Source organism: Oncorhynchus tshawytscha, linkage group LG16 (assembly GCF_018296145.1).
Source record: "Oncorhynchus tshawytscha isolate Ot180627B linkage group LG16, Otsh_v2.0, whole genome shotgun sequence".
Taxonomy (NCBI): Eukaryota; Metazoa; Chordata; class Actinopteri; order Salmoniformes; family Salmonidae; genus Oncorhynchus; species Oncorhynchus tshawytscha.
Window position 1 is genome coordinate 39,185,514 of NC_056444.1, and position 144,179 is coordinate 39,329,692.

General features: G+C 43.4%; 3 protein-coding genes across 5 annotated transcripts; 2 read left to right on the top strand and 1 right to left on the bottom strand.

Moving 5' to 3' along the window:
• Nucleotides 1-817: 817 nt before the first annotated feature.
• On the top strand, nt 818-121,248 carry LOC112215148 (disks large-associated protein 1). The gene is made up of 11 exons (XM_042299147.1): nt 818-1,896; nt 7,879-8,096; nt 27,389-27,569; nt 51,427-51,685; nt 96,583-96,791; nt 96,989-97,150; nt 97,492-97,574; nt 108,893-109,314; nt 113,499-113,590; nt 114,962-115,114; nt 116,540-121,248. The coding sequence occupies exons 1-11, from the start codon at nt 865-867 to the stop codon at nt 116,756-116,758; spliced, it is 3,030 nt and encodes a 1,009-aa protein (XP_042155081.1). The 5' UTR covers nt 818-864; the 3' UTR covers nt 116,759-121,248.
• A 9,956-nt stretch (nt 121,249-131,204) lies between these two features.
• Nucleotides 131,205-136,823, bottom strand: LOC112215638 (homeobox protein AKR). 3 transcript variants are annotated; one of them, XM_024374833.2, is made up of 4 exons: nt 136,467-136,823; nt 134,833-134,896; nt 134,481-134,713; nt 131,205-133,003 (listed from the first exon to the last, which is right to left on the bottom strand). In XM_024374833.2, the coding sequence occupies exons 3-4, from the start codon at nt 134,709-134,711 to the stop codon at nt 132,317-132,319; spliced, it is 918 nt and encodes a 305-aa protein (XP_024230601.1). In that variant the 5' UTR covers nt 134,712-134,713; nt 134,833-134,896; nt 136,467-136,823; the 3' UTR covers nt 131,205-132,316. The 3 variants fall into 3 exon arrangements, with proteins under 3 accessions (XP_024230601.1, XP_042155082.1, XP_024230600.1); XM_042299148.1 differs by having other exon boundaries at nt 134,790-134,896; XM_024374832.2 differs by lacking the exon at nt 134,833-134,896 and having other exon boundaries at nt 136,467-136,821.
• Nucleotides 136,824-141,225: 4,402 nt separating this feature from the next.
• On the top strand, nt 141,226-143,535 carry LOC112215639 (OTU domain-containing protein 1). The gene has a single exon (XM_024374834.2). The coding sequence runs from the start codon at nt 141,606-141,608 to the stop codon at nt 142,974-142,976; it is 1,371 nt and encodes a 456-aa protein (XP_024230602.1). The 5' UTR covers nt 141,226-141,605; the 3' UTR covers nt 142,977-143,535.
• Nucleotides 143,536-144,179: the final 644 nt, after the last annotated feature.

Consider the following 144,179-nt stretch of genomic DNA (forward strand, 5'->3'; position numbering starts at 1 on the left):
GTATATGGCTTTGAGTGTAAAGGGCCATTGGCCCTGTTGAATGCCTTTGTTTTCATGTCACCATGTGAGGCAAGGCTTTTATTGGCTGCTGGCTGCAGTGGCCCAGGAGCTGTCAGCTTGTTTTAGAGGGAGTGGAGAGGTAGAGCCACCAGACTCTTGTCAACAGCCACCTCACACCTTAGATCAGCTCAAATGACTGGCAGTACTAGGATCAGGGCTCTTATTCATAAAGTGTTTCAGAATAGGAGTTCTGCTCTAAAACAAGCTTTCCCTTTTAGGTGATAATGAATTAGATGATATGGATAGGGAGGACCTGATCCTAGATCAGCACTTCTACCCTGAGACATTTTGTGAGGTTAGGTGACTATTCCTGACTGTTTATTGGAGCTTGCTCCCTCTCTTTCTTCTTAGCGGAAATAAACCCTTAAACAGTATTCAATTCTTTCAAACTCAACCCCCGGGTTTCTCCCCCATCTCTTTTTCTCTCATGTAATCAAATTCACTAGAGCAAACATAAATGTCGGAAGACAAGCTTGTGGAGCAATCGGAAAGTCTTGAAATGCATGCCAAATAAACTGACTGCTATTATTTAGATAACCTTGAAGGACAGAAGAAAGAGTTGAATAGGCCTACCTGTGTCAACATCACTGTCTGTTCTCGTCTGCTTAGGGGTGCCAAAAGCCATTCTAATCAGCTTTAGACAATGCCTATGCGTGCATAAGTAATTATCTCCCTCTCTCTTCTCTCCCTCTCTCTCTACGTCTCTCTGTTTGTCTCTCTGTTTGTCTGTTCTGGGTTTGTGTGTCCACAGAGCTTATTTAGCGTCAGTAGCAGTTAGATGCGTCTGTCCCCTCGTCCGTGACGATGACGATGAAGGGCTTGTCGAGTAGCCGGAGACACCATCACATGGTGACCTGTGACCCCTCCTATGACTCCATGACCCTGGGGTGCCAAGCCCGGTCCTACCCGCTGAACCCGGGCAATGCCCACCCGGCGGATCACCCTTACTATGCCCAGCGAAGCTCCTTCCAGTCTGAGTGCGGGCCCTACTCTGACCCGGCTAGCAGCACCTTCCCCCGAAGACACTACAGCTCCCACCATGAACTGAAGGATGAGTGTGCTGTGGTGCCTTACACCGGAGGCCAGGGGGTAGGCGTTAAAAACAACCGCATCCCCCCCAACCTTCTGGAGCAGTTTGAACGGCAGGCTCCGGCGCCCCATGACGGCTACCACACACTGCAGTACAAGTGCACAGCGGTGGCGCACCAGCGCAGCGACAGTCCTGGGAGGATCCGGCATCTTGTCCACTCGGTCCAAAAGCTCTTCACCAAGTCCCAATCCCTGGAAGGCCCATCCGGGGATAGGATGAACGGGGGCAAGGCCAGCTCTGACGACCCGCCCTCCCACTCGGGCACCCTGAAGCACAGCAGCAAGCGCAGCAAGAGCAAAGACCGCAGCAGGTCGGAGCCCAAGATGCGCTCAGCCATCTCAGGCTACTGGAGCTCGGACGACACCCTGGACCGCGAGGTGTGCCTGTACCACCACCACAGCCCCATCCCGGGAGGCATGCCCTCGGGGGTGATGACTATGGGCCGCCACCCAGGCAAGTCCCAGTCACAGTACTTCATGGAGCAGTACAACACCATCAGCGCCCACTCGCTGAAGACGTCACGAAGCAACAACGACGTCAAGTGTTCTACATGCGCCGGGTTGCCGGGACTGGGCACGGGGATGGACGGGACTGGCCAACTGCTGAAGAAGAGCTCGTGGTCATCAACGCTGACGGTCAGTAGGGCCAGGGAAGTCTACCAGAAAGCATCGGTCAACCTGGACAAAGCCCCGGTCAAGGCTGATACCTGCCAGCGGGGGGGGCGCCAGATCTGTCAATTCCTCCAGGTATGACAACAACCCTTCTTCACCTCCAAACCTCCATCTTCACACCTCCATCCCATGTCCTACCAGAGATTCATATGCCTGTGTGGAGACACCTGGCCCACTGCATGTCCACTGTCCCTTGAGGCAGAGAGAGAAGGGTAGAGGAGGGGCAGACGTACTCTCTATCTCTATCCATGTCCACGCAGACTGATATCCGGAGGCCCCTCAATGTCCACTGTCCCTTATGGCAGAGAGAGAGGAGGAGACAAGGAGCAGACTTACTTTCTCTCTCTATCGGCCACTCTTAGGGGACATGTAAGACGTCCTAATAAGTGTTGAATGTGAGACAAATCAAATGTGAGACAAATATTTATTGCAGATCTTAATAAAGCAGGTGCAGCAAAATGCTTTTGTTCCTAGCTCCAGTAGGTCAGTAAATGTCTAATAGTACAATACTAATACACAAATAATCCCAAGAAAAAAATATATAAACAGAGATGACAGTTTTTAACAATCTTTTACACACTAAAAGTGGTACTTGAGGCACACTCAGTGAAACCATTAACTCATGTACCTCATCTTCAGACCAAGTCTGCAAAACTGCCAGCCCATTATCTGCTTTACACTCAGTTTGCAATTGTAAAACTTTTGCTAAACACTAAACACAGTTCTCTACATTAGACACATCTTTCAAAATGAACAGGTCTTGTGTTTCGCTTGGAAAACACTGCCATTCCAAATGCCACACGCATTTACCAAGTACTTATACCCAGTGCTCACGTGTGAAAACAAATATCTTCACTTAGACATCAGAGCTTGAGCAGTATAAATAAGCTTCAGGTTGGCTTTCTTGGTTTGGACAACAATGGAGGCCAATTTTGGAGAGAGAGATAGAGGAAGAGGAATGAGAGTAAGAGGTGGAGGAGGAAGAGGACAAAGACGATGAGGAAGACAAGGACAAGCCTATTGGTTTATCTTCTACTGTATTTGTTTTGTCTGTTACTGTTCATCCCGTGATCTGGATGAAAATACAATTCTTGAGAAAGAAACCATTTTATTTTCCCTCCCTTTCATGTTTGTTTAGAGTGTAAATGTACACTGAATATGCATAAATATTGTATATATTTGTGCACATACATGTACGTGTGAGTGCTATGACAAACTGCTGTGGACTCCACTGCACACTGAACAAGCAAAAGACACATGCGTGTATAAGAGCCAATCATTTGATAGATTGTGTGTAGAGTTTTGATGCAAAAACACCATTTTGAGAAGAGTTATAATAGTTTTGAATGAAGTGTTTGGTTTTTCAAGAGATGTGTGACGTTTTGCATGTTGTGTGTGTGTGTTTTGGCGTTTTGTGTGTAGAGTCTAGAGAAAAGGAGCCATAGTTTCAGAAATCATGTGTAAGCAATTGTCAAAAACTGTGAGGCATATCAAAACGAGCAATGTCAGAGTCCAGGATATACAGTGCATTCGGAAAGTATTCAGACCCCATTACGTTTTCCAGATTTTGTTACATTACAGCCTTATTCTAAATTGGATGAAAGAAAAAAAATCCTTGTCAATCTACACACAACACCCCATAATGACAAAGCAAAAATGATTCAAAATCAAAACAGTAATATTTTATTTACGTAAGTATTCATAATCTTTGCTATGAGTCTCGAAATTGTGCTCAGGTGCATCCTGTTTCCATTAATCATCCTTGAGAAGTTTCTACAACTTGATTGAACTCCACCTGTGGTAAATTCCAAAGAAGTTTGTGACCACCAAGAGTCTTCCACGGCTGGCCGCCTGGCAATACTGAGAAATCGTGGGAGAAGGGCCTTGGTCAGGAATGTGACCAAGAACTCAATGGTCACTCTGACAGAGCTCCAGAGTTCCTCTGTGGAGTTTGGTGTACCTTCCCGAAGGACAACCATCTCTGCAGCACTCCACCAATCAGGCCATTATGGTAGACTGACCAGAAGGAAGCCACTGCTCAGTAAAAGGCACATGACAGCACGCTTGAAGTTTGCCAAAAGGCACCTAAAGATTCTCAGACCATGAGAAACAAGATTCTCTGGTATGATTGAACTATTGGCCTGAATGCCAAGCGTCACGTCTGGAGGAAACCTGGCACCATCCCTACGGTGAAGCATGGTGGTGGCAGTATCATGCAGTGGGGATGTTTTTCAGCGGCAGGGACTGGGAGACTAGTCAGGATCGAGGGAAAGATGAACAGAGCAAAGAGATCAGTGATGAAAACCTGCTCTCAGACTGGGGTGAAGGTTCACCTTCCAAAAGGACCACGACCCTAAGCACACAGCCAAGACAATGCAGGAGTGGCTTCAGGACAAGTCTCTGAATGTCCTTGAGTGGCCCAGCCAGAGCCCGGACATGAACCCTATCGATCATCTCTGGAGAGACCTGAAAATAGCTGAGCAGCGACGCTCCCCAACCAAATTGACAGAGTTTGAGAGGATCTGCAGTGAAGAATGGGAGAAACTGCCCAAATACAGGTGTGCCAAGCTTATAGTGTCATACCCATGAAGACTCAAGGCTGTAATCGCTGACAACGGTGCTTCAACAAAATACTGATTAAAGGGTCTGAATACTTATGTAAATGTGATATTTCAGGTTTTTTTATATGCATTATCTGTGACGAGAATACAGTATGCACATATAAAGTGAGTAAATCAGTGAGATCAAAATTGCATTTCATCAGAATAATGTTGCAGGAATGCTAATCCTATCTGTTCCTAACTACAGAAACTATTTCAGAACAATAAACATTGTTCATTTTATTACATTTGTGTCAAATGTGAGACGTCCTCAGTTGTGTCAAACGTGAGACGTCTTCATGTGTCAAACGTGAGACGTCATCTTCCTCACTTGTTAACATCATTCATCCTATTCCATATCGTCCCTGGTTGTGGACCCCATTCCATTTGTCTCCGGTCCTTTAAATTGTTACGTGTCTGTGTGTTTGTAATGTCTTGTGACAGCTGATTTGGTTCTGGCTCCCGAGTGGCGCAGTGGTCTCAGGCACTCCATCGCAGTGCTAGAGGAGTCACTACAGACCCTGATTCGATCTTGGGCTGTATCACAACCGGTCGTGATCGGGAATCCCATAAGGCGGCGCACAATTGGCCCAGCGCCGTCCGGGTTAGGCCGTCATTGTAAAATAATTATTTGTTCATAACTGACTTGCCTAGTTAAATAAAGGTTAATCAAAAAAATGAATTAGTGTGTTTGTGCTTGTAGATTTCCATGTATAATGATTACTTGTGGAATCATTACTTATGTATACCTAGTAGATTAGCATTTAAACTGATCTTACAGTTACTGCATGCAGTATATTTACTTGGAAATCAGCATTATCCCATGCATACACAGTACCTGTAGCCTCTCTTACACAGTAGCTGCCATATTCACATAATGGTGTGTCTTAAATTTCACCTTATTCTCTATATAGTGCACTATTCTTGACTCGATACTTATGGGAATCAGGTGCCATTTGGAACACGAGCATAGTGTGAAAGAGCTGGAGCGTTAGAAGGGCTCCTGACGTGAGATGAGAGAGGGAAAAACAGAACTATTGAAAAGAGGAGAAAAGCCACATATCCCCGAACCTGGTGGCTCCACTGTTCTCTCTCTGTTTGTTTGGGTGAAGATGGAAGAGGAAGTGATTCAACTTGGTTACATCCCCCTCATCTGACTTGGTGAACTGCAAACCGAAGCCCGGGGGGAGAGAAAGAAAGAGAGGGACTGAGAGATAGCAGGAGAATGGGGATTGAGCGAGAGAGAGCAAGTTAGGAAGAATGTAAATGTAAACATATGTTAATGTAAACATGCTGTATGTCTCCCGTGCCAATAAAGCCCATTAAATTGAAATTGTATTGAAAGGGAGAGAGGAGAGACGGACTGAGAGGGAAAGAGAGTGAAAGTGAGAGAGAGACTGGGGGAGAGAGAAAGTAAGAGGGACTAAGAGAGAGATCTTTGCAGCCACGTAGAAACATTCCTCCTGTCCCAACCTGAAAAGAGCTGCGTTCCTCTTTCTTTTACAGAGAACAAAAAAATGGGTCACTGTCAAAAGAGGAGGACATGATACTTTTAGCCGGGGAAAAAGAAGCCAAACTTCTTTCAATTTGGAGGAGTGATGTGTTGTTTTATTCCCGTGCTGGGATGTAAATCTTGTTTTCTGCCCCTCGCCATTCACTCACACTTCCTGTTGTTCCCGTTCACACAAACACACACACGTATGCACGCACCAATCTGGACTCATAGTAACATAGTAAATATAAATCCGGGGCACTCAAGTATTAGGATTTGTTACGTTTCGTATGGTATGTATTAATTTGTGGATGTCCATCATCCATCTTGTATGATACGTTACGAATTACAATTCATATGATATGTTACAAATTGGCAACAACAAAAAAATTTTTTTTATTTAACTAGGCAAGTCAGTTAAGAACAAATTCTTATTTACAATCACAGCCAAACCTGGCCGTCGCTGGGCCAATTGTGCACTGCCATATGGGACTCCAATCATAGCCGGATGTGATGCAGCCTGTATTCAAACCAGGGACTGCAGGGATGCCTCCTGCCTTGAGATGCAGTGCCAAAGACCCCTGTGCCACTTGGGAGCCCAAGTCTGATATGTTAAGAATTCCAATTTGCTGTGACTAACATTAGGTAGGTGGCTAATGCTAACATTAGCTAGGCTACTTATAGGGGTTTAGGTTATGGTTAGGAATTAGGTTAATGTTAGGGCAAGGGTTAGCTAACCTGCTAAGTAGCTGCAAAGTAGATAACTAGCTAAAGTTATCCGTGAAGAGATTTGAATACGCAACCTTTGGGTTGCTAGACATTTGCATTATACGGTGGCCCATCCACCCCTACCAACCACTCTACTTTCATTTTTTGCCTTCAGTAATCTTCTGTCATATGTAACCATAGGAAACGTTTACATATCACACTAATTTGAGTGTCCCGGATTGACGTTTACTATGTTACATCTAGTCTATGAGACCAGGCTGCGCACACACACACACACACACACACACACACACACACACACACACACTGACTCTCAGCCAGCCAAACACCTCCTAATGTGTCTCGGCTTTATTTGGCAGGGTGTTCTTTTAGGTTCTGTTTTAGTTTCTGTTACAGATGATGAGAGACGTTGGTGTAACACTGGCGTCATTCAAGTCCTCAACAGACCCTAGATGTTCTCTGCCTTCGCAGTTTTTTGCTTCTGTGCCCCTGACGTCAAGGACGAGTTGTCTCCCTAGCTACCGGCCTGTTGAGCGATTCTCCTACCTTTGATTATTCAGACTCTTTGTGGCCATCCCAAATGGCACCCTATTCCATAGTGCACTACTTTGAGACGAGCGCATTATGGGCCTTGGTCGATAGTAGTGCACTATAGAGCGAATATGGTGCAGTTTGGGATGCATATCTCTCTGTATGTCTCCTCTCTCCCTTTCACCTCCGTGTTTCACCTCCCCTAAAAGCCACTCATATTGGAGACCAGCGCAGTGTTGGGGTGGAACAAAAACTCCTTTGTTTTTCTCTCTCTCTTTCTTGTGGCAGCGGAGAGAGGGAGATGGCTTCTTTGCTTGCCTCTTTTTTTTTTTTTTACACGTTCATTAGTGTGTGAAAAGCTCAACACAACCACTGCACAGACAGACAGGGTTGGAGAATTCAGAAGTTTCAGACCAAACAATTCACTCCTCAGTTTGATATGCGTCACTTGGAGGGAGCAGCACAACGGAGGGCCTCTCGTCTCTACACCCTGATGGTATGGTTCTAATGCACCATATTCAGGTGAACATTAGCACTTAGTGGTGTGGCTTTAGCAGCTTGGTGTATATAGAGCCTTGTTTGGATGGTGACCTGAGGCTGGGCAAGCGGTCAGCCAGGGGTCAGAGAGCGGTCATAGTGTCTAGTCGGTTGTTTCATCGCTCTGACATAAGTTACCGCCCTGTTCTCACGGTCTCCGCCCCACAGGTACCCCAGGACGAGTGGAGTAGGGGGTTCTTGTCCGTGGGGAAAGACGAGGAGATCCCATGCAGGCGTATGCGCAGTGGCAGCTACATCAAGGCCATGGCGGAGGAAGACAGCGGCGACTCAGACTGCAGCCCGAAGCCCTCGCCCAAGGTGCAGGCACGCCGGGCGAGCTATCTGAAGGCCACACAGCCATCGCTCACCGAGATGACCACCCTCAAGTGAGTAGATATGTAGACTGAAAGATGATTCTGTACATTCAACAATAAAACACAGTAGAATGCACAGTAAAATACCTTAAATGCGTTTTACAGAATTAATTATGGTGCATTGTGGGGTAATGTTGTGGATGTGGAAAGAGCCTCTGGCTCATTAACATCTTTTAAGGTGTGCCTTGTAAAAGGCTCCGTTTGTCGCACCCCTAAGTGAGAATGTTGCACCCCCACAGAAAACACTACACTCAATTTTGTGAATTCTACAAACCTTGTCCTGAAAATCTATAGTAATTTACTGGACATTTGATTCCAGTAAATTACTGTAATTCAGAATACAGTGTCATAATACATTTTTGGCACACTAAACAAGCATTATTGGGTGTATATTTGGGCATTGGAATCATTAACATATTTTTAGGTGTGTCAGGCGTGTGCGTACTTGAGGTGAAGTCAGGTGCAGGAGAGCAGAGAATTGTGAAGAGGTACACACTTTATTACGGCAGGAGAGATATACAGAGTCAAAAACCTCCTCCAGCCAACAAGGCAAAGTGTATAGCGCGCACAATAGTCACGCAACACAAATGTTTAACAATACAAATAATCTTAGTGAAAATACATGGAAAATAACAAACGCTTAGCCTAGTGTGTACAACACTTAACACACAAATAATTTCACACAAAGACATGAGGGGGAACAGAGGAATAAATACATGTAGTGTGATTGGGGAATGTAAACCAGGTGTGAATGGAACAAGACAAAACAAATGGATAATAGAAAAATGGAGCGGCCATGGCTAGAAAGTCGGTGACGCCGAACGCAAGGAGGGGGGCCGACTTCGGCGGAAGTCGTGACAAGGTGTGTCTTATAAGAGGCTAAATTTGTTACACCTGTTAGTGAAAATGCTATACAAATTTCCCTGATATGTGGTAGTGGCTCCCGGATAATTACATTTACAGTGCCTTCGGAGAGTATTCAGATCCCTTGACTTTTTCCACATTTTGTTACCTTGCAGCCTTATTCGAAAATGAACAACTAAAAAAATCCTCAGAAATCGACAAACAATACCCTATAATGACAAAAGCAAAAAGCAAAAACAGTTTTTAGATTTTTTGCAAATTTATTGAAAAATTACAATAGAAATACCTTATTTACACAAGTATTCAGACCCTTTGCTATAAAACTCGAAATTGAGCTCAGGTGCATCCTGTTTCCATTGATCATCCTTGAGATTTTTCTATAACTTGATTGGAGTCCACATGTGGTAAATTGAAGTGATTGGACATGTCTACATAAGATCCCACAGTTTACAGTGCATGTCAGAGCTTAAACGAAGTCATGAGGTCGAAGGAATTGTCCGTAGAGATCTGAGACAGGATTGTAAAAAGGCACAGTGGGGAAGGGTACCAAAAAATATCTGCAGCATTGAAGGTCCTCAAGAACACAGTGGCCTCCTTCATTCTTAAATGGAAGAAGTTTGGAACCACCAATACTTTTTCTAGAGCTGGCCGCCTGGCCAAACTGAGCAATCGGGGGAAAAGGGCCTTGGTCAGGGAGGTGACCAAGAACCCAACGACCAGTCTGAAAGAGCTCTAGAATTCCTCTGTGGCCAGACGGAAGCCACTCCTCAGTAAAATGCACATGACAGCTCGCTTGCAATTTGCCAAAAGGCACATAAAAATTCTCAGACCATTAGAAACAAGATTCTCTGGTCTGATGAAACCAAGATTGAACTCTTTGACTTGAATGACAAGCGTCACTTCTAGAGGAAACCTGGCACCATCCCTATGGTGAAGCATGGTGGTGGCAGCATCATGCTGTGGGGATGTATTTCAGTGGCAGGGACTGGAAGACTAGTCAGGATCGAGGGAAAGATGAAGAGGGCAAAGTACAGAAAGATCCTTGATGAAAACCTGCTCCAGAGAGCTCAGGACCTCAAACTGGGGTGAAGGTTCACCTTCCAACAGGACAACGGCCCTAAGCACACAGCCAAGACAGTGCAGGAGTGGCTTCGGGACAAGTTTCTGAATGTCCTTGAGTGGCCCAGTCAGAGCCCGGACTTGAACCCGATTGAACATCTCTGGAGAGACTTGTCAGAGCTTGAGAGGATCTGCAGAGAAGAATGGGAGAAACTCCTGAATACAGGTGTGCCAAGCTTGTAGCATCATACTTTTTATTTTTTTATTTTACCTTTATTTAACTAGGCAAGTCAGTTAATAACAAATTCTTATTTTCAATGACGGCCTAGGAACAGTGGGTTAACTGCCTGTTCAAGGGCAGAACGACAGATTTGTACCTTGTCAGCTCGGGGGTTTGAACTTGCAACCTTCCGGTTACTAGTCCAACGCTCTAACCTACTAGGCTACCCTGCCGCCAAGGCTGTAATCGCTGCCAAAAGTGCTTCAACAAAATACTGAGTAAAGGGTCTGAATACTTCTGTAAATGTGATATTTCAGTTTTAAATTTTTTATAAATTAGCACAAAAAAACGAATTCTGTTTTTGCTTTGTCATTATGGGGTACTGTGTGTAGATTGATGAGCAGACAAACAACAATTTAATCCATTTTAGAATAAGGCTGTAACCTAACAAAATTTCTAAAAAGTCAAGGGGTCTAAATACTTTCCGAAGGCACTCTCACATAGGTGACAGATCAGAGTGGCAAGCAAGTCTCAAACCTTTAATGGTCGAGTGGCTAGCCATTATCCTTTTTATTTGATTTATTTCACCTTTATTTAACCAGGTAGGCCAGTTGAGAACAAGTTTTCATTTACAACTGCGACCTGGCCAAGATAAAGCAAAGCAGTGCGACAAAAACAACAACACATGGGATAAACAAACGTACAGTCAATAACACAATAGAAAAATCTGTATACTGTACAGTATGTGGAAATGAAGTAATGAGGTAAGGCAATAAATAGGCCAATAGTGGCAAAGTAATTACAATTTAGAAATTTACACTGGAGTAATATATGTGCAGATGAGGATGTGCAAGTGGAAATACTGGTGTGCAAAACAGCAGAAAAACAAAAACAAATATGGGTTTGAGGTAGGTAGTTGGATGGGCTATTTACAGATGGCTGTGTACGGCTGCAACGATCGGTGAGGTGCTCTGACAAGCTGACGCTTAAAGTTAGTGAGGGAGATACGTGTCCAACTTCAGTGATTTTTGCAATTCGTTCCAGTCATTGGCAGCAGAGAACTAGAAGGAAAGGAGGCCAAAGCAGGCCACTGGATGACCAGTGAATTAAACCTGCTGGAGCGCGTGCTACGAGTGGTTGTTGCTATGGTGACCAGTGAGCAGAGATAAGGCGTACCTTTACCTAGCAAAGACTTATAGATGACCTGGAGCCACGAATATGTAGTGATGACCAGCCAACGAGAGCATTCAGGTCGAAGTGGTGGGTAGTATATGGGGCTTTGGTTACAAAACGGACCGCACTGTGATAGACTACATCCAATTTGTAGAGTGTTGGAGGCTATTTCGTAAATGACATCGCCGAAGTCAAGGATTGGTAGGATAGTCAGTTTATTGAGGGTATATTTGGCAGTATGAGTGAAGGAGGCTTTGTTGCGAAATAGGAAAATCTGTAGTCACAGTTAGTTTAGAAGCCTTTGTTAAGACCTAAAGTGCAACTGATATAAAACACCACATTTCAGTTTGTATGCTGTAATACATAATTACATATTCATTATTAGCAATTGATGAATATTTCAATACAATTTAACAATTGCATTGCTGTTTCGGTGTATTTAAATGCTTAATGCAGCATACTGTAAATTATGGTGTATTGTAGTGATGGGGAAACTTTCCAGACAATTGTATCAAATAAATGGTTTACTTACTCAAGGCTTTGATCAACACATTGCACACTAGTGGCACCTGCTGGTCAAAGGAATGTAGATCAGAAACATTATTATAGATGACGTCCCACACGCTATAGCGCGTGTACAGAGTAGCCTTTTTGCGTTCTATCAAAACCAATATTATATCAATCAGGTGGTTGTTCGACGAAACAAGACTTCAGACATCTATGTCCATTTGATCTGTTTTGTTGTGTGATTATGGCCAGTTTGTAAGCTTTTATTTAGGCCTCCATAAGTGCAAGTCATATAAAACACCAAGTATTCATTGATATGCTGTAATATACAGTACAATTGCCTAGCAGCCAACCTGCTTGCGCCAATCCCTTGTCATTACAGTAAATTATTGTTAAAATGACTTTCTCACAGTTTGTTAGTTACTTTTACAATATCGTACTGTGTTTTATTGCTTTGACATTATAGCAATTTACAGGACACTTTCATCAAGTTACTATGAATTTCTCAGTAATGCATTGGCACTATCCAGAGATGGTCAGACATATCATAAGATATCTTGCTGTAATTACAATAATTGTTGAAGACCAGTTTGTCCTTAACTAGAACAACATTTTCAGTAATGGTTAGCGAATCTTTTTTACTTGCTATGACAGTGATTTGTGTTTTTTTATACCTTGGTTTATAAACTGTAAGTTGCCAACTACAAGAGGGCCCACTAGATGACAAATGTAAATGTGAAAATGAAAACTTGCAAAGAACACTGGGTAATATGTTACTGGGTAATTACAATAATATGCTGTAATTGTAATTTGTACTGTAAATTCGATCACAGTAAAATATTTGCTACTGTGGAATGAATTACAGTAACTTACTGGCCAAGTGCTGCCAGTAAGTTACTGTAAATTTGACAGCAAATGTTTTATAGTGTACCAGGGAAATAGCGTTGTGTGTGTGTACGTGTGTGTACATGTGTACATTTGTTTGCGTGTGAACATGCATATGCGTGTTTACAGTCCATGCAAATGCATTCATGGCTGTGTATCTGTTTACATTATTGTACATTGTACATTAAGTTTACATTATTTCCAATGACACAGCATGTTTTTGTTTTGTTTTTTCGTGCGCGTGTGGTAGGGGAGATGATGGGTGGATACTTTGTGGTTGGAGCAGGTTATTCAAAGCGGTTGCCTCATACAGCATAGTGCCTACGTCCTAAGTGGCACATTCCCTAGTGCAGTACTTTTGACCAGAGCCCTATGGGCACTAAATATGGAATAGGGTGTCATTTGGGACACAACCAGTATATGGAATATGTTTGTTAGTATCCATGACCCTCACTGACCTGAGCTCTAATTCCATGGTTCATGTTTATGCTCAGTATGCATATGAATTTGTATGGTTGGATTCTTCTTCTTCATGGAAAGCAATATGATTGAAATGACAGCTTTACAGATTCAGACCCTCCTATGTCTGATAGTCTGTCAGGCAGGGATTGACTGGGACCAGAAATCAGCCTTTTTTCCCCCATCAAAGACCCCCACACTGGCCCATTTTTTTCTGTAAAGCCCCCCATTATTTGCCAAATAATGATAATTATGTGCAAACCCCCTCTATTTAGACAGGCCAACCCATGGCCAGTTTGTTTCTGCTGTCAGGTGATGTTTATTACAAGTAAATGAATTAACCTTCCCTACAAGAGATGTGTTAACTTCCAAGGTTTAAAAGTTGACTTTCATCATTTTCACAAAGTTGTCGTGTGTCGAGTCTGTTGAGACTTTCATTCATGGCGCAACAGCAAATTCCTTTCAGTGGTGGAAAAAGTACCCAACTATCATAATTGTGTAAAATAGAGATACCGTTATAGAAAATTACTAAATAAAAGTAAAAGTCAAGCAGTAAAATTCTACTTGAGTATTAGCATTGTTTAAAATATACTTAGTATAAAAAGTATAAATGTAATTGCTAAAATATACTTAAGTATCAAAGTAAAAGTGAAAGTATAAATCATTTCAAATTCCTTATATTAACCCTCTACAGGATCAGTATCCTTATAGTTGTTGCAATAATGTGACTAGAATGACAACAGCCAATTTCGGGAAATAGACAAGGCTTAAATTCTTGTTAATCTAACTGCAACTTCAATTTACAGTAGCTATTAAAACAAAGTAAAGTAATTCTTCACTGGATCAGTCTGGAACTTTACACACACACATCTAGATTACACCTAGAATCATCTCAATGTATGGTCTTTCTCTTGCATTTCAAAGATACAAAAAAAACATGCACTTTCTATTATCTTTTACCAGATCTAATGTGTTATATTCTCCTACGTTTATTTCACATTTCCACAAACTTCAAAGTGTTCTTTCAAATGGTATTAAGAATACTACATCCTTGCTTCAGGTACTGAGCTACAGGCAGTTTGTAACAGCTCTCGTTTGTTGAATGTAGAGTGGACCAAGACGCAGCGTGGAAAGTGTTAATGATTTTAATATTCAAAAACACTCAAACAAAATAACAAACGTGAAAATGAAAGCGAACAGTTCTGCCAGGCAAAAAACACTAAACAGAAAACAAGATCCCACAAAACCCAAAAGGAAAATGACAACTGATATATGATCCCCAATCAGAGACAACAATAGACAGCTGCCTCTGATTGGGAACCACCCTCGGCTAAAAACAAAGACATAGAAAATAGAGTCACACCCTGACCTAACCAAACAGAGAATAATAGGGATCTCTAAGGTCATGGCGTGACCAGGAGCGCTGAGCCGGCACAATCCGTCCTGGCTGAATGCCCACTCTAGCATGGCAAAAGCGAGGAGCCGGTGAGCACACCGGCCTGTGAATGCGCACTGGAGCCAGTGCTCATCACCGCATAACACGGTGCCTGACCGGTCACACGCTCCCCACAGTAAGCATGGGGAGTTGGCTCAGGTCTAAACCCTGACTCCGCCAATCTCCCAATGCCTCCCCCCCAAAAAAATTGTTTTGGAGTTGCCTCTCGGGCTTCCGTTGTTCTAATTCCTCGTATCGCGCAATTCCTCTCTTGCTGCCTCCATCTGCTCCCTTGAACGGCGATACTCTCCGACCCGTGTTCAGGGTCCTTCTCCATTCAGGATGTCCTCCCATGTCCATTCATCCTGGCCACGCTGCTTGGTCCCTTTCTGGTGGGATCTTCTGTAATGGCTCTCGTTGGTGGTAGGAAGAGTGGACCAAAGCGCAGCCTGGAAAGTGTTCATGATTTTATTTTCAAAAACACTCAAACAAAAATAACCAAAGTGAAAGCGCACAGTTCTGTCAGGTACTGACACTAAACAGAAAACAAGATCCCAACAAAACCCAAAAGGAAAATGACAACTTGTATATGATCCCCAATCAGAGACAACGATAGACAGCTGCCTCTGATTGGGAACAACACTTGGCCAAAAACAAAGAAATAGAAAACATAGACTTTCCCACCCAAGTCACACCCTGACTTAACCAAACATAGAGAATAATAGGGATCTCTAAGGTCATGGCGTGACACAGTTAGATTTGGGTATGTCATTTTAGGCGAAAATTGATGGCAGATGGCAAACCAGATGGCACCATTTTCTTGTTTTTTAAATTTACGGAAAGCCAGGGGCACACTCCAACACTCAGATATAATTTACAAATGAAGCATGTGAGTTTAGTCATTCAGGCAGATTAGAGGCAGTACGGATGACCCGGGATGTTCGGTTGTTAAGTGCATGAATTGGACTATTTTCCTGTCCTGTTAAGCATTGAAAATGTAACAAGTACTTTTAGGTTTCACAGAAAAATGTATGGAGTAAAAAGTACATTATTTTCTTAACGAATGTAGTGAAGTAAAATAAGTCAAAAATATAAATAGTAAAGTAAATTACAGATACCCCCAAAAACTACTTAAGTAGTACTTTCAAGTATTTTTACTTAAGTACTTTACACCACTGTTTCACTGTACGTGTTCATGAAAAATTCAACAGTATAGAGAAACATCTGAAAGGAATCATGTACCTGCTGCATTTACAAGATAAACACAGAAAAGTTGCTCACACAGATACAGGACCACCCATCCTATTAAGTAGACAAGAGATTGTCAATGAAAGCCTTTTACTGCATATCACAATGATGTCATCTTGATTATGTACTTCATTTTCATGCATTTCATGTCTCGTATCTTTCCCAACACTGCCTACATCTGTTGAGGGCACATATTCTGACATCACAAGATCCCCTAGTTTGTAGTCTCGGCACAGAAGCAACACATCTGTCAGTGGTGGATGGTGGCACTAAATCGGAGGACGGGCTCATATTGAATGGAACAGTATCATGCTTGGTACCAGTCCATTTGTTTGGTACCAGTCCATTTCAATCATTACTATGGGAGGTAATGGTGTCTGTCCATTATCTCCCATGTAACAGTCTGGTGAGCTCATTCCTACTACTACGGACGTATACCTGCTTGCGTGTGTGTTCACTCGCTATAATAAAACACCACAGTGATACACACGTATAGCCTATAGAAGAAAAACAGTGTTTGTTATCTCTCCCACTGAAGTCAGTGAATAATGAAGTCTGTAATAAACAAGTTTCTATGAGGTGAATATCAATGAATCTCTCTCTGGATGCTCAGTCATCATTACGGAGAGAGCTGAGCACTGTGCGATGCCAATTATGTAACGGTGGTGCAGCACAGGGGCAGGTTAATGACTTTAATGGGCCCATACACGTGCGCACACACACCAAATTACTTTAAAGCTAGAATCCTTAATTGAAACAATAACAAAACGACACCCCACCTCTGTTTCGGTAAAAAGCTGTGGGATGGGCCTGTAGAAATGCTGGAGAAATGTAACCACTTAAATTCATAGACAGAGCTATGGATGGCAAAGACTGACCATCCATTATATACAAAATAGAGTTTTAATCATGTTTTGAGGATGTACAGTATATGTTTACATTTACTTTGTTTACAAACATTGGAGTAAAACAATCTTATATTTTGGGTTCTGATGAGGTATGAAAGTTAAACTAAGCTCACAAGGTATTTATATATAAGTCCAAAAAATGGATGTGGCAACTATGGATTTTAGCATTAGTAGTCTTGGGGACTTCCATCAACTCCTGATAGGACATCACAATATAAACAGAAAGGTAGCTAGCTATTGCTGTTGGGTGGAGAAAAGACGGACACGGGGATTAGCTGTAAAGAGGGACACCGGGATTGGCTGTTGTCTCAGTAACACTCCAGCCTATTGGGTGATGGTAAAAGCTCCTTTCAGAATATCTAATATAATGTTTGCGTTGCAAGCCGACAACATTGCAGACATTGCATTGCATCACTCAACGGTTGTGTGCCACGTCATCAGATTGATATATCACAGAATGTAGTTGGCTGATATTTGAAACATCTGTCCAGGCGCTCTGATATCTGGTATAGGTCTGCAATGTAGTCAGCCTGGAATGCAACCATAATCTAGTGCACTACTTTTGATCAGAGCCCTACGGATCCTGGTCAAAAGGAGTGCACTAAATAGGGAATATGGTGCCATTTGCGACACAGACTCTTTATTCAGTTGATATGTTTACTTCCAACCAGAACACAATGTCAGTGTCTCCGTTTATTCAAACCCATAAATAAAACCAGTCTAAATTGTGAGGATTATTATTTTATAGCCAAAGAGAGAAAACAGATGTTTAGTGAAAAATAATGACATCCATTTTGACAACAACAAAAAACTCCCACTGTCTGTATTGTTTGAGTCAAATTAATTTGTTCCTGGCCTAGATTTCAAATTTCTTCATCAATTCTATTTTGACAGAAACAGACTAAATGAATGCGTTATAATAACAACATAAACTAATCACAGAGAGAAGGATTTATTTTTTCACATCCAAACATATGATGCTGTAAAGTCTCAAAGTAGAATTTTGCTTGTTTGCAACGTATGCTGTTTCAAAGGATGCTGTTTCAAAGGATGCTGTTTCAAAGGATGCTGTTTCAAAGGATGCTGTTTGTATGCTGTTTAAAAACATTGGGATGCTGGACACAAGCAGGCATGATGAGTGCAATCAGGATGAGATAGTCGATGTATCAGCAGTGGGCACAGAAAATGACGTGTTTGACTGATTCAATCGGAGAGGACTTCACTTTATCCATATGAACGCACTGCTGCCGAAATGAGAGGAATTAAAAGTCCACGCTTCTAACACCCGGGCTGCAGTAGTTGCTGGGAGTGAGACTGAAACCGAAACACTGGCGGTGTGTGTGTTTTTACTAGGAATGATGTGCATTTTAACCCTCGTTCAAATCTGATAATGGATGGTCTTGAGGTTGCATGGGTAGATATACTTCTTCCTTAATGTCGTCCTAATACTTGTTGGTGTGTGCTATTGGTCTCCGAAGCAGAATCATTTATACGATTTACTTGAATCTATTGCTGAGATCACAATGTATTTGCTGATAAGGAATATATTCTGCTTGGCGATTTTAATACAAATGTGCAGTTATCACCCAAGAAAAGTACACTAGTAAATGTCCTGTATAACTTGAATATGTTATTTGGACTGAAGCAACTGATTGTTGACCTAACCCGGGTGTGTATTGACAGTAAATCAACTTTGGATTTGATTATTGTATCAGACCAAGAGAACGTCTTTCAGTCAGGAGTCTTAAATATTGGTTTTAGGGATCATATGGTAACCTATTGTACCTGTAAGAAATCCAAAATACTACTAGAGGCAGGTAATAACTACATGAAGGTATGGTCTATGACAAAATACTCAAAGGAACGTTTTGTAGAAGTACTTTGAAAGCAATTCTGCTTTGAAAGTTAATGAACTTGTAAACTCACTTTTGAGAAAATGGCCTGTTTTAGTACTACTACTGGAGAGCCCTACTTTATCTACACCCATTCAGCATCGTTCACACCCTCTTAAGCTTTAGCCCCACACAACTCTTTAAGGGTTGAGCAGAGTGTTCTGTACTAACAGCAGTCAAGCAACCAAGCTAACTTGCTAGCTACTTCCAGACACAAATGAGAGAACAGCTCACTGAACATTACTGGCCCTAGCAGAGCTGGTTAGGCTGTTATGTTATTCAGAGCGTTGTTGACTGCAAATGTGCTGTCAGATTGTCCGTTTGTAAATTCAGAGCGTTCAGAGTGCACACTGGACACTCTGGTCGAGGAGTAGGGTTGATCCGAACGTTGTGACCTCACAAGGTCGCAATTGTAAATGAGAACTTGTTCTCAACTTGCCTACCTGGTTAAATAAAGGTAAAATAAAATAAATAAATAAACAAGGCAGTCAAGCACCCAATCTAACTGGCTAACATTGGCTAGCTTGCTAGCTATTTCCAGACACATAATGAGAGAACAACCCACTGACCATTTACTCATCCTACCAGAGCTGGTTAGGCTATTTTTATGTTATCCAGAGCATTGGTGACTGTAACTGTGCTTCTGGCAACAATTTAATTATGCTTTTTTGCCAACGTTTACCGGCCATATTCAACGGGTGTTGAGCGTTCGTAAATTCCTCAGTTATTCTGTGCTCTGGCACTCTCAGACGAGAGTGCTCTGAAATCAGAGAAGATGGCCAGACTGAATTTACAAACACACCCGAAATGGTTACTTGCATAGTGGAGTCTTTTGTTAAGACTTGTAGGTAGCTAGCTAGGTAAACAATGAACCATAATCCAAACTCATGACATTACAGTAATCCCAATTCATGACCAACCAGGTTCAATGTTAGCTAGCTAACATTAGGCAATAGCTAGCCAAGCAAATGGCTCAGAGAGACAAATTCTAAGATCATACACGTAAATGTTGGCTAGAGAGCCAGCCAGTTAATGTTAATGTCCATTGCTTGTGTCCATTACTCGTGTTTCTTAGCCCAAGCAAGTCTCTTCTTATTATTGGTGTCCTTTAGTAGTGGTCTCTTTGCAGCAATTCGACCATGAAGGCCGGATTCATGCAGTCTCCTCTGAACAGTTGATGTTGAGATGTGTCTGTTACTTGAACTCTGTGAAGCATTTTTTGGGGCTGCAGTTAACTCTAATGAACTTATCCTCTGCAGCATAGGTAACTCTGGGTCTTCCTTTCCTGTGGCGGTCCTCATGAGAGCTAGTTTCATCATAGCGCTTGATGGTTTTTGCGACTGACTGACCTTCATGTCTTAAAGTAGTGATGGACTGTCGTTTGCTTATTTGAGCTGTTCTTGCCATAATATGGACTTGGTCTTTTACCAAATAGGGCTATTATTTTAATTTAAACTTTATTTAACGAGGCAAGTCACTGTATACGACCCCTACCTTGTCACCACACAACTGATTGGCTCAAATGCATAAAGAAGGAAAGACATTGAACAAATGACCTTTTAACAAGGCACACCAGTTAATTGAAATGCATGCCAGGTGACTACTTCATGAAGCTGGTTGAGAGAATGCCAAGAGTGTGCAAAGCTGTCATCAAGGTAAAGGGTAGCTACTTTGAAGAATCTCAAATATAAAATATATTTAGATTTGTTTAACACTTTTTTGGTTACTTCATGATTCCATATGTATTATTTAATCGTTTTGATGTCTTCACTATTATTCTACAATGTTTTTGATTGTCTTATTGCCTGTTGGTCTACATATTTCATTATAGTGATTGTGTTCCCCATACTCTATATAATCTATATGTTTCTAGATATGTTTTGTGTATTTGATTTGTTGATGCAGGGCTCACCTGTAAAAATATTGATTCAGGTCTCACCCCCCGTTAAAATAAAGGTTAAATAAAATAAGTAACAGTATACTTGAGTTCTAATTTAATTTGAACAATTCTCAATAGTGGTAGAGACTGACTCAGATGACCTCTGGGAGCCAACTCCAAAGAGACCACATTCAAGTCCTCCAAGTCCTCTAATTTGGCCCTTATCTTAAATAGTTCATTTCTGTGTTGGGAGGCATTGTATCAGCGTTCTCGCCAAGTTTCCTGTTCGTACCTTTGATGTAGGGAAGCTTATGATCCATCATGTATGACATTCCTGGGAGTTTGTAAACATTTTTTTTTATTACCATAGCATGTTGGTATGTTCTCTCTATAGTTATGTTCTTGAGTATGTGTCAATTGACCAATTCGGACACTTGGAGGCTACTTGGGTACATTTGGGCGCACTCGTGAGGGACACCTGGGAGACTTTATATTAAATATTATGTAGCTCTCTCATTCTTGAACGTATCAGTCTGAAACTTTGCATACACACTGTTGCCCTGTTCTGGACCACATCTACATTTGAAAGATGATGCAAAATAAAAAAGGTATGTTTTTGTTGTTGTTTGTTTGACCTTTTACCAGATCTATTGTGTTATTTTCTCCGACATTCATTTCACATCTCCACAAACGTCCAAGTGTTCCATTTCAAATAATATCAAGAATATCCATATCCTTGCTTCAGGGCCTGAGCCACAGGCAGTGAGATTTGGGTATGTCATTTTATGCAGATATTGAGATGAAGGGATTGTTTTTTAACGTTAAAATGTGAAATGAATATGGTTGATTTTTAAGGTTAGGGAAAAGTGCAGCGAATAGTGCCACATTTTTAGGATGTCAATATAAATGAATGTATTTATGGTTGTTTGTAAGTTTGTCTGGCCTTTTAATCATAATATGTGTTATTGTTTTTACCATCGAGGACCACTTTGCAAACAAGCGTTTCAATTCATACTTTTAAGTAATATCCTCTGCTCCACATTGTACATTTTGTTGTAGCATATGTATGTTACCCAAAATTAATTCAATTCAAAAAAAGGACAGAAAGAGAAAAAGAGAGCGAGCGAGTAAGTGAGGCAGACAGAGGAGAGAGTGACGTACATAACACAGCTTGTAACTCTGTTATGGAGGATGAGACGGACACACACACACACACACACACACACACACACACACACACACACACACACACACACACACACACAGGCCTACTGAGTAGCATGTGTTCATTAAAAAATACCTGTTCCAATGGGCCTCTCCAGGATAACGCAACCCCCTTTGAAGTCATGTTGATTGCAGGCAGGCAGGCTCTGGCATTTGATTGGACACAATAAATATGTTCCTGATCGTAATCAGTCTCACAGGGGGTGATCAGTCGGTGAATGGACAGAGACTGTAGAGGGATAGAGGTCCTCCATACGTCCATTTAGATCAAGTTTTTTTGTCCCCTCTCTATTTCCTTCCTTCCCACTGCCTTTATGTTAACGCTTATTCCTCTTGCCCCACTCTCTCATCCCTTGTCTCACCCCCTTTATCTTCTCTCCTCTCCTGTTCCTCCCTTCCTCTGTCTCCAGCCCTCAGTGCACCTGTCCCTGTGTGCCACTCTTTTGCCCCACGTTCCATCCATCCAAGAATCAGTAACCACGTTGGATTCACTGTGGTAACCACACTGTTTTATTAAGGAGGGCATACATAATTAAGGAAGACTGGACCTGGAGGGAGAGAGTCACAGGAGAGAAGGAGGATGTGTGTGTACATGTGCGTGTGTGTGCGTATGCGTGTGTTGCTTGTGCAATGATTGTATGCTGTTGAACTTATATAATGTATCATAGAAAGACGGTAAGCTATTTACTTTTCATATGTTGTACAACACCAATACGTATGAATGGTGGAGTTGTATTTCTGGACCTACACACCACAGCAAATTCTACGGGTGTTATATCTACACTGAAAGAGTGGGGACCATATACACACTAGAACCAGTGTAAAGCGTTGGTCCCATGTTCCATGAGCTGAAATAAAAGCTGACATTTTCCGATGCGCAAAAAAAGACATAAGTCTCTCAAATGTTGTGTACAAATTTGTTTACATCCCTGTTCGTGAGCATTTTTCCTTTGCCAAGATAATCCATCCACGCGACAGGTGTGGCATATCAAGAAGCTGGTTAAACAGCATGATCATTACACAGGTGCACCTTGTACTGGGGACAATAAAAGGCCACTCTAAAATGTGCAGTTTGTCACACAACACAATGCCACAGATATCTCAACTTTTGAGGGAGCATTCAATTGGCATGCTGACTACAGGAATGTCCACCAGGACTGTTGCCAGAGAATTTAATGTCAATTTCTCTACCATAAGCCGCCTCCATCGTCATTTTAGAGAATTTGGCAGTACGTCCAACCGGCCTCATAACTGCAGACCACATGTATGCCGTTGTGTGGGCGAGCAGTTTGCTGATGTCAACGTTGTGAACAGAGTGTCCCATGGTGGCAGTAAGGTTATGGTATATGGTTGCGGATTTATCGGTGGTGGCCGTGTTACTTAGCCTCAGTGCAGTGGGCAGCTGGGAGGCGGTGCTCTTGTTCTCCATGGACTTTACAGTGTCCCAGAACTTTTTGGAGTTAGAGCTACAGGATGCACATTTCTGCTTGAAAAAGCTGGCCTTTGATTTCCTGACTTCCCTGAACAGTTGCATATCGCGGGGACTATTCGATGCTATTGTAGTCTGCCACAGGATGTTTTGTTCTGGTCGAGGGCAGTCAGGTCTGGAGTGAACCAAGGGCTATATCTGTTCTTAGTTCTGCATTTTTTGAACGGAGCATGCTTATTTAAGATGATGAGGAAGTTACTTTTAAACCTGTTGGGGCAAGGTGTCCGTCCCCCCCCATTCAGCTGAAAAGGTGGCGCAGGGAATTCAAAAATATTCTTTAGAAATATTTAACTAGTCCAATACCTCAAATGAAAGATAAACACCTAGTTCATCTACCCATCATGTCAGATTTTTTTAAATGTTTTACAGCGAAAACACAACATATATTTATGTTAGACCACCACCAAACCAAAGAAAAAACGTAGCCATTTTTTCCAGCCAAAGATAAAATCACAAAAGCAGGATTAGAAATAAAATCAATCACTAACCTCTTGAAAATCTTCATCAGATGACAGTCATATGACATGTTACACAGTACATTTATGTTTTGTTCGATAATATGCATTTTTATATCCACAAATCTCGGTTTACATTGACGCCATGTTCAGAAATTCAGAAATACTCATCATAAACTTTGACTAAAGATACATGTTCTACATATAATTAAAGATACACTGGTTCTTAATGCAACCGCTGTGTCAGATTTTTTTTAAATGTTACGGAAAAAGCTTAACATTGCAATAATCTGAGACGCCGCTCAGACGTAACAATATTTTACCGCCATGTTGGAGTCAACAGAAATACGAAATTACAACGTAAATGTTCCCTTAACTTTGATGATCTTTCATCAGAATGTAGTGCAAGGAGTCCTAGTTCCACAATAAATTGTTGTTTTGTTCCATAATGTCCAATACTAGTGCCCAAGTAGCTGCATTTGCTATCACGTTCAGCTCACATGCCCAAAAACTGACTGCTGGTCCAAGATAACTCGCATGAAAACTTCCAAAAGATATATTCCAGGTCGAATAAACTGGTCAAACTAAGTAGAGAATCAATCGTCAGGATGTTCTAATCATATATATCCAATAACGTTCCAACCGGATCATTCGTTTTCATCTGGGGCTGATTGGAACAGCTGTAGCACCCACAGAGAAATGCGCCACAGCAAAATGGCATTCTGTTGCGACACCGACTATTTTCCCTCCCATTAGGTCAAAGTTCACAGCAAATGCTCCATTACACTTTCTACTGAATGAGGACATCTAGTGGAAGGCGTAGGAAGTGCTTCCAGATCCATTTTCTTGTTGGGAAAGGAGGGGGCGATGACGTCAAAGTTGCCCTAACTTTCAGAAGTTCAAAACTTGTTTGGAAGATTGCCTGCCCTATGAGTTCTGTTATACTCACAGACATAATTCAAACAGTTTTAGAAACTTCAGAGTGTTTTCTATCCAATAGTAATAATAATATGCATATATTAGCAATCTAGGACAGAGTTTGATGCAGTTCACTATGGGCACGCAATTCATCCAAAGTGAAAATACTACCCCCTATCCCCAACAAGTTTAAAAGAATGATCAGGTATCCTCAACTGACGGGATGAGGTCAATATCCTTCCAGGATACCTGGGCCAGGTCGATTAGAAAGGCCTGCTCGCAGAAGTGTTTTAGGGAGCGTTTGACAGTGATGAGGGGTGGTCGTTTGACTGCGGACCCGCAGCGGATGATGGAGGCCATTGTGTTCTTGGGGACATTCAATGCTGCAGAAATGTTTTAGTACCCTTCCCCAGATCTGTTTCTCGACACAACCCTGTCTCGGAGCTCTACGGATAATTCCTTCAACCTCATTGCTTGATTTATGTTCTGACATGCACTGTCAACTGTGGGACCTTATATAGACAGGTGTGTCTTTCCAAATCATGTCCAATCAATTGAATTTACCACGGGTGGACTCCAATCAAGTTGTAGAAACATCTCAAGGATGATCAATGAAAACAGGATGCACCTGAGCTCAATTTCGAGTCTCATATCAAAGGGTCTGAAAACTTATGTAAATAAGGTATTTCTTCTTTTTATATATACATTTGCAAAGATTTAAAAAAAAAACTGTTTTCACTTCGTCATTTTGGGGTTTTGTGTGTAGCGGGATGAGGAAAAACATTATTTTAATACATTACAGGCTTATTCTAAAATGTAACAAAATGTTGAAAAACTCGAAGATTCTGAATACTTTCCAAATGCACTGTATATACTGTACATCTCCCATATGGCATGTCTCTTGTGATGCAGTTAACAGTCTCCCCATTGAAAGTTGCTCCCCTGATCTTCGCCATTGATGGATAGGGTTAACTTTTAATTTTATTTGCTGACACTTTACGGTCAAATTTCGGCACCAGTAGGGTAGCTATCTAGCTATATAAACCACACTCCTCTGCAAACACCTCTTCTCCGATGTTGTTTACAAGGCGGTACTTCTTTAAATGAAGTAAACATGTTACCATTTGTGTATTATAATGAGAGTTAAGGGGATGTCACCTTGTCCCCTTAATAATGAATTCAAGTGTTTGACATGGGGAGAGGAAAAGTACATTTATGATCAAATTTTGTCAATGTACAAGCAAAAGTCATTTTTTAGAGTTCCTTCAAATATCATCCAACTTCATCAAAAACATGGTTTTGACTGTTAATGACATTTAAAGAACTTGTTTTTATTGGTAACATATTCACTTAGGATCTCACTTGGTTGAGCCAAGATAGAGGAAGTGGATGAATGTGACAACCATGTCTCTGTCACTAACAAATACAGTCATGGGTGCTAACTGCACAATTTACTTGAAAGGTAAGGTACTCTGGGAAATATTCAAATAAGGTTTTACACTAAGCAATGTGTTAATTTAACACTGGTTCCAGTGTGTCTATGGAATTTGATGCACACACACACACCAACACACACACACACACACACACAGGTGTGAAAGTGCTGAGTGATTTCCCTCCTGCTTGGTGACTGCAGGTTAGGGCTAATGAGCTCACCCTTCAGATTCCTCGGAGGGAGAGCTGTGTGTGTGTGTGTGTGTGTGTGTGTGTGTGTGTGTGTGTGTGTGTGTGTGTGTGTGTGTGTGTGTGTGTGTGTGAACCTCTATTCCACCTACTTCGCACACACTGCTTGTCATCTCCCCACTACTTAAATGCATCAGAGCTTGCCCAAGTCCTTTTTTCTCCACTCTGTCAAGCGAATCAAAAGATATTCCAAGGACACTCAAAGCTTATGTGAGTATTAAACAATGTGCTCGTTGATTAGATATGGGATGGTCCTGAAGCGATTGAATATTCAGAAAGAGTGCTCTACTCCTCTCTACTCTTTCTATACACACACACACGCGCACACACACACCAGAGGAGGCTGGAGGAAGGGGTATAGGAGGATGTGCTCATCATAATGACTAGAATGGAATCAAACACATGGAAACAATATGTCTGACTCCCTTCCATTTATTCCATTCCAGCCATTACACTAAGCCCATCTACATCTCATCCCACCAGCCTCCTCTGACACACACACACACACACACACACACACACACACACACACACACACACACACACACACACACACACACACACACACACACACACACACACACACACACACACACACACACACAACCACCCCTGTTGTCTCTCTCCTCGTTCTTTCTCTCATGCATACATAAATATACACACTTTCCATAAACATGCACTCTTTCCTGGGGGATGAGTTGTGAAGCTCTCTCTCTCTCTCTCTCTCTCTCTCTCTCTCTCTCTCTCTCTCTCTCTCTCTCAAAAAAGTCATTTTTAGAGTTCCTTCAAATATCATCCAACTTCATGAAAAACATGGTTTTGACTGTTACTGACATTTAAAGAACTTGTTTTTATTTGAAACATATTCACATATTCACAACATATTTCTCTCTCTCTCTCTCTCTCTCTCTCTCTCTGTCTGTCTGTCTGCCTTCAGTTGTTCTTCCTTTGGCTCTCTCTCATGGGCGTATTTTCTCCCCCAACTTCTCTCTCTCTTTCTCTGCAGGATCTCCACCGAGTCGCACTCTCCCAAGCTGCAGATCCGGAGCCACAGCTACCTGCGTGCGGTGAGTGAGGTTTCCATCAATAGAAGCCTGGACAGCTTGGACCCGGCAGGGCTGCTGGCCTCGCCCAAATTCCGCTCACGAAACGAGAGCTACATGAGAGCCATGCGCACCATTAGCCAGGTTGGTGGCCCTGGGGGTGCATACCTCCCCCTGCTCCGTCCCCTAACCGGCTCCTGTCCTTTCTTACACCCAAAGGCCATGCAAGGGGGAGGAAAAACCAACCCCAAATCATCGATCGAAAAAGCTAACAACTCCAAACCAACCTCATACCAACACCAAATCAAACCCTATCCAAACCCTAATCAACAATCAGACAACCACCCAGCAACCATCTCATCTGAGCGGCTATTTAAACCAAACCATCTCCAAACATTCAGGTGTTGTTTCCTTTTTATTTTTTTATTTCACCTTTATTTAACCAGGTAGGCAAGTTGAGAACAAGTTCTCATTTACAATTGCGACCTGGCCAAGATAAAGCAAAGCAGTTTGACACATACAACGACACAGAGTTACACATGGAGTAAAACAAACATACAGTCAATAATACAGTATAAAGAAGTCTATATACGATGTGAGCAAATGATGTGAGATAAGGGAGGTAAAGGCAAAAAAATGGCAAAGTAAATACAATATAGCAAGTAAAACACTGGAATGGTAGATTTGCAGTGGAAGAATGTGCAAAGTAGAAATAAAAATAATGGGGTGCAAAGGAGCAAAATAAATAAATGAATAAAATAAATACAGTAGGGAAAGAGGTTGTTTGGGCTAAATTATAGGTGGGCTATGTACAGGTGCAGGAATCTGTGAGCTGCTCTGACAGTTGGTGCTTAAAGCTAGTGAGGGAGATAAGTGTTTCCAGTTTCAGAGATTTTTGTAGTTCGTTCCAGTCATTGGCAGCAGAGAACTGGAAGGAGAGGCGGCCAAAGAAAGAATTGGTTTTGGGGGTGACCAGAGAGATATACCTGCTGGAGCGCGTGCTACAGGTGGGTGATGCTATGGTGACTGCTAGACTTTACCTAGCAGGGTCTTGTAGATGACCTGGAGCCGGTGGGTTAGGCGACGAGTATGAAGCGAGGGCCAGCCAACGAGAGAGTACAGGTCGCAATGGTGGGTAGTATAATGGTGGGTAGTATATGGGGCTTTGGTGACAAACCGGATTGCACTGTGATAGACTGCATCCAATTTGTTGAGTAGGGTATTGGAGGCTATTTTGTGAATGACATCGCCGAAATCGAGGATTGGTAGGATGATCAGTTTTACAAGGGTATGTTTGGCAGCATGAGTGAAGGATGCTTTGTTGCGAAATAGGAAGCCAATTCTAGATTTAACTTTGGATTGGAGATGTTTGATGTGGGTCTGGAAGGAGAGTTTACAGTCTAACCAGACACCTAGGTATTTGTAGTTGTCCACGTATTCTAAGTCAGAGCCGTCCAGAGTAGTGATGTTGGACAGGCGGGCATGTGCAGGCAACGATCGGTTGAAGAGCATGCATTTAGTTTTACTTGTATTTAAGAGCAATTGGAGGCCACGGAAGGAGAGTTGTATGGCATTGAAGCTTGCCTGGAGGGTTGTTAACACAGTGTCCAAAGAAGGGCCAGAAGTATACAGAATGGTGTTTCCTTCAGGTCTAATGATCAGAGTCAAATTCACAGTGCTAATTAGACTACAAGAAATACAGCCCTCCTTTTCCTTGATCCCTCCATCATCCCATCCGTCTGTTAATTCCTCCTCTGTAGACTCCTACGACATATAGAGAAATACTCAAATTAGGTCTTTCTCATTAGAGCTGAAACAACGTTTTCAGCCAGGAAACACACATGGACTACACTGCAGGAATGTACATGTATTTAGTACTGAAGTCCGGTAAAGGGAGGACAACTCATTGTAATGTCTGGAATGGAATCAATGGAATAGTACCAAACATATTGAAACCATGTGTTTGATGTGTTTAATACAGTTCCATTCACTTCGCTTCAAAACCATCCTCCACACCAGCTACCACTGGTCCTTAACAGATCAGCTAATTCCCAATGCTCTGCATCATGTAATACAGCACACATAGCCTTCTGCTAGCATACTTTACAATACAACAGCACAACAGATGCTTAATTCTCACAGCACACCTTAGAAAACGAGCGTGATGTATGTCTTACGCCACCAGTAATGCTTCACAGCCATTTTTAAAAGCACTTACTGCCCTGTACACTGGCACACTTCAAAGGTCGATACAAGCGGGTGAGAGAGAGAGATGGGAGAATTAGGAGCACACCTAATATCACATAAAACAGGTAAATTACACCAGATATGACAGACTGACCCTAGCCCCCGCCCCCATTGCACCATGGATACTGGAGACTGAGGCGGGGGGGGGGGGGGTCGGGGATCTATAGAAAGGGGGGTCTAAGGCGGGGGGCTGAGGATCTGTGGCTCCGTCCAATCTATACATTTATATATGTACCACACAATCTGTCTTCTTATCACATTGCATACTGTATCTACCACACATGTTCTGCAGCCCTCTCTCTCCAATCACCTGCCCCCAATCCAACATGTTGTCTCAAGCACACAGTCTCAATGTCTTACTCCCTCCTCTCCTTCAAATCCTGCCCAACCCACAGTCACAATTCTCCTAGCTAACCATCATCTACCATACTAGAGGAGTCGAATGAACGGGATGCTGTACAGTCACTATGGGACCTCTTTCTAGAGTGCCTGGTTAAATTGTGCATAAGACTATTTATGTCATCTCTTAATATATATACAGTACCAGTCAAAAGTTTGGACACACCTACTCTTTGAAGGGTTTGTCTTTATTTGTACTATTTTCTACATTGTAGAATAATAGTGAAGACATCAAAACTATGAAATAACACATATGGAATCAAAAAAGTGTTAAACAAATCAAAATATATTTTATGTATGAGATTCTTCAAAATAGCCACCCTTTGCCTTGATGACAGCTTTGCACACTTTTCTCTCAACCAGCTTCACCTGGAATGGTTTTCCGACAGTTTTGAAGGAGTTCCCACATATGCATATCCAGGCTGTATCTCAACTGGGCGTGATTGGGAGTCCCATGGGGCGGAGCACAATTGGCCTAGCTTCGTCCGGGTTTGGCCGGTGTAAGCAGTCATTGCAAATAAGAATTTGTTCTTAACTGACTTGCCTAGTTAAATAAAAATAAAACATTTTAAAAATATATGCTGAGCACTTGTTGGCAGCTTTTCCTTCACTCTGCAGTCCAACTCATCCCAAACCATCTCAACTGGGTTGAGGTCGGGTGATTGTGGAGGCCAGGTCAATTGATGCAGCACTCCATCACTCTAATTCTTGGTCAAATAGCCCTTACACAGTCTGGAGGTGTGTTTTGGGTCATTGTCCTGTTGAAAAACAAATGATAGTCCCACTAAGCGCAAACCAGATGGGATGTGGTATCGCTGCAGAATGCTGTGGTAGCCATGCTAGTTCTAAATAAATCACTGACAGTGTCACCAGCAAAGCACCCCTACACCATCACACCTCCTTCTCCTCCATGCATCACGGTGGGAACCACACATGCGGAGATCATCCGCTCACCTACTCTGCGTCTCACAAAGACATGGCGATTGGAACCAAAAATCTCAAATTTGGACTCATCAACACCAAAGGACAGATTTCCACTGGTCTAATGTCCATTGCTCGTGTTTCTTGGCCCAAGCAAGTCTCTTCTTCTTATTGGTGTCCTTTAGTAGTGGTCTCTTTGCAGCAATTCAACCATGAAGGCCTGATTGACGCTGAACAGTTGATATTGAGATGTATCTGTTACTTGAACTCCATGAAGCATTTATTTGGGCTGCAATCTGAGGTGCAGTAAACTCTAATGAACTTATCCTCTGTAGCAGAGGTAACTCTGGGTCTTATTTTCCTGTGGCAGTCCTCATGAGAGCCAGTTTCATCATAGCACTTGATGGTTTTTGCGGATTGACTGACCTTCCTGTCTTTAAGTAATGATGGTCTGTCATTTCTCTTTGCTTATTTGAGCTTTCTTGCCATAATATGGACTTGGTCTTTTACCAAATAGGGCTGTCTTCGATATACTAATCCCTACCTTGTCACAAAACACCTGATTGGCTCAAATGCATTAGGAAGAAAATAAATTCCACAAATTAACTTTTAACAAGGCACACCTGTTAATTGAAATGCATTCCATGTGACTACCTCATGAAGCTGGTTGAGAGAATGGCAAAAGTGTGCAAAGCTGTCATCAAGGCAAAGGGTGGCTACTTTGAAGAATCTCATATAAAAAATATATTTTGATTTTTTTAACACTTTTTTGGCTACATGATTCCATATGTATTATTTAATAGTTTTGATGTCATCACCAATTATTCTACAATGTTTTTGATTGTCTTATTGCCTATTGGTCTACATATTTCATTATGGTGATTGTGTTCCCCATACTCTATATAATCTAGATGTTTCTAGATATGTGTTTGTGATGTCTTCACTATTATTCTACAATGTAGAACATAGTCAAAATAAAGAAAAACCCTTGAATAAGTAGGTGTGTCCAAACTTTTGCCTGGTAATGTATAAATATATACCCTATATATATATATATATAAAGTATAAATATAAAGTATTTCGACACCACTTCATATAAGTGGATTTGGCTATTTCAGCCACTCCCGTTGCAAACAGGTGTAGAAAATCGAGCACACAGCCATGCAATCGCCATAGACAAACATTGGCAGTAGAATGGCCTTACTGAAGAGCTCTGTGACTTTCAACGTGGCACCGTCAAGTTCCTGCCCTGCTAGAGCTGCCCCGATCAACTGTAAATGATGCTATTGTGAAGTGGAAACTCTAGGAGGGACAACAGCTCAGCCACAAGTGATAGGCTACACAAGCTCACAGAACTCAAATCAAATCAAATCAAATTTTATTTGTCACATACACATGGTTAGCAGATGTTAATGCGAGTGTAGCAAAATGCTTGTGCTTCTAGTTCCGACAATGCAGTAATAATCCAACAAGTAATCTAACTAACAATTCCCCCCAAAAACTACTGTCTTATACACAGTGTAAGGGGATAAAGAATATGTACATAAAGATATATGAATGAGTGATGGTACAGAGCAGCATAGGCAAGATACAGTAGATGGTATCGAGTACAGTATATACATATGAGATGAGTATGTAAACAAAGTGGCATAGTTAAAGTGGCTAGTGATACATGTATTACATAAGGATGCAGTAGACGATATAGAGTACAGTATATACATATACATATGAGATGAATAATGTAGGGTATGTAAACATTATATTAGGTAGCATTGTTTAAAGTGGCTAGTGATATATTTTACATCATTTCCCATCAATTCCCATTATTAAAGTGGCTGGAGTTGAGTCAGTGTGTTGGCAGCAGCCACTCAATGTTAGTGGTGGCTGTTTAACAGTCTGATGGCCTTGAGATAGAAGCTGTTTTTCAGTCTCTCGGTCCCAGCTTTGATGCACCTGTACTGACCTCACCTTCTGGATGATAGCGGGGTGAACAGGCAGTGGCTCGGGTGGTTGTTGTCCTTGATGATCTTTATGGCCTTCCTGTAACATCGGGTGGTGTAGGTGTCCTGGAGGGCAGGTAGTTTGCCCCCGGTGATGCGTTGTGCAGACCTCACTACCCTCTGGAGAGCCTTACGGTTGTGGGCGGAGCAGTTGCCGTACCAGGCGGTGATACAGCCCGCCAGGATGCTCTCGATTGTGCATCTGTAGAAGTTTGTGAGTGCTTTTGGTGACAAGCCAAATTTCTTCAGCCTCCTGAGGTTGAAGAGGCGCTGCTGCGCCTTCTTCACGATGCTGTCTGTGTGAGTGGACCAATTCAGTTTGTCTGTGATGTGCCGAGGAACTTAAAACTTACTACCCTCTCCACTACTGTTCCATCGATGTGGATAGGGGGGTGTTCCCTCTGCTGTTTCCTGAAGTCCACAATCATCTCCTTAGTTTTGTTGACGTTGAGTGTGAGGTTTTCCTGACACCACACTCCGAGGGCCCTCACCTCCTCCCTGTAGGCCGTCTCGTCGTTGTTGGTAATCAAGCCTACCACTGTTGTGTCGTCCGCAAACTTGATGATTGAGTTGGAGGCGTGCGTGGCCACGCAGTCGTGGGTGAACAGGGAGTACAGGAGAGGGCTCAGAACGCACCCTTGTGGGGCCCCAGTGTTGAGGATCAGCGGGGTGGAGATGTTGTTGCGTACCCTCACCACCTGGGGGCGGCCCGTCAGGAAGTCCAGTACCCAGTTGCACAGGGCGGGGTCGAGACCCAGGGTCTCGAGCTTGATGACGAGCTTGGAGGGTACTATGGTGTTGAATGCCGAGATGTAGTCGATGAACAGCATTCTCACATAGGTATTCTTCTTGTCCAGATGGGTTAGGGCAGTGTGCAGTGTGGTTGAGATTGCATCGTCTGTGGACCTATTTGGGCGGTAAGCAAATTGGAGTGGGTCTAGGGTGTCAGGTAGGGTGGAGGTGATATGCTCCTTGACTAGGCTCTCAAAGCACTTCATGATGACGGACGTAAGTGCTACGGGGCGGTAGTCGTTTAGCTCAGTTACCTTAGCTTTCTTGGGAACAGGAACGATGGTGGCCCTCTTGAAGCATGTGGGAACAGCAGACTGGTATAGGGATTGATTGAATATGTCCGTGAACACACCGGACAGCTGGTCTGCGCATGCTCTGAGGGCGCGGCTGGGGATGCCGTCTGGGCCTGCAGCCTTGCGAGGGTTAACACGTTTAAATGTTTTACTCGCCTCGGCTGCAGTGAAGTGCAGGCCGTGTCAGTGGCACTGTATTGTCCTCAAAGCGGGCAAAAAAGTTATTTAGTCTGCCTGGGAGCAAGACATCCTGGTCCGTGACTGGGCTGGTTTTCTTCTTGTAGTCCGTGATTGACTGTAGACCCTGCCACATACCTCTTGTGTCTGAGCCGTTGAATTGAGATTCTACTTTGTCTCTATACTGACGCTTAGCTTGTTTGATAGCCTTGCGGAGGGAATAGCTGCACTGTTTGTATTCGGTCATGTTACCAGTCACCTTGCCCTGATTAAAAGCAGTGGTTCGCGCTTTCAGTTTCATGCGAATGCTGCCATCAATCCACGGTTTCTGGTTAGGGAATGTTTTAATCGTTGCTATGGGAATGACATCTTCAACGCACGTTCTAATGAACTCGCACACCGAATCAGCGTATTCGTCAATGTTGTTATCTGACGCAATACGAAACATATCCCAGTCCACGTGATGGAAGCAGTCTTGGAGTGTGGAATCAGCTTGGTCGGACCAGCGTTGGACAGACCTCAGCGTGGGAGCTTCTTGTTTTAGTTTCTGTCTGTAGGCAGGGATCAGCAAAATGGAGTCGTGGTCAGCTTTTCCGAAAGGAGGGCGGGGCAGGGCCTTATATGCGTCGTGGAAGTTAGAGTAACAATGATCCAAGGTTTTTTCAGCCCTGGTTGCGCAATCAATATGCTGATACAATTTAGGGAGTCTTGTTTTCAGATTAGCCTTGTTAAAATCCCCAGCTACAATGAATGCAGCCTCAGGATGTATGGATTCCAGTTTGCAAAGAGTGAAATAAAGTTCGTTCAGAGCCATCGATGTGTCTGCTTGGGGGGGATATATACGGCTGTGATTATAATCGAAGAGAATTCTCTTGGTAGATAATGCGGTCGACATTTGATTGTGAGGAATTCTAAATCAGGTGAACAGAAGGATTTGACTTCCTGTATATTTCTGTGATCATACCACGTCTCGTTAGCCATAAGGCATACGCCCCCGCCCCTCTTCTTACCAGAAAGATGTTTGTTTCTGTCGGCGCGATGCGTTGAGAAACCCGCTGGCTGCACCGCCTCCGATAGCGTCTCACCAGTGAGCCATGTTTCCGTGAAGCAAAGAACGTTACAGTCTCTGATGTCCCTCTGGAATGCTACCCTTGCTCGGATTTCATCAACCTTGTTGTCAAGAGACTGGACATTGGCGAGAAGAATGCTAGGGAGTGGTGCACGATGTGCCCGTCTCCGGAGTCTGACCAGAAGACCGCCTCTTTTACGGAGTCGTTTTTTTGGGTCGCCGGCTGGGATCCATTCCGTTGTCCTGGTTGAAAGGCAGAACACAGGATCCGCTTCGTGAAAATCATATTCTTGGTCGTACTGATGGTGAGTTGACACTGATCTTATATTCAGTAGTTCTTCTCGACTGTATGCAATGAAACCTAAGATGACCTGGGGTACTAATGTAAGAAATAACACGTAAAAAAACAAAAAACTGCATAGTTTCCTAGGAACGCGAAGCGAGGCGGCCATCTCTGTCGGCGCCGGAAGTAAATGGATCACTGAGTGCTAAAGCGCGTTACGCGTACACATCGTCTGTCCTTGGCTGCAACACTCAATACCGAGTTCCAAACGGCCTCTGAAGCAACGTCAGCACCATAATCTTCGTTCGCACCATAACCTTCGTTAGCCGCACACATGCCTAAGATCACCAGGCGCAATGCCGAGCGTCGGCTGGAGTGTTGTTGGAGCAGTTGAACTCTGGAGCAGTGGAAACACGTTCTCTGGAGTGCTGAATCACGCTTCACCATCTGGCAGTCTGATGGACAAATCTGGATTTGGCAGATGTCAGGAGAATGCTACCTGCCCAAATGCATAGTGCCAACTGTAATGTTTGGACGTTTAAAAAGACAGGCAGAGTGGGCAGGGAACTTCTATTCATGAGCTCACCTTGACTGACAGCTCTTTGAAAGGCCTATGTCAAGCAACTTGGAGGCAGTGAACAGTGTTGCAGTAATATCATCTCAAGTCAATTTGGTGATACACTAAGCAACATTGAAATTGCATCAATCATGTCATTTTTGTGATACAGTACTTCTTATTTTCCTTTGATATTATGGCGGTCCGCAAACAAATGTTATAGGAGCATCAATTGGCTGTGCATCAGCCTACTATTCTGTAGTATGAATTCTTTACACTGTGAAAAAAAATAGCCCTACCAACTAACCCTAAACCCATTAAAAACCTCACCATTATTACACCACTTTGGCCCTATCTGATTCTACACCAGGCCAGCAGTCTGGGAGGACGGGACACTATCGTTCAAAACACCTTGTAACTCTTCTGCAGTGAAATCTCATACACCCAAGTGCTTCTCTGCAGCTACCGCCACCACATCTATCCTTTGTGATTTATGTTCCATTCCTGTGGTTCAGGTGACAACCATGGCCATGAACACCGAAAAAATGAACTTTAATGAAGCACGTGTCATTCCTATCACTCTCTATTGGCCTCGACCTACTCACCCTGGACCAGTATGTGAGCGGAGCTGGAGTGGAGCGTGCCCAATTTGTTTGTTGCCCTGTTTCCAAATGTCCACATGGCTGGGATAACCTACTCAAGTAAGTAAATACATTTAGAAAATGTCAAAAAACCCGATATGTATTATTTACTAGCTAGCTACAGTGCAGGCTAACTCAAATGAGTTGCTAACATAGCTAGCTAGCTGTCTAGCCAACTTTACATACTGTATAGATAGCTAGCTAAGTGAATTATATTTTACCTCTCAGTCCTGGTCCTGGGGACTCAAAAGGGTGCACATTTTGGTTTTGCCTTCGCACTACATAGCTGGTTCAAATGATCAAGTCATCATCAAGCTTCAAGTGGTATTTATGCATTCATTTGTGATGTTATCCTTAATTAGATCCTGCTCTTGTCACATGTTACACATGCACACATATCTATCTATCCAAAGTTAGCATGATTTGTTATAAGGGATATTATACTTTAGTAATCCATAATGACCTGGCGATGTTAAAGTCGAATAATGACATTATCTTCTGTATTCCTACAGATACCTTGTAACTGGAGATTCCTTCAAAACGATTACCTGCAGTTACCATGTAGGGCAATGCAAGGTTGGGTGACCAGGGCCATCTGGAACTAACTCCTGGGAGAATTCAGGTGTGTGAAGGCTACCTGTGCTCTTCATAACTTCACGAGGATGGACACACAGTCCAGGAAGGAATCTGCAGCTCACCACCATGTGCCAGAGGAGAGATCTGCTGCTCTGCAGGATGCTTCAAAGATGGGGGCCAACAATGTAGCACGGGAGGAAATCCATGTGCGGGAGATCTTCCCCTCCTACTTCTTCAAAAAGGGTTCTGTTCCCTTGGCAACACCATAGACTACATAATGCACAACAAAATGCTATTATAAGATCCATCCATTGTAATAAGTTGTAATAAGAGTATTCTTCTATTTACTAAGCTATGTCTACTGCAGTTATAACATTCCCAGTTTCTCTCCTTTTGATTTCTTCTTCTCGGGTGAGGGTGCTGTTCAGGTAAGGTTGATGTCTGTACAAAAATAAAACCGTCTCTTTTAAGTCACTCATATTGAACAATTTCAGAACAATTACACGGAACCCAAACCGGCTGCGCGCGTGCGCCATCGTGCGTTATCGTACATACATTTATTCCCCCCCCCCCACACATCAAACGCGATCACAACACACAGGTTAAAATATCAAAACAAATTCTGAACCAATGACATTAATTTGCGGACAGGTCGAAAATCATTAAACATGTATGGCAATTTAGCTAGTTAGCTTGCACTTGCTAGCTAACGTTAATTTGTCCGATTTGGCTAGTTTGCTGTTGCTAGCTAATTTGTCCTGGGATATAAACATTGAGTTATTATTTTACCTGAAATGCACAAGGACCTATACTCCGACAATTAATCCACACATTAAACGGCCAACCGAATCGTATCTAGTCATCTCTCCTCCTTCCAGGCTTTTTCATCGTTTAACTTATATGGTGATCGCATCTAAACTTTCATTGTATTACCATTACCACTTTCAGTCACCCATGTGGGTATAACCAATGAGGAGATGGCACGTGGGTACCTGCTTCTATAAACCAATGAGGAGATGGGAGAGGCAGACCTTTCTGCTCGATCTGCGTCAGAAATAGGAATGAGTTCTATTTTAGCCCTTGGCGTCGCAGACGTTCCATGGCGCACGCGAGCAGTGTGGGTGCAATAATTGAATAGCATGAATTTCTACATATATTTTGCGACTCTCGCGCACGTGACGTGTCCGGTCTGGTCAGCATATTAGACCCATTGGATTGTGTTGTGCAGTAGGCAGGCTCAGGTGTTTTACTGTGGCTCCTTCCACCTTCAATAAAATAGGCAAGAGGACCAACCATTGAGAATAGTAAGACACTCCATTATTTATATAATTACGCTACAGTTGTTTACATACACCTTAGCCAAATATATTTAAACTCAGTTTTTCACAATTCCTGACATACCTAATCCAATTAAAAATTCCCTGTCTTAGGTCAGTTAGGATCATCACTTTATTTAAAGAATGTGAAATGTCAGAATAATAGCAGAAAGAATGATTTATTCAGCTTTTATTTATTTCGTCACATTCCCAGTGGGTCAGAAGTTTACATACACTCAATTTGTATTTGTAGCATTGCCTTTAAATTGTTTAACTTGGGTCAAACGTTTCGGGTATCCTTCCATAAGCTTCCCATAATAAGTTAGCTGAATGTTGGCCCATTCCTCCTGATAGAGCTGGTGTAACTGAGTCAGGTTTGTAAGGCCTCCTTGCTCACACACGCTTTTTCAGTTCTGCCCACAAATTGTCTATGGGATTGAGGTCAGAGCTTTGTGATGGCCACTCAAATACCTTGACTTTGTTGTCCTTAAGCCATTTTGCCACAATTTTGGGAGTATGCCTGGGGTCATTGTCCATTTGGAAGACCCATTTGCAACCAAGCTTTAACAGCCTGAGTGATGTCTTGAGATATTGCTTCACTATATCCACGTAATTTTCCCCCCTCATGATGCCATCTATTTTGTGAAGTGCACCAGTCCCTCCTGCAGCAAAGCACCCCCACAACATGATGCTGCCACCCCTGTGCTTCACGGTTAAGATGGTGTTCTTTGGCTTGCAAGCCTCCCCCTTTTTCCTCCAAACATAACGATGGTCAAACAGTTCTATTTTTGTTTCATCAGACCAGAGGACATTTCTCCAAAAACTACGATCTTTGTCCCCATGTGGAGTTGCAAACCGTAGTCTGGATTTTTTATGGCGGTTTTGGAGCAGTGGCTTCTTCCTTGCTGAGTGGCCTTTCAGGTTATGTCAATATAGGACTCGTTTTATTGTGGATATAGATACTCTTGTACATGTTTCCTCCAGCATTCTCACAAGGTCCTTTGCTGTTGTTCTGGGTTTGATTTGCACTTTTCGCACCAAAGTACGTACATCTCTAGGAGACAGAATGTGTCTCCTTCCTGATGTTTATACTTGCGAACTATTGTTTGTACAGATGAACGTGGTACCTTCGGGCGTTTGGACATTTCCCTTAAGGATGAACCAGACTTAGGGAGGTCTATAATTTTTTTCTGAAGTCTTGGCTGATTTCTTTTGATTTTCCCATGATGTCAAGCAAAGAGGCACTAAGTTTGAAGTTAGACCTTGAAATACATCCACAGCTACACCTCCAATTGACTCAAATGATGTCAATTAGCCTATCAGAAGCTTCTAAAGCCATGATATAATTTTCTGGAATTGTCCAAGCTGTTTAAAGGCAGTCGACTTAGTGTATGTAAACCTCTGACCAATTGGAATTGTGATTCAGTGAATTATAAGTGAAATAATCTGTCTGTAAACAATTGTTGGAAAAATTACTAAGTAGATGTCCTAACCGACGTGTCAAAGCTATAGTTTGTTAACAAGAAATGTGTGGAGTTGTTGAAAAACGAGTTTTAATGACTCTAACCTAAGTGTATGTAAACTTCCGACTTCAGCTGTATATTGTTTGTCCTCAAGTGTCTGTGCATGTTTTTCAGTATAAAGTAATTTGCAGCCACTTAGTGTGGACACCAGGTGAGACCACACACATAGATTCCTGTTGAACATTTTCTCTTTAACTACCTTATTTTCTCAATAACAGTCTCTATCCTTCACTTCATCCCTCTCTCCCCCTTCTACCTAAATCCTCTCGGTTATCAAATCAAATCAAATGTATTTATATAGCCCTTCGTACATCAGCTGATATCTCAAAGTGCTGTACAGAAACCCAGCCTAAAACCCCAAACAGCAAGCAATGCAGGTGTAGAAGCACGGTGGCTAGGAAAAACTCCCTAGAAAGGCCAAAACCTAGGAAGAAACCTAGAGAGGAACCAGGCTATGTGGGGTGGCCAGTCCTCTTCTGGCTGTGCCGGGTGGAGATTATAACAGAACATGGCCAAGATGTTCAAATGTTCATAAATGACCAGCATGGTCGAATAATAATAAGGCAGAACAGTTGAAACTGGAGCAGCAGCACGGCCAGGTGGACTGGGGACAGCAAGGAGTCATCATGTCAGGTAGTCCTGGGGCATGGTCCTAGGGCTCAGGTCCTCCGAGAGAGAGAAAGAAAGAGAGAAAGAGAGAATTAGAGAAAGCACACTTAAATTCACACAGGACACTGAATAGGACAGGAGAAGTACTCCAGATATATCAAACTGACCCTAGCCGCCCGACACATAAACTACTGCAGCATAAATACTGGAGGCTGAGACAGGAGGGGTCAGGAGACACTGTGGCCCCACCCGAGGACACCCCCGGACAGGTCCAAACAGGAAGAATATAACCCTACCCACTTTGCCAAAGCACAGCCACACCACTAGAGGGATATCTTCAACCACCAACTTAACATCCTGAGACAAGGCTGAGTATAGCCCACAAAGATCTCCGCCATGGCACAACCCAAAGGGGGGCGCCAACCCAGACAGGATGACCACATCAGTGAATCAACCCACTCAGGTGACTCAGGTTATATCAGCTTTGTCGGTGAACCCCTCCCGCATCTGATCATAGAGGCACAGCATGATCAGAGGTGAGAGGTCACTTGGTCGGGTCAACAGGAAGTATTATTAAGGAGATGCTTCACGTTGAAATACAGATAGAGATGTAGTAGTCCCAGAGTTAATGATCCAAGGTCAGTTTTGCATTTCACCTCCTGATGATTAATGACGGAGAGTGTAAGAATAAAATAAGAAAAAATGCTTAATCATGCTCTCTCTCAATCCATCTGTCTCTCGTCTGCAGGTATTTTTTTGATGTGAGAGAGAAAGCCAGTCCCGTCATCACCACTTCACCCGCTCTTAAGATAACCTTCGGGCCAACTGGGGGCCCAAGGCTGGTTAGGAGACACCGCTAGAGACACTATGTAATTGTGATGAACTGAGTAGATATTAGGGCAGCACTGTGATTCATTATTTATATGCTGTCTTCCCTGCTCCTCTGTTCTTACCTATTTCCCTTTTCTGTCTTTTAAACTCTCTCACGCCTCTCTACCCACCTCCTCGTTCTTCCTCTGTTTTTAGAATGCACGCCGTATGTGCATTGAAGTACAGATTGAACTTGAATGTATAATATTACAATTATAATATTTATAATGCATGTATTATGTATTTACCACACCTGGATTATGAACTTCTTTCAATAAAGCGTTTCACATGATCCACTTGTTGAAATGAAGTCTGTCATTTGATGAAATACTACACATATCCTATGTCCACAGATTAATGCAGATGAAGGGAGTTAGATATTGAGATGAACCGGTTTTAGATTATTTACATGATGCTGTACTGTAGGAAGTGTAGTGAACTGTTTTTAAAATTCTGTTTCTGTATATATATATGAATTACAAATCAGCCTTTATCTATTTAAATCATGTTTCTAGTCTATTGCATAGTTATAATGCGTAACCATTGATGTCCCAGGACTAGGACTGGTCAACACTGTTAAAGTGTAGAATGGTAATACATACATGCAGACACAGCATCATTCAAATAATGGAGTTTGATACTCCTGGTATTGGGTTTGACTGAAAAATAATGTTTCACAGACATTCATGCCTGAACCGCAGCTTTATTTGCCAATAATGTACAGGCAGGGTTGGGGAGTAATGGATTACATGTCATCCGTTACATGTAAGGGATTACAAAAGCGGTAACTGTAAACCGTTACGTTACCAGCAAAAATATTGTAATCAGATTACAGATACGTTTGAAAAACTATGATTACTTTGAGGATGTCTTTTAAAAACAGAAAGGATGTTTGCAAAAAAAAATATTCGACACTTCTCTGTTTTCTCAATGACATTCAAATCAGCATTGAAAAAAGGCACACGTTTGTTCCACCTGAGCGAGTCTGACCACAAGTCAGAGACCAATATGATGACACACCAAATGGGTTTGATGGATCCCGGGTAAAGAGCAGGAATAGGCTTTTGTAGGCTACTGTCCAAGCTATGTCTTCCAATGGTGTGACTGCTGTCGTCATCCAAAGATTATCCAACTTGAATAAACGCTTGGAGGTGAGGACGACAGCAGTGGTGTAGTCTACGGCGATACGGATATCACTTATTATTGATGTCTACATAGCAAATTGATGTGAATCACACCACTGCACTCTCATTTAGCTATTTGCACTTTACGGATTGTGGTTGTTGTGGATGGCTGTTCACAAATATAAATGTGTATTTGAACCCAATAACGGTCGAATTCAAGAAATTTAAGCTGCCTATCAATCATTGCTTTTGAAACCAGTGGACAGCCAGTGAAAAATGTGCTCTTGCAGCAGCTGCATAGTGCGGATCCCAGCCTATGGAATAAAAGTTAGCCTTTTATTGCTCAATTCATGCTGATACAAAAGGGACAATCTGTAGTTGCTACATCCATCTTTGGACTAATGAATTACATATACAGTGCCAGTCAAAAGTTTGGACACACCTTCTCATTCACATGTTTTGCTTTACTATTTTCTACATTGTAGAATAATAGTGAAAACATCAACACTATGAAATAACACATGCGGAATCATATAGTAACCAAAAAAGTGTTAAACAAATCAAAATAGATTTTAAATTCTTTAAAGTAGCCACCCTTTTGCCTTCATAACAACTTTGCACACTCTTGGCATTTCAACTAAAAGGTGTGCCTTGTTAAAAGTTCATTTGTGGAATTTGGCATTCTCTCAACCAGCTTCACGAGGAATGCTTTTCCAACCGTCTTGAAGGAGTTCCCACATATGCTGAGCACTTGTTGGCTGCTTTTCCTTCCCTCTGAGTTCCAACTCTTCCCAAACCATCTTATTGGGTTGTGGAGGCCAGGTCAGCTGATGCAGCACTCCATCACTCTCCTTCTTGGTCAAATAGCCCTTCCACAGCCTGGAGATGTGTTTTGGTTCATTGCCCTGTTGAAAAACAAATGACAGTCCCACTAAGCGCAAACCAAATGGGATGGAGTATCACTGCAGAATGCTGTGGTGCAAAAGGTGCAAAATCAAGGTGACTTACAAAGATGAGGACCAAGAGCAAGAGAGGGAATGCAGTGATGTAGTGTCTACAAAAATAAAGAATCATTGTGGAATCTGAAAAGACACATATCACAAAAGCATGATAGTGTACTTATTACGTGCAGATAGATAAGTGTGTCATTGTAGAAAAGTATTTAGAAACAAAAAATCTACATTTCGCTAATCTATACAATAGTCCAATACTTTCGCACCAATAGGCTTGGAGTATTCCCACATTCAAGGAGCTTTCTGTTTTGATTGGTTATTGGTTTATTTTGCCTAAAAACTTTTAGGCCTACCTGTAGAAAATGTGCCTGGCAATAGTAGCCAAAAGGGCGTTTAGCTTCTCCAGTGGCTCTGCAAGTGTGGAGATGATATTCTCTGCTGTTGGCCTGCTCTCCAGGCACCATCGCATGAGCCTGAATCCACAGACTGGCCAAACTTGTGTTTTCAAAAATGAATTCACCACTGAGCTTAATAAGGCATTTAAAAATATATATGTATTAAATTCTAAGTAAGTCACAGCCTATATGCACAATTTATAGACTATACTGATTTAATACAACTAAATGGTGTTTAAATGCTGAGCGCTTTTTGTCCCTACCAGTCTACTGTGTCACACTCACAAATGCTTCACAATGTATTCCTTTGAAGGCTATAGCCTTGAAATAATATAAATAATATAGCCTTTATAATTCATTTTCGTTCCTTCTTAGGCTCCGTCTGACTCCTGACCTATTTAGAGTCTTTATATGCTGTTTAATATGACGTGTACTGTAGCCTATTTGAAATTATGAGCGCTTCTCACATCCACCTTTTCATGTCTATTAAAATACTTTTCATTCAAATCATATGGTTTGGTTTCAATACTTCAAAACCAAATGGTAGGTCCAGGAAGTCACAAAAATAGATGGGTGTTGGTTAAATTGTGATTTTAATGAATGGAGCGAATTTGGAGCTGCAGTTTTTTTTTCCCTCCGATGAGCACAGATCAGTCTTTAGCAGAGCAGTTGGAAAAGGAGGTGGAGTTGCGCAACGCTCCATGAGCCATGAGCTGGATCAACGACCGCTCAACTCAGCTCACATACTCTGCCCTGGATTCATCTTCCTCTACTACTCTCTTCACTGTCTCAACATACGGCACATTCTGCACTACTCTGATCCTGGCAACCTCAACCTGCCCTTCTCTCACCGGACACCTCTGATCTCCAGCACCATGGGCACCCCTACAGTTTACACAGACAACTTCTTCCACCATTACTGCACACTCCTTTGTCTTATGTCCTCCTGGACACGTCTCACATCTAGGAATCTCCCTCCTACACACTGCTGCCACACGACCATAAGCTTGACACCTAAAACACAGACAAAAGCTCTCACGGGATAACTAACACATCCTAACTTGACTTTATCTGGTAAAGACCCTGCATCAAAACTCAGTAGTACAGTCTTCTCTGTTACACCGTGCTCTTCCAACTGATCTGCGTCACCAAACGGCAGGGGTCACAGACACCGGGAATCCTCAACTTCAGTTGATCCTCCTCAACACATAACTCAGGGGTCACAGACACCGGGAATCCTCAACTTCAGTTGATCCTCCTCAACACATAACTCAGGGGTCACAGACACCGGGAATCCTCAACTTCAGTTGATCCTCCTCAACACATAACTCAGTGGTCACAGACACCGGGAATCCTCAACTTCAGTTGATCCTCCTCAAAACATAACTCAGTGGTCACAGACACCGGGAATCCTCAACTTCAGGTGATCCTCCTCAACACATAACTCGCGATTACAGTTATCACTACTTTCAAAAGTGTCCAGCTCCAGAGCAAAGTTACAGTTCTTGGCCCTGGTCACGTGGTGCGGAGCGCACGCTCCCTCTGGATGTCAGAAACGCAAACAAACACTTTCACCTACCCAACACTCCCTAACCTCTTCTCCACCCAACCTGACACCACATATACAGTTGAAGTCGGAAGTTTACATACACCTTAGCCAAATACATTTAAACTCAGTTATTCACAATTCCTGACATTTAATCCTAGTAAAATGTCCCTGTCTTAGGTCAATTAGGATCACCACTTTATTTTAAGAATGTGAAATTTCTGAATAATAGTAGAGAGAGTGATTTATTTCAGCTTTTATTTATTTCGTCACATTCCCAGTGGGTCAGAAGTTTACATACACTCAATTAGTATTTGAGGTCAGGGCCCTTAGCCACTGCGCCACCCGGGAGGCCCCCTGGGTTTTTATTTATTTTGACTACTTTCTACATTGTAGAATAATAGTGAAGACATCAAAAGTATGAAATGGGATCATATGTGTAACCAAAAAAGTGTTAAACAAATCAAAGTATATTTTAGATTCTTCAAAGTAGCCACCCTTTGCCTTGATGACAGCTTTGCACACTCTTGGCATTCTCTCAACCAGCTTCATGAGGTAGTCACCTGGAACGCATTTCAATTAACAGGTTGCCTTGTTAAAAGTTCATTTGTGGAATTTGGTACACAGAAGATAGCCCTGTTGTCACGCTATGACCTTAGAGATCCCTGTTTATTCTCTATATTTTGGTTAGGTCAGAGGGTGGGTACTCTAGTTTTTGTATAGCTATGTTTTCTTTCTTTGTTGACCTGGTATGTTTCCCAATCAGAGGCAGCTGTCAATCGTTGTCTCTGATTTGGGGATCATACTTAGGCAGCCCTTTAGCCCACTTTCAGTTGTGGGATCTTGTCTTGTTTGGTTGCATGTATTTTTGCACGACGAAGCTTTTCGTTCGTTGTAGTGTTTATAGATTTTTTTTGCTGGTTCACATATTAATAAAATATGATGAACTTCAATCACGCTGCGCCTTGGTCTACCCTTAACGACGAACGTTACAGAAGATCCCACCACCAACGGACCAAGCAGCGTGGTCAGGAGGACTGGACCTGGGAGGAAATTCTGGAGGGAGCAGGACCTTGGAAAAGGGCCGGGGAGTATCGCCGTCCGAAGGAGGAGATAGAGGCAGCGAAAGCTTTTTGGGGGGGGGACACACTGGGAGATTGGCGGAGTCAGGGTTCAGACCTGAGCCAACTCCCCGTGCTTACCGTGGGTGACCGGTCAAGCACCGTGATATCCGGTTCTGCGCACCATGCCTTCAGTGCGCATCCTCAGCCCGGTGCGCTCTGTACAAGCTCCCCGCAGTTGCCGTGCTAGAGTGGGCATTCATCCAGGACCGATTGTGCTGGCTCAGCGCTCCTGGCCTCCGGTGCGTCTCTTCGGTCCAGGATATCCTGCGCCAGCTCTATGCACAGAATCTCCAGTTCGCCAGCACAGCCCAGTGCAGCCTGTTCCAGCTCCCCTCACTTGCCGTGCTACAGGGGGGATTCAGCCAGGACGCGTTGTGCCAGCTCTGCGCTCCAGACCTCCAGTGCGCCTCCACGGCCCAGCATATCCTGCGCCGGCTCTACGCACTATGTCTCCAGTGCGCCTTCATAGCCCAGTGCGTCCCGTGCCAGCTCTCCACACTCACCGAGCTGGAGTGCGTATCCAGCCAGGACGTGTTGTGGCAGCTCCCCGCACCAGGCTTCCAGTATGTCTCCTCAGTCCGGTGAGACCTGTTCCGGCTCTACGTACGAAGCCTCCAGTGATGATCCATGGTCCAAAGCCTCCAGTGATGATTCATGGCACGAAGCCTCCAGTGATGATCCATGGCACGGAGCCTCCAGTGATGATCCATGGCACGAAGCCTCCAGTGATGATCCATGGCCCGGAGCCTGTAGTGGTAATCCATGGCACGAAGCCTCCAGTGATGATCCATGGCCCGGAGCCTCCAGTGATAATCCATGGCCCGGAGCCTCCAGTGATGAACCATGGCCCGGAGCCTCCAGTGATAATCCATGGCCCGGAGCCTCCAGTGATGATCCATTGCCCGGAGCCTCCAGTGATGATCCATGGCACGAATCTTCCAGTGATGATCCATGGCCCGGAGCCTGTAGTGATGATCCATGGCAAGGTGCCTGCAGCGACGGTCCCCAGTCCAGAGCCTCCAGCGGGGGTTCCGAGTACAGAGCCTCTGGCGACGATCTGCAGTCCGGAGCCTCCAGCGATGGTTCGAGTTCAGAGTCTCCGGCGATGATCCACGGTCCGGTTCCTCCGGCAACGATTCACCATCCGGAGTCTCTAGTGACGATCCACGATCCGGTTCCACAGATGCAGAGGGATCAGCGTAGGGAGCAGGGGCTACGTCCCGAACCGGAGCCGCCACCGAGAGTAGATGCCCACCCAGACCCTCCCCTATAGGTCCAGGTTTGCGGCCAGAGTCCGCACCTTTGGGGGAATACTGTCATCACACCCTGACCTTAGAGATCCCTGTTTAGTCTCTATATTTTGGTTAGGTCAGGGTGTGACTAGGGTGGGTAATCTAGTTTTTGTACATCTATATTTTATTTTTCTTTGTTGGGCCTAGTATGGTTCCCAATCAGAGGCAGCTGTCTATCGTTGACTCTGATTGGGGATCATACTTAGGCAGACCTTTTTTCGACCTTCATTTGTGGGATCGTCTTTGTTTTGTTGCATGTATTTTTGCTTGACGAAGCTTTTAGTTCGTTGTATTGTTTATTGTTGTTTTTGCTGGTTCACATTTCAATAAAATATGATGAACTTCAATCAAGCTGCGCCTTGGTCTACTCTTAACCACGAACGTTACACCTGTTTGGTAAAAGACCAAGTCCATATTATGCCAAGAACCACTCAAATAAGAATACACAAATGACATTCCAGCTTTACATTATTTTATGAACGTCAGTCAATATGGAAAATGTCACGAGCAATGGACATTAGACAGGTGGAAATCTGTCCTTTGGTCTGATGAGTCCGAATTTGAGAGTTTTGGTTCCAACCGCCGTGTCTTTGTGAGAAGCAGAGTAGGTGAACGGAGGATCTCCACATGTGTGGTTCCCACCATGATGCATGGCGGAGGAGGAGGTGTGATGGTGTGGGGGTGCTTTGCTGGTTACACTGTCAGTGATTTATTTAGAATTCAAAGCACACTTAACCAGCAAACCTTCCACAGCATTCTGCAGCAATACGGCATCCCATCTGGTTTGCGCATAGTGGGACTATCATTTGTTTTTCAACAGGACAATGTCCCAAAACACCTCCAGGCTGTGTAAGGGCTATTTGAACAAGAATACATTTCTTTATGGCTACTGCATCTGCCATATAGCTTTTGATGTACAGAAGGAGGGTAAATCTTAATCTTTTATCCAAATATTTTGTATAAAGATAATCATTATATGTTCAGATTATAGGACTAACTCTGGTTGGAGTCAGTTGGAGGGCCGAGACACACTGCCTTCATATCGTAGGCCTGGAGTAGCAAACAATTAATAATAGCCACACCATACCAAACCTTCACAAGCGTTTATAAACTTTTTTAGGGAAATATCAAAAGTAAGTCAAGCCATTGTTTATAGGGAAAATATGAGCGGAAGAGCTAATGTAAACCAGGGGAAAAACGCACTGCCCTCCGCTGTGCCACACCAAAAAAGACAATCCTCCCTATTTTGGGGTTTTAGTCTTGGTTTCTGTATAGCACTTGGTGACATTGGCTGATGTAGAAAGGGCTTTATAAATACATTTGATTGATTGATTGACCATCCCTCCCCCAAGTGAATTTTGATCTGTCCCTTACAGACTTTAATGACTATGATAGGAGAAACTGAGGTTGGATCAACAACATTGTACTTATTGCACAATACTAACTTAATTGACAGAGTGAAAAGAATGAATCTTGTACAGAATAAAAATATTCCAAAACATCAACCTGTTTGCATCAAAGCCCTAAATTCATACTGCAAAGAATGTGGCAAAGCAATTAACTTTTTGTGCTGAATAAAAAGTGTTATGTTTGGAGCAAATCCAGTAGATCATATTACTGAGTACCACTCTCCATATTTTCAAGCATAGTGGTGGCTGTATCATGTTATGGGTATGCTTGTCGCAGACAAGGACTAGGGAGTTCTTTTAAATACAAATAAATGAAATATAGCTAAGCACAGGCAGAGTCCTAGAGAAAAACCTGGTTCAGTCTGCTTTCCAACAGACACTGGAAGACACATTGACCTTTCAGCAGGACAATAACCTAAAACAAGGCCAAATCTACCCTGGAGTTGCTTACCAAGAAGACAGTGAATGTTCCTCAGTGGTCAAGTTACAGATTTTACTGAAATCTACTTTGACTTAAATCTATTAAAAGACCTGAAAATGGTTGTCTAAGAATGATCAACCATATTGACAGAGCTTGAAGAATTTTGAAAATAAATGGGCAAATGTTGCACAATCCAGGTGTGGAAAGCTCTTGGAGACTTCCCCAGGAATACAGCTGTAGTCACTGCCAAAAGTTGCTTCTACCAACTATTGACGAAGCGTTGTGAATACTTAAGTGAATGAGATATTTCTGTGTTTCATTTTCAATACATTTGCCAAAGAATCTAAAAACATGTTTTCACTTTGTCATTATGGGCATATTGTGTGTAGATTGGTGAGAAAAATGTATATTTAATTCAGTTAGAATTTAGGCTGTAAATGTGGAATCAGTCAAGGGGTATGAATACTTTCTGCAGGCACTCTATGTGTAGGTAACACATTTTATATTTTTAATACTGTATATCACAAACTGTTTCTACATATTGACTATTGAATTGGACACTCCAAACCGTATTTTGACATTGGGCTACTAAAAGTTATTGTCAACAGGAAGCAGGGACAGCATAATTTTCAACTTATATTTTAGAAATATAAATGGAACTTTCAACATTAATTTCCAATAGTATTCTACTTTATCAGGTAAAAACTGCTGAATCAGTCCAAAAACATGCTGTGATTGATAACATGATTTTTATTCATTTAACTAGGAAAGTCAGTTGATAACAAATTCGTATTTACAATGACAGCCTAGAAACAGTGGGTTAACTGCCTTGTTCAAGGGCAGAACGACAGCATTCTTACCTTGTCAGCTCAGGGATTTGATCTAGCAACCTTTCAGTTACTGGCCCAACACTAACCACTAGGCTACCTGCCGCCCATATCAGAAACCATGAAAACAGATTTGGCTTGACGACACATAACCCTCTTTGCTCCTCTTTCCTCCTCTTTCCATGCACGTATATCAGGCTAGAATAGCAGTCCACCTTAGACACTTTGTGTTTCTGTTGGGGACTATGAAGACACGTGCCTGGTCCCAATACAACCACTACACACCCTTTCCATTAGCTTAGTTCTACAATGTCGTGGTACTCATTTCAACTAGTCGTGAGTCTTCCCTCCTGTAGACATGTGTATTGCCAACACACCCCTGTAGCACTGCACTCGGACGGCCCGTGAACTTTTACCCCACAACTTCCCTCCCCTCTGCACTGCATACTTTCCTTTTGGATTGATTTCAAGTGTCTTTGTGCCTTTTTGATTCCTCAAAATCACTGGATATACTTTAAACCCATGTGTACATGGCTCCAGTCCAGTGATGTTGACCTAGGTTTTTCTAACCTGTTTGACCTTTGCCCCCCCCCCACCCCCCCACCCCCCGTGCGTGCGTGCGATGTCGCCCCCTGCAGGTGAGCGAGGTGGAGGTGAACGGACAGATCGAGGCAGTGTGTGAGTCTGTTTTCAGTGAGATGGAGTCTCAAGCGGTGGATGCTCTGGACCTCCCCATGTCAGGCTGCTTCCGCATGCGCAGTCACAGCTATGTCCGGGCCATCGAGAAGGGCTGCTCCCAAGATGAGGAGGACAGGGTCACCATGGTGGGGGGAAACATGAGGGCTATCTCAGCCCCCCGGGCCAACACCACCGTCAGGACCATCCAGAGCAGCACAGGTCAGTCACACACACGCACACACACGCACACACACACGCAATAAAACTACAACTTTAGCGACCCTGATTTTACCCTGACTTTACCCTGACTCTAAACTCTTAAAATACAGATGCAAGTTGGAACCAAATAAGGTTCTTGAGTGCGATGCCAAAGGGGAACCATTTTAGGGTCTCTCAAGAACCACGAATGGGATGGTTCTTTCCACCCATGACTGTATTTGCCAGCAACAGTGATATGGCTGTTGCATTTATTCATTTTCAGCCGAATGCCCTTCACCAAGTGAGTTCCTAAGTGAGCATGTTGCCATTAAAATGTAATTATTTAATACAATCACTCCTTCTTTTTAGGGCCTAGTTTAGACACCACCGTACCTACATTGTCCATATGCGTATATGTAATGTCTACAATGTATTATACATGTATGTAATGCATTATGTACAGTATGCACTGCTACTGACTACTAATGTAAAGGGACAGTAATTGGATGAGCATTGCATGTGTTAATACACTGACAGCTTAGTCCACAGTTTTAGAATGCTATCCAGAACCTAAAATGGTTCTTTGGATTTCCCCATAGGAGAACCCTTTGAAGAACCATTTTTGGTTCCAGGAGGAACCCCTTTTGGATCCAGGTAGAACTATTTTGGGTTCTGCTATGGGGACAGCCAAAGAACCCTTTTGGAACCCTTTTTTCTAAGAGTGTAGAGTACAGTACATATTTAATGCTGTAGACATGTCAACGGGAGGCAGAGGAGTTGTGATTGCAAAGGACACACGCACAATACCCAGAGCCTCAGAACATCTCTTTCTAAGTATTATAATACGTATGACCTATTTTTCTTTGGCGTGACAATATGATAAATATTAGATCCCCTCTGTGCAGAACGGTGTCTGTCTGTATCTCTGCTGGGACTACCTTTAAGAGCTCGTTCCTGCTGATCAGGGTCTGTATGTGGACTCCTGGCCGGCCCTTATTTGAGCTCTCTGCCTCTCGTCCAGTAAAGCATTGAACTAGAACATTAGTGCATGGACTGCATGCAGTATTGATGTTGAGTGGTGTTGGCATTCCGAGTTAACTTTCTATTTTTGCCTCTCTATAAATTCCCCATCTTCTCTGACTTACATTGTAGCCATGCAGTGAGTCAGAGCCCGAGGGCATTCCTTTTTTCATGTTCCTCAGTGCTCTCTCCCTCCCTCTCTCACTCCCTCTCCCCCTGTTTAATTATCCCGATTAAAAGGCAGTTCTTTCTTTCTTCCACACAGCCAACAAGGTTACAGTCAGCTAATTAAAATATTTAGTGCAAATTGTACGGCAAAGCGTGTTCAGTCAAGTTGAAGGTGCTCCTCGTGGTTCAGAACAAACATTCATTTAGTGCCATTAACAATTCTGCTCCGTTGATTCCCGGAGTTACCCTACCAAGGCTGCGGAGGATAAGGATTTATTTGACCCTCCATTCTAATGAAGCCAGTGGGAAGAGTACGATGTAAGGGCATCCAGAGATTCGCCACCATCAAGTTTGTATAAAACAAACAGACAATCATAAAGCCGGCGAGGAGGAGGAGGCATTTCATGTGTGTGTTTCTTGTTTGGCTAATATTGATCTCTGTCGGCACACCCTAGCCTCCAGGTTATATCCCAAATTGCACCCTAATTCCCCACATAGTGCACTACTTCTGACCAGAGCCCTATGGGCCATGGCCAAAAGTAGTGCACTATATATTAGATGTGCCATTTGGGACATACAACTCTAGTCACAGAGGAAGAGGAAGCGAGGGGGGAAAAGAGAATTCATCACATCAAGTGCTATTGGCAAGAACCCTACTGCTGGTGGGCCAGATGTCTGGGCTGGTCTGGGAGCAGGAGACAGATAAAACATGATCAAGCGGAGATGTCCTCTTAAGACGCACGCTTACGCACACACACACACACACACACACACACACACACACACACACACACACACACACACACACACACACACACACACACACACACACACACACAGACAGAGTGAGCGTACACACACACCCTACTCCACACCGCACCCACACCCACACGCCTCTGACCCATATCTTAGGAGCTGCCTGGGAGTCGATCAATATTAATTTGCTGGGGATCTAAAGGTAATAGGTCCTGCCCTAGACAGACGGACCACATATGGTTGGTAGCTGGGGGCGGAGGGATGGCTAGTCATAACATTATTAAGCACTAAAATGCCAGGCAGAGTACGGGTTTTCTCCTCCTGAGTCCTCGCTAACGCTAATGAATTCGATGGCACGCACGCACACACACGTGCACATACACACACAGGTTGCAGAGGGTGCCATGGTGTGAGGCAGCCCCTTGCAGGTTCAGATATGACACATATAGTACCAGTCAAAAGTTTGGACAGATTTATTTTGACTATTTTCTACATTGTAGAATAATAGTGAAGACATCAAAACTATGAAATAACATACAGGGATGTAGTAACCAAAAAAGTGTTAAACAAATCAAAATATATTTCATATTTTAGATTCTTCAAAGAAGCCACCCTTTGCCTTGATGACAGCTTTGCACACTCTTGGCATTCTCTCAACCAGCTTCACCTGGAATGCTTCTCCAACAGTCTTGAAAGAGTTCCCACATATGCTGAGCACTTGTTGGCTGCTTTTCCTTCACTCTGTGGTCCAACTCATCCCAAACCAAGGTCATCTGATGTAGCACCCCATCACTCTCCTTGGTCAAATAGCCCTCACACAGTCTGGAGGTGTGTTGGGTCATTGTCCTAATGAAAAATAAATGATAGTCCCACTAAGCGCAAACCAGATGGGATGGCATAATCGCTGAAGAGTGCTGTGGTAGCCATGCTGGTTAAGTATGTCTTGAATTCAAACTAAATCACCTCCTCCTCCATGCTGCACGGTGGGAACCACACATGCAGAGATCATCTGCTCACCTACACTGTGTCTCACAAAGACACTGCTGTTGGAACCTCAAATCTTTCCACCGGTCTGATGTCCATTGCTCGTGTTTCTTGGCCCAAGCAAGTCTCTTCTTATTATTGATGTCCTTTAGTAGTGGTTTCTTTGCAGCAATTCAACCACAAAGGCCTGATTCATGCAGTCTCCTCTGAACAGTTGATGTTGAGATGTGTCTGTTACTTGAACTCAGTGAAGCATTTATTTGGGCTGCAATTTCTGAGGCTGGTAACTCTAATGAACTTATCCTCTGCAGCAGAAGTAACTCTGGGTCTTCCTTTCCTGTGACAGTCCTCGTGCGAGCCAGTTTCATCATAATGCTTGATGGTTTTTGCGACTGCACTTGAAGAAACTTTCAAAGTTCTTGAAATGTTCCTCATTGACTGACCTTCATGTCTTAAAGTAATGATGGACTGTCGTTTCTCTTTGCTTATTTGAGCTGTTCTTGCCATATCATGGACTTGGTATTTTACCAAATAGGACTATCTTCTGTATACCAACCCTACCTTGTCACAACACAACTGATTTGCTCAAACGCATTTAGGAGGAAATAAATTCCACAAATTAACTTTAAACAAGGCACACCTGTTAATTGAAATGCATTCCAGGTGACTACCTCATGAAGCTGATTGATAGAATGCCAAGAGTGTACAAAGCTGTCATCATCAAGGCAAAGGGTGGCTACTTTGAATAATCTCAAATATAACGTATATTTAGATTTGTTTAACACTTTTTGGTTACTACATGATTCCATATGTGTTATTTCATAGTTTTGATGTCTTCTCTATCATTCTACGATGTAGAAAATAGTCAAAATAAAGAAAAACCCTTGAATGAGTAGGTGTGTCCAAACTTTTCACCGGTACTGTATGTGTAGACTTCACTCCCTACTAATTAGAAGAATGGTAAAAGGTGTTCAAAAAGAAGCTGACCCATGTTCACATCGTGCTGTTGTCAGAACTCCTTCAGGCCGTAGAGTATAAAATACAGGTCACCAATTATAGTGCATTCGTGAACGTTTTCAGACCCCTTGACTTTTTCCACATTACAGCTTGTCTAAAATTGATTACAATGATTTTGCTTTTCATCAATAAACACACAATGCCACATAATGGCAAAGCAAATACAGTTTTTATTTTATTTTAGCAAATGGATGAAAAATTATAAACGGAAATATCACATTTACATAAGTATTCATTCCCTTTACTCAGTAATATGTTGAAGCACCTTTGGCAGAGATTACAGCCTCAGGTTTTTTGGGGTATGACACTACAAGCTTGGCACACCTATATTTGGGGAGCTTCTCCCATTGTTCTCTGCAGATCCTCTCAAGCTCTGTCAGGTTAGAAGGGGAGAGTTGCTGCACAGCTATTTTCACGTCTTTCCAGAGATGTTCGATTGGGTTCAAGTCCAGGCTCTGGCTGGGCCACTCAAGGACATCCAGAGACTTGTCCCGAAACCTCTCCTGTGTTATTTTGGCTGTGTGCTTAGGGTTGTTGTCCTGTTGGACGGTGAACCTTCGCCCCAATCGGAGGTCCTGAGCACTCTTTAGCGAGTTTTCATCAAGGATCTCTCTGTACTTTGCTCTGTTCATCTTTCCCTCGATCCTGACTAGTCTCCCTGTCCCCGACGCTGAAAAACATCCCCACATATGGTGCTGCCACCACCATGCTTCACCGTAGGGACAGTGCCAGGTTTCCTCCTGTGGCTTTCGAGTGCTGCAGAGATATTTGTCCTGGAAGGTTCTACCATCTCCACAGAGAAACTCTGGAGCTCTGTCAGAGTGACCATTGGGCTCTTGGTCACCTCCCTGACCAAGGCAATTCTCTCCTGATTACTCAGTTTAGCTGGGCGGCCAGCTCTAGGAAGAGTCTTGGTGGTTCCAAACTTCTTCAATTTAAGAATGATGGAGGCCACTGTGTACTTGGGGACCATCAATGCTGCAGACATTTTTTGTACCCTTCCCCAGATCTGTGCCTTGATCTGTGCCTTCGACCTCGTGGCTTGGTTTTTTCTCTGATATGCACGGTCAACTGTGGGACCTTATATAGACAGGTGTGTGCCTTTCCAAATCATGTCCAATCAACTGAATTTATCGCAGGTGGACTCCAATCAAGTTGTATAAACATCTTAAGGATGATCAATGGAAACAGCATGCACCTCAATGTATTTCTATTTTTCATTTTTAATACATTGGCCAAAATAAAATAAAATAAACTGTTTTCGCTTTGTCATCATTGGGTATTGTGTCAAGATTGATGAGGATAAAAAAACATTTTTTAATCCATTTTAGAATAAGTCCCTACAGTATGTTGTGTAAAACTAATGAATGAGGCCAAATTCGACATAAAATGAAAACTGTATTCCAACACAAGGAGTCTGTTCTGTTTCAACCAAAATATGTCAGTTAGAAGGGCAGCAGCCTAGGTTATATCACTTGTTGTGTCGCAAATGGCACCCTGTTCCCTATATAGAGTGCACTGTTTCAGAGCCCTATGGGTGCCATTTGGGATGCAGAGGTGTCTCTCAATGTCATTCTGTTGAATTACAGGATTAGGTAGCAGGACAGTCTTTCTCCCTCGTTCAGTCTTTTAGACTGAAGCACACAGACACTCACGTAGAGGCAAAATACAATTTATTTATCTCATGCTCCCTCTCTCTCTCACACTCTCTCGCTCTCTTCCTCTCATCCTGAGTGCTGTGAGCAGACAGTAAGCAAACATCACGTTGACATCACGTGCCTTTCAGGTGCTGAATGACAGGTTGGAAGAATTATCTTCCAGACGTCGAAATTATCTTCCAGACGTCGAAATTATCTTCCAGACGTTGAAAATACATATTTGCTGGATTTTTATCAAATGTTTCTTCTGGAATTTGAAATCAGATGCATTTTAGGTGCTGAACGAAAGGTAAAAATATGTATTTTCCAGATGTTGAAAATGTCATTTACAGACATTGAAAATACATATTTTTTGGTCATTGATTTTATGGCCCAATTTCAACTGCTATACATTTTCAATCATTTTCAATACATTTTCAATTAACTCCTATTAATAGGAAAGAGGGGCCAACAAAATATGTATACATTCTCCTATCTATCACATGCACTTATTTGACGACGTCAGAACCTTTCAAACTGGCAGCAATTATGTACAAACTTGCCAAACGCGCTGAATAAACCAGCAAACCACTTCAACTACAGTAACATTCCGAGTAACAGTTACAGTTTTTTTGTTTTCTTGCTATGACTGTGATATGTTGTTGTTTATCTACCTTAGTTGAATTAAGTGACTGTAAGTCACTCTGGATAAGAGTGTCTGCTGAATGACCAAAATGTAAATGTTAAAAACAAACATTTGGGTATTATTCTAATGAGCTCCGCCCCCAAACAAGTACAAATGTGGCCGGCGAAAGGTTCAGATCCACATCTGAACGAATCATAGACATCCAGGCTATGTTTCACAAGTTTGAACATCACAGTGCATTATGGCACAGTTTAGTACTGTGGTACACAGAAGACAAAGAAGAAGAAGTACAATACGATGTGGTACGGGACATAGTTTTATTCAGTAGAGTACAGTATAGTTTAATTCAGCAGACCACAATAAAGTAGAGTTTCTTTCAGTAGAGGAGAGTACAGTAGAGCAGCGATTCTCAACTGGTGGGTTGCTACCCAAATTTGGGTAGCGGGAGGTTTTGAATGTGTCTCGGGTGTCTGAATAGAAAAATATATAATTATGAAGAAATACTCCAGTCTGAACTTAAACAACTTAAACCAGGTTGAGAGTGTGTAGAAATTATAATTAACTTACATTTATAAATAATAGGTGAAAAAATGTATTATTGACAATGAAAGAGGTGGGAATGTTGTTCCCTTGTCATATAATTGCTACAATTACTATCACTATAGCATTAAATTGTTTTCAAGATTTTATTTTGCCAACTATTTTTCATGATGCAGAGACAACCTGGTTCAATTTGGGTCAAAACTAGTTGAGAACCACTGCAGTAGAGTACAGTAGAGTTTAATTCAGTAAAATAAAGTACAGTACTGTTCAGTAGAGTACAGAACATTACATGAAAGTTAGGTACAATACAGTACACTATATTTTACTTTTCTATACTGTACTGTGTACTGTAATGTACTGTACTCTGCTGTGATCCAGTGTACTGTGCTGTGCTGTTAACATAGATGTATATGATTGGTTCAGATTTGGATTGGACCAAAAACCAACGTCTGTGGACGTTGAAATCTAGACGGGTCCGGACCACAACAGAAAAAACATGTCCAATGCTTATGTGGGAATAATGTTATTTTTGGAAGGTTATAGAAAGAAAAGAGCACCCACACATGTTATTTGCAGTAAATATCAGTTAATACAACATCCCTGAGCAGTCAGTTAAGTTTTGACCGTGACATGATGATCACGATGATGACCATGATGATGACCATGATGACCATAACACACATGAACATACAGTTTGCACACACTAAGGCTCAGCCACACAGAGACTCAAATTATATATGCAGTCAAACATTTTAGCTTTTTGTCCGTCGACAGTCAAGTCGACTAAACTCAAGTCAGCTATTTTCGAACTAACTGGGTACAAAGACGGACTATTCGTACACGGAAAATCCATGCGCCTGTCAACGGATGACCCCCATTTGAAAAACCGTTGGCTCACACAAAATCTCTGTCATCATAACAGAAGTTATGGTACATTCACTCTTTTTAATACCCTCTTCCTCCTCTGAGAATGATTCCAGAGGAAAACCATCCAGGAGAAGGAAGAGAAGCAGACGTAATGGAAACCTCTCACACACACAGACACAATGACATACACGAAACACACAGACTCACAGAAATATGGAACACAAAGCTTTGACATTTCATAAGCTGCCGGGAGGCATACCGAGGATTCATACCAAATTGCGTCCTATTCCTTTTATAGTGCACTACTTTTGACCTGGGCCGGTCAGTAATAGCAGGTATAGTTTCTTGCCTCACAAATACCAGCATATTTCCTATGTCGTGCACTGCTTTTGACCAGGGCCCATAGAGCTCTGGTCAAAAATGTGAATAGGGTGCCATTTGGGATGCAAACCTGGCCCGGGATAAGAATGTTGGTCCTGACATCAGCTCCTTAATAAAGCTGTGGCGAATCTTCTCCTTTAAGCTGCGGAAAATCCATACCAATCGGGTAATGTGAGGATGATCTAAACTGCGTTAAACCCCCGTCTCCTTCTACACTGGGTTGCCTCCAGTCAAATCTTACACCATGTACATCCTACATCCATTTTCACTGATCCTCTGAGTCCCAAATGGCACCCTATACCCTACATAGTGCACTACTTTTGACCAGAGCCCTATTAACCTTCTTCAAAAGTAAGGCACTGTGTCGTTTGGGACATAGTCCTGTTCTTCTGTGTAATCTGGTGGTTTTCCTACTTTGTTTTTCTACTTTGCTACGGAGCCACAACAGTCATTTGAAGCGTAAAATTGCCCATTCTTTTACTGAGAGCTGACCTTCAATCAAAGCTACTTCTGCATACAGGTCTAAAGTTAAGGAAATGTGCCACGGTGTATCCATCCGTCTGTATCTCTTTCTGTATCTCACTGTCCCCCTCCCTACTCTCTCTACTGTTTACCTCTACCCCTCTCTCTCTCTCTCTCTCACTGCTGTTTAATCCTCTCCTCTAATCCTCTGCTTTCCACCGTTAATTATCGCCTCTCGTTTTCTCAGCAACCTCTGTTTTCCAGGCTGATACTGTGAGATTGTGTGGAACGAGCTGTAGGCCTCGGTTCCATCTCAAATGGCACCCTATTCCCTGTTAAGTGCACTACTTTTTAACAGGGCCCTGCTCAAAAGCAGTGCACTATATGTGAAATAGGGTGCTATTTGGGACACACAGCCTGTGACTCACACTATTTTCCTCCACTGGTTCAATAAGAGAAACGTCTTGCTGATTTTTTTTTATTGAACTACCATGGGATTCCTGTGGCCTTGAATTAGTCAGGGGCTCTATGCTGTAGAAAATGGTGAACAACTGAAAGAGAGCTAGTTTGTGACATTTCATAGCCGGACAATTTTCAGAACTTTTAAATGAATGGTAGGTAGATTTTGTATAATTTCAGCCAGTAGGTCTAAAAGCAAGCAGGCGGTGCATGTACCAGTGTGCATGTACCAGTGTGCATGTGTCCCATGTGTGCCGTGCATGTGGGCACTGCTTATGTTCTTCCTCTTGCAGGAACTGCTGACACACTCCAGCCACATGAGTTCTAGTATCGTCTTGCATTAGGAGGAACCCAGGGCCAACCGCACCAGCATATGGTCTCACAAGGGGTCTGAGGATCTCATCTCGGTACCTAATGGCAGTCAGGCTACCTCTGGTTTTCATCTGTGAAGAGCACAGGGCGCCAGTGGCGAATTTGCTGATCTTGGTGTTCTCTGGCAAATGCCAAACGTCCTGCACGGTGTTGGGCTGTAAGCACAACCCCCACCCGTGGACGTCGGGCCCTCATACCACCCTCATGGAGTCTGTTTCTGACCGTTTGAGCAGACACATGCATATTTGTGGCCTGCTGGAGGTCATTTTGCACGGCTCTGGCAGTGCTCCTCCTGCTCCTCCTTGCACAAAGGTGGAGGTAGCGGTCCTGCTGCTGGGTTGTTGCCCTCCTACGGCCTCCTCCACATCTCCTGATGTACTGGCATATCTCCTGGTAGCGCCTCCATGCTCTGGACACTACGCTGACAGACACAGCAAACCTTCTTGCCACAGCTCGCATTGATGTGCCATCCTGGATGAGCTGCACTACCTGAGCCACTTGTGTGGGTTGTAGACTCCATCTCATGCTACCACTAGAGTGAAAGCACTGCCAGCATTCAAAAGTGACCAAAACAGCCAGGAAGCATAGGAACTGAGAAGTGGTCTGTGGTCACCACCTGCAGAACCACTCCTTTATCGGGGGTGTCTTACTAATTGCCTATAATTTCCACCTGTTGTCTATTCCATTTGCACAACAGCATGTAAAATTTGTCAATCAGTGTTGCTTCCTAAATGGACAGTTTGATTTCCTAGTAGTGTGATTGACTTGGAGTTACATTGTGTTGTTTAAGTGTTCCCTTTATTTTTTTGAGCAGTATATATATATATATATATAGTGGGGCAAAAAAGTATTTAGTCAGCCACCAATTGTGCAAGTTCTCCCACTTAAAAAGATGAGAGAGGCCTGTAATTTTCATCATCGGTACACTTCAACTATGACAGACAAATTGAAAAAAAAAATCAATTTTGTCTATCATAGTTGAAGTGTACCTATGATGAAAATTACAGGTCTCTCTCATCTTTTTAAGTGGGAGAACTTGCACAATTGGTGGCTGACTAAATACTTTTTTGGACATATATTTACTAATTTTAAGCAAAATGATCAGGGCCATACAATTCATCCATTGTACAGTATACAGCCTACAATGCACAGCACTATAGTATCCATTCTCAGACTTTCTCCTTCCCACCTTCAACAACCTGTTTGCTCTCTGAACTGGCTTATATTGGTTGTGTCGCATCATTTGAAACAGGTTAAATCAATTTTGAGTGGTTGTGTTCAATCAGTGTTCAATCAATGACATATGTTCTCTATTTGTATTTGATTGTTGCCACTTGTGTTTACCAGTATGGATGACATGTGCATTAGAGTGCAGAATGTGTTTTGAGAATGAGAATGTGTTTAGAGTTTTGCTGAAAAATCTAAGTGAGATCTGCAAATGGTGTTTTATCATGTGAAATGGTTTAAGGTATTGACAACAGACTGCATAATTAGCTAAATGAGTCCAGGCAACTGAGAACTTTTTCAGCCAATTAGTGTTTTAGCAATTGAGAAAAAATGTAACAGTACTGACTGCTCAATAGATTGACTGGTTGCAGGTTCATATCAACAAAGAACAAGAATTACAGTATCACATAGACAAAGGACAATTTTGTGAGAGGGTACAGTACTGTAAAAATAGGGGTACAAGGAGGAAGAAGAACATAAAACAAAATTGCAAAGAGCAAAGCAGAGTAGTAATTTCTGATTATTTTTGAGCTACTATCTCCTCCTCTGACGAAGAGGTGGAACAAGGATCGGACCAAAATGCAGCGTGATGATTCATGATATTTTAATGAAGGAAAAAACTATACATGAAGAAACTACAAAATAATGAAATGTGAAAACCGAAACAGCCCTATCTGGTGCAAACACAAAGACAGGAACAATCACCCACAAAACCCAACACAAAACAGGCTACCTAAATATGGTTCCCAATCAGCGACAATGACTAACACCTGCCTCTGATTGAGAACCATATCAGGCCAAACATAGAAATAGACAAACCAGACACACAACATAGAATGCCCACCCAGCTCACGTCCTGACCAACACTAAAACAAGGAAAACACATACGAACGATGGTCAGAACGTGACAGTACCCCCCCAAGGTGCGGACTCCGAACGCACAACCTAAACCTATAGGGGAGGGTCTGGGTGGGCATCTGTCCGCGGTGGCGGCTCTGGCGCTGGACGTGGACCCCACTCCATAATTGTCTTAGTCCACCTCCTTAGCGTCCCTTGAGTGGCGACCCTCGCCGCTAACCTTGGCCTAGGAAACCTAACAACAGACCCCACTGGACTGAGGGATAGCTCGGGACTGAGGGGAAGCTCAGGACTGAGGGGAAGCTCCGGCAGGTTGATGGATCTAGCAGATCCTGGCTGGCTGGTGGTTCCGGCAGATCCTGGCTGACTGGCAGATCCTGGCTGAATGGCGAATCCTGGCAGACTGGCGGATCCTGGCAGACTGGCGGATCCCGGCAGACTGGCGGATCCCGGCTGACTGGCGGATCCCGGCTGACTGGCGGATCTAACTGATCCTGGCAGACTGGCGGCACTTGCGGCGCTGGACAGACTGGCGGCGCTGGGCAGACTGACGGCACTGGCGGCGCTGGGCAGACTGACGGCACTGGCGGCGCTGGGCAGACTGGCGGCATTGACGGCGCTGGGCAGACTGGCAGCGCTGGGCAGACTGGCGGCACTGATGGCGCTGGGCAGACTGGCGGCACTGGCGGTGCTGGGCAGACTGGCGGCACTGGCGGCGCTGGGCAGACTGGCGGCACTGGGCAGACTGGCGGCACTGGGCAGACTGGTGGCACTGGAAGAGTCTGGTTGACTGGCGGATCTGGAAGAGTCTGGCTGACTGGCAGATCTGGAAGAGTCTGGCGGATCTGGAAGAGTCTGGTTGACTGGCAGATCTGGAAGAGTCTGGCTGACTGGCGGATCTGGAAGAGTCTGGCTGACTGGCGGATCTGGAAGAGTCTGGCTGACTGGCGGATCTGGAAGAGTCTGGCTGACTGGTAGATCTGGAAGAGTCTGGTTGACTGGCAGGTCTGGAAGAGTCTGGCTGACTGACGGATCTGGAAGAGTCTGGCTGACTGGCAGATCTGGAAGAGTCTGGCTGACTGGCAGATCTGGAAGAGTCTGGTTGACTGGCAGATCTGGAAGAGTCTGGCTGACTGACGGATCTGGAAGAGTCTGGTTAACTGGCAGGTCTGGAAGAGTCTGGCTGACTGGCAGGTCTGGAAGAGTCTGGTTGACTGGCAGGTCTGGAAGAGTCTGGCGGATCCTGGCAGACTGGCGGCTCTGGCTGCTCCACGCTAACTGGCGGCTCTGGCTGCTCCATGTAGGCTGACAGCTCTGACGGCTTCTTACAGACTGGCAGCTCTGGCGGCTCCGTGCAGACTGGCAGCTCCTTGCAGACTGGCATCTCCTTGCAGACTGGCAGCTCCATGCAGACTGGCAGCTCCATGCAGACTGGCAGCTCCGGCTGCTTCATGCAGACTGACAGCTCTGGCTGCTCCATGCAGGCTGGCAGCTCCTTGCAGACTGACAACTCTGGCTGCTCCATGTAGACTGGCAGCTCTGGCTGCTCCATGCAGACTGGCAGCTCTGGCTGCTTCATGCAGACTGACAGCTCCATGTAGACTGGCAGCGCTGAACAGGCCGGAGACTCCGACAGCGCAGGAGAGGAGAAAGGCTCCGGCAGCGCTGGAGAGGTGAGGCGCACTGTAGACCTGATGCGTGGTGCTGGCACTGGTGGTACTGGGCCGAGGACACGCACAGGAAGCCTGGTGCGGGAAGCTGCCACCGGAGGGCTGGTGTGTGGAGGTGGCACAGGATGGGCTAGACCGTGAAGGCGTACTGGAGATCTTGAGAGCAGGGCTGGCACAGGACGTGCAAGGTTAGGGAGGTGCACAGGAGGCCTGGTGCGTGAGGCTGGCACCATCTTCACCAGCCGACTAACACGCACCTCAGGACGAGTATGAATCGCTGACCCAGGTGCCATCAAATCCCCGACACGCTCCGTCGGGCGAATTCCATGCTTAACGCACCAACGCACCAACACAGCAACTCCCTCATTTCTCTCTCCTCCAATTTCCCCATTAACTCCTTCACAGTCTCTGCTTCGCTCACCTCCAACACCGGCTCTGGTTCTGGTCTCCTCCTTGGCTCCTCACGATAAACAGGGAGAGTTGGCTCAGGTCTGACTCCTGACTCTGCCACACTCTCCCTGAGCCCCCCCCCCAAGACATTTTTGGGGCTGACTCTCGGGCTTCCTTCCGCGCCGCCGTGCTTGCTTCGCCAACCTCATTCTCCGATAACCTTCCGCGCACTGCTCCATCGAATCCCAGGCGGGCTCCGGCACTCTCCCTGGGTCGACCGCCCACCTGTCTATCTCCTCCCAAGAAGTATAGTCCATACTGTACTCCTCTTTGGGCTGCTCCTGTTGCCTCCTCTCCTGCTGCACCTTGAGGCGGCTACACTCCCCTGGTTTAGCCCAGGGTCCTCTCCCGTCGAGGATTTCCTCCCAGGTCCAGAATTCCTTATTACGCATCTGACTAACACCTGCCTCTGATTGAGAACCATATCAGGCCAAACATAGAAATAGACAAACCAGACACACAACATAGAATGCCCACCCAGCTCACGTCCTGACCAACACTAAAACAAGGAAAACACATACGAACGATGGTCAGAACGTGACACTATGATAGAACGTGTTTTCATTCATCAAAAGACAATGACGGAATTGTATGTTTTGAACAATGTGTTTTCTATTTTTCGGTGTATTGTTTACTGACTGTTTGAGAGTGTATATCATTTTCATCACTTTGTTTATGATTTGAGAGCAGAGTTTGATTTTGAACACAGGTAAAACTGTTTTGAGGCGAATGTTTCCTTTTGCAAGAGGAGTCAGAGGTTATGTAAATAGTGCTTGAAGATGAGGTTTTGTGTTTAATGTTTTCAGGAAATGGAGTAAGGTTCCAGAAATTGTGTTTTAGCAATTGAGAAAAACTGTAATATCCTTTTAGAGTGAACATTATGATGAGTCATGTGTAAGATCAGTTGAAAAAACAGACTTTTTTTGCCAATAGAGTTTAGAAAAAAACACTTTTAATCTGATATGCTGTATGAACATGGAGCTAGGCATTTAAAGTTTCAAAATATCCTTTTAGAGTGCATGTTCTGTCTGAAAGAATATTATTCCGAAATAATTGGCTTAATAGTTCTGAACCTTTATTGGTCTGAATCATTTCAGAAATTGCTGTCTTGTATTCTTTTTTAACTTAACAACATTAACTGCAAAATTGCAAACCACATCCCCAAAATGTTGAATACGCCCTTGCTTCTACATTGTGATGTAGCTGTGATTGGTGTGGGCTAGCCCATTCGGGCTTGGTGTAGGTTAGCCTGTGTTGGGCTTGGTGTGGGCTAGCCTGTGCAGGGCTTGGTGTGGGCTAATTCATGTTGGGCTTGGTGTGGGCTAGCCATGTTGGGCTTGGTGTGGGCTGGCCTGTGTTGGGCTGGCATGGGCTAGGTGTGGGCTGGCCAATGTTGGGCTGGTGTGGGCTGGCCCGTGTTGGTCTGGTGTGGGCCAGGCTGTGTTGGTCTGGTGTAGGCTAGCCCATGTTAAGCTGATGTGGGATTGGTGTGGGCTAGCCCGTGTTGGGCTGCTGTGGGCTAAGCCCATGTTGGGCTGCTGTTGGGCTGCTGCGGGCTAGCCCGAGTTGGGCTGCTGCAGGCTAGCCCCACATTGGGCCAATGTGGCCATGTTGCTGGGGACATTCTGTCTTCTGTTTGTTTGGATTGATAGAACTGTCGTGCTCTAGATGGCACGGTAGAATTAACTTGACAATGGAGACTGAAGTACTATTACTTTGAGCTTTATATCTGAAGCATGGTAAGAATTAACACTGTGCATGCAGGCACACTTCAAACTGCAAGGCCGTTCATTTACATATCCCCTTGAACTTCAAGGGGAATTATTATTTACAGTAGCAGCCTACCCTGGCCAAACCGGTCGACGCTGGGCCAATTGGGCACCGCCCTATTGGACTCCCAATCACAGCCAGTTGTGATACAGCCTGGAATCGAACCAGGGTCTGTAGTGAAGCCTTTAGCACTGAGATGCAGTGCCTTAGACCGCTGCGCCCCTCAAGAGCTCAAGAGTGATAGTGATTGGCTGTTAAACACAGGGGAGTTATGGACCATCATTAGCTCCATATATTACATACCCCCTCTTAGCTAGAGCTTACAAGTAGACATAACTTTTTAACAATACATGTTTTGTTTTTTAACAAGAACATAGTATTTTTAATACTGCTGTAGAGTCAAAAGGTAGCTGCTGGTGCTCTAGTTTCACTTACAATACCAGGCTTCACCTTTGACTCACTCTAGCACATAGTCCTGTAGACTCGCTGGTAGTAGCGTACTCTGCTCATAGTAGTAGCCTACTCTGGTGCACTGACTGGTGTGAGTCTCTATGACAGAGGGTTTTGGTCCTCTGTCATTTGTCATGTTCTGTCTGTGTTCATTTGTGTCTCTTTGTGTCGCCTCGTCGACCGTCGACCTCCTGGTCTGAATCAGAGTCGGTGATTGTGACCTCTTCATTGACCCTGTACCTGGCAGTTCTGTCAGGTCTGAGATGCTTTCTGTTTCTGCGGTAGCGAGCTCCTGAGGGTGTGATGATATCGTACGATCTTGGTTCATCTCTGATTCTCACCACTGTTTCTGGCTGCCATCCTCTCCATTTCTCTTTCCCTCCCGAAATGAAAGAAAAGGTGACAGCTCTTTGTCATTGCTTGTCTTCCGCTGCAGCTGTCTGCGTTTCAAGCCATGCTGGACATTTTTTGGGAGTCACCTGCTTTACTTGTAGGTAGGTTGGAGTGTAGGACACGTCCTGTGACAGGTGTGCTTCTCAGGTTCAGGGGAGCGGAGTGAGGGTCAACACCTGTCTGTTCTGTCGACTTGGAGCATGTTCATCACTGACTGAATGGTCCTCTCAGCCATTCCGTTTGACTGAGGAAACCCTGGACTGGAATGAATGATTTAGAAACCCCACTCTTTTGCAAACTGAGCCGTCTCAGCACTTGTCAAGGGTAAATGATCTGCCATCAGTTCAGCTGCAATACCACGTCTAGCAAACACAGCTCTAAACTTTGCTCTGGCGGTTCCTGATGTCCTGTCCGACAGCCTCAGCACCTCTGGATATTTGGAGTAGTGGTCCACTATCAGAAATAATGAGCGTCCTTGGAACTCATAGATATCAGCGACGTTTTTTTTTTTTGCCATGGAGTGTGTGTGGTAGGTGTGGTTCCTTTTGGTTGCTGGGCAGTTTTTCTTGACAGGAAGTGCACGATTCAACCATCATTTGTGCATCGTCAGTGAGGCCTGGCCGATACATGAGAGCTCTGGCATGCGCTAAGGAGCATTGAATGCCCTGATGTGCAATGTGGAGCCTCTTAAGTACCTCGGCTCTGAAGTCTTTGATGAATGATAATACGTTTGTTTACCATGAGTAGTCCATCTTCAATGTAAAGAGAGTCTCTGATGTGCCAGTAGGGTTTCTCTTTCTGTGGTGCACTTATCTTCTTGTCTGGCCATCCATCTGACAAGGTAAAACATCTGTCGTTCTGCCCCTGAGCAAGGCAGTTAACCCACTGTTCCCCTGGTGCCGAAGACATGGATGTTGATAAGGCAGACCCTCACACCTTTATTTATTTAAATGTTTTATTTAACCGTTATTTAACTAGGCAAGTCAGTTAAGAACAAAATCTTATTTAAAATGATGGCCTACCAGGGAACAGTGGGTTAACTGCCTAGTTCAGGGGCAGAACGACACTTTATTTTTTTTACCTTGACAGCTCGGGAATTCGATCCAGCGATCCACCTCTCTGATTCATAGGGGTTGGGTTAAATGCGGAAGACACATTTCAGTTGAATACATTCAGTTGGACAACTGACTAGGTATCCCCCCTTTTCCATCTCTGTGTAGGTTCCTCAGCACGGCCTGTCTCACTGTCTGAGTCTGTGACTGCTCTCAGCTGTTGCATAACAGCACCCTCCAGTGGCTGATGTGTGGAGACTGCATAAATGACTTTCTCGTCACTGAGGTGACACTTCATGTGTGGCAGTCTGGGGTACAGCCCTTGATAGCGTGTCTGCTGTTAACATGTCTTTACCTGGGGTGTAGACGATGTGAATGTCGTATTTCTGTATTTGAAGCAGTATCCGTTGAAAGACAGGCAGGTGCCTTTCCAATAGGCTTGGTGATTATAGCCTCAAGTGGTTTGTGGTCAGATTGAACACTGACCGGGACACCATAGTCATACTGGTGAAACCTCTTCAGTGCGAACACGATCGCCAGGAGTTCTTTTTCTTTCTGGGCATAATTTTGTTCTGCCCCAGACAAAGCTCTGGATGCAAAGGCTATAGGCTGTTTACCTTGCGTCAGAACAGCTCCTAGTCCATCTTTGGATGCGTCAGCTTGTAATTCAGTCTCTTCCTGTGGATTGAAGAGTTTCAGCAGAGGGGTAGTGGAGACGGCTTTCCATCTTTACTTGAGTTAAAGTAAAGATTCCTTAATAGAAAATGACTCAAAAGTGAAAGTCACCCAGTAAAATACTACTTGAGTAAAAATGTAAATGTATTTGGTTTAATGTATATTTCAGTATCAAAAGTAAATGGAATTTTTTAAATGTACTTAAGTATCAAATGTAAAAGTATAAATAATTTTAACTTCCTTATATATATAATATGTATATATATATATATATATATATATATATATATATATATATATATATATTTATATATATTATTTTATTTGGATGTTTTACCAATAGCCAGGGGCACACTCCAACACTCAGACATAATTTACAAATTAAGTGTTTGTGTTTAGTGAGTCCACCAGATCAGAGGCAGAAGGAATGACCAGGGATGTCCTCTTGATAAGTGTGTGAATTGGACCATTTTCCTGTAAAAATGTAATGAGTACTTTTGGGTATCAGGGAAAGGGTATGGAGTAAAAAGTACATTATTTTCTTTAGGAATGTAGTGAATTAAAAGTAAAAGTTGCCATAAATATAAATAGTAAAGTAGAGAAACCCACAAAAGACTACTTAAGTAGTACTTGAAAGTATTTTTTACTTAAAGACTTTACACCGCTGCTTTCAGCCTGTCAAGAAGAGCATATGGGATTGTCCTACATCCATGAACAACAGGAGGGACTTTTGGATTAATGTTGATTGTGGTGCTGGCCTGCAAAACTCACCAAGTCCTTTAAACACAGATGCATAGCGGGTTGAGTAGCTCTTCCTTGGAGCATGGCAGAGCATGGCATGCAACTGTTGCTACTTTTCTGATGAGGTCAAGGTGCACACCGGCCTCTCTGCCTAGCAGTGGTGTGTCAGATGCATCTGTAACATAGAACTGTAGATGGGCTTGTTTTGTGCCGCATGTGCACTTGCAATGTCATGATGCCCTTTGGTTTAATGCGGGTGCCTCCATGGGCTCTTTCACTTTGAATGGCTTGGCAATTTGTCTGCTATTGCTTGTGGGAGCACATTGGCTTCAGCTCCTGTGTCTAACTTAAAGTTGACCGTCTGTCCCCCTATACGCAAGTTCGTGTACCAGCCAGCATATTTTGTCACTGCGCCTATGAACAGCGTGTCCACTTCCTTGACCTCTGTTTCAACAGGAGCAACATCTGTCCCTGGCCTACACACGGCTGCAAAGTGATTTCTCTTGCCACAATTTTACACTCAACATTGAATGTGTTTTTCCACATTTGTCTGCTGCTCGCTTTGGTCTGACTGCGCTTATGATTGCTTAACATGGATGCCCTTTTTTCCCCATAGCATGCACAAACTGTTCTGTGCTATTGCTACAAGACATAGCTTTATTTCTTTTTTATTTCTTTATTTCTTTAAATAGGCAAGTCAGAATTCTTATTTACGGTAGCAGCCTACCGGTCGACGCTGGGCCAATTGGGCGCCGCCCTATTGGACTCCCAATCACAGCCAGTTGTGATACAGCCTGGAATCGAACCAGAGTCTGTAGTGAAGCCTTTAGCACTGAGATGCAGTGCCTTAGACCGCTGCGCCTCTCAAGAGCCCACGCTTTAGCTTGAGCTGATGTAACTTATTTTGCACGGTAAACGTCTATGACCTTAGCTAGGGTTAAATCTGAAATGGAGAGTAGTTTCTCTCTTAGTCCACTATCTGTGACGCTGAACACCATTTTGTCCTTCAGCATTAGATCCTCAGTGTCTTTGAACTCACGTCTGCGTGCTCTCAGTTCTCAGTTTGTTTATGAACTTGTCAACACCTGCCTGTTCATTGAACTTGTGTGACCAACACTGATGTCTCTCGAACACAGTATTCCTGCGTGGTGCAGAGTAGTTTTCAAACGCTTTCATCACCTTGACCAGTTTTTTGGTTTTCTGGGTTAGCATATGTGATCTCCATCGTGTTGCATATCTCCAGCACGTCTTCGCCGATGCAATTGAGTAAAACTGCTATTTTCCTAGCCTCTGGCGTGTCATTTAGCCCACTGGCTAAGTAGTACAAGTTCAGTTTTTGTTCCCAGTTCTGCCCATTTCCTGCGAGGTTTCCAGCCAATAACAACAGAGATGGTGGTGTAAACGACTGCATTGCTGCTAATCCAAAGCTCGACAGCTAACAATATCAAAGTATGTTGCTTCACTCACCTTAGCATTAGCCTGCTAACCAGCCACTCATTTTAGTAGCCTACACTGGAATCTTTTCCGCAATTTTTTTCTTTAATCTTCTGCCACTTTTGACAACATGTCGTGCTCTAGATGGCACGGTAGAATTAACTTGACAATGGAGACTGAAGTACTACTTACTTTGAGCTTTATATCTGAAGCATGGAAATAATTAACACTGTGCATGCAGGCACACTTCAAACTGGAGAAGAGAAAAAAACGCTCATTTACATAGTATCCACTTGACCAGCAAATTCGAGAGTGATACTGATTGGCTGTCGTACAAAAAAAATGCTTCATCATTGGTTCACAATGCACATTACTGACATCAGCTGTTCAGCAATAAATAGCAGCGTGTGATTATCATATATACAGTTGAAGTCGGAAGTTTACAGACACCTTAGCCAAATACATTTAAACTCAGTTATTCACAATTCCTGACATTTAATCCTAGTAAAAATTCCCTGTCTTAGGTCAATTAGGATCACCACTTTATTTTAAGAATGTGAAATTTCAGAATAGTAGTAGAGAGAATGATTTATTCAGCTTTTATTTCTTTCATTACATTCCCAGTGGTTCAGAAGTGTACATACACTCCATTTTTATTGGTAGCATTTCCTTTAAATTGTTTAACTTGGGTCAAACGTTTTCGTGTAGCCTTCCACAAGCATCCCACAATAAATTGGGTGAATTTTGGCCCATTCCTCCTGACAGAGCTGGTGTAACTGAGTCAGGTTTGTAGGCCTCCTTGCCCGCACACGCTTTTTCAGTTCTGCTCACAAATTGTCTATAGGATTGAGGTCAGGGCTTTGTGATGGCCACCCCAATACCTTGACTCTGTTGTCCTTAAGCCATTTTGCCACAACTTTGGAAGTATGCTTGGGGTCAATGTCCATTTGGAAGACCCATTTAACTTCCTGGCTGATGTCATGAGATGTTGCTTCAATATATCCACATAATTTTCCACCCTCATGATGCCATCTATTTGGTGAAGTGCACCAGCCCCTCCTGCAGCAAAGCACCCCCACAACATGATGCTGCCTCCCCCGTGCTTCATGGTTGGGATGGTGTTCTTTGGCTTGCAAGCCTCCCCCTTTTTCCTCCAAACATAACAATGGTCATTATGGCCAAACAATTATATATTTTTGTTTCATCAGACCAGAGGACATTTCTCCAAAAAGTACGATTTTTGTCCCCGTGTGCAGTTGCAAACCGTAGTCTGGCATTTTTATGGCGTTTTTTTGGAGCAGTGGTTTCTGCCTTGTTGAGCAGCCTTTCAGGTTATGTCGATATAGGATTCGTTTTACTGTGGATATAGATACTCGTGTACCTGTTTCCTCCAGCATCTTCACAAGGTCCTTTGCTGTTGTTCTGGGATTGATTTTCACTTTTCGCACCAAAGTACGTTCATCTCTAGGAGACAGAACGCGTCTCCTTCCTGAACGGTATGACAGATGCGTGGTCCCATGGTGTTTATAATTGCATACTATTGTTTGTTCAGGTGAATGTGGTACCTTCAGGCATTTGGAAATTGCTCCCAAGGATGAACCAGACTTGTGGAGGTCTACAGTTTTTTTTTTGAGGTCTTGGCTGATTTCTTTTGATTTTCCCATGATGTCAAGCAAAGAGGCACTGAGTTTGAAGGCAGGCCTTGAAATACATCCACAGCTACACCTCCAATTGACTCAAATTATGTAAGGACAAAGCCTATCAGAAGCTTCTAAAGCCATGACATCATTTTCTGGAATTTTCCAAGCTGTTTAAAGGCACAGTCAATTTAGTGCATGTAAACTTCTGACCCACTGGAATTGCGATACAGTGAATTATAAGTGAAATAATCTGTCCGTAAACAATTGTTGGAGAAATGACTTGTGTCATGCACAAAGTAGATGTCCTAACCAACTTGCCAAAACTATAGTTTGTTATTAACAAGAAATCTGTGGAGTGGTTGAAAAAACGAGTTTAAATGACTCCAGTCTAAGTGTATGTAAACTTCCGACTTCAAGTGTACGTGCAATTTCCCCCACTGTTTTCATCAAAACTCTGGAACATCTGTAAATCGTTGGCTTTAGTAGCCCATAATCAGTTGGAATACCAGGTTTACATAATACTTCCCTTTTTTTTTTACTTCATGTTTGCTATTTGTCCAAATGGAATCTATGGCAATATTTAGGATGCTTAAGACAGAAGCTTAGACTATACTAAAAAAAATTTTAAATAGTGGAACAACAGTGCAAAAAAATAGAGCTCTGGTAACAACCAAAACGAAGTATTTGAGGTCAAGGCTGGTCAGTCAGTGCGAGGAAGGCAGAGGTTTGCAGCGTCGGCACTGCTCACTGCTCCACGCCCATCCTGAAATCGAATCATAGGCTACACGAGGAAGAGAGAGCGAGCAAGCACCGCCACCATATCAAAGAAGCTGTAGTGTGCGAGAGACGCCCTATACCTGATGCCCTTCCCTTTCCCTTTACCGTGCCTCTGTAACTTGTTCCGTATGTGTGACCACTGGATACGAGTCTGTGAGTAGACGAACGTCTCTTCTTCCTTCCTTTCTGCCTATGAATGAGTTGCGTTTCTTCTGCTGCGCTTATGTGATTTCGCCAGCCGGAGATGGCCTCGCGCCCGTCCTACAGTGGCTTACTCATGCTTGATGGGAAGAGCATTAACAAACCTGTGATATGACATTGATATGAGTAATGTTGATATGTGTATACCATATGGACCTTTCACATGACAACAACACGACTATACAATTATAACATAATAATTATAATTATAATAATCATGTTCATATATTATCCTTGATATGTGTCAATGGACTGTTATTATACAGTTATTGTCACACACAGTTTGCCTGTAGGTGTGCTGTGTGTTGGTCAACAAATTAATTGTAAGAACCTTCCATAGTGATTCTGGTCATGCCAGGATATTTTGAACTGTTTCCAGCTCTCAGTCTACTACTGTGACTTTTTATTTGAGTAACTTATATCTTTGACGCGGGATAGCAGGTGTACAACACACTGCCTGGCACCATTTCACACATTTCTCTTCCATCTTTACTATAGAACCATGTACACAAAGACAAGCCCTGACATAGCATATGAACACATAGGACACGTAGCCTATGGGATCCCTTTTGGCTCCGACATGCATGGAAAGTGACATGGACAGCAAAGGAGAGGGGACTTTCCGGCGTTGCGCTTACAGAGCAAGACCTTATGGGAAACCAGGTCAGCCAGCCCGGCGTCAGATAGAGGATGGGTCAAGGGTCCCATCCATGTGACAGACATGTCGTCTGCCACCCCACACCCGGCAGCCCCTCCCCTGTCCCCTCCCTGGGCCATCTGTGAATGAGTCATAGGTTGTGTCCTAAATGTCACTCTATTTCCTATTTTAACGCCCTCGGCTTGACCAGGGCCAATGGGGGATCTGGTCAAAAGTAAGGCACTATTTAGAGGATAGGGTGGCATTCGGGTCGCCAGCATGCATGTCATTCAGCCTAGGCACGGCAGCGATGCCAGCTATGCTGCCAGGGCCAGCCCACTAACCCGCTCCCTCTATCTCTATTTCGGGACAGACCCACTACCGTCCCATGCACACCCAGCTCCACATGCCTGGGTCATCCTCTCATAGACACACATACCTCATGCAGGCTGATCGAACCTGCTTCTATCGGAGGCAACGGAGCATGTTCCAGTCACACAAGTCCACTATGAATAAGACTGTGTAACATTTTCTATGACGAGCATACGCGACGTGCAGTAGGTCTGTGTCGTAACAAACTAATGCAGCAGACGTAGGAAAAGGCGCCTGAGCGGAGTCCCCACTGCCATGTTTCAGGGGAAACGGAAGGTAGGTTTGAAAATACTGTACCCTTGAAAACCCGGCAACATCCGCTTTCTGCCCAACGCCGCTAAGTTTAATATGAGGCATTATAAAGGATGTTATAAAGCATGATACAAACGTGTACTTCATAGAAAGTGTTACCTACAATGGCAAGAAAAAGTATGTGAACCCTTTGGAAATACCTGGATTTCTGCATAAATTGGTCATAAAATTGGATCTGATCTTCATCTAGGTCACTATAATAGACAAACACAATCTGCTTAAGCTAATAACACACAAACAATTATACGTTTTCATGTCTTTATTGAAAACACCGTGTAAACATTCACAGTGCAGGTTGGGAAAAGTACGTGAACCCTTGGATTTAATAACTGGTTGACCCTCCTTTGGCAGCAATAACCTCAACCAAACATTTTCTGTAGTTGCGGATCAGACCTGCACAGCGGTCAGGAGGATTTTTGGACCATTCCTATTCACACAACTGTTTCAGTTCAGCAATATTCTTGGGATGTCTGGTGTGAACTGCTCTCTTGAGGTCATGCCACAGCATCTCAATCGGGTTGAGGTCAGGGCTCTGACTGGGCCACTTCAGAAGGCGTATTTTCTTCTGTTGAAGCCATTCTGTTGTTGATTTACTTCTGTGTTTTGGGTCGTTGTCCTGTTGCATCACCCAACTTCTATTGAACTTCAGTTGACGGACAAATAGCCTGACATTCTCCTGCAAAATGTCTTGAGAAACTTGGGAATTCATTTTTCCGCCGATGATAGCAAGCTGTCCAGGCCCTGAGGCAGCAAAGCAGCTCCAAACCATGAAGCTCCCTCCACCATACTTTACAGTTGGGATGAGGTTTTGATGTTGTGTGATGTGCCTTTTTTTCTCCTGACATAGTGTTGTGTGTTCCTTCCAAACAACTCAACTGTAGTTTCATCTGTCCACAGAATATTTTGCCAGTAGCACTGTGGAACATCCAGGTGCACTTTTGCAAACTTCAGACGTGCAGCAGTGTTTTTTCTGGACAGCAGTGGCTTCTTCCGTTTTGTCCTCCCATGAACACCATTCTTGTTTAGTCTTTTACATATTGTAGACTCGTTCCTGAGAGTTCTGTAAGTCTTTAGCTGACACTCTAGGATTCTTCTTAACCTTGTTGATCATTCTGCGCTGTGCTCTTGCAGTCATCTTCTCAGGACGGGCCACACCTAGGGAGAGTAGCAAAAGTGCTGAACTTTCTCCATATATAGATCATTTGTCTTACCATGGACTGATGAACATCAAGGCTTTTGAGATACTTTTGTAACCCTTTCCAGCTTCATGCAAGTCAGCAATTCTTCATCTTACGTCTTCTGAGATCTCTTTTGTTGAGGCATGGTTTACACCAGGCAATGCTTCTTGTGAATATTCTTGTCAAATTTTGCGAGTGTTTTTTTTAGGGCAATGCAGCTCTTACCAACATCTCTAATCTCGTCTCATTGATTGGACTCCTGACTTAGCCGAGGGGTTCACATACTTTTTCCAACCTACACTGTGAATGTTTAAACTATGTATTCAATATGGACAAGGAAAATACAACGATTTGTGTGTTATTAGTTTAAGCACACTATGTTTGTCTATTGTTGCGACTTAGATGAAGGTCAGATCAAATGTGATGACCAATTTACGCACAAATCCAGTTCATTCCAAAGGGTTCACATACTTTTTCTTGACACTAAGTCTGGATGCATTTTATATGACAGGTAGATTGAGTATTGTCTACAGTCCGTTTAGTGCAGTGTGGGTAGACAAATAATTTTTAGGATTGTGTAGCCTGGTATTAAAGAGCCATTAGATTGGCCTATGGGCGATTGCAGTCTGTTGATATTCTGAGGAAGTTATGCTGCTCTCATTGTGTTGTTTAGGTACTGAGGCCTTACAGTATGTAAACAAGAAGTCGTCATATGTCTGTCCGTGTGAATAAAGGGTCTTGTAGTGGAGTATATCCAGGAAATTCAGCCTAAGCCACTGCCTGGTCTGGTCCATCAGTCTCCATGGAGATTAATGTGTTTAGCCTGGAATGACTTCCTCTGGGTGGAGTGGGCTTGACCTCCCTATAATACACATCTCTCTATCTCTCTCTCTCTGATTTTCTCTCTCTCTCTCTCCTTGTACATGTCTTTCGGTCTCTCTTTCTTTCTCTTTCTTGCTCTCTCCCACTCTCTCTCTCTCTCTCTCTTATTGTACGTCTTTCTGTCTCTCTTTCTCGCTCTCTCTCTCTCACTCTCTCGCTCTCTCTCTCTCTCTCTCTCTCTTATTGTACATGTCTTTCTGTCTCTCTCTCTCTCTCGCGTTGACCATGGCTACAAACATTAAAAAAATACATATATTATAATTAGCATAAATGTTAAGTATTGTCATATTCAATGGTAGTGATCATCTGTGTTTGCTGTAGTGTTATATGGCGCATCAATCAGCTTCATGTCTTATTGATTTCCTCTTTCCGATGTTTCCTTGTGTACAGAACGTATCTCTGTATACACAGTTCCAGTGGTCCCTGGGGTCTAATGGACTAAAGTCTGAGTGTGTGTACTGAGATCTGTCTAGCCACCACCAATATCATTGCAAGCTGGAAAGACTGGAGGTACATAGCAGGGTTGGGGTCAGTTCCTTTTCATTTCAGTCGATATACGAAGTAAACAGACATTCCAATTATTCTCAACACTACTTTGTGACCCTGTGACCTGCAAGGGGGGGACCACTCTGGGCGCATTCCAAGGTCGAGTCATGTTGATAGACTGATATCCACCATCGATTTTTGAAGCCTTTCCAAAACTATTGCCATACAGCCTTGATCACTGAGCAGAAAGGAGATGAGAGAGGTTGAGAGAGGTCGGGATATAAGGTGCTAAGTCCGTTTTCATAAAGCTTGTCGGAGTAGGACTGCTCATCTCGGATCAGTTTAGCCTTTTAGATCATAATGGGCCTGATCCTATAGATCAGCACTACTACTCTGAGACACGTTTATGCATAGGAGCCATGATCCATAACCTGACACATCAGATCCTCTCTAAGAATATCACATGGATCATTTAATCGCGGGAAATTAGCTTACCCACGATGTTGCTTAATTATTTAAGTCAATAAGTCATCATTTTAGTCAAACTATGATATATTTGGGGTTGAAGTGGGATATCCAAAATTAGTAACCGGAAGGTTGCAAGATCGAATCCCTGAGCTGACAAGGTAAAAAATCTGTCGTTCTGCCCCTGAACAAGGCAATTATAACCCACGTCATTGACAATAAGAATTTGTTCTTAATTAACTGACTTGCCTAGTTAAATAAAGGTGAAATATGAGAATGCTTTTCCGACTGTTTTTTTTTCAGGGCTGGGTCTTATTTAAATGTGAACACCCAACAGCATGCCATTGTTTATTAATCAGAAACACAGCAAAGTTCTTCCTCTGCGCAAGTCGCAGGCGAGCTGAGCACTACAATAGATCATCTTTGGATTAGCCAATCAGCTTTTCACCATTGCTGTCACGCCCTGACATTAGAGCTTTTCATGTCTCTATTTTGGTTTGGTCAGGGTGTGATTTGGGTGGGCATTCTTTGTTCCCTTTTCTATGTTTTTGTATTTCTTTGCTTTGGCCGGGTATGGTTCTCAATCAGGGACAGCTGTCTATCGTTGTCTCTGATTGGGAACCATATTAAGGTAGCTTTTTTCCCCACAGGGTTTTTGTGGGTACTTAATTTCTGTTTAGTGTTTTGCACCTTTCATGACTGTTTCGGTTATTCCCTTTGTTATTTTGTTATAGTGTTCAGTTTTAATAAAGAAAGCATGAACACTGCGCTTTGATCCGATGATTCCTCTTCTTCAGATGATGAATACCGTTACAATTGCCTAACAATTGGCCGTCTGAGGCATAGAGCAAATTAAAACTAGGAAATTAAAACCTCAAACAATGTTACAGGCAAATTATCATAATCCATTGTATAATTTGACAAGTTTGACATATTTTTTAGCAGGTCTGTATAAAAACAAAATATATGACCATTTTATAAATTGTAAAATTGTATGTGATATGATTGCATTTTGGAACCCCACTCCCCCATCTCTAAAAGATGAATGATTTTGACCACTCTTGTCACGCCCTGACCATAGAGAGCCCTTGGTTCTCTAAGGTGTAGTAGGTCAGGGTGTGACTAGGGGGTGTTCTAGTTTATATTTCTATGTTGGTGTTTTCTATGGTTCCCAATTAGAGGCAGCTGGTAATCCTTGCCTCTAATTGGGGATCATATTTCGGAAGCCGTTTTTACCACCTGTGTTTGTGGGATATTGTTTGTTCGAGTTGGTACCTGGTGCATCACGTTGTGTTACTTGTTCATTGTTTTGGTTGAAGAAGTTTCACGTTAAATAAAGATGTGGAACTCTACACACGCTGCGCCTTGGTCTGCCTCTCCACACGCACGTGACAACTCTCCACTGCTTTGATTGATGCAGCTAGAAATCACCAAGTGTCTACTCTATAATGAAAAGAAGATTTCACAAACTTGTTTATCTATTTTGTCCTGTTGCTGTTTGTGCTGTTGCTATATTTTTATTGTTTTGTGTCCGATGCGCTCAGGGTCTTGTCACATATCACATAGGAACATTCAAAATAGGCGCAGCATTGCCCTCTGGTGGGAGCCTTTAACAACTGCAATGGATTTGAATTTACATTAAGTGCTGAATGAACTCCTAAACCCGTAATGGGTGCGCTATCACCAAACATTGATGGCAGGTTGCCGAGTAGGGATAGGCCTCTATCTAAACCATGGGGGATCCTCCTGTATTCAACCTAACATTGGTATTCTCACCTGTTATTTGCAGCCGACAAATTACTCATTGGTGACTTCCTCCTGAGACTGAGTAATAGCTTGCATCCCAAATGGCACCCTATTCCCTATATAGTGCACTACTTGTGACCAGGGCCCAACCGGCCACAGGGCTCTGGTGAAAAGTAGTGCACTATATCGGGAATAGGGTGCCATTTGGGACATAACCATAGTCAAACATTGTGTACAATTATGCAATGGCACGGTATTCATGATTAGGATAAATAAATGTCTTGAATACTGAGGATTTGATGTAATATCCCCCCTTTGGAAATATTTATATGACTGCAGCCTTTTTTGTCACAGACAACTCTTATGAGGCGTTTAGTTATGCAGTGCTTCTTAAATGGAATCCGACATAAGTTATGACTGCATTGCTCAAGGACTTGTCATATACATAAATATCGTATATCACCTCTGCTTTAAGGCAAAGTCCTGACTGAGATTGCAGATCTAAAGAGACTTCATGAATGCATTTGCGCTCTAGAGACATGCTTTCGTGAGAGAAATCTGAAGGAGTTAGGATGATGACATGGGATTTCAGAGCAACATTCTGCTTATTGTCATGGTGTGTACAACATTGGCAGCTAAGAGCTGAATTGGGGTGTGCAGTCCATACCTAAACAAATACACAAATAAATGAATACAGATCATTCAGTTCAGATGCAGATGTGAACGCAGATGGCGAAAATTGAACTTTTGCTGCAGCCCTATCGTTAGCATGTTTCACCACTAGATGGGACTCACTCTTCTCATTCTGAAGCACGCAACGGTTACTGGTGGGAGCAAGAGTTATCTTACTAGGTGGAAACCTAGTCAGTTGTACAACTGAATGCATCTTTCGCATTTAACCCAACCCCTCTGAATCAGAGAGGTGCGGGGGGCTGCCTTATCGACATCCACGGCGCCCGGGGGAACAGTGGGTTAACTGCCTTGCTCAGGGGAAGAACGACAGATTCTTACCTTGTCAGCTCGGGGATTCGATCCAGGGATGTGCATCATTTGAAAAGTGAGAGAGAGAGAGAGAGAGAGAGAGAGAGAGAGAGAGAGAGAGAGCAAGTAGCAAGTTAATGCCTCACACCTTATCAGCATCCCAAATGGCACCTTATTCCCTATATAGTGCATTCATTTTGTAACCGCATCCCTTGTGGCTCGGCTTGGCGCTAACCACTACCGCTAGCAACCCACACACAGCCTCCATCCACCTACCTACCTACCTCCTCGGTGTTTCCTGTGATTTTAGGCTAATTACAGGGGCCGATAAAGCAGAGTTTTACCGGTGGCGGTAGGTAGGTATGCCCTCCCTGCATGTGAAATATACCTGTGCCATTGGATCAAAGCTAAGTGGAATCCGTCTACACGGCATCATTCAGAGACAGACATAAATTAAACTTACAGCACTGCTGCTCAAGACTGTGCTGTCTCTCTTTCGCTTGTTCTCTCTCTCTCTCTCTCTCACACTCACACACACACACACACACACACAGCTAACCTTGTGGGGACACACAAATATCAGTCCCATTCAAAATCCTATTTTCCATAACCACTAACCCTAACCCTAACCCATACTTTTACCATAACCCTAAACCTAACCCTAGCTCCCAACCCTAATGCTTAACATAAATATAACACTAATTCTAACCTTAAACCCAAACCCCCTAGAAATGGTCCCCACAAGAATAGTTAAACACACACACACACACACACACACACACACACACACACACACACACCTACGTACATAGACAAGAACACTTGCTCAAAAAAGTTCACTCTCTTTTTGTGCACACACACCTGTGAACCTTTAGCTTTGATGGTGGGGGAGGGCGTGTCTGACAGGAAATTAGGACTGGGCAGGTCCCAGGCATGTGAAAACACACTGCTTAACTCCACACACACACACTCGCGCGCACACACTCCTTTGATGTGGTTACTGTCGGGGAGTAGAAAGACCTAGCAGTGGGGTCCGGAATTATTGGATCCCTTGATAAAGACGTGCAAAAAATACTAGAAAATAAAGAATTCAAATACTGAGCTATATTGTATGCTCACATTTTTGGGGTAATATATTATTTTATACTAATACAATTGCTCAGAGAATGAGATTTTGTTTAACCCCAAGACATTTTTTTTTTTTTTACTCAAAGCGAATGAAAAGTCAATATTACTTCAAATGTTCATGTGGAACTGACTCAAAATTGAAATGTCTCATCAGGCCTTATTTTGAGGCCTTAGCTTGACCTTAATACAGTGGCCTGAAACTCGTGTTTTTACAGGCCACTTCAGGTCTGAAAGTAGGGTTGCAAAAGTCCAGTAACTTTCCCCAAATTCCCAGATTTTCTAAACATCCTGGTTGAAGGATTTCCAGGAATCTTCCAACTGGGATTTCTGGAAAACTTCAGAAATGGACCAGAATGTGGAACCCTGCCTGAAAAGCAACGTTATGCTGGCTTGCAAATGAACGTGGAATTACTATTAGAATCCAGCCAGAGTTAGGATGTCCAACAGTTGACATTTTGATTGACCCGCAGCCTGTATTCATAATGGAATAGTGTGACTCGACTACCTAAGCCACTTGAACTGGAACAGCCATTTCAGTAACAGGTGGGGGAAAAAATAAAAAATATTGGATTAGTTTTTAAAAAAAGCATGTTATTTATTGTTGTGTAGCATAAGACTAATCAATTAATCACTCAATGTACTGTACATGCAAAAACACACAAAATAAAAACTATTCCAAAAATATCTACCTGCATTAAAATAAGCTGGGAAAACAGTTAATTTGATATCCTAACTTCAAAGAATTTAGTTGATGTGACTTCCCATTTAGTTTTGAGTCAGTACCACATAAACATTTGAAGTAATAATGACTTTTCATTGACTTTTAGTTCAACTTACAAGAAGTATTTGAGATACAAATGCATCGGGGTTTATAGTGAAGTACCAAGACATTTTAGGCCAAAACCTGGTTACTCTTCATTTGTTTTTGAAAAAGAACATTTGTTTATGAGCACGCGTGTGTGTCTCTGTCTCATCTGTGTGTTCACACGTGTATACACAAAACCACTCTGGGTCTGTGTGTGTGTGTGTGTGTGTGTGTGTGTGTGTGTGTGTGTGTGTGTGTGTGTGTGTGTGTGTGTGTGTGTGTGTGTGTGTGTGTGTGTGTCTGTGTGTCTGTGTGTCTGTGTGTGTGTGTGTGTGTGTGTGTGTGTGTGTGTGTGTGTGTGTGTGTGTGTGTGTGTGTGTGTGTGTGTGTGTGTGCGCGCGCGTGCATGCGTGTGTGCGTGTGGTGTATAACTTTTCTTATTGCAGCTGTTGGATCATGCTGTAACTCCACACTCTTTTTTTGGGGGGGTAAACTGTGATTTATCTATCTCTATTCCTGTACTGGGAGAGATAAATCTTGCTCATGCTTGTGTGTCAAACACTCAGTAATTACTTCGACCCTGTCACGACTGTCTGAGAATGTGAGCCAGTGGGAACTTGCACTGTCCCTCTCAGTTGGCATGATGAGAAACCTTCGCTCTGTGTCTCTTGGATATTCACCCTCAGTGAACTGTGTAAAAACATCACTCTCAACTCATCACGAGTTGGCTTTTCGAAACCACTATTTTAGGTTTGTAGAATTCATAGTGCTGTTTTTCCCATGTTCTTCTCGTTTGCCATCTACGGGACAGCTCTGTCATGACACTGTTTCTCGTGTTCATTTTACTTGGATTAACCATTGGTATAGTGGTACACGGAAGACATTCAATTGTGCGTAACTAGGCAACACACGTCTGTTTTGGCTAAGACATTATTTCAGCATCCTGTACATCAGTCACCTCATATGATGGAGGGAAATAATTTTTTCACTGTATATTTATAGCATTTTCTACATTTTATTGGATATTGGAGAGACAGTGGGGCAAATAGACAGACAGTCACAAAGGCAGTGGGCCGGATTCTATCCCATGCCGACACTGGCATATATTTGTACTGAAAGCTGCGGCACTAGACGCTATACCACCACCGCATACAAGGAGGGCATCACAAAGCCAGCAGCTAGTACTGTACATACAAGAAACCACAGCATCATGTGTTACTCACTTCTGTCAGTAGGGGGCGTCAGATACAAAAATACATCTGACCAACGGTAGTTCCTGATTCCGTTCAGAAACGTCAGAAAAAGTGGTCAGGCATGGCTCACTTGGCAGAGAACGGAGCTTGCAACACAAGGATCGTAGTCTTCGATTCCTGGGGCTACTCATATATAGCATGTATGCACGCATATCTACAAGTTGCTTCGGATGAAAGCATCTGCTAAATGGCATGTGTTCTAATATGTATTTTAAAGGAAGTGACAGTGTTCCAAGTGCTTCCCAAAATAGTGGCTGTTAGGTGTTTCTGTTTACTTACGACTTAACGATTCGTCTTTGTGTGTGTGTGTGTGTGTGTGTGTGTGTGTGTGTGTGTGTTTGGAATGCTTTGATTTGGCCCACTCAAGGTTTTTGGACATCTCCTGGCACAGGAAGTGAGGATTAGAGAACGTCATTCACCCCTCTCCTCTCTTTCTCAGTCAACAACTGACAGAGATGGAGAGAGGTAGAGTGGGGAGGGAGGGGCGGGGGGGCAATTGCGACACAGGGAGGAGATGACAGGAACATGTTAAAAGTCAGTGCTGACACAGAGCATGCATACTGCAGTGCAGACCACCCCGCTCTCTTCCACACACACACACACACACACACACACACACACACACACACACACTCTGAGCCAAACCACATGTTCCCTTCCAGCATCCTCTTCACATTTTAGATGAAACTACTGATCCTGAGGACTGCTTTTCCACAGACATGTCAAGAAGTTACCATATTAGCCCCAGTCATGTAGACTGTTTGCATTTTATTGAATTACATTTTACAGTAGAAAATAATACATACATTAAACAAGATGTGCTTTGATACCAGAGGATGACACTTAAAAGCATTATTTGATACACTTATTTCCAAAATGGTCGTCCTCAGTCAGTCTCCAGATATGCTGTGTCATAACTCGCCGTTCTACCCAGCGCTTGTGGAGCAGTCCTCTCCGACCGTGCAGTGCATCAGTATTTCCTGTCAGGTAGTCCTGAATGTCGGCTAGCTAGTGCTATTGCTCTGCTCTTTGTCTTCCCACTCGTCTACCTCTCAGTGTTTTGTCATCAGAGAGCAAAGCCCCTGCAGGATTTCCTGTGTGTTGAGTAGGGGCTAGGGTTCATCCCTCTGGCTTCCTTCTGGCTCCTCCAACAGAGAGACAGCAGGCCTGGGCCCTTCTTCCTCCATCTCCTCCTCCCGCCACCAGCAGATGGGAATGACAAGTAGAGACATGGGGTTAGGCCTAGAAGTGAATGTTGTGTGTTGTGTGTGTTGTGTCTTCCCGGTGGTAGATGGAAGTGGGTGGTTTGGCTGTTCCATGGGAGGGTGTGCCCTAGTCTTAATTATAGGGTCCTCTGTGAAATGTCTCAGCCTCTGTTAAGGGGCAGGGATAACTTTGTGTGTGTGTGTGTGTGTGTGTGTGTGTGTGTGTGTGTGTGTGTGTGTGTGTGTGTGTGTGTAGCTGCTGAGGAGAGAAGCCATCAAAACCCAGTCATCAAAGGCCCAGTGCAATCAAAAATGTGTTTTATAAATATTTCCACACTATGAGGTTGGAATAATGCTATGGAATTTAGAAAATTATGATAATGCCCTTTTAGTGTAACAGCTGTTTGAAAAGACCGCCTGAAATGTCAGCCTGTTGTGGTGGGGTGGAGTTTTAGCATGCCTTTTGACAACACCAGACAGGAAATGAGTTAATAGCCCAATAAGAAAGAACAGCTAGTTTTCAGTTTTCCCAACTCAGACCATTCCCAGACAGTCCTAGCAAAATTCTTGCTTGAGAAGCTGCTCTTTGCTAGAAATGTTTTCGTGAAAACAATCACAGTAAGGTACTTCAGTGTTACCCAGAAAATATTTGATATTGAGATAAAAATGGCTTCCTTGGACCTTTATTAATAAGCCACCATTCCTTTCCCTTGTGGAGATAATGTTCCACTGTCTTCACCCTCCTTCTCTTCTCTAGTTTGCGTCACTAGCCAAGCCTCACACAGCACAGGGGGATGGTGGATTTGTTGCTTGAGGGAACTAAATCGCCCTCCTGGGTTTTTAAGACCCCACTGCTACCCCCTCAACCCCCTCCTTCCCCCACCTCCTGTAAAGACTGGCGGGCTGTTTACGCTGGCCAGGAGGGGTGAGAAGGAGACCTGAATGGGGGAAGGAATGCAGGAGACAAATGAGCACTCTCAGCAGGAGAGCGGGAATATGAGTGAGCCATTGTGTCTTTCAGAGTCTGCTGCCTGGGATGTAAACACACATTAATAGGGAACAGGGGAACACACACACACACACACACACACACTGCAAGGGAACGCATGTGTGCTGGTGGACTGACAAACAGCTCTGTCACACTCGGTGAGGCACTCTTGTACTCCCACACACGTGCTCTTCGATGTAATTCTATTCTCACATACACACACACACACACACACACACACACACACACACACACACACACACACACACACACACACACACACATACAAGGGGCTGCATGCCCTCTCGTCTTTCCTTTCCCAACAGGATGTGAAGGGTCATGGGTCAGAACTGGAGACCACAAAGAGGGTTCTGCGTCAGTGTGGCTGCCTGGATTCTTGTTCTAGCCCTCCCTCCTCCCTCTGTTCCTCCCTCCCCCTCTCCGTGCCCGCCAAGCCTGGCCTGACGTTTGGTTTAAGGCCCAGATGGCTGTAGCATGCCCCTCTTTGCTTCTCAAATGGCACCCTATTTCCTATTGCATGTAATACTTTACCTATATAGGGAATAGGGTGCCATTTGGGATGTAGCCTCGGACTGAGGATTAGATCAGCAGTCTCCTTTTCCTCCATGTGTGAGTAGTCAGGACAAAGAACGTCAAGTAGGGAGAAAAGAATGTAAGCCTCTAAACCATGAAATAATACTCTCTACACACACTGACATTTCATGACATTCTTCATTTCCTACAAGAACAAACAACAGTTGAAGAATTTGGGAAAATTAGGATTTCTTTTGTTGTTGAACATTTGTATTAAATACGTTCGATTTCTTCGTTGCACTGTAAGTACATTAGACATTTTTGTTCGTCTTTTATTGTCTTCAGAGCCCAACTTCCATTTTAAAAAAGTTTACGTTTTGGAGTGGAGCTATGTTCATTTTGTGGGGAGAAAAAGGTTGCACCAGAAGTGTGAACGTTTGACCACATACCAGTGCATTTCTATGCTAATAGGTTTAGCTGCAGTGAGCAGTGATCCTTGATGTAATGACATGACATTGCATTGGTATTGTATGTCCCTGTGGTCTAGTACAGGCTGAATCTGTGTGTGTGTGTGTGTGTGTGTGTGTGTGTGTGTGTGTGTGTGTGTGTGTGTGTGTGTGTGTGTGTGTGTGTGTGTGTGTGTGTGTGTGTGTGTGTGTGTGTGGGTGCGCGCGTGCACGTGTTTGTGGTGGACATTTCACAGGGGAAAGAAGCCATTTTAAATTTAGGGTTTAGGTTTTAGTTTAGGGTCAGAATTAGGGTTAGGTTATTGGTTAGGTTTAGGATTTTGAATGAGGAATCAATTGTTAAACAAACATGTGTGTGTTTGTATGTGTGCGGCGGTGGTTTGTCCAAAGCCATGCTGGTGTGTGTATTTATAGTCAGCACATACACAGAGGTCTAAGTGGCCTGAATTATCCACTTAGTACACTGTCTCCTAGCAGCAGTGGCCGCCACAGCATCATGTCAAAGAGAAACACACTGAAAAACACATACAGTAGCTGTCCCAGATCTCATAATCATTATCTAGCTTACCCGCCAAAGTATGTGTGTGTGTGTGTGTGTGTGTGTGTGTGTGTGTGTGTGTGTGTGTGTGTGTGTGTGTGTGTGTGTGACCGTGATCTGATGAATGACTCATATCTTTGCACCTGTGGAGATACGAGAGTGTGTATCTAATCGGAGGAAATGAGCACAGGTTATAGTATCGATAGCTCACATAATTTATTTAATAAAGGCCAGTATCAATGCTTCCCTGGATTACAACAACCTACTATAGTTGATGTTGAATATTCCGTATCCACCCACTGACAACATGGATACGAGTTTTGCACTTTCGCCAGAGTGCTATAACTCGCTCCCACTGACATCCCAGACACATGCAGTGTGTCATTCAAGCCCATAGCCTACTCACTCAGCAAGACATGGTCTGCATCCCAAATGTCATCCTATTCCCTATACAGTGCACTACTTTTGACCAGAGCCCTAAATAGGGAATAGGGTGATATTTAGGACACAGTCCGTGAGATATGGGCCTGGGAGTGTGAAATGAGGGGAGTGGAATCATGCGTGAGATGTGTGGGCGTGTTAGCTTTAGCATTAGGAGGCTAGCGCTGGAGTTGCTGCCCCGGCTTGGCAGCAGGAATGTTAATACAGGAACCGAACAAAACGGACTGACAAATGTATCTTATCTGAACCTCTCGCTCACTCTCTCTCTCTCGCTCTCTCTTCCTCCGTTCCTACCCATGAGGTTACTGTTGAGTCACTCCCTAAAGATATCCTGTTCTGTCTTTCTCCTACCTCAGGGCATGCCTTTCTTTTAGGGCTGGGACAATGGAGTGATGTGTTGCTTCATGTGGTGAAGTACTTGTGAGGCTTAGGCCCTCACTGCGGAGCACTGGGGAACAATAAGGGCCGTCTAGCCCTCTAGGCAGGTCTAATGAGAAACCGTTAACTTTTAAAACCCACACCTAAACTCTTTCATCCTAGGATTATCTCACTCTGCTCAGTTCTCTTCAGTTGTCGACCATGTTATTGTATTTGTACCTTTATTATCTGTACATGTTATATTTATGTAATAAGGCACAAGGGGGTGTGGTATATGGCCAATATACCACGGCTAAGAGCTGTTCTAAAGCAGGACGCAACGCGGAGTGCCTGGATTACAGCCCTTAGCCATGGTATATTGACCATATACCACACACTCCCGAGGTGCCTTACTGTTATTATAAACTTGTTACCACTGTAATTACAGCAGTAAAAATAAATGTTTTGTCATACCCGTGGTATACGGTCTGATATACCACGGCTGTCAGCCAATCAGCATTCAGGGCTCGAACCACCCAGTTTTTAATAGTATACATGTAACACTAATATAGTATAATATAGTACATACAGTATTGCCTATATACTTTGGCGTGTACAACATCTGACCTGACAGATGGTCATATTCTGTTGTTGATTACAGGACCACTTAACTGAAATAGTAGCTTTCAGACATTGGTAAATGAAAAGTATGTCGTTATGTACTGTCCCTGTATCTTTTGTACTGTACACAATTCCCGCTCTAGTCTAATTTGTATTGCAGCATGCAGTATGTCTCTGTCTCAGTCTGTCACTGATTGATAGAGCAGATGACAGCTCTGGCTCATAATGCTGGAATGCAGGTAACGAGGGTTTCTATTTGAACTTGGTACATGCTGCATGGCGGGAAAGTGGGTTAAGTAGGTTGGAACCTCTCACCAAGCAGCTTTCAGATAAATGTACAGTTATCAGCTGTAAACACAGTCTATATCAGGTAGCATAGGGGACACAAGACAAGCGTGAAGCAAAGTTAAGTTTTGTTGTTGTAATTTTTTTCACAGTAGGGAATATGCTGTTATGCGGATATTGCTGTTTTGGCTACATGGCGCTACTAGACTAAATACAATATCTCTGACTTAGACTCATTGTGTAGATATTTGTTAGACTGCTTCACACATAGCATACTCACAGACACACAATGGTTGACACACAAAGAGCCCGCTCTCAAAGTGCTGTTGTGAGTCACCTGAAGGAATCCCAGAAGCCTTCGTGTCAGTCTGCACCACTCACCCTCAAAGGTCAAGGGTCGCGAGGAGATTTCTGCTCCCCAGATGCCTGCCCTCCCAGCCCCCTCACAGACACAATGGCTCTGTGTAGAGGAGTGTGTGGAGTGGAGTGAGTTTTGAAGAGAAAGGTAACATGCTCCATCCACTATGAAAGCCTTCACTGTTCACACACAGTCACACACAGTAACCTGAAACCCTGTTACGTTTACGATTTACAGTTCTGGGGCCTCCTTTCTAAACTATGCGTACGAACAAAATATACCGCGAAAGTTAGCATTTATTTAAAAAAATCTGACTTGACGTGAGAATGTGCCTACCTCCCCACAAACTCTAGAGACCACGCACATCTGCTAGTGGTTGAAATATTGTTCTGCAAGCTGGCAAGGAAGAATTTTGTACAAATGATAAAAAGCTTGTTCTTAAAAAAGTAAAAACAGGAAAACATATTAACAAGACTGAAACCATTTGCCATTGGTGAGAAGAGCAAAAATAAATGGGTTTTATTTTTAGAATCTAAAATAATTAGACAGCAATCTTTTTCCTGTTTTACTTTCATGACCATTGCAGAATACATTCCTCACCCTTTTCTGGCCGTGTGATGGGTTCATGGTCCCTTAGGAGCCATACAACAAATTACCATGCGCATCTCTCATTTAATTGGACCTCGTAGCCTGCAAATAGATAGGCTAAATGCATTTCATGGTTTGCGATATCATAGGCAGTGCGGTTTATAACTACCGTTATACAGTCAAATTTAACAGCGGATCTTTTCACATGGAAGTGGGCCTTATGTATCAGGTTGAAAGTGTCACGTTATTATTGTCATGCTCACAAGTACAGTGAAATGCTTTTCCTGCTTGCTCTTTCTCAACAATGCAGATTTGAATATCAGTAGTACCATCAAAAAAAAAAAAAAAAAAAGTCAAGTAGAACAAAAACACATGTGAGATAAAAGTGTAACTACTGTAACCACTGTAACTACTGTAATTGCTTGTTGAGTCCAACATATTTAGGTTGGGGGGGGTCCAATTAAAACATTGTTTGATTTCAAATGTTCTGCTGGCAGGTCCACGACAACTTGCTAATAGTTTTCTCGTTCAAAAACTGACAGTCCTTTTCCAAATACAGAATAAATTACTGCTAAAGATTAAAAACATTCTGCCAACACAGTAGCTTATGTAAAAAAAAAATATATTTGACAGTATGGGGAGGCTACAGTATTGCTGTGCGATAAGAACACGACATTGTTGCCTAATTTAGTCTCAGAGCCCATGCCAAGGCTGGACATATAAACACAACAATCTATTGATAAACACAATATTGAACAGCAATTTGTCTTTTGCATGCCGTGGCCTAATGCTAATTAGTTCCAAAAAATACATAAATGGTGAATGGCGGTGTTTCCAGGTGGAGTTTACATTTGTACAGGGCTGATTAATACCAGGAAACATGCATATGTATGGCATGCTCAAAGTTGATGCATCTCAATATTTTTTGTATGTGTGCAGATTTTTCAGAAATGGCACATGCAGACATTTTGGGTGAAATTTAAGCAATGGTTATAAATGAGGACCCTGATGTCTAGGTTCAATACCACATAGACCCTACTTAATCACATACTCAAGTTAGGCTTTGGTAGAGCCTGTAATTGGCATATTGCAGTGCTTTAAAGTGCTGTTTATGAGACTAGTGTAATTTCGTATGTCTGACCTTTTCATTTTGTGCCTCTTTTTCATCACATTACAGTGTCCCAGATAGCATAGAGCAGAAACTGAAGAAAAGCTGTATTCGTTAGTATTGAGGCAGAAACAGTAGCTACGCCATGACTTAACCTGCAGGCTCAATGCTAAATGCTAGCTAACACGCTCCCTGTTATAGTAACACAGTAGCAGTTCATTGTTTTTCTCTTCTTGAGTTTGCCTAGCATGTCTAACATCAGACTGTTTGTGCTCATTTTTTGGTGACTGATTTCAGCTATGAATTTGTCAACCTGCTAGCTAACTAGCATTTAGCTGTGTGCCTGTGCTGCAGCCAGAGTGTACATAGTGGAAGGTAGACAGGCACCAGCAGTCTGCTTGTCTCCATGGAGACACTATCACAAAGGACTCCAGCTGGTGTGTAAGCACGAGCAAACAGCGCGCTGACTGCGACGCGAGGAGGGAGGGAGGGTGGGAGGAAGCTATGGAGGCCCACCCTTCACTCCTCTAGTCTCTTCCCCTCTGTCCTCACCCCCTCACCCCTCTCTTTTTCGGCTGTCTGGACCTCTTCTGTAGTCCCTCCCCCAAGCGCCATGCAGCTGTACTCAGCTGTCAGTGTTCCCCTGCCCGCCCGCCCTCCTGTCTTTGTGTTTGCATGGCGGTGGTGCTGGTGCAATGCCCTTGGCCCCCACGTGGGGGAGCTCAACACTGTTAGCCCAATAGCCCAGCGTTAGCATAGTCCCGCTTCAATGCAGCCTCAGACACTTGAAGGAGAGGTAGTTAGTTCTCTGCTTCTGTTATCGCTCATAGCAATCCACTGCAGGCGTTTGCAGGCGTTTGAAAAATCACAAGTTCCTAAGGACACACTGCACACAATACACACACTCAGAAATCGGTTATAGTCCTCTAATGGGAAAGTGTGATCAACGGAACCAGAGATACTCTTGTGTTTTTGTTTTTTTCTCAGGGCATGAAGAAGTGAATGGAGGCTTTTTTGTGAAGGGTTGTGTGATGGTTGTGGGGGTGGGGTGTCTGGTAGTAATCTAGCTCTCGGGGGAGGGGATTCACCCCATGGAGAACAGCTATTCACACAAGCCTGTCGGCATGGGGTTTTGAAGCATTTGTCAAAGAGGGATTTGGGCAAGTGCCAAGAAGAGTTTTGTCATTCACAAACTCCTCTACCCCCTTATTTGGAATGACAATACACACAGCAGGTTTCAGCTCAAGAAAGAAGTGGGAATAAAACGGCAACCAAAGCACCACTTTAATTAAGAAAGCGTGTTATTGCAGGTCTATCTTACACAGCAGAAGAGCTTCATTTGATTCTGAATTACATGTAAATCAAAGATCAAATTGAAATGAAATCCTAGTTTAAAAGCATAAGACATTTAATTAGAGAGATAAAAGAAAGAAAGAAAGAAAGAAAGAAAGAAAGAAGAGAAGGAAAAAGTTTTCCACATCCATTCCCTTCTAATGGAGGTTTGGCAACCAATGTCTCATTCCTCCCTCGCTGTTCCTTCAGACAAACACTGCATCCTTGAGACAATCTGTCTGGTGAGTGTGTGTGTGTGTGTGTGTGTGTGTGTGTGTGTGTGTGTGTGTGTGTGTGTGTGTGTGTGCGTGTGCGAGCGTGCGGGAGGTCCAGGAGCTATCTTACTGTCATGGCTGGCTTAAACATCAAACTACTCAAACTCCTCCATCTCTCTGGAAACTTGGCAGTAGTCTTATCATGGTGTTTGTTCTGTAATCCCCCCTCCCCCCATATCACTGTAATGGCATTGTGTCATATGGACAGCCAAATTGGACTGGGACTCTTTGATGTGGAATATTTCTGAAGTTTTGTTGTGTTATGCAAGGGATCAAGTGGCGGGATGCTCAGATCTGGAAGAAGTTAACTGTGTTCATGAAATTGCTAGGCACATATCAATTCACACATGCACACATGCACAGAAACACACACACACACACACTGCTGCGCAGGATACCGCTGACAACAGATTCAGATGGATGACAAGCATATCAGTCCCAGGCCAGGAAGTCTGCAGTGTGCTTTGATGTGGTCATGAGAGGTTTAACTTTTTGGCTGCACTGTGTCAACAGTCCTGGGTGTGCGTGTGTGCATGCGTGTGTGTGTGTGTGCACGTGCGTGCGTGCATTGTGGGTGTGTGTGGGCATGTTCCAGTTTCTTTAGTGTGTTTACCTAACCTGTCTCAACACACACAGCCCAGTCTTCTCCTCCTTTCTGTCTGACCACAGCAGAGCAGAGCAGTGAAAGATATGTGGGGGATGGACTCATCTCCAGTTTCATATCCCTATTTGTGGAGAAACACGAAAACGCTCTGTTCTCCAAAGCTTTCTCCACTGTGTGTGCGTGCGCGTGCGTGGGTGCGTGTGTGCATGTGTGTGTGTGTGTGTGTGTGCGTACGTGTGTGTGTGTGAATCCCCTGAACTTCTGCTCCGTGTTCGGCTGGTAGGACCAAGACCTAAGCCTCCCTCTCTATCTATCTGTGTCAGTCCGTATCTGTGTCCCAAATAGCACCCTATTCCCTATGTAGTGCACTACATTTGACCAGAGCCCCAATAGCTGGCCCTGGTCAAAAGTGGTGCACTGTAAAGGGAATAGGAGGCCATTTGTGATGCTGACAGTGTGTGGGTGGGTGTGTGAGAGGGTGTGTTTGTGGTTCCGTGCTCTGTAGATTGCCTAATGGTCTGTACTCAGTGACCTTTGGCGAGATCAGCAGTGTGTGTCAATCATAGTTCCCCATGCAGACATCTGCAAAGCATCAGAACATGGGGCCCATGTTTAGGTCATATTTAGGATGCTTTCTCACAGGGTGGCCTGAAGTTACTTCACAATCTATTTTCTTCTATCATGATGATATTAAAGAAGTGATATATGGGTGCTTATAGTCAGCGGCATAGCATATTATAAGTGCACTATAAGGCATGATAAAGGATTATACATGCTTCATAGAAATTGTTAACAAAAAACATATGTACTTGTCTTTTTCTTGAATTTTTTTTTTTCTTGAACAAGTAGCACACCATTAGCTAACACCTGGTAATATAGTCCTCGGCAACTCTTCCTGTTAGCTACAATGATCTAATCTCAATACAATCTTTTATATGTAAGCCTCCCTCTCCAAACTTGTCCAAACTTGACCATACAGACTCTGGGATGCCTTGGAGGATTCAGTCATTCAATCGTGGTCATGACAAGAGGCTTTAAGGCAGCCAGCTAGGCAGGCAGCTCTTTCACCTCCACTGTGGTAAGGCTTTGTAACTGTCAAGAGAGATGGGAGGGCCCATATAAGCTTCTGATCTAATGCTTTTCGACACGGCACTCACACACACACACACACACACACACACACACACACACACACACACACACACACACACACACACACACACACACACACACAACAACAACAACACACACACACACACACACACACACACAAAACACACACACACACACACTCTATGCTCCGTACTGAGGGTGTGGAAGAGAACGGGCCGTGGTGTGCCGCTGCCACCGTCCCCTTTAGGATTGTCTTTTTCAGGGATTAAAAGGGATTCAGGAAATTAACTCACTGTCCTAGTTTCTGGAACGGGAGTCAACGGGAGTCAGCCCGTGACCCAATTCTGATGGGGATGACACGGAGGGAAGAGGGAAATCAAAAGGCATAACGCCGTTACGTTCTGTTTTGTTGTCTTGTGTTATGTTCTGTGTTTGGGGCTTCGGAAAGGTTGCTTTGGGTCTGATGGCGTGGAACCCTATCCCCATGTGATACTTTTGAACCAGGTGCACGATTTGGTCCAGGGCCTGGTAGAAAGTATTGTACTTTATAGGGTGTGCTCTGTGTGGGCTCCTTGCACACCAGGGCTTTCTTACCTGCCGACCTGTCGCTGTAATCGGAAATGGCATTCACTGACAGAGAGAGAGAGAGAGAGAGTGGTGGAGACAGAATTGATGTGTGTGTTAGCGTGAGTGAATTGGTGGATCTTGTTTGTTTGAGCATTGATCTTTGCGTTAGGGCTTGTTTGCTGTGACATCCTACCTGATTACACAGTACACTACCCTTGTTCATCTACTCTCTCTCTTAACCACACACACACACACACACACACACACACACACACACACACACACACACACACACACACACACACACACACACACACACACTCACACACACACACACTGCTAATCCACACTCCCATACAGTTGATCTGTTATGATTACGTAAAGGAGGCCTAGCAAAAGAGGAGATCTGGACAGCAGCTTTCAGCCACGCTAGACTAGATTAGTAGGTCAAGTGAAGTGACCAACGGACAAATCCTTTTAGTAGGTTAGCTGAGCTTTGTTAAAGATGCTCCTAACCTAGATTAATTGAAACTCTCCCAGCAAACCTGGCTAATCCTCCTGCGAACGACATTAATGCCGTTTTCTCCTTCATTTCGTGTCGTTTTTCTAACCCGTTCTTCCACTTCCTGTCCCACTCTGCAGTGTCGTCATGCATTACCACGTACAAGAAGACGCCTCCGCCGGTGCCGCCGCGCACCACCCCACCCAAACCTGTCATCTCCATCACGGCCCAAAGCAGCACCGAGTCGGCCCAGGACGCATACATGGACGAGGGGTCAGGCCTCCGGACCCGGATCAGCACATCCCAGCCCCACCTGTCCAACTCCACCGAGAGCATCGACAGTATGAAGGTACATCATGCAATAACGTTTATCGTATATTATGAAAATATCATATAGGTACAATCTGTTTTGAATTTGTCAGTGTCATTTTGTGCTTATGATGTTAATAACAGTGTTTTTAAAAAAAAAAAAAAAAAAAAAAAAAGATATTAACCCCCAAAATATATATATTAATAATATTCTATTTTAATGTTATTATTATGAAGGCCCTGACTGCAGCTATCGAGGCAGCTAACGCCCAGGTCCACGGCCCAGCCAGCCAGCACGTCACCAACAGCACCATCACCGTCACCGCCACCGCCACCACCACTGCCTCCAGCGACAGCAAGAGGGACTCGCTCCGGAAGTGCCTCTCCATAGGGATACAGGTGCAGACACGCCGACGGTGTTGACAACACATTGACCACATGCTGACCACACATGTTGCAATGTGATCATACACAGATACATCACAGAGTGACGGAGTACACAATATCATCCATAAACTGTAAGCCTTATCAGAGAAAGATCATGACTCTTTTGGTGTTCCCTGTCGACCTATCCCTGTGGTCTACTCTTAATTGACTCATCTCGGGTTGACTAAGAATCTTGTGCCATTTGGTCAGATGCAACCATTTATGTTTGCGTAGTCTGTCCACGAGAGGTTATTAGTTGACGTGCCTGTGTAAATAACGTGTAAATAAACATCAAATCTGTTTTTCTGTTGCAGGTGGATGGACCAGAGGAGGTTAGGGCGACAGAGGAGCACTCCAAGTTCCAGTCAGTGGGTATCCAGGTGGAAGAGGAGAGATGGTGAGCAGAGAGAGAGAGATCAGGACGTGAACGATTTTCTGTCATTCATGTTAGTGTTTTTCTTGTGTCATATTGTAGTCCGCTGGTGTCTCTGCTTGCTGACTGTCCCCTCATTGTGCATTCAGTTGGCACCTCTTTTTCTAACACACCCCTCTCTGGCCTGAGATCAATATGTATACAAATGTGTGCCTTGGAGTTGGGCCCATTGACCGTAGGCTACCGGATCCCTCATCCCCCCCCCCCACACACACACACACATCACCCCACAACAGCTGTCCCCAGCTCTGAGGAGTTTTGACATTAGAGCCCCTCAACCAGGGGGCCCATGGATGCAGTGACAGCTGGGGGAGTAGAGGATGTGTTGCAGGGGATGAAGAAGGGGAAGGGGGAGAGGGAGAGTGGGCAGTTAGTTGACAGCCATCTGTTGCACCAGTCATTGTGATGTAGCCAGGCCACTTTGGGTGGAGAGGGAAGGGGGGCGGGGAGATTTCTGTCAATGTTCTGTTCTTTTCAGTACGTGGTCAACCCCCCCCTCCCCCAACTCTCTCCTTTGCCTGCCCGACACGTAACAGTTCCTATAGCTTCCCTACCTTCCCTATAGCTCCCCCTACAGCCTTCCGCATGGTTCGGTTCGTCTGGTGACTAGCCAAACAATGCTAAGCGAACCGAACTAGTGTGCTCGGATGCTCCCTTAAAAGAACATCGCTTGGAAAACGAGAAAAAAAATGGCAATAGTACTGCTTGTCTATCTTGAGATGCCGTAGCCAGTATAGACTTCCTCAAAATATTCAGAATTCATCTAAGATATCTCAAGAAATCTGTCATTCATTTTGTCGTTTTTGTACAGTAGCACAATTTTACATCGAACTAAGATGAAAACGATTAGTCTCTCGTTGAATGAAGAAAACAAAACAGTCAATTGAAGGATCCCTACTGTTGACCAATCACAGACGAAGAGGTGTAGACTTCAGCCTGCCTAGAGAAAAAATGTTGTGTGCACGAACAGCCGGAAAAACCCTTGCCGAAGACCAAAACAAATAAAAAGATTGTCATAATATATGCACAAACTGTTTCCGAACTGTTTCGGATGAGGAAGCAGGTGGACACCTTAGGAACCTCTGTACTCCTATAGGGCTGGCCTATAGCATGCCAATTGGCCACTTCATTGGACAACTGCCCTGACTGATTTACACGGAGCATTTGCATGGGCTGGAAGTTATGGGAACATTCCTGGTTCCTGGAGTTGTGTAAAAATATGTCACGCAGCAGGCAGTTGTGTCAGTGTTTCTGCCTGCGTAACGTAACTCCCATTCACTCTACACAGTAACCCCTCTGTTAGTCAGAGCTGAGGGGAGATGACCAATTTACAGACTGCACTGGATGCAGTAATCTGATTTCATAATGTAAACAGAACATGGTCAGGAATCAAAGAGCCCAGTCTCAACCTACCAAGGTCATTTCCAGGACTGCAGTTTCAGAGTCAGAGGCAGGAATCTGTGTTTCAGCCCAAATAGCCTCCTATTCCCTATATTGCTACTTTTGTGTCAAATGTAGTGCACTACATAGGGAATAGGGTGCCATTTGGGATGCAAGAATCTGGAATGGTTTTTCCTTAAAGAGCTTTCCTCAGCTGCCTAGCCAAGTATAGAAAAGGAGGCACACCTCCAAGCAGCCAAGGCAAATATAGACACTTCCACTAGTCCAGTGGCACAGGGGCACAGTGGCACAGGGGCACAGGGGCACAGGGGCACAGGGGTTTAATGTCACACATGTGCCTTCCCTTGGTGTATTTTTGAGTGTCTGTTTTTGTTTGTGCATGTTTATGTGTGTGTGTTCTGTGTGCGCGTGGTATAGTGCATCTTTCTATTTGTGTGCGTGCGTGTGTGTGTGTGTGTGTGCGTGCGTGTGTGTGTGCGTGTGTGTGCGTGTGTGTGTATATGTGTGTGCATGTCCCAGCAAGGCAGGGTTGGTCCTGGGAGGTCTGGATCTGGGCTGATTGCCCCTATACACTAGATTCCCAGACGGTGAGAGTGCATTTCTCCTGTGGCCCTGCCCCACTCACAATAAATCTGTGTGTGTGTGCGCGCGCGTGTGTGTGTGGGGTCATAACCTTACCTCAGTGTTTGAACTGGGCTTAAGCCTGCCAAAGAGGGAGTGGAGGGGAGCAGTAAAAGATAAGAACACTACAAACAACCTGGCTGCCTTTTAAAGACATCTGTCAACCGCCTGCTAAGACAAGTTTACATTGTCTAATGTAAGTTATTATCAATAATCTCACTCTATGATTACATCATTAACATATCCTGTATGAACTGAAAAATGTCCTTAAAAATAATTCTGTAATAACATAATATTATAAGTTTAGACAATGTTCAGGTTCCTTAACTGTACAAGTATACCAAGTTTCATACTTTATTGATAAAGTGAATGATTTGTTTTACATACCGTCTGGACGACAAGTATACCGATTCCAATCTCATTTATAATCCTCCTTTAAATGACAGATACTCTAGGAAGGTGTTCCAACGTATGTCCTGGGCCCGTACATTCCATATGGGGAACTCATTCCAAGATGGCGGCATATGGGTTAGGTGAAGTTTGGAGTTTGTTTCCACAGCTGGCTTTGCAGTAACTGGTAACATGGAATGTGGGTGTGTGTATGGTCTATGGTGGTCTTAAACCATCCGGTCCTCAATCCACATTGACCGTCTTGAAAAGTCAGTCAGAGACGATCAGACCTACTGCTTTATGGTCATGTTAAGGAGGACAAAGGGACAAAGACACAGGCTGAATCCCTAATGGCTCCCTATTCCCTACCAGGAGCCAAAAAGTAATGCCCTGTAAAGAGAATAGGGTGCCATTTGGAATACACCCATGACATGTAAGCTCCATTAAGATGCCTTGTACCCCTAGTCCTACACTCTTGTAAAAAAAGGTGCTAAGTAGAACCATACTGGGTTCTTCGGTTCCTAGAACCCTCTATGAAGGATCCTACCAACAACACTTTTATCTGTGGATGGTTCTTCCTAGAACCCTCTATTATGAGCAGTTCCACCAGCCATATATATATATATATATATATATATATATATATATATATATATATATATATATATATATATATATATATATATATATATATATATATATATATATATACGTATATATATATATATATATATATATATATATATATATATATATATATATATATATATATACGTATATATATATATATATATATATATATATATATATATACGTATATATATACAGTGCTGTGAAAAAGTATTTGCCCCCTCCTGATTTCTTATGGTGGTGGTAGTGTGATGCTTTGGGGCTGCCTTGCAGCTTCAGGACCTGGACAACTTGCTGTGATTGACGGAACCATGAATTCTGCTCTCTACCAAATAATCCTGAAGGAGAATGTCCGGCCATTAGTTGGGGACCTCAAACTGAAAGCGCACTTGGGTTCTGCATTTGGACAATCATCAAAAATACACCAGCATTCCACCTCTGAATGGATTAAAAAATAATAATAATAAGGTTTTGGAGTGGCCTAGTCTCTGGCGTGACCTTAGAAAGGCGGTTCATGCTCGAAAAACCTCCAATGTGGCTGAATTAAAACAATTCTGCAATGAAGAGTGGACCAAAATTCCTCCACAGCGATGTGAAAGACTCATTGCCAGTTACCGCAAATGCTTGATTGCAGTTGTTGCTGCTGAGGTTGGCACAACCCGTTATTAGGTTTAGGAGCCAATTACTTTTTCACATAGGGCCGTGAAGGTTCGGATAGCTTTTTTCCCTTAATAAATAAAATCACCACTTAAAAACTGTGTTTTGTGTTTACTTGGGTTATCTTTGTGTAATATTATCATTTGTTTGATGATCTGACACATTTAAGTGTGACAAATGTGCAAAGAAATAAGAAATCAGGAAGGGGGCAAATACCTTTTCACAGAACTGTAAATACTGTATATGGTTCTATGTAGAACCCTTATTGCCTTCCAAAGAACCCTTCTTGCCTTCCAAATACTCATAAAACAGCCAGTTCTTAGGATGTTAAAGGTTCTTGGTAGAACCCTTTGCCTTGTCTTCCGAAAGGGTTCTTCTGAACAAAATGGTTCTGGGTAGAACCCTATCACTCAGCAAATTATTGTTTTTTAAAAAATGGAACCTTTATTTAACTAGGCAATTCAGTTAAGAAGAAATTCATAGTTACAATAACAGCCTACACCAGCCAAACCTGAACGACACTGGGTCAATTGTGCTCTGCCCTATGATACTCCCAAACACAGCTGGTTGTGATACAGCCTGGACTTGAACCAGGGTGTCTGTAGTGATGCCTCTAGCACTGAGATGTAGTGCCTTAGACCACTCCTCCACTTGAGAGTCCTAAAAACCCCATTTGGTACCCACTTTTTTCTAAGAGTGTAGTGATAACTTTTACTAATAGGTTTTAGCAATTAGCATCGTTCTAGACTTAGGCTCTGAGGAAGCTTTCCCAAATTGTGTTAATTCAGCTTTTCCATGTTTACAGGGGTGGTATGCGCACATCCATAAAAACTTTCCCCAGGTTCTGGACCTGAGTGGATAACGTAGAACAAAAAGTAAATCCCCACACTGCTCCCAAAGTGTTTAATAAAACTGGGACAACTTTGTGACCCAAACTGGGATTCAGCTTATCTAGACTTAGCCTGAACAGACTAAAACAAGAAAACGATATCTTATAATTAAGGAGTTCTACTGTGGCCACAATCCAGACTGACAAAGTCATCCGGTCTTGGAGCAGCTTTTCTCCCAGTTGGAGAGCAGAGCAGGCCTCACTTAATCACTGAAGTGATTTACAAGGACCTGTGAAGGACTCCACCAGACTGCACTGTAACAAGGCCCTGTGAAGGACACTTCCAGACTGCACTGTAACAAGGGCCCCGTGAAGGACTCCACCAGACTGTACTGTAACAAGGCCCCGTGAAGGACTCCACCAGACTGCACTGTAACAAGGCCCCGTGAAGGACTCCACCAGACTGCACTGTAACAAGGGCCCTGTGAAGGACTCCACCAGACTGCACTGTAACAAGGCCCCCGTGAAGGACTCCATCAGACTGCACTGTAACAAGGGCCCTGTGAAGAACTCCATCAGACTGTACTGTAACAAGGGCCCCGTGAAGGACTCCACCAGACTGCACTGTAACAAGGGCCCCGTGAAGGACTCCACCAGACTGCATTGTAACAAGGGCCCCGTGAAGGACTCCACCAGACTGCACTGTAACAAGGGCCCCGTGAAGGACTCCACCAGACTGCACTGTAACAAGGGCCCCGTGAAGGACTCCACCAGACTGCATTGTAACAAGGGCCCCGTGAAGGACTCCACCAGACTGCACTGTAACAAGGGCCCCGTGAAGGACTCCACCAGACTGCACTGTAACAAGACCCTCTTTTGCTTTGGTCTTTTATATTCTCCCCCCTCTCTCTTTCTCCCCTTCTCCATCTCCCTCTCTCTTTCTATTGCTCTCTCTGTCTCTGTCCCTCCCTCTCTTTCCCTCCTTCACACCCCGCCCCATCTCTCTCTCTCTCTCTCTCCCTCTCTCAATTCAATTCAATTCAAGGGGCTTCATTGGCATGGGAAACATGTATTAACATTGCCAAAGCAAGTGTGGTAGATATTATACAAAAGTGAAATAAACAATACAAATTAACAGTAAACATTACACATACAGAAGTTTCAAAAGAATGAAGACATTACAAATGTCATATTATGTATATATACAGTGTTGTAACAATGTACAAATGGTTAAAGTACACAAGGGAAAATAAAAAAGCATAAATATGGGATGTATTTACAATGACGTTTGTTCTTCACTTGTTGCCCTTTTCTTGTGGCAACAGGTCACATGTCTTGCTGTTGTGATGGCACAATGTGGTATTTCACCCAGTAGATATGGGAGTTCATTAAAATGATGTTTGTTTTCAAATTATTTGTGGATCTATGTAAACTGAGGGAAATATGTGTCTCTAATATGGTCATACATTGGGCAGGAGTTTAGGAAGTGCAGCTCAGTTTACACCTAATTTTGTGGGCAGTGTGCATATAGCCTGTCTTCTCTTGAGAGCCATGTCTGCCTACAGCGGCCTTTCTTAATAGCAAGGCTATGCTCACTGAGCCTGTACATAGTCAACGCTTTCCTTAAGTTTACTCTCTGTTTAGGGCCAAATAGCATTCTAGTTTGCTCTGTTTTTTTGTTAATTTATTTCCAATGTGTCAAGTAATTATCTTTTTGTTTTCTCATGATTTGGTTGGGTCTAATTGTGCTGCGCTCCTGGGGCTCTGTGGGGTGTGTTTGTGTTTGTGAACAGAGCCCCAGGACCAGCTTGCTTAGGGGACTCTTCTCCAAGTGATGGCTTTGTTATGGAAGGTTTGGGAATAGCTTCCTTTTAGGTGGTTGTAGAATTTAACAGCTCTTTTCTGGATTTGATAATTAGTGGGTATCGGCTTAATTCCGCTCTGCATGCATTATTTGGTGTTCTATGTTGTAAACAGTGGATATTTTTGCAGAATTCTGCATGCAGAGTCTCAATTTGGTGTTTGTCCCATTTTGTGAATTATTGGTTGGTGAGCAGGCCCCAGAGCTCACAGCCATAAAGGGCAATGGGTTCTATGACTGATTCAAGTATTTTTAGCCAGATCCTAATTGGTATGTTGAATTTTATGTTCCTTTTGATGGCATAGAATGCCCTTCTTGCCCTGTCTCTCAGATCGTTCACAGCTTTGTGGAAGTTACCTGTGGAGCTGATGTTTAGGCCAAGGTATGTATCGTTTTTTGTGTGCTCTAGGGTAACGGTGTCTAGATGGAATTTGTGTTTGTGGTCCTGGCGACTGGACCTTTTTGGAACACCATTATTTTGGTCTTACTGAGATTTACTGTCAGGGCCCAGGTCTGGCAGAATCTGTGCAGAATATCTAGGTGTTGCTGTAGGCCCTCCTTGGTTGGTGACAGAAGCACCAGATCATCAGCAAACAGTAGACATTTGACTTCAGATTCAAGTAGGGTGAGGTCGGGTGCTGCAGACTGTTCTAGTGCCCTTGCCAATTCGTTGATATATATGTTGAAGAGAGTAGGCTGCATCCCTGTCTCACCCAACGGCCCTGTGGAAAAAATGTATGTGGTTTTTGCCCATTTTAACCGCAGACTTGTTGTTTGTGTACGTGGATTTTATAATGTCGTATGTTTTTCCCCCAACACCACTTTCCATCAATTTGCATAACAGACCCTCATGCCAAATTGATTTTTTTTTAAACCAACGATGCATGAGAAGACTTTGCCTTTGTTTTGTTTGTTTGTTTGTCAATTAGGGTGTGCAGGGTGAATATGTGGTCTGTGGTACGATAATTTGGTAAGAAGCCAATTTGCCGTTTTCTCAGTACATTGTTTTCATTGAGGAAATGTACAAGTCTGCTGTTAATGATAATGCAAAAGATTTTCCCAAGGTTGCTGTTGACGCATATCCCTCGGTAGTTATTGGGGTCAAATTTGTCTCCAAATGATGCCAGAGCTAAGGATGATGTTAACGAGTTTAAATATAGCCAATTGAAATTTGTTGTCTGTATATTTTATAATTTCATTGAGGATACCATCAACACCACAGGCCTTTTTGGGTTGGAGGGTTTTTATTTTGTCCTGTAGTTCATTCAAGGTAATAGGAGAATCCAGTGGTTTCTGGTAGTCTTTAATAGTTGATTCTAAGATGTGTATTTGATCATGTATATGTTTTTGCAGTTGATTCTTTGTGGTCTAAGACACTGCATCTCAGTGCAAGAGGCGTCACGGCAGTACCTGGTTCGAATCCAGGCTGCATCACATCCGGCCGTGATTGGGAGTCCCATAGGGTGGCGCACAATTGGCCCAGCATCGGGGTAGGCCGTCATTGTAAATAAGAATTTGTTCTTAACCTCTCTGGGATATGTGGGACGGTAGCGTCCCACCTCGCCAACAGCCAGTGAACGTGCAGGGCGCCAAATTCAAAACAACAAAAATCTCATAATTAAAATTCCTCAAGCATACAAGTATTTTACACTGTTTTAAATATACAATTCTCGTTAATCCAGCCACAGTGTCTGATTTCAAAAAGGCTTTACAGCGAAAGCACCACAAAGGATTATGTTAGGTCACCACCAACTCACAGAAAAACACAGCCATGTTTCCAGCCAAAGAGAGGAGTCACAAAAAGCACAAATATAGATAAAATTCATCACTAACCTTTGATGATCTTCATCAGATGACACTCATAGGATGTCATGTTACACAATACATGTATGTTTTGTTCGATAAAGTGCATATTTATATCAAAAAATCTCATTTTACATTGGCGCGTTACGTTCAGTAGTTCTAAAACATACGTGATTTTGTAGAGAGCCACATCAATTTACAGAAATAGTCATCATAAATGTTGATGAAAATAAAACTGTTATACATGGAATTAGAGATATACTTCTCCTTAATGCAACCACTGTGTCAGATTTCAAAAAAACGTTATGGAAAAAGCAAACCATGCAATAATCTGAGTACAGCGTTCAGACAACAAAGCAGCCAAAAAGATATCCGTCATATTGTGTAGTCAACATTAGTCAGAAATAACATTATAAATATTCACTTACCTTTGATGATCTTCATCAGAATGCACTCCCAGGAATCCCAGTTCCACAATAAATGTTTCTTTTATTCGATACAGTTCATCATTTAAGTCCAAATAGCTTCTTTTGTTAGGGCGTTTGGTAAACAAATCCAAAAGCACGCGTTCAAGTCCAGCCAAACGTCGGACGAAAAGTTCAAAAAGTTCCGTTACAGCCCGTAGAAACTTGTCAAACTAAGTATAGAATCAATCTTTAGGATGTTTTAATCATAAATCTTCAATAATGTTCCAACCGGATAATTCCTATGTCTGTAGAAAAGCAATGGAATGAGAGCTAACTTTCTCGTGATCGCACGTCACGAGACGGTGGCACTCTGCCAGACACCTGGCTCAATCCCCTCTCATTCAGCCCCCCTTCATAGTAGAAGCCCCAAACAAAGTTCTAAAGACTGTTGACATATAGTGGAAGCTTTAGGAAGTGCAATATGACCCCATTTACACTGTATATTGGAATGGCAAAGAGTTGAAAAACTACAAACCTCAGATTTCCCACTTCCTGGTTGGATTTTTCTCAGGTTTTCGCCTGCCATATGAGTTCTGTTATACTCACAGACATCATTCAAACAGTTTTAGAAACTTCAGAGTGTTTTCTATCCAATACTACTAATAATATGCATATGTTAGCATCTGTGACAGGGTAGCAGGCAGTTTACTCTGGGCACCTTATTCATCTAAGATACTCAATACTGCCCCTCTGTTACCAAGAAGTTAACTGTCTTACGTAGTTAAATAAAGGTTAAATAAATAAACATATAGAGCCAAAAAGATTGGAGAAGGTGGTTTACCCATACACCCATACATCTCCATTTTGGATAGATAATTCTTCATTTGATGTTTGGTTAGAGTCTATTGATTCTTCAATTACATTGAGCTGATTTCTTATGTGCTGTTCCTTCTTTTTCCATAGTGTATTTCAATATTGTTTTAGTGATTCACCATAGTGAAGTCGTAGGCTGAGGTTTTCTGGGTCTCTATGTCTTTGGTTGGACAGGTTTCTCAATTTCTTTCTTAGGTTTTTGCATTCTTCATCAAACCATTGACATTGTTGTTAATTTTCTGTGGTTTTCTGTTTGACATTTTTAGATTTGATAGGGAAGCTGAGAGGTCAAATATACCTTTTAGATTTTCTATTGCCAAGTTTAGACCTTCACTATTACAGTGGAACGTTTTGTCCAGGAAGTTGTCTAAAAGGGATTGAATTTGTTGTTGCCTAAACCTTTTTTGGTAGGTTTCCATGCTACATTCCTTCCATCTATAGCATTTCTAAATATTACTCAGTTCGTTTGGCTTTGATGCCTCATGATTGAGTATTGCTCTGTTCAAGTAGACTGTGATATTGTTGTGATCTGATAGGGGTGTCAGTGGGCTGACTGTGAACACTCAGAGAGACTGACTGTGAACACTACATCTCTCGCTCCCTCCCTCTCCTCAGTCAGTCAATATGGGTTGTGTTTGGCCTTACCCCTCACTGCCCTGACACAGACAGGAAGTTGTTAGGAGGGAGCTGCTATAAAGCAGGCTGAGATCATTATGACTGCACACCTGCTCAGAGGACAGCTACTCTTTAACTGCTGCAAGCACACACACACACACACACACACACACACACACACACACACACACACACACACACACACACACACACACACACACACACACACACACACACACACACACACACACACATCCAGAGCTGGTACAACTCCACTGTGAGTGTCTTTGATCCCCCGGGGTCCCCTCCCCCTCTTGTTCTCTGTTCGCGGAAGAGCGTGATGAATGGTGCAGAGGTGGAATAGATGAATGGGTGAAGGAACAGAGACTGACCGGAGATGTGAGGCAGATGGATGGAGCGACTCCTGGGTCTGTATGTGTGTCACCCTGTGGGCAGGTCATTTTGGTGTGTCTGTGCTGTACTGTGTGTGTGTGTGTGTGTGTGTGTGGGGGGTGTCCTGCTGTAGTCCGCTGGTGTCTCTGCTTGCTGACTGTCCACTCATTGTGCATTCAGTTGGCACCTCTCTCTCTATCACTCACCATGCCTCTGGCCTCTCATTTATCACTCTGATGGTGGTGGGATGCTGTATAGAACCAGCCAAGTGTGTGTGTGTGTGTGTGTGTGTGTGTGTGTGTGTGTGTGTGTGTGTGTGTATGTGTGTGCGTGTGTGCGTGTGTGCGTGTGTGTGTGTGTGTGTGTGTGTGTGTGTGTGTGTGTGTGTGTGTGTGAGTGTGTGCGTGTTTTGAAAATATGTTATTTGCGTACAAGTGTGTGACTTTGTGCTAGTGTGTTGGCACGTTGCTCCGAGAGACTTGGCAATGGGAGTGTTACAGGGGCACAAAGCCTCCCGAACCAATTCAAAAGCTTCACCCCAAGCTGTACAGTGTGGCCCTGAGGGTGAGTATGTGTGTTATCTCTGAGACTCAGCCCTGCAGCAGGACAGGGGGACTGATGAGACCACGCTCCATTGCCTCTGAATCAGCCAAGTGACCAAACGCTCCCATGACATTCCTCCCAAACACCCCACACCTGGCTGATCTGATCTGGGATCTGTGTTAATATACTACACCTGCATGTCTTCTACTAGCCCCACATTTTCTAACATCTGACCTCAGATCTGTGGTTCTCTCTCCAGTTACCGCAGGATGACCAGGTCCAACAGTGTGACCACGGCGGTCCAGGCCGACCTAGACGACCCTGACTACTATCCCTTCGACGCTCCAGAGATGGCGATGCGCCACTCGGCCACCATGCCCCGCCAGTACTCCCGGGACTCCGCCACCTCCACCGTCTCCATCCAGGGCTCGGGCAACCACTACCACGCCCTGACTGTGGAGGAGTACGGCGAGGTGGGTGTCGACCCATCCATCCTGCCCCCACCCGACCCCTGGATGGACCAAGTGGAGGGCCCAATGGAGGTGGTGGAGGGGAGGGGGTCGTTGTGTCCCAGGGACGGGCGCTGGTTCCTCAAGCTGCTGCAGGCCGAGATGGAGCGCATGGAGGGTTGGTGCAGACAGATGGAGCAGGAAGAGATGGAGAACGAGCTGCCGGACGAGAGTGAGTGGTGGCTACACACCTGCACGTACAGATGTACATACAAAACAACTTCAACTCGAGAATATTCTGCTGAATATGTGGAAACTGGTGCAGAAGTTGGGTTGGGGTTCAATAGAATCACTAACACTTCTCTGCATTTGTGCTTTTTGGTGGTGTTGGTGCATGGTGTATGAAGGTTATATCCAGTGGTGTAAAGTACTTAAGTAAAAATACTTTAAAGTACTACTTAAGTAGTTTTTTGTGGTATCTGTACTTTACTTTACTATTTATATTTTTGCCAACTTTTACTTTTACCTCACTACATTTCTAATGAAAATAATTTACTTTTTACTCCATGCATTTCCCTGACACCCAAAATGACTTGTTACATTTGGACAGGAAAATGGTCCAATTCACACACTTATCAAGAGAACATCCCTGGTCATCTCTTCTGCCTCTGATCTGATGGACTCACTAAACACAAATGCTTAGTTTATAAATATGTCTAAGTGTTGGAGCGTGCCCCTGACTATCCGTCAAAAAAATAAGAAAATTGTGCCTTCTCCTTTGCTTAATGTAAGGAATTAGAAATGGTTTAAACTTTTACTTTTGATACTTAAGTATATTTAAAACCAAATACTTTTAGACTTTTACTCAAGTAGTATTTTACTGGGTGACTTTCACTTTTACTTGAGTCATTTTGTATTAAGGTATCTTTACTTTTACTCAAGTATGATAATTTAGTATTTTTTCCACCACTGGTTATATCCATTGTTTTCCCTCTCTCTGTATCCCTATGTTTTTTCCCTCCTTCCCTCTCTATGTCTGTGTCCTCCAAATGACCCAACAGACTTAGTAGACGGAGTGAAATTGCCTGAGTACCAAATGGCACCCTATTCCCAAGATAATGCACTACTTTTGACCGAGGCCCGACAGGGCTCAGTTCAAACGTAGTGCACTACATAGGGAATAGGGTGCCATTTGGGACACGCTGGGTATTCATGGCAGATGGCCACACTACCTGCTTGTTGCCTGCTATCCCCTCTGCCGACTTACCAGGCATAGTTATCAATAGGGAGCCAGCTGGGTCCCGTCACACATCTGTGCTGTACAGTAAAATGGCCTTTCACAGCCACGCTCAATAGGGGTTTTCATACTCAAACTCACTCGTTCAAGGCTACTGCCAGCACCATAGCTCCAGATTGACAGCCCTACACTGACACTGTCTGCATCACAAAATAACACCCTGTTTACTTTCTTTTGACTAGGGGGAATAGGGTACTGTAGGGTTCTGGTCAAAAGTAATACTCTATAGGGAATAGGGTGCCATTTGGGGTGCATACTCAGAATAGCCCAATGTTGTAGCCTTTGTACAACTAGAATACTACTCCTTAGATTTGTCCCTAGTGACATAAATGTTTTCTTCATTTAGACTTGTACTGCATTGGGCTAAATCAGGGTCACACACAGTGTTTCTTGGTAGTCTTAAACAAATCTACTTTGAAACAAAAGCAAGTACACACTACACACACAGTGATGGGCTTTAAAAAAATCAAACACTTTGAACCATTTCAGATATAGAGTTGAAATGCATTACATTTTGAGTTTGCATCCCAATAGTATATGTATATACTGAACAAAATGTAAATGCAACATGTAAGGTGTTGATACCATGTTGCGTTTATGAGTTGAAATAAAAGATCCCAGAAATGCGCAGTTTTCTAAAATTTTGTGCACAAATTTCTTTACATCCGTATCGAGTGAGCATTTCTCCTTTGACAATATAATCCATCCACCTGACAGGTGTGGCATGTCAAGAGCTGATTAAACAGCATGATCATTACACAATCACACCTTGTGCTGGGGCAATAAACCTCACAGGACGCACTGCAACTGCCTCTGCAATACAATTCTACAAGCCACATCCGGCTTCTTCACCTGCGGGATTGTCTGAGACCAGCCACCAGACAGCTGATGAAACTGTGGGTTTGCACAACCGAAGAATTTCTGCACAAACTGCCAGAAACCATCTAAGGAAAGCTCATCTGTATTTATCATCCTCACCAGGGTCTTGACCTTGACGTAACCGACTTCAGTGGGTCACCTTCGATGGCCATTGGCAAACTGGAGAATTGTGATCTTCACAGATGAATCCCGGGTTTAACTTTACCGGGCAGATAGCAGATAGCGTGTATTTTGTGCATGTATTTCGTCACAACGTTGTGAACAGAGTGCCCCATGGACAGGCATAAGCTAAGCATAACAAACACAATTGCATTTTATCAATGGCAATTTGAATGCACAGAGATACAGTGACGAGATCCTGAGGCCCATTGTCGTGCCATTCATCTTCCGCCATCAACTCATGTTTCAGCATGATAATGCACAGCCCCATTTTGCAAGAATCTGTACACAATTCCTGGAAACTGAAAATGTCCCAGTTCTGGCCTGTATACTCACCAGACATGTCACCCATTGAGCATGTTTGGGATGCTCTGGATCAACGTGTAAGACAATGTCTTCCACTTCCCACCAATATCCAGCAACTTTGCACATCCATTGAAGAGGAGTGGGACAACATTCCACAGGCCAACATCAACAGCCTGATCAGCCTGATCAACTCTATGTGAAGGAGATTGTGTTGTGCCGCCTAGAAGCATATAGTGGTCACACCAGATACAGACTTTTTTCAGATTTTTCTGTTTCCTGATCCATGCCCCTGTAACAGTATAACTTTAGACCGTCCCCTCCCCCATACCCGGGCGTGAACCAGGGACCCTCTGCACACATCAACAACAGTCACCCGGGCCTCCTGGGTTCGCGGCCAGGCTCTGTTGTAACCGGCCGCGACTGGGAGGTCCATGGGGCGACGCACAATTGGCCTAGCGTCGTCCGGGTTAGGGAGGGCTTGGTCGGTAGGGATGTCCTTGTCTCATCGCGCACCAGCGACTCCTGTGGCGGGCCGGGCGCAGTGCGCACTAACCAAGGTTGCCAGGTGCACGGTGTTTCCTCCGACACATTGGTGCGGCTGGCTTCCAGGTTGGATGCGTGCTGGGTTAAGAAGCAGTGCGGCTAGGTTGGGTTGTGTATCGGAGGACGCATGACTTTCAACCTTCGTCTCTCCCAAGCCCGTACGGGAGTTGTAGCGATGAGACAAGATAGTAGCTACTACAACAATTGGACACCACAAAATTGGGGAGAAAAAGGGGGTAAAAATAAATAAAAAACACAAAAAAAACAGTCACCCACGAAGCATTGTTACCCAACCCTCCACAAAAGACGCGGCCCTTGCAGAGCAAGGGGAACAATTACTTCAAGGTCTCAGAGCAAGTGAAGTCACCGATTGAAACGCTATTTAGCGCGAACTGCTAACTAAGCTAGCCGTTTCACATCCGTTACACCCCTACCTTTTTTTGTAAGATACCTGTGACCAACAGATGGATATCTGTATTCCCAGTCATGTGGAATCCATAGATTAGGGCATAACAAATGTATTTAAATTGACTGATTTCCTTATATCTGTAACTCAGCAAAATCTTTGAAATTGTTGCATGTTGCGTTTATATTTTTTTCAGTGTGCACCACAGAAGACTGAAATATAACAAAAAAGTACAGAAAATAATGAAAAATGTTGATTAATTACGAAATTATGAGAAATAATAATAACATTCCACCCATGAGGCCATTAGAGGGCGCTTTGGTAATTTGACTGCAGGAAAGGGCTACGGCTAATGCATTATTTCTGATGGGGAGAACACAGCATTATGTGAGGGTGGTGAACTTTGGCACGTCTGCTGATCAGCCCTTGTGTAGGGATTCTGCAGTGAATTTCCTCCCTCTGACATGTAAGTCGAGGTTGTGTATTGAGACGGTAGGCTGGTTCAGAAGTCCCCCACTCTCAAAGCATGGTGGGGGCGTTGTTTATTTGATGTGTAGGATAAACACTCCCCCTTTCATCTAAACTCACAGCTTAGGTTCCCAGTTCCCACTCTCCACATATTTATAGCCTTGCACTCATCAAAGGCAAAGTCTGTGTGACTCCAAGGTTATTTAACTTAAGATTGATGTCTGACTGTCTGTGTGATGTGTGTGTGTGTGTGTGTGTGTGTGTGTGTGTGTGTGTGTGTGTGTGTGTGTGTGTGTGTGTGTGTGTGTGTGTGTGTGTGTGTGTGTGTGTGTGTGTGTGTGTGTGTGACTTTCCGCAGTCCTGGGGAAGATCCGCAGTGCAGTAGGCAGCGCCCAGCTGCTCATGTCTCAGAAGTTCCAGCAGTTTCGGGAGCTGTGTGAGGAGAACCTGGTATGTAATACACATACACACCAATCTTAAATCACTCTACTGCGTCAGCAGGCCCTTCATTGCCAACTGTCACATAATGAGATGATCTATACAAGCTTATAATTGACCCTCAGTGTCAAACAAAACACCGCTATGGTTGCAAATTCTAAATAGGATTCTAGTCGAGCACCACTCAAAGCATACTGACCTTGAAGTGTGGAGATACAAGGTGAAATAGTCCCAGGCCAGTATGCTGATGACATACGGATGGGGAAATGAGAGTGGTACAACCCTGTCCTGACTGAGTGTGTGTGTGTGTGTGTGTGTGTGTGTGTGTGTGTGTGTGTGTGTGTGTGTGTGTGTGTGTGTGTGTGTGTGTGTGTGTGTGTGTGTGTGTGTGTGTGTGTGGGTGCGTACGTGCGTACAGAGACTCTCTTCTCTGTATACATCAATGAGGTCGCTCTTGCTGCTGGTGAGTCTCTGATCCACCTCTACGCAGACGACACCATTCTGTATACTTCCGGCCCTTCTTTGGACACTGTGTTAACAACCCTCCAGGCAAGCTTCAATGCCATATAACTCTCCTTCCGTGATCTCCAATTGCTCTTAAATACAAGTAAAACTAAATGCATGCTCTTCAACCGATCGCTACCTGCACCTACCCGCCTGTCCAACATCACTACTCTGGACGGCTCTGACTTAGAATACGTGGACAACTACAAATACTTAGGTGTCTGGTTAGACTGTAAACTCTCCTTCCAGACCCATATCAAACATCTCCAATCCAAAGTTAAATCTAGAATTGGCTTCCTATTTCGCAACAAAGCATCCTTCACTCATGCTGCCAAACATACCCTTGTAAAACTGACCATCCTACCAATCCTCGACTTTGGCGATGTCATTTACAAAATAGCCTCCAATACCCTACTCAACAAATTGGATGCAGTCTATCACAGTGCAATCCGTTTTGTCACCAAAGCCCCATATACTACCCACCATTGCGACCTGTACGCTCTCGTTGGCTGGCCCTCGCTTCATACTCGTCGCTTCTCATACTCCTCCCTTCTCACCTCATTTGCTCACATTGTATATAGACTTGTTTATACTGTATTATTGACTGTATGTTTGTTTTACTCCATGTGTAACTCTGTGTCGTTGTATCTGTCGAACTGCTTTGCTTTATCTTGGCCAGGTCGCAATTGTAAATGAGAACTTGTTCTCAACTTGCCTACCTGGTTAAATAAAGGTAAAATAAAAAAATTAAAAAACATGCATGTCTGTGTGGGTGCTTGCGCGTGCGTGTGTGTCTGTGTGTGTGGGTGCGTACATGCGTGTGTGTGTGTGTGTGTTTGTGTCTGTGTGGGTGCGCGCGCGTGTGTGTGTGTCTGTCAGAACCCCAATGCCAACCCCAGGCCCATCTCCCAGGATCTGGCTGGTTTCTGGGACATGCTGCAGCTGTCCATCGAAAACATCAGCCTAAAGTTTGATGAGCTGCACCAACTCAAAGCCAACAACTGGAGAGCCCTGGACCCCCCCGTGATAAAGGTACCACTCAATGTAGTAGACCCTATAGGCCAGATCCACCTTAAAGGGATAGTTCCCCCAAATTACAAAATGCAATATTGTTTATAATGTAAGCAATGTTGTAATTGGGTGACCTATCCCTTTAAGTCTGGACGTAATCCAATACAATGGAATGGTGTTTTTGTCCTGGATGCTTCTACTTTCATTGTTGCTGAATATGATTAACGTACGTAGATTTTAGTTCAATGTAGCATAAGGTGTTGTAATGCATGTAAAAGGATTGTTGTAATGTTGTGTGATAACCTGCCTGATGTGACTGCATGTCTGCTGTGTTTTTTTATTTTTTTATTTTTTTGTTTTGTTGTTGACAGTGAGCTGGATTGTTGAGAAGTCACTCTTCCTGCCATGCACCGTCGGGCCTTGCTGACCTTGCTGGCCACTCTTACCCCACGCACACCCCACGCCTACCTTCTGCCTGCGTACTCTCACAAAATGGCCACAGCCATCACCGCCCACATGAAAAAATACAACAGTTTACTATAGAATACCACAGTACTTACTGTAGAAATCTGTAGTAAACTGTAGTATACTGTAGAATACTATATTACACACTGTAGTATCCCTTGATCATGTGTAGTACTTACTATAGAATGTTGTAGTATACTGTAGAATACTAGAGTAAATACTACAGTATTATCCACACAAAAAAAATACTGTAGTAAATACTACCGTAATATACGCAAAAACTCTACATTCCTCAAAAACTGTAAACTTTTTAAAATATAGTAAATACTACGGTATTTAATGTACATATACACTGCCCATTCGCCTCCCCTAATATTGCAATTTATGCCACCCACAAGTGAGAAACCTACATACCAAGTATAGACCATATATTTTATTCCCTACAAGTTATAGAAAAGAGCAGAGGTTCTGAATTATCCATTCAGATCCCAGTCCTACCTACCTAGAGGTTATGGGAATTTGCTATTTTTGTAATTCTCAAGGAGATTTCCTGAAGGAGAAAGTCTCCACTTCTATATTAAAGAAAACTATACTAAATACTACAGAAATGTCTGCAAAAACACTACAGTAAATACTACATTATACTACAATCTGCAAAAACGCTACATTAATTACTCTTTTATTTTCCTGCTGTAGTAAATACTACAGTATACTACAGTAAAGTCAGCAAAAACACTACAGCAAATACAATGGTATTTATAGTATGCTATAGTATTTTTTCATGTGGGCACCAACCGTAACCTCACTCTCGTGAACCCTGTTGCATGCTCTCACACCATGCAAGCTACAACAAACTGCTGATGTCATGTCAGTCATGCATTCTTTAACCTCCACACAAAATGGCTGCCGTTGTGCCCCTACTGCCAGAGGCACAGAAGATGGCCTCTAACTGTAGTTGTTTGATCTCCCCCGTCCATCCAGGAGAGACGGTTCGCCCCTCCAGTGCCAAAGAAGCCCCACAGGGGCCATCCTCCCCTGGCCAGGGACCGTTCTCTGGAGAGCTCCGTTAGACAGCGGCTGGAGGCTCGCAAACGTCTGCTGGCCGCCAAGCGGGCCCTCGCGGTCCGACAGAGCTCTGTCACCGAGAGCACAGCAGACAGTATTGAGATCTACATCCCCGAGGCCCAGACCAGACTATGAGACACACACAGATAGAGACAGAGACCCCCCCCCCACACACACACACACCTACAATGGTGCACGCAAACACCCACACAGGCACACACATCACTGAATGGCGAGGGTAGGGTGCTTGTAATATAATCACATCTTTATTTACTTCAACAAAAGAGGGGGGACGGTCACAGCTCTATAGTTGAGTGAGAATACTGTATGTTTATGAATTTTTATCCTCTCCATTTGATCCTCTCCGTTGAACTTTCAGCTTTGACGTAGCTCCCCCCCACTCCTCACTCCCAGCAATGTTTCTTCTTGTGATGTCAACTCTTCTTGCCGATATTCCACCAACCAAGTTACCTGTTGTCACCCAAACAACAGGTATACCAGTACCACAGCATTGAGGCATAATGTATCATGTTTCTGATTCATTGGAACAGAAGGAAAGTTACTGACGGAGGGGTAGTGTACTAGTGGGTCTAGACGGAGTGCTGTCAGGGCACACTAGCTAATCCTGTTGGGTGTCAGAAAGCCTGAGACAGCAACTGTGTCCCACATGACACCCTACTTCTTAAATAGAGCACTGTTTTTGTGCACTACCTAGTGCACAAAAACAATAACTACCTAGGGAGTTATTTGAGACACAGCCAGCCTCTCTACTCTGGTGACCCTGGGTGAGGCTACTACTGTGACTCACAGCACGATAACAGCAGACAATAGGGAAACTCAGTCTTGTTCCCCCTGTGGGACACTACTGTCACGGGGTTCACAACACACACACATACACACACGCACACACACACACATACGCATGCACGTACACTCATTTGAGGTAACTTACCTAAACCTGTTTGAATTGTTAGGGAGAACACCTGAGACGTGTCTAAAACCTTCTGGAGACATACGAGACATCGACAGAATGTAGCAGCGACCATTGAAACTGTTTTAAATGTTTCAATTAGGATTCAATCCTAACTTCGATTTAAGTAATATTTTCACTTAGTCATGTATTGATGTCAATGGAAGACTAAGTAAACTTAAGTAAAACTTAGGATTCACCGCTTATTATTGAAATCCAGGGAACAGCAGCTCTACATGACTTGGCAATGAAATCACACACATAAGCATTTTAGTGAGTCACCATATTTTAAAAACAATAAAATGCAAAGAAAAAGGGTATACACTAATGGTTTGATACAATGATTTTAGTCCAACACCTATGAACACCTAGATGTTCTATTAGAGCAACACACATTTATCACACACTATTTTGTTATTATACTTCCAGAGTACTCTGAGAGACTTTGCGCAGTAGCTGAATCAACACAGTCCGAAGGTGTTCAACGTAGAAAATAATATCAATGTGCAAAAATGACTTTCATTTGTAAAATCCAAACCTTTTATAAAATGGGATTTGGATGAGAGGTGTAGCTTGGGATTCATAGTATTTACCAATAATCAATACAGGTCTTTGTAGAGTAAAAAAATAGAATAAATAAATCAACTCTGTCGGACAATGACACTATTCCTCCTTTTCTCCAAAAGCAGTCTTTCCAGTTACAGGAGCAGTGGCATGATTCTGCTGTACTCTCCTATGTCTGAACTTTATAGGGGTTATAGGTCACAGGGTCACGTCCGTCTGTCTACCCTCCGATGTGGTAGGATTCTAGGGTTGACAACGCCAGTCCTGCCTGGTAGTCAGGTATGGAGTTAGGTGGGCTCATGGCAAGCTCTCAGAGAGAGGTCAGTGCAATGAAATCAGGGTCTGCCAGAATAAAAATGGTGATTGACAGTTTAGCAGACTCTCTTATCCAGAGCGACTTACAGGAGGATTTAGGGTTAGGTGCCTTGCTCAAGGGCAGATAAACAGATTTTCCACGTAGTCGGCTTGGGGATTCAAACCAGCAACCATTGGGTTACTGGCCAAGCGTTATTAACCGCTAGGCTACCTGCTGCCCCGTTTAGTGTGCGAGTGGGTGCGTGCGTGTGAGTGTGCGTGCCTGTGTCTTTGAGTGCAGGTGTATGTGTGTATCTAATGTGTATGTGAGTATATGGGGTTTACCTGCTTGTTTCTGAAGTGCTTCCTATTTTTCAAGGTCCAAACGGGTCTTTCTTTTCACTATGGATGTGTCCTAAATGATACCCCATTCCCTATATAATGCAATACGTTTGACCCTTGGCCCATAGAGCTCTGGTCAAAAGTAGTGCACTATGTAGGGAATGGGGTACCATTTGGGACAGAGCCTCTGATCAACGTAGCAGAATCGACATACTGTTAGTCCATACCTAAACAAGCCCTGCCTATCATTTTCAACGGAACGATATATGCCTGCACGTATGAAGAACATACGACTGACTACATAATACGCATGCTGACATGAGCTAATTGAAAAGTCTTCATGTCATTCTTTTCCTTTTGAACTTATTTCATTCTGTTTATCATATTGTGCTGATAATACAATTTGTCCTTAAGTTTAAAAAAAGAGTCGCCTACTGCCGATGTTCCTTTACTTTAACTTAAGGGTATCTTTAAATGTAAAGTGTTACCAATGTTCTACATGACAAGATATTTTGTTATTCTATCAAACGACAGTGGGAATTATTTTCTCCGCATCCAAACTGACACGCAACCACTTGAAAGTAATATAAAAATAATACAAAGTGTTTAATGGTGTTTTATGTCCACTGTTTATTTATTAATCCCCAGAAAAAAATTATTCACATTTGTTATCATTATTATTATGCACTGACAAGGCCCTTATGCTGTGTTTTATGATTCTCCTTCTTATATGGTTTTCTCTTTGGGATGAAAGACACCTTTTATTCTGTGTCAGTAATCAGCCTTAATTTATATTGTGATAGTCAAGCACAAATCAGCCTCAGGGGAAGAAGAATAAAGCACGTGTGATTGTCTCTCTCTCTCTCTATCTCTGTGTGTGTGTGTGTGTGTGTGTGTGTGTGTGTGTGTGTGTGTGTGTGTGTGTGTGTGTGTGCGTGCGTGCGTGTGTGTGTGCGTGCGTGCGTGCGTGGGATTGTGTGTGTGTGTGTGGGATTGTGTGTAACCCATGAAAAGGCTTTGTCTCATACTGTAAATAAACCCAGTCAACAGGTATACGTCCCAAATGGCACCCTATTCCCAATATAGTACATTAAGTGCACTACTTTTGACCAGGGCCCAGAAGGCTCTGGTCAAAAGTAGTGCACTTAATAGGTAATAGGGTGCCTTTTGGGAAACAATCCCTTGAACATTACAAGAGTTCTGTGGTTTAATGGTTTAGATCAACTACTCTTGTCAAAATACACCATTACAAACTCTCTGCAAACCCAATCACTTTGCAATTTCTTTATATGAAGTATTTTTTTTATCACTTACTTGTATGAGTGAGACAATCTTGAACAAATTTGCTTTCACAGACTGTTTGTGGGTGTTTGTAAACTCTATTGAAACTGCTTTGACATGAGGGAAATCCCTGCTAGCCATATACACTCACCGGAACAGTTTATTAGGTACACCCATCTACTAGTGGGTCGGAACCCCCCTTTGCCTCCAACCCAGCCTGCATTCTTCAGGGCATCAGAAACGTTCCACAGGGATGTTGGTCCCTGCTGATGCGATGGCATCACGGCGATATATTCATGCCACGAACAGCCCATTCCATCTCTTCCCAAAGATGCTTTATTGGGTTGAGGTCTGGGGACTGCGCAGGCCACTCAAGTAAACTGAACACGTTGTATTGTTCCAGGCAAAGTTTTTCCACTCCTCACTTGTCCAGTGTTGGTGATCACGTGCTCACTAGAGCCATCTCTTCTTGTTTTTAGCTGATAGGAGTGGAACCCGGTGTGGTAGTCTGCTGCAATAGCCCATCCGTGACAAGGATCGACGAGTTGTCCACACCACTGTTGTATTGTGTCGTTATTTGTCTGTTTGTGGCACGCCTGTAAGCTTGCTCGATTCTTGGCATTCTCCCTCCATCTCTCTCATCAACCACGTGTTCGCCCACAGGACTGCCGCCGACTGGATGTTTTCGGTGTGTTGCACCATTCTCAGTGAACCATATACACTGTCATGCGTGAAAAGCCCAGGAGAGTGGCCATTTCTGAGATGTGTGATCGTCGGCGCCTGGCACCGACGATCCCACCACACTCAAAATTGCTGAGGTCACTCGTTTTGCCCATTCTAACGTTCAATCCAACAGTAACGGAATGCCTCAATGGCTGTCTGCCTGGATTATATAACAAGCCACGGCCACGTTTCTCCCTGTCTGTAGGAGCGATCCATTTTCGTGAACGGGGTGGTGTACCTAATAAACTGGTGAATATATAAGAGAAACATGTTCATGACTGAAAAGTCTCATTTGTTTGTGATGGAAATCGTGATGAATTAACTGTTCGGTATGATTTCTCAATTAATTAGACAATATTCAAAAGGTTACAATAAGTTTATACAGTGGGGCAAAACAGTATTTAGTCAGCCACCAATTGTACAAGTTCTCCCACTTAAAAAGATGAGAGAGGCCTGTAATTTTCATCATAGGTACACTTCAACTATGACAGACAAAATGAGAAAAAAAATCCAGAAAATCACATTGTAGGATTTTTTATGAATTTATTTGCAAATTATGGTGGAAAATAAGTATTTGCCCATTATGTTTTCAGGTAATTGAATATAAGTTGTGTTGCTCTTTATATTTTTATTTCACCTTTTCATTAGAATTCATTCAAATATCGGTCAAATTATTTAGTTATTTATGATTATTATATTAACATATCAAAACCCTGACATTACAGGGGGATTACGGGAAGTGGTAAAGAATGTTGGATTGTGGGTAATTGCCAAACTAAAGACTTTCAACCAATCCTGGCAATTCTGAGAGGCGGAGGCTTGTGATGTATGCCGTGTTCACGTGCTAGTCGGAACTAGAAAACTATAATATTTCTATGCTAACTGGTTGAACACGACAAGTGTATAGCTACAATCAGTTAATAACAAGTCAGAAAATTCAGAGTTTCTGAGTTCCGACTAGCACATGATCACAGCAATAGTCCATATATAAGTATAAAACGATTCAAATGAACATCTGTACATAAATGAATGTTTCCCTATGTAAATGTAATAACAATCAAATAACATATTAAGCAGATATACATTTTGTAATTAATATTATTGCACTGTTGATGTTATGTCACGTGTACGGAAATGTATCAGCATTAAAAACCTTAATGCCATCATCATACGCTATCCTATATGTGTTTATTGAAATGCAGGCTGCACATGTTTTCGCTTATAATATAATGAGGCAGATTTACAAATACTGAACAAAAATATAAATGTAACATGCAACAATTGCAAAGATTCTGCTGAGTTACAGTTCATATAAGGAAATCAAAGGCCCTAATCTATGGATTTCACATGACTGGGCAGGGGCGCAGCCATGGGTGTGCCTGGGAGGGCATAGGCCCACCCACTTGGGAGCCAGGCCGACCCACTGGGCAGCCAGGCCCAGCCAATCAGTATCAGAAATATTTCTCAGCACCCCCTGCATGTGAAGAAGCCGGATTTGGAGGTCCTGGTCTGGCGTGGTTACACGTGGTCTGTGGTTGTGAGGCCGGTTGGACGTACTGCAAAATTCTCTAATACAACGTTTGGAGGCGGCTTATGGCAGAGAAATAACATTCATTCTCTGGCAACAGCTCTGGTGCACATTCCTGCAGTCAGCATGCCAATTGCAAGCTCCCTCAAATCTGTGTCATTGAGTTGTGTGGCAAAAATGCACATATTAGAGTAGCTTTTTATTGTCCCCAGCACAAGGTGCACCTGTGTAATGATTATGCTGTTTAATCAGAAGGGTCAGTAGGAGTCACCCTTTTCTCTGGTCTAAAAAAAAATATCCCAATGCCCCAGGGCAGTGATTAGGGGCATTGCCCTGTGTAGGTTGCCGTCTTTCGGATGCGATGTTAAACGGGTGACCTGTCTCTCTCTGGTCACTAAAGATTCCATGGCACTTATTATAAGATTAGGGATGTTTAGCCCTGTGTCCTGGCTAAATTCCCAATCTGGCCTTTACAATTTACAATTGGCTCATTCATCTCCTCGCCCCTGTAACTATTCCCCGGGTTGTTGCTGTAAATGAAAATGTGTTCTCAGTCAACTTACCTGGTAAAATACCATGTCTCGTTTTGATTGATGTCATTTCTATGCTAATATCACTCAAATTCAGTAGCTAGCAAACCAACAACTGTAACAATGTATTTGAGAGACAGGTGGTCAGTGTGTATGTGTTTTCAGTAAACATTTGGAGACTAAATATAGTTTACATACGGTCAACAGTTTAAGCCAACCCTGTCTGTTTCACCCCGATATGTGGCGCACACGTCCGTTGTTGCTAAACAACCAACCCATCTATACTATAAAAGGCTGGTGCAGCATTTCCAAACCACCAGAAGAAAGGTATGCATGCAATGGTGATCGGTTCACTACTTTGACAAAGTCAATCTTGGAAGAGTCATTTGATTCCATGCCTTTTGGATTGTGCTGGCAACACATTTTTTTATTTTACCTTTATTTAACTAGGCAAGTCAGTTTACGAACAAATTCTTATTTTCAATGACGGCCTAGGAACACTGGGTTAACTGCCTGTCCAGGGGCAGAACCCCAGATGTGTACCTTGTCAGCTCAGGGATATGAACTTGAAACCTTTCGGTTACTAGTCCAACACTCTAACCACTAGGTTACCCTGCCTAGTGGTTAAAGATTTTTCTCGTATGCATGTATCCTCGAAAGAACACAAATACCCAGGATCCACATGGTCTTACTTTGGGTCATATTGACTAGCCACCAAAACAAAAGAGAATGGACTACCTGAATTTATCCAATAAGAAACCTTGGTAAAGCTTTACCCTGACACCTAGCATCATAACCATGTGAAAATATGGTCATAACACTGTCATGACAGATATTTAGACATGTTGTGACATATATTGTGTTATTTTATGGCTGGTTGTGACACCTACATAAGATTGTCAAAAAGGCTAAACATTCCATTACACCAGGCCTGGGCAAAGGCAGGCGACCTGATTCAATATGGCCCACGGAATCATGCTCAGATCACATAAAGAATTTGCAATAGTAAAGTTTTGAAAAACGTATTTGTTATTCAAATTATAAGCCCAATGAATACTCACCATTGTGTAATGATTTAACTACCGCCGCTTGTGGGACATTTATTTTGAAGGCACGTATAAATGACAACTGCACGAGAACTGCACAGACAGTGACTGACAGGCTGACACACACGTCACAGTTACAAATAGTAGCTAGCTAGAAATGGAGTTATCCAAAGATTTCAAAGAAAAGGAAAGTAGACAATGAATGTAGGGTGTTCCAGTAAGAGTGGACATCGAAATATTTCTTTATTGAGGTTTCAGGGAAAGCTGTGTGCTTAGTGTGCAAAGTGAGCATCGCTGTCTTGAAAGACTACAACTGGTCCCGACACTTCCAGATGAAGCATGCAAAGAAATATAGGAATATGTCTTCTGAGCAGAGGGCAAGTGCACTGAAAGAGTTGCTTTCTCAGTTGCAAAAGCAGCTAGGACTTTTCACAAAACTGCATTCAGCAAACAACGGAATTGCAAGAGCTAGCAATGTACTGTCCCACAAAAATTGCTAACCATAGTAAGCCATTCGCTGAGGGCTAATTCATTAAATAATGTTTAATTGACTCTGCAGCAATACTTTGGCTCGACAAGAAAGAGCTGTTAGAAAATGTTTCCCTGTCAAGATGAACAGTTGACATGGCGTGTTCAGGGCATCGCAGAGAATATGGAACAACAGTTGAAAGACAAGGTAAAAGATTTAATTTCTCCTTGGCCCTGGATGAGAGCAGTGATGCACGTGGCACAGCGCAGTTGTTGATATTCTTACGAGGCGTAACCCCAGACTTTGAAATGACAGAGGAGCTCGCTTCAGTGCAGTCAATGAAGAGCACAACCACAGCGAAAGATTTATTGGAGGAAGATCATAAGTGTGTGGCAAAGCTGGGACTGAGATTTGAAAAGTTATCCAGTCTGATCACTGCTGGGTGCCCAAACTTGACAGGAAAAAAACATTTCCCTTTTGAAAAGGATACAAGATCAAGTAGCTGAGCTGAACCCAGATAGGACAATTATTCTCCTGCATTGCATTATTCATCTGGAGGTGCTCTGTAAATGTGTTCTGAAAATGAGCCACGTTGTGGATACAGTCACTAAAGTGGTAAACTTCACAAGAGAAAAATCTTTAAACCACAGGCAGTTTGTCTCACTGTTGGAAGAGACAGTCGGGTCATGCAGATCTCCCCTCCCACACAAAGGTGAGATGGCTGAGTTTGAGGAAGGTGCTTAAAAGGGTGTGAAAATGACATGCTGTTGGTTTCTTCTCCTTTCACCTGCAATGTGGATAACGCTCCCACTGACCTGCAACTTGAGCTTATCAATCTTCAGTCTGATGCAGTGATTGGAGAACTATTCAAAACAATGTCACTGACGAGGTTCTATGCATCTCTTGATGAACAAAACTTTCCAAAGATTATGAGTCATGCTCAGGAGATGTTTGCACCAACCTATGTATGTGAACAGACATTTTCAGTGATGAAATATAACAAGTCAAGGCACAGATCATCTCTTACTGACTCTCACCTCTCAGCAATCATGCGCATAACGACGTCAGAAACTATACCTGACTTCACTACTCTAGTCAATGTCCATCAGACTTCACTCCTCACACTGATTGGATGTTTAAATGTAATGTTGAGCTCTCCCTTTCTTGTGTTTTTGTGTATACCCGTTAACAAGAGTTCTGTCCGTGGTGCTGAATGCACAGTGTACTTTTCCCTCCGTGTAGTTCATTGCATGTTTAATAATGAAAATACCTACCAAAAGGAGAACATGAAGGTGGTTTATTTCTGTGCATGTTAAAAAAAGTAAAATAAGTAGCATATCTGGACATGATTTACAGTAGATATATCTGTCAACATAGTCATACACATGATGTATAATCCTGTTATATGATTCTGGCCCGCGATGTTAAAAATATATTCTAATGTGGCCCACCATGGAAAATAATTGCCCAGGCCGGCATTACACCATAGCCTACGTGTCAGCAGTATGTTTATGTTATATATACTGCATATATATTTTTATTGAGCATGTTACATTGTCATTGTAATTGCGCACACGTTGATGTCAGACATGCACCTACTCCAATGCTCTGTTGCTGATGACTAGGATGAATGCAGGAGCAGATTTCAGGAGCAGGACAAGACACCCTCTTTTTAACTGATGACTGACATAAGGGCATGGACATGATAGGCCGAATCTGGCTTATACCAGTCTGATGGTCATAATACTTCATGACAGGGTCATAAAGTGTATTGTCTTGTTTTGGGTACTTTTCACCCCTTTTTCTCCCCAATTTCGTGATATCCAATTGGTAGTTACGGTCTTGTCCCATCGCTGCAACACCCGTATTGACTCGGGAGAGGCAAAGGTCGAGTGCCATGCGTCCTCCAAAACACGATCCCGCCAAGCCGCAGTGCTTCTTGACACAATGCTCGCTTAAACCTGCAAGCCAAGCGGGACCAAGTCGGAGGAAACACAGTACAGCTGCCGACCGAAGTCAGCGTGCATGAGCTCGGCCACCACAAGGAGTCGCTAGAGTGCGATGGGACAAGGACAAAAAGCCGGCCAAACCCTCCCCTAACCTGGACGACGCTGGGCAAATTGTGCACCGCCTCATGGGTCTCCCGGTCGCGGCCGGCTGCGACACAGCCCGGGATCAAACCCGGATCTGTAGTGATGCCTCTAGCACTGCGACACAGTACCTTAGAACTTCTTACTGGTTGGTAGGTGATCAAATACTTATGTCATGCAATAAAATTCAAATTAATTACTTAAAAATCATACAATGTGATTTTCTGGATTTTTGTTTTAGATTCCATCTCTCACAGTTGAAGTGTACCTATGATAAAAATGACAGACCTCTACATGCTTTGTAAGTAGGAAAACCTGCAAAATCAGCAGTGTATCAAATACTTGGTTCTCCCCACTGTATCTCAAAGTGCTGTACAGAAACCCAGCCTAAAACCCAAAACAGCAAGCAATGCAGGTGTAGAAGCACGGTGGCTAGGAAAAAATCCCTAGAAAGGCCAAAACCTAGGAAGAAACCTAGAGAGGAAACAGGCTATGAGGGGTGGCCTGTCCTCTTCTGGCTGTGCCGGGTGGAGATTATTTTTTTTTAATTGTTTTATTTATTTCACCTTTATTTAACCAGGTAGGCTAGTTGAGAACAAGTTCTCATTTGCAACTGCGACCTGGCCAAGATAAAGCACAGCAGTGTGAGCAGACAACACAGAGTTACACATGGAATAAACAATTAACAAGTGAATAACACAGTAGAAAACAAAGGGGGGAGTCTATATACAATGTGTGCAAAAGGCATGAGGAGGTAGGCGAATAATTACAATTTTGCAGATTAACACTGGAGTGATAAATGATCAGATGGTCATGTACAGGTAGAGATATTGGTGTGCAAAAGAGCAGAAAAGTAAATAAATAAAAACAGTATGGGGATGAGGTAGGTGAAAATGGGTGGGCTATTTACCAATAGACTATGTACAGCTGCAGCGATCGGTTAGCTGCTCAGATAGCTGATGTTTGAAGTTGGTGAGGGAGATAAAAGTCTCCAACTTCAGCGATTTTTGCAATTTGTTCCAGTCACAGGCAGCAGAGTACTGGAACGAAAGGCGGCCAAATGAGGTGTTGGCTTTAGGGATGATCAGTGAGATACACCTGCTGGTGCGCGTGCTACGGATGGGTGTTGCCATCGTGACCAGTGAACTGAGATAAGGTGGAGCTTTACCTAGCATGGACTTGTAGATGACCTGGAGCCAGTGGGTCTGGCGATGAATATGTAACGAGGGCCAGCCGACTAGAGCATACAAGTCGCAGTGGTGGGTGGTATAAGGTGCTTTAGTGACAAAACGGATGGCACTGTGATAGACTGCATCCAGTTTGCTGAGTAGAGTGTTGGAAGCCATTTTGTAGATGACATCGCCGAAGTCGAGGATCGGTAGGATAGTCAGTTTTACTAGGGTAAGCTTGGCGGCGTGAGTGAAGGAGGCTTTGTTGCGGAATAGAAAGCCGACTCTAGATTTGATTTTCGATTGGAGATGTTTGATATGAGTCTGGAAGGAGAGTTTGCAGTCTAGCCAGACACCTAGGTACTTATAGATGTCCACATATTCAAGGTCGGAACCATCCAGGGTGGTGATGCTAGTCAGGCATGCGGGTGCAGGCAGCGATCGGTTGAAAAGCATGCATTTGGTTTTACTAGCGTTTAAGAGCAGTTGGAGGCCACGGAAGGAGTGTTGTATGGCATTGAAGCTTGTTTGGAGGTTAGATAGCACAGTGTCCAATGACGGGCCGAAAGTATATAGAATGGTGTCGTCTGCGTAGAGGTGGATCAGGGAATCGCCCGCAGCAAGAGCAACATCATTGATATATACAGAGAAAAGAGTCGGCCCGAGAATTGAACCCTGTGGCACCCCCATAGAGACTGCCAGAGGACCGGACAGCATGCCCTCCAATTTGACACACTGAACTCTGTCTGCAAAGTAATTGGTGAACCAGGCAAGGCAGTCATCCGAAAAACCGAGGCTACTGAGTCTGCCGATAAGAATATGGTGATTGACAGAGTCGAAAGCCTTGGCAAGGTCAATGAAGACGGCTGCACAGTACTGTCTTTTATCGATGGCGGTTATGATATCGTTTAGTACCTTGAGTGTGGCTGAGGTGCACCCGTGACCGGCTCGGAAACCAGATTGCACAGCGGAGAAGGTACGGTGGGATTCGAGATGGTCAGTGACCTGTTTGTTGACTTGGCTTTCGAAGACCTTAGATAGGCAGGGCAGGATGGATATAGGTCTGTAACAGTTTGGGTCCAGGGTGTCTCCCCCTTTGAAGAGGGGGATGACTGCGGCAGCTTTCCAATCCTTGGGGATCTCAGACGATATGAAAGAGAGGTTGAACAGGCTGGTATTTGGGGTTGCGACAATGGCGGCGGATAGTTTCAGAAATAGGGGGTCCAGATTGTCAAGCCCAGCTGATTTGTACGGGTCCAGGTTTTGCAGCTCTTTCAGAACATCTGCTATCTGGATTTGGGTAAAGGAGAACCTGGAGAGGCTTGGGCGAGGAGCTGCCGGGGGGGCGGAGCTGTTGGCCGAGGTTGGAGTAGCCAGGCGGAAGGCATGGCCAGCCGTTGAGAAATGCTTATTGAAGTTTTCGATAATCATGGATTTATCGGTGGTGACCGTGTTACCTAGCCTCAGTGCAGTGGGCAGCTGGGAGGAGGTGCTCTTGTTCTCCATGGACTTCACAGTGTCCCAGAACTTTTTGGAGTTGGAGCTACAGGATGCAAACTTCTGCCTGAAAAAGCTGGCCTTAGCTTTCCTGACTGACTGCGTGTATTGGTTCCGGACTTCCCTGAACAGTTGCATATCACGGGGACTATTCGATGCTATTGCAGTCCGCCATTATGACAGAACATGGCCAAGATGTTCTAATGTTCATAAAATTACCAGCATGGTCAAATAATAATAATCACAGTAGCTGCCGAGGGTGCAGCAAGTCAGCACCTCAGGAGTAAATGTCATTTGGATATTCATAGCCGATCATTAAGAGTATCTCTAACCACCCCTGCAGTCTCTAGAGTTGAAAACAGCAGGTCTGGGACAGGTAGCACGTCCGGTGAAGAGGTCAGGATTCCATAGCCGCAGGCAGAACAGTTGAAACTGGAGCAGCAGCACGGCCAGGTGGACTGGAGACAGCAAGGTGTCATCATGCCAGGTAGTCCTGAGGCATGGTCCTAGGGCTCAGGTCCTCCGAGAGAAAGAGAGAATTAGTGAGAGCATACTTACACAGGACACCGGATAAGACAGGAGAAGTACTCCAGATATAACAAACTGACCCTAGCCCCCCGACACAAACTACTGCAGCATAAATACTGGAGGCTGAGACAGGAGGGGTCAGGAGACACTGTGGCCCCATCCGATGACACCCCCGGACAGGGCCAAACAGGAAGGATATAACCCCACCCACTTTGTCAAAGCACAGCCCCCACACAACTAGAGGGATATCTTCAACCACCAACTTACCATCCTGAGACAAGGCAGAGTATAGCCCACAAAGATCTCCGCCACGGCACAACCAAAGGGGGGGCGCCAACCCAGAAAGGAAGATCATGTCAGTGACGCACCCCTCCTAGGGACGGCATGAAAGAGCACCAGTAAGCCAGTGACTCAGCCCCTGTAATAGGGTTAGAGGCAGAGAATCCCAGTGGAGAGAGGGGAACCGGGCAGGCGGAGACAGCAAGGGTGCTCCAGAGCCTTTCCGTTCACCTTCACACTCCTGGGCCAGACTACACTCAATCATAAGACCCACTGAAGAGATGAGTCTTCAGTAAAGACTTAAAGGTTGAGACCGACCGAGTCTGCGTCTCTCACATAAAAATGGAGCGCTATAGGAGAAAGCCCTGCCTCCAACTGTTTGCTAAGAAATTCTAGGGACAATTAGGAGGCTTGCGTCTTGTGTCCGTAGCGTACGTGTAGGTATGTACGGCAGGACCAAATCAGAAAGATCGGTAGGAGCAAGCCCATGTAATGCTTTGTACGTTAGCAGTAAAACCTTGAAATCAGCCCTTGCCTTAACAGGAACCATGTTTAGGGAGGCTAGCACTGGAGTAATATGATCAAATTTTGGGGTTCTAGTCAGGATTCTAGCAGCCATATTTAGCACTAACTGATGTTTATTTAGTGCTTTATCCGGGTAGCCGGAAAGTAGAGCATTGCAGTAGTCTAACCTAGAAGTAACAAGTAAGCATGGATTCATTTTTCTGCATCATTTTTAGACAGATGGTTTCTGATTTTTGCAATGTTACGTAGATGGAAAAAAGCTGTCCTTGAAACAGTCTTGATATGTTCGTCAAAAGAGAGACCAGGGTCCAGAGTAACGCCGAGGCCCTTCACGGTTTGATTTGAGACGATTGTACAACCATCAAGATTAATTGTCAGATTAAACGTCTGCTGTTATCTCGTACTAATTTATACAGGATTATGCTAATACCTTGGAGCTCTGGTGAACCTATCACACACACACACACGCACACACGTAGGAATGTCTCAGGATAGAATGACTCATGAGACCGAGACAGAGAGCATGTAGAAACACAGGCACATGCACACACAAAGTGCTATTTCTGTCCTCTCCCTGCCTTTTTTTCTTCATGTAGCACTAATGTATGATTGATGGAACTCATATCGCTCTACATTCTGTGCTACTGCTGTTACGTGATTCTAGTGGGCAAACGCCTGAGAAGATTCTTGATCCTTAGATGTGGTCAATGTGAGCGAGTGTTCCAACAGTGAAACGGCAAGCGTAGTAGAAAACAACTATTTATTTAAATCCCATATGTGACCCCTTATTTGCCACAAACATTGCACAGTATGAAAGGAAATCACATCATTGGGCGTCATGTCACAATCGCTGTACACAAACATGGTCCTTTTTTTGTACATAAAAATGCTTTTTGGTGATTTAGAAAATGCTATATTTTTTTCCGATGCTGGTGACTTCACAAATGAAAAACATCTTATTTAGTGTTGTTCTTCCAGTTAACTGGCCATCGCTACACAGGTTTGTGTCCCAAATTGGCACCCTATTCCCTATATAGTACACTACTTTTGAGCACTATATAGGGAATAGGGTGCCAATTTGGCTGCAGACACTATGTGAGGAGGGGAAGAAGGCTCAGACTAGGAACTTGCTACATTGTTCATCTGAATGATCCCTTCGTATAGGAAAACGCTTAATCAAAACAAAGACGAGAGGTTTACTTTCTTATAAAATATCAAAAAGGTATAAAAACAAAAAGTCAAAAGAAAACAAAAACTATACTCTTATGAAAAAAAAAAAACACAGAACCCTTTCTACAGTAGTGATAAAGTTCATCATAGATCCCAAGAGCAAAGTATGTTTTAAGACACTGAGATGAGAGATGGGGACCCTAACTCGGCCCTATTGTGCGAAAGGCCGAGTGGAAACCATCGCAAACTGATCTCTGAAATGTAAAACACATCTGGAAACTACATATCCCATGGGGGATAGGTTTGTGAAACTACATACCCCATAATGGAGGAGAGGAGAACCACCCTCCCTCACCTGCAGAACACTTGTATGCCCTCATGCCTTGCTCTAGTAAAATACATAGGAAATGTTTTAAGACAGGCAGCGCTTTTTTTGTCCGTAAATCTTTTTGGTCCTGTGTGCAAAAAAGATGCACATAGATACATACATACACGCATATGACAAAATAAAAAAAGAACTAACAGCCAAGGCACCTTGATATAGTTTTGTACACCAATGTATACCAAAAATATAAGTTATCAGGCTTGTTGAGTTGTGTTTGTTCTTTGTTGCACAGTCACTGAACTCATGTGAGGAGTTCATTTAGAGACAACAACAACTGGGTTGTCATCTCTCTTTCCCTCCCCTTTAAGACACCAGTTGTTTAGCCTGCAGCTCCATCTCTGCCGCCCGCTTGAGGGCCACATCCACTAGGAGCTGGAAGCCACTGAAGTCCTGTGTGATGTCTGGGGGGGTGGGGGGAGGGGTGTTGAAGAGCCCACTCTGGGGGCTTAGGTTACACTCCATGGTGGTGTGGGTGGTGGTCACTGGCGGGGCGCCCAGGCCCAACCCTTCCTCTCGGCATCTGAAGAGCCCCAGAGCCTCTGTGGTGGAATGCAGCAGCTCTGCGGCCCTACTGCCATCTGTGTTAATGCTGGAGAGGAAGCAGGAGAGGTAGGAGGGGTGGCTCGAGCCCTGTTTCTGCATGGCCATGGTGGTAACAGTGGTGTGACAGATGACAGAGGGCCGGGGAGCCACGGTGGTGTCGGGCCCCAGGGAGGAGGAGGGGGACATCTTAGGGGACGATATGGCCTTCAGCAGGATGCCGGGGCTGGGGAGACCTGCCTCGAAGCTGGAGGGGTGCAGCGCCCGCTGGTCGTAGCTGTCCTCGGGGCCCGTGGCGTGCTTTGGTGACTGAGAGCTGGAATCAGAGAAGCCCCCGTCGCCTCCCTTGCTGCCTTTCCGGGAGAAGGTGAACCGGTTAGGGTCTTTACCGTCTTTACGCAGCATCTCCGGGAGGAGCCGCCGACGTGCGTTGATGAACCAGTTGCAAACCTGAAGGAGAGCAAATTGCAACATTTATTTCAGTATATAGTATAGTTTCAAGTTAAGACTTTTTTTAAAGTTAAGGGGGAAAAAAGGAAAGCACAAAATTATACTTTATCTCACACGATGACATAAAAACAGGTTACATACCGTTTACATATTTGCATGACATTGTATGCAAAACATGCATCATATCTGAAACATCTACGAGCATATGTGATATGCACAACTTAATCTTGATCGTATATATTCTGGCATACCTATAGCCAATGTTTAAAAGCTCTTGTTATGACAACCTAATTGCACATCAACTAATGTTATTTTGTTACTTACGTTAACGTCTTATAAAGCATAGTACGACAGACAAGAAAATATAAGGTTCTACTTCTGTGCTCATCAAGAAACTCAAACTAGGCCTTTGAAAAGCCATCATGGCAGGTAACACAAGTATGCTGTAAGGTCTTGTTGCCCTCCCCAATTCTATTGCCCTCTCCTCCCCCCCACCCCCTCTTCTCCCAGCCAATTATCAGCCACGGATGGCTCAAAGCCTAGAGCTCTCAGTATGTAAAGGACTCTGTATTGTTCCCAGACAGCTGGGCTTGAAGAGGGCTGGGGAGGGAGGGAAATTCCTGTGTGATCGTTACAGCCAAGCCCACGCCAACCACCCAGCAGAGTGAGTGAGCCGAGTCAGAGTTCTTGGTTCCTCCTAGTCACCGTGTGTCCCCCAAATGGCCCCCTATTATTACCTACAATGTGCATTACTTTTGACCAGAACCCTAAGGGAAAAACCATGTGGACACTTGTCAAAAGTAGTGCACGACATAGGGAATCAGGGTGCCATTTGGGACACAGAACAATGTTGTTTCACTTCAGATGTGTCTCGTCTGACAGAACGTTGCAATATCAAGCTTCCTTGAAAGGTTGCTAGCTGTTCATTGTCCACGTGTCAATCATGTTCTCTTTGTTTACGTACGTGTCATAAAACCGCGATAGGACTTTACAACCCAAGGTCCTTGTACATTGCGTTTCCGGCCAATCATTTGTTTTGCATGCCACAGACCTACTAGTCATCTGGTGGTAAACCTATGAACACTGAGGCCCGTCACTCTGGCCCTCTGATTCTATCCTTCCTTCCTCATTTCCTTGAGATCTGTAAGTGATAAGATGAGTGAAAAGCAAGCAATTCAAGGAAGGTAAGAAGGAAGGATGCATTGCTGAAGTATTTGAACAGGGCCCCTTATGTAATCGATGAGGATCATTAGAGAGTTCAGCGTAGCCGGCAGGTAGCCTAGTGTTTAGAGCGTTGGCCTAGTAACTGAAAGGTTGCTGGATTGAATCTCCGAGCTGACAAGGTAAAAATCTGTCATTCTGCCACTTGAACAAGGCAGTTAACCCACTGTTCCCCGGTAGGCTGTCATTGTAAATAAGAATTTGTTCATAACTGACTTGCCTAGTTAAATTTAAATTTAAAAAAATGTTAGCATACCTGTAGTGTGGAGAGCTGCGTCTGCTTGGAGAGCAGGGATTTCTCCTGTTCAGAGGGGTAGGCATTGTAGCGATGCTCATATAGCCAGTCCCTGAGGATCTGCACTGACTCCTTGGGTAGGTTCCCGCGCCGCTTCCTTTTCCCACTGCTCCCTCCCGTACTGGATGACAGGTCCAGGGGGGCGTCCATGCTGTCCTCCTCGTCCGTCTCACTGGCCGACAACGTCATCATGCCTGTGTGTGGAGAAGAGAAGAACGGATGTGTGAAAGAATGTCAGTCAGAATTCCCCAGAATCCCCCCCAAACGCACCCTTGTCTGTATGTCTGTCTGGTCTGGTCTGTCAGCCACCCACCTTCCAACAGCCCAGTGCCAAAAGCTAGCTCTCTTGCGGAGGCAGCTGATGTGTCAGAAGCAAGCTGTCATGTTCAGCCATGTGATTCGTGGAACAGAGAGGGAGGAAGTGGGGGTGGAGAGGGTGAAGAGGAGGGACATCACAAAGGCAGGCTGCTCCAATGCTGTGTCAGTTATAAAACCTGCCTCGACAAATACTGCAGGCCTACTGTACTGAGCAAACACCTCTTCATGTTGACACTGACACAGTGCAGGAAGCTACAGCAGGGCCCAAGACAGCTGAAATAGTTATTCCAGGGGGACAATTCCCAAGGCTGTAAAAACATCTGTAGTCCATTTGTTTTTCTTTAAATCGCCTAATAAAACAGTTAATACAAAATAGTTTATTTACCACAAGCCTTGACAAAAAACCTGAAAGTCAGGACAATAGATATATTATCTGGAAAATAACACATTCAAAAATCTAACTTTTTTTGTTGCAACTTTAATCATTTAGATGGTCTTATTTAAGTTTTAAATTGTAAAAACTAAAACATGGCATCATCTGTTGTCCATCATTCCATGTCAACAAAATACTGTACCGGATATCACTAGATCTGTCCTTGGCATAGGGGTGGGAAATCGATTTTTTTTTTTTAACTAAAAAACATTGAAGTTGGAATGAGGTAATTATGTAGGATTGTATGAGGAAGGGGGAGGGGTACTTGTTGCAAGTCAACGTCTCAAGACTAAACAAAAGAATCTTGTTCGTCGAACCATTATTTCACTACAATTTGAACATTTTTGAAAAGTTACTAATTTCTTACTTAAAATTAAGTCTATTACTCATCGGGGGGGGGGATTGAGCGTTTTATAAGCTCTACTCTTAAGGAATTTCTAAGTTTAAAACAATGTGTAGAAGTTCGTGTAGTCTAACACGAGGTCGAAGAATGCGAGAGCAGCGTCGCAGAATGAAAGCCAACAGCAACTTCACAAAGGAGGTCAGGATTTGAACGCTGTGCCAATCGAAAAAAACAAAACACACAACAAAAAAAAAAATCAGGGCTCTGGAAGTCTGCTGCAAATTTCGAACAATCTAATTTCATTCAACAGTGTGGCACATAATACAACGTATACCGAGATAATGAAACCATGTTGCAGCTAAACTAGCAGAGGGAACTTACTCTGCATCGTCGGGGCTACACATTTGATACATTTTAATGAACTAAATGCGCGGTGACGTAAGGGTTTAGAGATGCCCTCTAATTTAGCCAATCCACCCAGATGTACCCTAAAGGAATTAGCTAGGTATTGGAAACTTGTTCATCATGAACTAAGTTTTCAGAGTAAGCTATTCAGTTAAAGGATCTAACACTATTGTATAACAAAATGGTTATGATTATTTAGTCGGTGCCTTTAACTAGTCCACCTTGAAAGATAACAATTCCTTGCATTTGAAACGGTTTAAATCAAAAGGCATATACGCAAAACAATTTTGACAGCCCGCCTGCACACAGGGGGGACCCTGTTTTGACTGGAGCAAACAATAGGCTGCGTTGCTTGCATTGAGAAATGCCTTATGCGCGATCTCCCTCAATATATCTTTGGATACACGCGTTATCGAAATCGGCACGCCGATGGAAAAAGGCGACCTACCCTTTTTTGTCTTCATATCCGTTAGAAATCCCCTTTTCACGTTGGTCACGAGAGGAGCGCAGTAATTTGTTTCCTTCTTCTTCTCAAATTGTATTCGTTTAATTGGCAGATCCTTTTTCTCGGGATATTCCACACCTATACTCCAAATGGTTAAACGGCTTTGTTCATTGAAAATAAATCAAGTCATAGAACCGTTCCTCGGCTTCTTCAATTGTTTGAGGCGCAATGGGCTACTTATGCCAGGGGTAGGCCACCTGAAGTCCGCTGCTCGACTTAGCGAAGCCTTTCTCATTCAATGTGTGTTTGATCATGAAACTGGGTGACAGCTATCTTTGACAGCTGCGTGACTCGAACGCACAAAGATCCTCCCACTTTAGAAGGGAAGAGCTAAAAAAAAAAAAATCTCTTGACATCATCATGGCTTTTGCAATGGCATATACACAATTTGACCGAACAACCGCTCGAATGTATTCTACTATTTATGTTAACATACGTAGGGCTATACTTGAAATGCGTAGCTGTAGGTATGGAAGCTAAGGGCATTGGAGATCTTGCAGCAGTTTTCGTGCACAATGTTGAAAACAAACAACCGCAGCATGGCAGGGCTACTTCTCATCAGTATTTCGGACTGATTGGCTAGTCTATTCCTTGTATCAATTTCTATGCCCATGTTTATATAAATAGCAGAGCCCTATTAGCATATTCATGATTTCATTAGCTAATGCATTATGCAACAAATGGGATGGTTGTCAATTTGTCAACGGGGATAGGCTAATATCCAATGTCAGCCGTAAGGACTGTCAGCGATTTTATGCTTGCATTGATCAATTCAAATAGCATTTGGGAGTGGTTGCATAAATCTACTTCTGCATTGACGTGAACACAATCTCGCCGAACATCCGCAAGAATATATTTTACTTTTATGTTACAAATGTAGGGCTATAATTGAAATGCGTAGCTGTAGGTATGGAAGCTAAGGGCATTGAAGATCTTGCAGCAGTTTTAGGGCACAATGTTGAACACAACAACCGCAGCATGGCAGGGCTACTTCTCATCAGTATTTCATACACGGCTTCTCTAATTGGCTAGTCTATTCCTGTATCAATTTCTGTGTCCATGTTTTCATAAATAGCCGAGCCTCATTAGCATATTCATTATTTCATTAGCTAATGCATTATGAAACAAATGTGATGGTTGTCAATTTGTCAACAGGGATAGGCTAATATCCAATGTCAGCCGTAAGGATTGATCTATTCAATACCATTTGAGAGTGATTGCCTAAATAAATCAATACATGTTATGCTGCATTTCCAAACTGGGTTCCAAACTGGTTGAATCAACGTTGTTTCAACGTAATTTGTCAACATATTTTGTGTGACATGGAATTTATGTGGAAATTTTTAAAAAAGACATCAACTTCAACTGTTTTGAGGGGGAGAGTTCAACCACAGGATTATGTCATCATGGTAACCAATTTTCAACATAGACAAACCTAAAATATGTTGAATTTGTACCTTTTAAACAACATCAGCGTTTCAACATTATATCCACTATCAGAAAAAAACTATAGGCTGGGTATCACCTCCTACTGGAGAGTTGATCTATCTACAACTCTCCCTTTGGTCTCCTATCCAGGGTTTTGACCAAGCTTTGACATTTGTCACTGACGACTACCAATGCGCTATCGCGAGAATGATTATTGAGAGATCTCCACATAAAAACGAAATAAATTCACTGTTGCGTTTGAAGTCATCCCAAAAGGTTGGTTTAAGAAAGCAAATGAAATGTAACCATTCTTTATAAGTCATACAGTTATTAATTAGACTATTTTGGCCTATTATAGCATTTCCAAAGTCATCAACAGCCATTGTTTCAATTCAACCCAGGGTTCAACTAAAACTAGACAGTACATATAGGACTAAGGTTTCAAGCTTTGGTTGATTTCAAATTTAATCTACAACTAAATCATTAATATGTTGGGTTCACGTCTCCATCTCAACCAAAAATCTAAGTGAAAGAATAGGACTAAATCAACTGTATTTAAAGTGCATTTAAAAGTTAGATTTGATTTAGTCCTATTCTTTAACTATGTAGGCCAACTGGATATTGAATTATGTTTGGTTGTCAACGCAACCAAATATAAATAGTTGAAGGTGCTGTATCAATGTATCCATGGCCATATTTTGAGGTTACTGTAACTATAAATATCTTCTTATGTAATCATAGAAAGCCTGCATGTTCAAGATAGCATGCAAGGTCGCAGGCCTCAAATCAAATCAAATCAAATCAAGAGATCTTCACAAATGCTGTAATAATCTGCACAGATTCTCAAACAGGATTGATCACTTTCACTATGTACTTTTAATGTAATCTCAACTGCAATCCCGGTCATTTGGTTGCGCTAATAGATAAAACACAGTGATAACACATAAATGTTCAATATGCAGATATCGCTCCTCCATTGCCTGGTGGCAAAAAAACAATATGTAGAGAATCATTGTACCTTCTATATTGCTGTGAAATATCTTTTCAGTTTCCCAACATATTGTATTGTCAGCTGTTTGAAGCTGTGTACAAAACCAAAAGTAAAAGACGCTTAAACAACATTAAATGAATGGGATGCATAGAAATACCGCACATAGAACATATATATACCGCTTCTTAAACTTGCTTTCAATTAAAAATGACAGATCTATAACTCATATTTCTATGTAAATTTGGTTGGGTTGCCCAAAAAAGTTACATGTTGTCGCTTTAAGTTGTTATAAAAAAAATACTAAATATCTGACATTATATTCCCATTTTAACTTGCTGTTCTTTAAATGATTGAAAGTGCAGTGATAAGACATTTAGATGACAACTAAACTAAAAATCAGACATGGTTTTCCATTGGAATTTGTGCTTTTAGATGGTTGAAGTCAGTGATAACACATTGGGAATTCAGCAAACTTCAGGCTCTCTTTTTGAATGGGTGAATAAAGGTTGAAATGTCATTGATCAACATCTCACAACAAATATGACCCAATTCTACCTCCAGCGTGGATATATTATAGCATATAGCTAGCCTACATTTGATAATAATTGATTATCCAGGAAACAATATACTCTGTAGGCATATTAGGCTCTTGGGGAGGGGCCATGGAAAGCAACACAGTGAAAAGGGATCACCCTTATTCCTATTCAACACAATCTGTTACTTTGTTGCTTTTCTTTCTGTAACTAGGGGTCAGATAGTGCTACGTCGTGTCCACTGGCCATGTGAGGACGGCACAATGTTTAAAGGGCCCGTGCCGCCACCCCCTATGGTATTAAAATCGGTACCTTACCAGAATACTGTGCACACGATGACGTCATCGTGAAAAGCACAGACAAAGTACAGGGCTGCTCTCTGCTGGCGATAACTACACATTGCAATTTTCGTAAGAATACTATCAGAAATTAAGAGGCGAAGGGAGAGGGTCCACTCCCGTCAAAATCTGTCCACGCGGGAATATCGGTCTGCTTACGGCCTTCCCTCCTTTGGGAAAACTACTCACATTGTTAATGTGGAGACAAGACCATATCGTCATTATATACAGTATCTGATAATATTAAAAGTGACAATTTCATTTGGTATAATGTTAATTTCGAAAAATGTCTAAATGATTTCTATTTTTAATTTCTAATTTCTAAATGAACAACATACCAAATGCTAAATTGGATGCAATTTGATGCATGCTAATTAGCTTTTCTGCCCCATAGACAAAAAGGCCTACAGAAAATACATTCATATGGTGTAGTTTGCATAGCTCTGCTTTAGATGTTTAAAACAATTGTACATTGTAATTTTAAAAATACTGCCAGTATGTTTGCGCTATCATGTCAACTCCTTGTCACGCCCCAAAAAATGTTCACTTGACAACGACAACAAAGGCGCAAGAAAGAGCATAAAAACAGGTAGCCTCAAAACTATACCTGCCATTTGCCATTTACCTAACAGGAAAGTTTAGGGGTAACAGTTTGATTAACCTATTTATACATATCAAATAGCTCGTTCACAAGCTTTCCCTTGAGTTGACATGCAATGACACATGTTAGCTGGTTGAAATGGAGATCTACCAATACGATCTCCGTGTGATGAGTAATGTCTATTTCAAGACCATGTGTAAGGTGGTTTAATTCATGTTATACAATACAGGTCAGGTAGGCCTAATAGGGATCTATAACATATTGATGAAAGATTGTTGCACAACATTTTTATTTATTTATTTTATTTAACTAGGCAAGTCAGTTAAGAACAAATTATTATTTACAATGACGGCCTAGGAACAGTGGGTTAACTACCTTGTTCAGGGGCAGAACGACATATTTTCACCTTGTCAGCTCAGGGATTCAATCTAGCAACCTTTCAGTTCCTAGCCCAACGCACGAACCACTAAGCTACCTGCCGCCCCCAATAATAGTGTAATAACAGATTGTCTAACATATATTTTCCCATACTGTGTTTTCCGTACTGTAAACGGACAAAAACAAATAATGACTGAAGTTTTTAAGCACAGTAGTCTACATTGGTAAATAACCACTTAAAAGCTAATGCATATAAAATGTATTAGGCTGTATTGAATAGAATTACAATCGGATATAAAACAAAAATGGCATTACAATCCTTTCAAGGACGGGACCTCGCTTCACTCTCAGGAAGTAATGAGGGTTGTGAGTCATTTTTCCGCATATCCGTGCGCTTAATAGTGATGTAGCTTTTGGCACGCTTTGCGCATTCCAGAGTGGCGACGCCGCCCTGACTCGGCCGACTGGAACTAGAGAACTTCCGAGAGTGTACTGTGACACATCAAAACATTTTAATTCCCTCGCTGTGGTCATTACTGCTCTACTTACAACTACTTCAACAGTTGGCTATGAGGGGAGACGAAGCGGAGAGTGTCCGGTTACACTTTACAGGTCTAAATTTAGGGAGACTACGCTGACGCAAGATGGCTAAAATCGGTCCTATGAGTGACAACGGGTACAAGACACTGGATCCATGGAAACGTATCCTACAACTTAGCTGTTCTTGATGACAGGGTGTATTTTGGGCCTTTGTTGTCATCTTTCCATAACACTTGGGGCTCTAGCGTTTTGTATAAAGGCGAGTCTTCCAAAATGCAGTTGTACAGCAGTGCGTTGACACACTATCCCGGATCCTCTCGCAAAGTTCCGATAACTATCACAAGTGGTACTATTACTGACCATTTGCCCAGGACAACAACGAACTCTGCAAATAATAAACCGAGTGGGCTTACTCCAACAGTGACTAACGGGAATCCGGTAGGAGAGACTCAATCTACCGCAAACATGCCCGCTGCTTTTTCATGTTACGAGGCTGCTTCCATGAAGCCAGTCTACTACACTTCTACCGCAGAAATAATCATTCGTCGGCCTGACGGAGTTGAGAGATACGTACCAGTGCACATCATAAAGGAGACCCAGACAAAACGGGCTCCCTCGGACTCATATTCGCAAGATGCTGTGATTCAGGCGCGTGACCGAGATGATCATTTGGACACAGACTTGATTGTGGACTTCATTGATCACTTGAGAGGTAGAGAGGGTCTACTCAATGATAGTCAAAACGTGGAACGTGAAAATAACCTGATAAACGTCGACAAGAACGATGGACCACGTTATAGAAAGTGTGGGGAGAGAATGAACATGGCAAATGGGAAGGGAAAAACCGCTACAAGTGACATTGTGAACCCAAAACGCCATCAGAACTTAGAGGCGCAGTCGACCCATTTAGGCCAGAACATCGTGGACTCCCGTGAAAGTAAAAATGACAGTGAATACTCAGACCTGGACTCTCCATCAGGCGAGGCGCAGCTCTTTGAGCTCCGTGTCCTACAGGAGCCGTCTCCGCGGAGAGATGCAAAAAGGGGCGACATCAACGACAAGGTGACGTGCTACATAGCGGAGGTGGAGAAACAGAACAAGTACCTTCAGGAGAGGGCACACAAGTACAGATTCCACATCATCCCTGACGGCAATTGTCTGTACAGGGCAGTGTGCAAAGCCGCCTACGGAGAGCAGTCTATGCACAGCGAGCTGAGAGAGCAGACAATGCACCATATCGCCGACCACCTGGATGAGTTTAACCCCATTATTGAGGGAGATGTCGGGGAGTTCTTGATCAATGCAGCTCAGGACGGCGCCTGGGCGGGCTATCCGGAGCTTCTGGCGATGAGTCAGATGTTGAATGTGAACATTTACCTAACCACAGGAGGTAGCTTGGAGAGTCCCACGGTTTCAACCATGGTGCACTACCTGGGGGAAGATGATTCGTCCAAACCCGCTGTCTGGTTGAGTTGGCTCAGCAACGGACACTATGATGTCTTGCTGGACAGGTGTGTGGCCAACCCAGAGTATGACGAGTGGTTTCATCACTCTCAGATGCAAAGGAAACGGGACGAAGAGCTGGCCAAGTCGATGGCAGCATCACTGTCTAAAATGTACATTGAGCAAAACGGTCACATTTGAAACCAATAGTTATTCAACTTCTGCATTCAAATGTTAATCAGCCTCTCTCTCTTTCTCTCTCACTCTCTCTCATTCTCTTTAAACCGATTGCACTTTGATTCTGTGTGTTTGTGACTTCAACATTGCCTTAATGACATTTTCTAAGTTTTGTATTGGACCCGAATTGAAGTGCAGTGCACGCACATGTTATATTTCAAAATGTTGTGTTGTAAATAGACTATACAACAAAATGTTAGTTCCAAGTGATGCTTGAAGGAGCTTGTATTATTTCCCATACATTGATGTATTTTGTTTGAAGTGAATGGTTTGGAATTACTCTGTATCAACCTAAACAAAAACGGTGTCAACTGGTTAAATAGACATTTGTTGATACTAAATCTATACTGAACAAAATTATAAAAGCTACATATAAAGTGTTGGTCCCATGTTTCATGAGCTGAAATAAAAGATCCCAGAAATGTTCCATACGGACAAAAAGATTATTTCTCTCGAGTTTTGTGCAAAAATGTGTTTACATCCCTGTTAGTGAGCATTTCTCCTTTGCAAAAATAATCTATCCACCTGACTGATATGGCATATCAAGAAGCTGATTAAACAGCATGATCATTACACAGGTGCACTTTGTGCTGGGGACAATAACGCCTTGATCACACCGACAGTGTCATTCCGCAAAATGTTACTCAACATCACCTGGATAGGTGTGCAACAAAAGTTCAACATTCACCTTCTGCTACCGTTTCTGTCAGGCCGTCTACGCATACAGTTTGATGCATACGTTTGATAAATCCAACGTATCCCCCACACAGAACACACTGCAACTGCCTCTGCAACGCAATGCTGCAATGCAAACGCATTGCTGCTGAGTATTTCTGTCTGCCCTTTCGTGTGGAAAAACTCTTTCTGATTGGCTGGGCCTGGCTCCCCAGTGGGTGGACCTGGCTCCCAAGTGGGTGGGCCTATGCCGTCCCAGGCCCACCCATGGATGCCCGCCTGCCCAGTCATGTGAGATCCATAGATTAGGGCCTAATTAATTAATTTAAATTGACTGATTTCCTTCTATGAACTGTAACTCAGTAAAATCTTTGAAATTGTTGCATGTTGCGTTAATATTTTTGTTCAGTTTATGATTCAATGCCAACAGTTTTATTTGATTATTAACAACAATATTTCAAGTTGTAACCTATTTCATTCAACACTCAACTT

Excerpts from the sequence above, each read along its gene's own strand:
- LOC112215148 (XM_042299147.1), top strand. The coding sequence starts at position 865 with ATGACGATGAAGGGCTTGTCGAGTAGCCGGAGACACCATCACATGGTG. Across the intron at positions 1,897-7,878 it reads AGATCTGTCAATTCCTCCAG|GTACCCCAGGACGAGTGGAG; the intron begins GTATGACAACAA and ends TCCGCCCCACAG. Across the intron at positions 115,115-116,539 it reads TGGACCCCCCCGTGATAAAG|GAGAGACGGTTCGCCCCTCC; the intron begins GTACCACTCAAT and ends CCGTCCATCCAG.
- LOC112215638 (XM_024374832.2), bottom strand. Across the intron at positions 133,004-134,480 it reads CGCAGCTCTCCACACTACAG|GTTTGCAACTGGTTCATCAA; the intron begins GTATGCTAACAT and ends GCTCTCCTTCAG.
- LOC112215639 (XM_024374834.2), top strand. The coding sequence starts at position 141,606 with ATGCAGTTGTACAGCAGTGCGTTGACACACTATCCCGGATCCTCTCGC.